Source organism: Peromyscus eremicus, chromosome X, assembly GCF_949786415.1.
Source record: "Peromyscus eremicus chromosome X, PerEre_H2_v1, whole genome shotgun sequence".
Lineage (NCBI taxonomy): Eukaryota > Metazoa > Chordata > Mammalia > Rodentia > Cricetidae > Peromyscus > Peromyscus eremicus.
In genome coordinates, this window is record NC_081439.1 from 108664194 (window position 1) to 108787427 (window position 123234).

General features: G+C 37.6%; 1 protein-coding gene across 7 annotated transcripts; it reads right to left on the reverse strand.

Annotated features, from left to right (window-relative positions):
* Positions 1-26910: 26910 nt before the first annotated feature.
* Positions 26911-101239, reverse strand: Smarca1 (SWI/SNF related, matrix associated, actin dependent regulator of chromatin, subfamily a, member 1). Of its 7 annotated transcripts, XM_059250379.1 has the most exons (26): positions 101172-101239; positions 100050-100254; positions 94565-94666; positions 91735-91901; positions 91329-91429; positions 91120-91220; positions 87889-88068; positions 84344-84499; positions 83082-83213; positions 82082-82150; positions 77333-77442; positions 76478-76704; positions 75363-75484; positions 72880-72915; positions 71831-71983; positions 68290-68422; positions 67413-67561; positions 65077-65196; positions 55512-55622; positions 55113-55226; positions 46492-46614; positions 44085-44217; positions 40753-40871; positions 40428-40640; positions 28475-28585; positions 26911-27388 (listed from the first exon to the last, which is right to left on the reverse strand). In XM_059250379.1, exons 3-26 carry the CDS (start codon positions 94604-94606, stop codon positions 27317-27319), a joined length of 2994 nt encoding a protein of 997 aa, XP_059106362.1. In that variant the 5' UTR covers positions 94607-94666; positions 100050-100254; positions 101172-101239; the 3' UTR covers positions 26911-27316. The 7 variants fall into 7 exon arrangements, with proteins under 7 accessions (XP_059106362.1, XP_059106361.1, XP_059106360.1 ...); XM_059250378.1 differs by lacking the exon at positions 100050-100254 and having other exon boundaries at positions 94580-94666; positions 101172-101228; XM_059250377.1 differs by lacking the exon at positions 100050-100254 and having other exon boundaries at positions 101172-101228.
* Between the last annotated feature and the right edge of the window lie 21995 nt (positions 101240-123234).

The window sequence follows — 123234 nt, forward strand, 5'->3', positions numbered from 1 at the left end:
TCTTTGTTATTAAAAATGTACAGCATGCCGCTGCATGGCACAGCAAGTGTTCACAAAGTCGGCCCTTCTATGTTTTGTAAGATCTGGTACATAACACTACTTTTTTCTTTATGTTTAATTTCTTTTTAATCTTCCTTTTATTCTCTTGCAGTCTTCTGTTTGCAAGAAAAGTCACTTGACCCTATTGACACTGCACTGTAGCTCAAGAAATGGAGTATACATCAGTTCTGCAGATGTTGTATAAATGTCTTTTCTTTAACACAGCACCATGTGAAGTTTAAATTAACTTCCCAAATCACCACAAACCAGCTGAGTGTTTTTTTTTCACTGACTGAATATTCAGGAAGCAGTTTTATATTTAGCTTCAAAGTAATGAACTCTTCTATCCTAAGTGCCAATCATTGGCTCTTTGGCAACTCATTATGCAGAATCCCAAAGATAAAACAGAACAAAACAAAATAGTCTTACAAAGAAATGACTATTAGATTGACAATAGAGGCTCAAATGAAATGCAATGATAGCTTCAAAGAGATGAGGAAAAAATACTGCTACCCTGAAGCTTGTTCCTGGCTAAACAATCATTAAGAAATGAGAATAAACAAAAGGCAGTTTCTGATAAACAAGGCTCAAGAGCATTTTCCATTCACAGACCTTTGCTGAAAGACAATGAAAATATGTACTTCTGTAAGAAACAAGACATAATTTCAGGAGGAACATTTAGGGCACAAGAAACACTGGTAAACAGAGAAAATGAAGAACATGTTTTCAAATAGAAGAGACACCTAGTTTTAAAATAAACAGTGAGAGCAGTCAGGAATAGCTTGGTGATAAAATTAATATACTAGGAAATAATGTAGAAAAGGCAGCTATGATTTCCTTACATTATTCAGAAAAACAGGTTTTGTGCCAGGCATGGTAGCACTTCCAACATTTGGGAGGCTGAGGCAGAACAGGCTGGTTGATCATGAGTTTAAGGCCAGTCTGCTCTCCGTAGCAAGACACTATTGTAAAAATATCTATTAGATTTTGTTATGTCACATTATTTCTATAATTTCCGTGTTAGAAGGAACTACCCTCAAAAAAGACATGAAATGTCTGACTTCCAAATGAATAGACACTAGAAACAAAAACAAAGGAAACCTGACCAATGACAAGAACCCTCACTGGCAAGTCCTCAAAAAGGCTCACAGTTACTATGTGGTCCAGCAACCCCAGGCCCAGCCACATACCCAAGAGAACTGACAGTGTGTGTCTACAAAAAAATTTACATGCAAGTGCTCAGAGTAGCACTAGTTGCAGCAACCAGAAGGGACAACAATTGAAACACCAATTAATTGATGAACAGAGAATCAAACTGTGTTTTAGACATGTAATGAAATAGAATTAGTCCATGCTACATGGGTGAGCCATGAAAACATGATACTAACTAAAGGAAACCAGACATAAAAGGCTACACATTTGGGATTGCATTTTTAAAGCAAATTTATTTAGTCTTTAACAAATGAGAAAATTGTATGCATAGAAAATGATTGTTTTAAAATAAATTATGATTTACTACCAGTGAACGTTTGATTTATATACCTCCTTTTTTAATTTCTGAGGATTCCATACGTGAGTACACTGTATTTGCCTCATTTCAACTCCCTCCCTTGCATGTCTATTTTTGTGAATAGGCAAATTCATCGAGACAGGAAAGAGATGAGTGGCTGCCAGAGGTTAGCAGAGGGGGAGAATAGGAAGTGATTGCTGATGTGTATAGGGATTTTTTATGAAATGAACATGTCTTAATATTAGATTGCTGTGATGTTATCAGACTTGTAGGGGGTCACAACCTGTGCCCTAAGTCAGGTATAAGTATACTACCTGTCGTCAATAAGCAAATAAAAAGAGCAAAAGCAAAAGTGTAAAACAAAAAAAGAGATTTATTCAATGGGGCCACATTGGGAAAAGGAACAAAGCAGTCCAGCAAACCTTGCAAGTCCACCTTTGGGGTCCTAATATTAGATCAAAATTTAAACAGCTGACAAAAGCTAGGGTTATATAAGCAGTTCCAATCACGATGCAGTAGCTCTCAACATTAATCCATCATTGTCTGTATTTCAGTTTCATCCTGTGTTGTCAGAACTGTTGGAAATCTCTTTCCAGAAGACAAGCTCCCCCTCTGGTTGGCATGAGAGTCCTGGGAAAATCACCCTTTCTTTGAGACCCATTGTTCCAATAGTCTGGAAAACATAGTGTCTCTAGAGGATGTCTTGTTTCTGCCAGTCCGGCTACAGTGATGGCCCTATCATTCTGTGACTATAACAAAGCCACTGCCTTTCAAGTGTTAACAGTTCCAAATACTGCAGTATGTGAATTCGATAAAAATAAATGTTGCTTTTTAAAAAAGCAAAGCTGGAGGTGATGTAATACACAGTATGCATAAGGCTCTGAGTTTAAATCCCAAGACCACAATTAATTAATTAATTAAGGAGTCCAAATACATCAGTAATCACAATAAATAAAAACACAATAAATTTAGCAGCAAATGACCAAATTTTCAAAGATGTACAATCCATATTTTATATAATATAATCCAGGAGCTGGTGAGATGACTTAGTAGGTAAAGGTGTTTGCTGCTTGATGGTACAAACCTGATTACCTAAGTTCAATTCCTGAGACCTGCATGAAGGTGGAAGGTGAGAACCCACTCCACAAAATTGACCTCTACCATCAATACACACATACAGACACACACACACTTACCGAGGAACACCCCACACATAAACATATACAACTAGTAAATAATTAAAAATCTGTTCTGGAAAAGACATTAAAATTTAATTTCATCCACTCATTTGATAAGTCTCATTTATACCTCCATAATAAAAAATTTAAACAACAGTGCCAAAGACAATAAAAATAGAACAATCTAATTTATGACCATTAGTGTAAAATCCTAAATCAATATACCATAATTTTTAAATATTATGGCCAAGTGTTATATATCTGTCTATGGTTTAACATTAGAAAAGTCACATGAGTCACAAAACAAATGTTAAGGGAAGAAAATACATCAAATCTCAGTAGGGATGGAACAGAAACATTTGACAAACTACAACACTCATTCACATGAAAATATGAAGAACACACTTCTTAGCCAACTCGGAATGAAAAGGAACCCTCTTCAGTTGACGAGAGACACCAAGAACCTGCTAGGAACATCATAGTTGATAGTAAACAGTAGAATCACAGCCATTGGAATTGGAAAACAAAACAAATTCATCACTATTTATAGCAAATATACTTCATCAGTAAGTGTGTGTGTGTGTGTGTGTGTGTGTGTGTGTGTGTGTGTGTGTGTAGAATAGGACACCCTTAAGAAAGAAAGAAAGAAAGAAAGAAAGAAAGAAAGAAAGAAAGAAAGAAAGAAAGAAAGAAAGAAAGAAATCTGCCATTTCTTACAGTTTGTTTCTTAAATTCCCCAAAGACCAAGCTTGGAATCCAGTGGACAGTGCTGATGGCAGATTAAGATCTCTCTCTCTCTCTCTCTCTCTCTCTCTCTCTCTCTCTCTCTCTCTCTCTCTCTCTCTCTCTCTCTCCTCATGTCTATCTCCACCTCTTTCCTGCTCCTGAGCTGAGCAGTTTTACTCTGCATGCCCTTTTTACCATGGTGTTCTACCCAAGCACAGGCCCAGAAACAATAGAGACTAGTAATCAGGGTCTGGAACCTCTGAGCCTATGAGCCAAATTAAATCTTTCCTCCTGCAGGTTCATTTTCTCACATACTCTCTCAGAGCAAAAAACTGCTTAACACACCATTTGTACAACAAGTGGCACAAATAACCATTTTCAGCAACATGGCTGCATAGCAAATCAGCATACAAAATACAATGTTTCAATTATCACAAATTGTATTAATTTTGAAACAGTATAGGCTAGCATTTTTTCTATAAATGATTAGACAGTTAAAAACCTTTAGGCTGTACATATCAAGGAGCAAAGCTGAGAACTGAGGGTGTGGTGTGAAATTTCCATAACACAGGAGAAATGCCTGTCCTTCTCCACACTTTGTTCCAGGACTATATGTATGGTCTCAGGCTTTGCACCCTCTCTTAGAGACATTCTTCAGAGGAAGCACTAGTGTCCAAGGGGTAAAGTGACTATGACCAACTGTCCTGGTTCATCTGGGGCTGCCTTTGTTTTGGTCCTAGGAATTGTCTATTTCCAGAAAATGGTCATGTCAATCACTCTATTAAAAGGGAAAGGCTAGATGGTCTTGGCAGAAGATGAGAAAACAGTTTGATTTTGAGCTTAGTCATACCCTGACCTCATCACACCCTTCTTTCCTTCCATAGAGCTGGCCATGCTAATTTGCAAAGTCTCTCCTTCCCAGACCATGAGTGCAATGGAAGAAGATTCTACTGCTTCACACACATACCAACCAATAGTAAAGCCTCCAAGTAGGCAAAGACTTTGGGATCTGTAAAGCAACAAAGAATGGATCCTAGAAGTGGGCAGGGGCACTGGAAACAGAAAAGAGAACAGTCAAAACGGTATGCCTTGGCTGATTCCCTACCACCTATATTAGAAGCCTGCTTTGAGTGTTAGTGGATCAAAGTTAGGCCTGTACATAGTTCACTGACCTCTTTGAAAACAGATCAAGGCATCAGTAGAGTGCCCAGAAGCAGAGCCACATACATATGGAAACTTGATATGTAACAAATACGACATTTTTGTTCTATTTACAATAGTAAGGAAAGGAAATCAGCCTAGATGTCTACCTACTAATGAAATGTGCTGAATATACACAATGGAATTTTATTTAGCCAGAAAGAAAAGTGAAATTATGAAATCAGCATGAAAATGGATGGAACTGGAAAATACTATATCAAAGTGGTTTAGGCACAAATGGGCAAATGCCACATGTTTTTTCTTATATGCAAATTCTCTGTGTGTGTGTGTGTGTGTGTGTGTGTGTGTGTGTGTGTGTGTGTGTGTGTGTTTAGGGGCCAGGAAACTTGACAAAGAAGTATGCAAATGGAAGAAGAGGCTTTGGCAGAGCAGAAGCAAGAGGGGATGATGGAACACATGTGATATTGAAGTAGAAGGAGAAATGATGGAAAGATTTAGTGGGGTAGTGATGAACTAGTGATGGAAAGGAGGAAGGGGTAGAGGAGGGTCAACCCAAACCAAGGATATATGAAAAGTTCAGAAGCAAATCTAATAATTGGTAAGCTAAACAAAAAAATGAGTTTGAACAGAGATATAGCATGTAGGTAAATAAAGCTGCCTCCAGAAGCCATAGATGATTAAATAAAAATCCTGGTGCCAGGTGTGGGATACCTCCTTTTGAGCTGTTGTTCAGGGAAGTCGAGAGACTCTTAAAACAATGCAGGGTATTGCCACTGCTATTGGTTACTCACTAGAATTAGACAGTAAGACCCTATTACTGAAGATAGCATGTGCTTTGGTCACAGGATGTAGAGAAATAAAGTTGGAACTGAGCTAGAAACTTCCTCCCTACTGGCTTAACTCCCATATTCCCAGAAGGTGGTATGTAGGCTGCTGGTGGAGAACTGTCATCAACAGTCTTACTCAGCTGTGATCCTGTGATACAGCAACTGGCCAGACAAGATGTGTACACTCATGCAATAATGGTAATAAGTCTGTTAATGGGATAATCAACCATATTTTTTTTTTTGGTTTTTTTGAGACAGGGTTTCTCTGTGTAGTTTTGGTGCCTGTCCTGGATCTTGCTCTGTAGATCACACTGGCCTCAAACTCACAGAGATCTGCCTGGCTCTGCCTCCCTAGTGCTAGGATTAAAGGCGTGCACTACCACCACCACCTGGCCCAACCATATTCTGATTGGATTTGAAACCCACTCCACAGAGCAGGTTACAGCTAGTCATAAACCTAGTCAAAGCCTGCGGCTGGGAAATTCATAGGCACTAGTGGGTAAGCTATCAATGTTGTTTTGCTAAACAGACATGGTGTGCCTGTCAAATACACTTCTTAATATTTTTATTATGACCATAAATCAGTACAGCTGTTGTCTTTGGTCAGGCTTACTTTTGTAGTACATGGCAGTTACTCCAGAGATGCATAGCCAGTTAAAGTGCTGAGAATAACTGATTTCTGAAAGCTACGTTCTAAATAGGAATTTATATCATTCCCTACTAAGCTAAAGAAGAGTATATGGAAAAGAATGTAAGAGCTGAAGGAAGGACTAGAGTTTCTGTGGAACGCTTTCTTCCAGGCATGGAAATATTGCACACTGACCTGTTAGTGGCAATGATTATCAGCACAAGACCTGCATGAGATTGTACAACTCAGTCATGGAGGGGAATGGCATCACAAGGTCCCATTCCTCTCTCAGCATATAAATATTTTTAATCAATGGCTTCTCAGGGAGGTAAAGAATATCTATATAATATAAAGGTTTTTAAAGTAGTATAAGCTACAGAATGGAAGTGTTTTCAATTTCTATAATTAATAATGGATTAGTATCATTTATTACTTTATGTATACAAATAAAAACAAAATACTAAATAGCTTAAATGAAAAAATAGCCATTATATGAATAAGCAGTTTCCAGTAAAATATCCAAATAACTAATACAGGAAATATGGACAATATATAAGGATGCTACATGAATCAAAGTAAGTTGGACTTCCAAAGACTTAACACACAAAAGTTTTCCATTCGTAAAATTGAAAATCAACCAGCTTTCCAAGCAGTTCTCCTTTAGGTGACACTAGAATAAAGGCTAGAATGGTCCTGGGGCTCAATTATCTCTATAATCAACCCCCATGCCAATGAGCTAAACAAAACAAGAAAAGCAAAGATAGATACAGAATCAGAGAGTTATAAGGGAAGAAGAGAGAATGAATAAATGAATTAATAAATGTGAATCAGAGAGAATTTTCTCTCCCTCAGCCAAGACGTGGCTTACATGATCTATGCTTACAATTTAATCTGCCAAAACAAGTTGCATAGCCCTAGAAAGTAGAAAATATCATTTTCTGATATTCAGGAGAACTAGAATAGGATTTAACTGTAGAATTAATAATATGGACATTAATTAGTAGTTAGAATATGAACAGATGATTCCAAAATTTTCTATACACAGAAATATCAGTAACCAGATTTCTACCCTATATGAGGAGGTTTATTCTCTGGAGAAATTAAATAGTCATAGAACAAAATGCCCAACTTTCTGGCCCTGTTCCCTGCCAAATTACCCTAAAGTAAAACACACAGTTGACAAGCTTTATGTAAGCACAGAGCTCCCAAATAGCTGCATTATTCTTATAGAAGATGACACTCAGGCATTATCAGGCATTTAAAAAAATATAGTAATAGAAAAATATCAACAAAAAACACAAAATGGCTCCAAGAGAAACAGAAATAACTAAGTGTGGTGATATTGTGTTCCCCAATATATCGTGCACCCTAATAAACTTATCTGGGGTCAGAGAACAGAACAGCCACTAAATATAGAGGCCAGAAAATGGTGGCACACACGCCTTTAATCCTAGCATTCCAGAGGCAGAGATCTATCCGGATCTCTGTGAGTTCAAAGCCACACTGGAAATAGTCAGGCATGGTAACAAGAGCCTTTTATCCCAGGAAGTGATGGCAGGAAGCAGAAAGGTATTTAAGGCATGAGGACAAGGAACTAGAGCCTAGTTAAGCTTTATGCTTTCAAGAAGCAGTTCAGCTGAGAGCCATTGAGATGAGGACACAGAGGCTTCCAGTCTGAGGAATCAGCTAAGGAATTGGCAAGGTGAGGTGGCTATGGCTTGTTCTGCTTCTCTGATCTTCCAGCATTGGCCCCAGTACCTGGCTCCAGGTTTGTTCTTATTAATAAGACCTTCTAACAATTTGTGCTACAACTAAGGAAATAAGCTTTCCTAATAGTAAAAACAAAACAGAGTCCTCAGGAAGATTCAAGATATTGTAGAGCCAAGCACAAATATAGAACATCTATATTGTACCTAATCCTCAAGCCTCAGGGACCTTCAACAGAAGAAAGGACAGAAAGATTGTAAGAGCCAAATGTTGGAAAGGACTGTAGTGAAGCATTATCTTCTGAACATGACATGACCAACCACTGCCCTCATGAACTCACAGCAGCTGTGGCTGACTACAGAAGACTTGCACAAAATCAAGACAGCCAACATCCTAACACAGAGTGAGAAGGGGTTCATGAGTCACTACCACTAACCGAGGAGCTATGGGCAGTTAATGGTTTCTGAGGGAGGCAGAGTAAGATTACCTTAAGAGGGTGCGTTGTGGAATATTAGTTGAAGATGTGTTACACTTGTTTATGCTGTGGAATATTTGTTTAATGATGCAAAGATGTGTTGCATTCTTTTATGTTGCATTTGTTTAACTCTGTAAAACTGTGTTAGTGTACCTGTCTAAAACACCTGATTCGTCTAATAAAAAGCTGAATGGCCAAAAGCTAGGCAGGAGAGAGAAATAGGTGGGGCTAGCAGGCAGAGAGAATAAAGAAGAAAGAAAAGAAGAGAGAAGGGAGGAGCAAGAGAAAGAGGAGAGAGGACAACAGGGGCCAGCCACCCAGCTACACAGCAAGCCATGGAATAAGAAGTAAAGAAAGGTATATAGAAAGATAAAAGCCCAGAGGCAAAAGATAGACGGGATAATTCAAGAAAAGCTGGCTAGAAACAAGCCAAGCTAAGGCCAGGCATGTATAAGAAAGAATAAGTATCTGTGTGATTTATTTGGGAGCTGGGTGGCACACCCCTCAAAGAGTAAAATTGTGAAAAAAAAATCCAGCAACAACAGGCATGACTCCTGGTAAGTCAACCATGCTCCAGTGAATTGGCTCCACACCCAGAAACAGCACAAAACTGGACTAGGTGGATTATATCTAAAAGTGGGGGACACAAAGTTGGTAGGGGCGGGAGGGGATGGAAAGAGTTAAGGGAAGGAGTGGGCTAAATATGACTTTTTAAAAGTATTATATGAAATTCTCAGTAAAAAATACAGCAGCCCTAAACCATGAACAAAATAAAGCAATGAGTCATTCAGAGGACAAGAAAGAGCTTGTACAAAAAAAAAAAATTTAAATGTTTTTCCCAACCAAAATTTGTGACAAAGTTAAGCATAAATAGTTGAAGAAATTCCCAAGAAAACAGGATGAAAAAAAAAAACAAATAAATGGGAAATCCATGTAAAAATATCAGAAATACAGAGGACAAATGCTAAAAGCAAAAGGTATAGGCAAAGGAAAGAAATTACTAAAACAAACAAAATAAGAGAATTTTATGGATCTTCATGAATAATGGTTTCTTTGTCAGAGGAGATCATTTAATGCCCAATACAATGAATCAAAAATACCTCCACAGCAAGCAGTACCACCCTGGATTTCAGAACATAAAAAACAAAAGGAAGTGCTAAAAGCTTCTGAAATGAAGAAAAATGATGACCTAGAAAAGCCCATGCATTGTACCAATAATACCATGTCTCATTGGGAACACTGACTGCTAAGAGACAATTGAGCCATGCCTTGAAGTTCCGAAAGAAACAGACTTTCGGTTGAGAATTCCATAGTACAAACCTATCCATCAAAAATGACGAAGGAATCAAAATAGCTTCCCTTAGAAAGTTTCTATCTCACACATTATTTATCAGAAAGTTACTTGAGGCACGACTCCAGCTAGATAGAACAGTAAGGTAAAGAAAAAGAAGTCACTGAGATCTAAGAACCAGTGGATCCATCCAAAGACTGTGGTGAAAAGAACTCACAGGATGACTGATGTATATTAGGACTGGAGAGTAATAACGTCAGACTGAAGAGAAAGGAAAGAGAACTCTAGGAGAAAGACATCAATCAAAAACAACAGAAATCAAGAAACTGTACACTACACTTTAAAAATGAAAGAACCTCAGGAGACAAATGGACAGACAATGCCCTACAATTAAATCATGCAATCAAAAACTTAGGTAATATAGTTTCAATAGAACCTTCTGGAAAGAACTGCTTTGATGATAAAATCACCCAAGAAAGAGATAATCAAAATCAAAATCTCAGTGAGACTCTTTAGTGAAATTCACTTGTTTTCCCAAATTTTAAATTGTGTAAATATAAAGCTAAAACTGAAGCAGCAATCACCAAGCACGCATGGATTTGTGCTAGATCCTCTGCAAATATGTTATGGTTGTTAGCTTGGTGTTTTTGTGGCACTCCTAACAATGGGAGTGGTGGTGTCTCAGACTCTTTCGCCTGCCTCTGGGACTCTTTTCCTCCTACTGAATTGCCTTGTCCAGCCCTGATAGGAGGGTTTGTGCCTAGTTTTATTGTAACTTGTTATGCCATGCTCGGTTGATGTCCCTGGGAGGCCTGCTCTTCTCTGAAGGAAAACGGAGGAGGAGTGGATATTGGGGAGAGGGGAGGTGGAGAGAACTGGGAGGAGTTGAGGGAGGGGAAATTGCATAAGGGATATATTGTATGAGAGAATAATGTATATATAACTAAAACCAAGAACTGTGGCAATTGATATTTACAAGGCCTGTACACAACAGGCAATCTCCCCTAAATGAAGCTAAGCAGTAAAACACAAAAAGTATTTGAGACTGCTGGAATGACTTTTTTTAACCTTCTCCATCTTTGTTTCTTGTATGAACCATAGACATAAGTAAAACTTCAACAGCCATAGAAACCTTGACAATGAAAGTCACACACTAATCATGGCAAATCAGGAAGCCACAAGCATCTGGATCTCTAACAAGTCATGGAGACTTGAATATGAACTCTGGGTTTGCTTCACATGAAAGACTAAATTCTTGGCTTGCTTTTGGCTTCATATGGCATGGTCTCCTGCACAGCTCAGTGGCGATCTGGCGAGGCTCAAATGCACAATCACACAACCTGCCTCAGTTTCCCGAGTGATGGGAAATGAAGGAGTGAATCACTAAGCCTGGTTCAAAATGAAATTCTTACATGTTAAGTTTCTGTAGTTTTGCCTTTATTAACTGGCAAACACAACTATAAATGATTCCTACAACATTATATATCATTTTATAAATAAAATAATACTGAAAGAGAAGAAGTAAATACATGGGATTTCCTCATCTTTCATAACGGTATCAATCAATATTATTCACAATTGAAAAAAGGTTGTATTTGTTCTTGGTTTTGTTTGCTTCCTTGCTTACTTTGTTTTGCTTTCTTTCATGGGGAGTATGCAACAGAGATGAGGGCGGTATGGGAGGACCAGGAGGTGGACAGAATTGGGGTACATGATGTGAAACCCCCAAAGACTCAATAAAGAAGTTTACAAAAAAAGAAAAAACTTTTTAAGAAAGAATATAAGAACACCAACTATTTGAGTATTTTCATCACTTTTTCCTCAACCTTAAAAGGATCTGTCTGAAATTGATATCCCTACTGGGAATGAATGTATGTCTCCATTTTATATTATTTTACATATTACACTAAATCCTAGCAAAATTACATTTTTATTAAAATATGTATAGTGTGATCCAAATTTCATAAAAAATGGTTCCTTTCACTTATCACCTGTCTACATATGCAATGATCTATATGGAATTCTGATAACTTTGTGTTTTGTACTCATAGAAAGATGGCAAGATTTAGGGGAGTTTAGCTCTCCACTTTTTTTTCCACTTTTTATTTTGAATTGCTAGAATTTTTATAATGAACATGTACAATTTTAGAAGAACAATAAGGTCATTTTTAAAATGAGATTAGAGCCAATGGTCTCCAAAGTTCTCAAAGCTCTATAACTATGATTTAATGTTCTATGAAGGAAACACAGATGCATAATTCAGAGGCAAGATGTTCAACAATCTTTTTGAATAAACGTCATCTCGCTGACTCATTTATCCTCTGTTGATCACCGATCTTTGACTAAGCTCAGGCCTGTAAGAAAATCATAGGCGACCTCAAACAACATGAGAGAACAGTGTGTTCTCATCAACTGAAAGCACAGCTTTTAATATAAATGAAAATCTAAAAAACATTAGCTAGGATTATTTTTGCATTTTTCCTAGAGAAATGAAGAAATATTCATTTATGCATAATATCTTCTTAGTATTTAGAATTGTCATCTCTTTATTTAAAACAAGAGTCTAAATATATTATCTAAATGTTTCTAATTTCCCTAATCTCCCCGCTCTTTCGTAGCTCTGCCTTTGCACAAATTCCTGCATCTACATTTGGCCAAATGCCATGTATTCTGCAAAACTCAGAATCTTCCTCCTCCAACTACAAGCATATGGGAAACACCTCTGTTACAACAGTTCTCAAGATCACCACGTGTAATCATCAATGAGTTGGAATCCAGCCTGCTGTCTGCTGCCAAACTAAGCCAGGCTGTACTTATCTAAAGTCTTTATACTAAATTTGCAAGAAATATCTTATAGGTTTGTTGTTTGGATTAAAATCAGAGACAGGCTGGGCAACTGCCTCAGTGGGCAAGATCACAAGCATGAGGATTCAAGTTCAAATCGAATCCTCAGCACCAACAGGGAAAAAAAAGTGTGGTTGTGTGTACCTATAAATCCAGCAGTGTTGGTGGATACAAGAAGCTTGCTGAGGCTTGCTGGCTACCAGCCTTGCTCAGGTTCAGTGAGAGAGCCCATCTCAAACAACTAACTTGGAGAGTGACAGAATAAGACACCCAACATCCTCCTCTTGCTTCTGTACAAATGGGTACACACACACACACACACACACACACACACACACACACACACACTCAAACACACACATGCCCATACACCACACAAGGGCAGAAGGAAAAAGAAAGGGAGAAGGTGAAGGGGAGGGAGGGGAAAACAGAAAGGAGGGGGGAGAATTTCTCTGAAGACTGTGATATCAAAACTATTCAATGTTCAGCATGCTCTCAGTTCCTGGCATGCAGTAAAACCTTAATGTTTGTGCAATGGATGCTGAATAAATATAACATGTAACAAAGCTTATTCAACCCACAGCCTCAGGGCCACACCCATGACAGCTATGAATGCAGTCCAACACATTTGTAGATTAGGATGTCATAATGTCAAATTGTTGGATCCTCCCAACTGTTTCCTTATCCTATTAATATCAAAATGTAAATTGTTAGAAATTTTTCTTTCCCTTTATTTAGGTTGAAATGTGTGTGTGTGTGTGTGTGTGTGTGTGTGTGTGTGTGTGTGTGTGTGTTTATGTTTTCAATTCTTGTAGGGGAGAATAAAGAGAAATATTTACAGAGTCGTAGCTATGTATCAGAGACTTTACATATACTATCTCATTTTATGTTATTAATAACCCTACCCATCAAGTCTTAGTTGTGACAGCCAAAATAGTTAGTAACCAAGATACCATGGACACCCATCAGAGTAGACACTGTTCAAGTCAGAACAGAGCTCAACTATGAACAAATGTTCCACTCGTACTGTAAGTACGAGCTAAATGTCAGCCTAAGCATATCATGCCCACATTACAGATAGACAAGTGAATGCTTAGAAGTAAGATAATGTATCAATCCCACATACCAACAAAGTGAAAAAGTACAATTAAAGCCCAGAGTAGTTGCATTACCCAAAGTGGTACTGAATCTATATTTGATGCCTCTCTCTTGTTTGTGACACTTAACAGGAGTATGGGAAGTAGGAGTGTGTTTCTGGGCATCTGGTAGAGAATCTATTCACTGGTCTACTTCACCTCCAGGAACAGGAATCAGTAGAACTTATCACTGTAAATTAATTAATGAACCTAATTCCCCACATCACACACAAGTACATACGTTGCTTTATAGTCATGCTTTGTTATTTTAATAAATTTGAGTTGCACATTTTGTCACTTTATGCACTGAAAGAGTCAGCAACAAAAGACAAGTATTAAGTAATGCTCTTTGCTCCCTTTTATTTTCTAAAGTCTGTGTTCTTTAAATGGGAGCTACAAAATGTAGCTCCTTTTAGTAAACATATTTCAACTTCTAGAAAATATACCCACCATGATGATGTTCTGCTGAAGTTAAGTGCAACAGTTTATGTCATATACTTTTCAGTGTTGGTAGATAAATTCTACATTGTTTCAAAGGATTGTGTGTCCAAGGAATCATTATATACTCATTTGGGAACATGATTATTTATTGAATCCTTCAATCAGCCATTTTGCATACCACTGTAGCCAGACATTGCACATCATACAGAATCCCTTCTAGGAATAAAATCTTTCAACAATATTTGGTTTACTCTGATGTTGTTTTTCCATTACAGCCCTGTAGAACATTCTAATAGATTTGTTTCTGCTGTGAAATCTGTTCTTCTCTGTAAAGAATAGAAGAATTTTTTTCCTCAGCTCAGTTTTGTTGAAATGTCATATTGATCCACAGATAGTCTCATCAATCCAATTTAGGGCCAAATTTTATTTTTCAGGCAAAAGATAATGAACCTAAGTAAAGATTATCAGTTTAAAACAATTTCAACACATGATTTCTCCTCTTGTACTTTTTTCTTACAAAAGTAATGATGAATGCTTAATTCAAAATAGGAAATGCTAAAATTGTTTTAGAAAAAAATCAACCAAAGCATTAAATATATCGTTTACAACTATACCAAAATAACTATGCATAGAACATATTTTATGAATATGAGTATTTTTCTTTGCAATGTAGTTTTGGATCTTCTTCCTATCTAAGTCATGGGAGTGGCATTCAGAATATTTAGTAATTGGTATGACACAGAAATCAGCAAATCAAAATGGAAGCTAACCTTAGCCCTAAGGCAGAAGCCTAGAACACAAACAAATCTGTAGTTGCTGGCTATTCACAAGTTATTCAGAGTTGCAGGAATGGATCAGATCACTTGGGACTTAGATCAGTTATTAAATAATTGTCAGTATTATATTGTAATTGATGTTAAGTTCAATAGTACATTATATATTAATATTATTAAAACCATCAGTATGTTGGATTCCATCTGAAAAATTAACCCTGCCAGTCAATCTAGTACTCAAATGTCCTTTACTACTTTCAAAACACCAACCCCTTGGTCCAACTACTCTTCGCACCTACTGCCTAGTCAGCTCTGTTATTTACCATAAGAGTCTGGTCTGTACTAGCCACTATGAAACTCAGGATGGACTGACAATTAGAATCAAACCTTAAGTGGCTGGTTCAGAAAGATAACGTGATCAGCTGACCACATCCCCAGTCTTGGGAATTTGAGTTAGGAAATATGAAGAGACTGATGTCCATAGAGGTTAGTCCTTTCCTAGCAGGAAAAGTGCTGACAATAGTGGATGACAAGAGCTGGAGATCTCCCCAAGTGGCAGCAGTTAATTATAAAAGTAGCTGCAGATCCAACAATCAGCACACGGGGAAGAGTGGCAACCAGCTGCCAAGAGGAACAGGAACTCAAGGGACCTGTTTGGGGTTTACCAGATGAAGGCTTCAGGGAAATGCAAGTAGCAGACAACCTAGAGAATTTCTTCTGGATGGAACTTACCAACAATACAGCAAACACTCACTTCTCCTCAGCCACCAAAGGCCTGATTCAAGGCAACATCCATTTCATTCTCAAAATGTAGTTCCTCAACAACATGAACACCACCTGGGAATTTGTCAGGAATGCAAATTCCCACTGATTTGGAAGTGCTGAGGGTGAACTTCAGCAGTCACCGTTTAAACAAGTCATCTAGGTGTTCTGAATAAAAATCCAAATTGAGAACCAAATCTATAAGCTGGCTTTGCCCAGGGTACCAAAATTCCTAGAAGCAGACTGCTTCTGCCCTTTGAGCATCTCAGAGGCAACACCCCTGCAAGGCATACTCCCCAGTTTCTCAGAAATGCTGATGAAGAATTCACTTCTCTGCAATACAATAATGCTTATTGCCTCCAGCTGATAATTATCCAGCTCCAAGTAGCTACATGATGCAATGTGTACTCTAGGAAATGGCAGGCCCAGAAAACTGGAAATATGGAGATGTACTCTAAATGATTATAGACACTGCACCTGACAGTTTTTAACTCGTTCCTTTGGCATTGCTTCTAAATGAAACTGGCTTGTCTTTCTCCTGAAAGACAGGTTTTTGTGGTTAAGGTGCAACCACTGAATGGGGTTAGGCAGACAACATTGTTATTGCATTGAGGAGATTCTTAGTGAACTAATTGGCAAGAAACAGACTTGAGGGAGGTGTCAATAGTGGCCTGATATTACACTATTTTCCTGCAGCCTGTTGCTTATAATGACATTTTATATTATATTGTTTCACCTTTTGGCCACACATTGTGGCCTCTGTCGCACATATAGCCAAGTCCACAGATCCACTTACCTATAGTGACCTTACATAGGAGATAATCTCTACCTATATGATTCTCATACTCAGAATTTGAAAATTCTAGCAGTTAGAAATAAGGGCAAAGGTTTACAAAAATATACCCTGAGGTCAGAAGAAACATGGCAAATCATAATAAAATAGAAGCAAAATGTATTACTCAACATGGAATTCCAAGAAATAAAATTGTTAGGCTGTCCCTTAAGGCAAAGGTGAAGATGGGTAGTTCTTTGTCAGAAGGCATACTCATGAAATGTACTAGGGAAGGAAGATAGATGTTTGAAATATTCACTCCACTAACAATTTAGTCAAACTCTTTTTGCCTGGCATGTTTCTACATAAAACCTACTATTCTCTATCCACAACTACCATCCTTGTTAGGATTGCTCTATTAGTTATCTGATGTTTAACTCAGACATTACTACCTCCACAAATCCATCCTGACCATCATCCCTAAGGTGGACTCAGTACCCATGATGGCTTGAATGAAAATGGTCCCATAGGCTCATATATTTAATACTTGGATCCCAGTTAGTGGAATTATTTGTGATAGAGTAGGGGGTATGGCATTGTTTGAGAAGGTTGATGTTGCAAAAGTCCAATACATTCCCAAATACCTCTCTCTCTTTACCTTGTGATTGTTGTCTCAACATGTAAGCGCTCATCTACTACTTCAGGGCCATGCCTGCCTGACTGTTGCCATGTTCTCCTCCATGATGGTCATAGACTCTAACCCTCTAAAACTATGGGCCCCCAAATTAAACCAACCTGTGGGTCGTGACACCTTTGAGGGTCACATATCAGATATTCTGTGTATCAGATATTTACATTATGATTCATAACAGTAGCAAATGTACAGTTATGAAGTAGCAACAAAATAATTTTAGGTTGGGGGGGTCTCCAAAATATGAGGAACTGTATTAAAAGGCCATAGTATTAGGAAGGTTGAGAACAACTGCCTTAAGCTAGTAGACATATATAGATAGAAAGACAAGGAGAGAAAGGCAATGACAGGAATATATATATATATATATATATATATATATATATATATATATATTCATGTTCCCTAGGATTACCTGTCTATATTCCTGATGTCTGAGACCCTTCTAATACCCACTCTCTTTATGTAGCCCAAGTAAGTTACTAAAATGTCTGCAGGGGGCACCATTTACTTTAAGCATCTGCTTTAAGTATACAGAGACAACCAATGAGAAACACAGACAAATAGAAATATGAAACTGAGACAAACAATTCCTCTCTGTGGCTTCAAAGCTTGGAAAGCATTCTGTGGGATAAGTGGTCGTAGCCACAACTTCTTTTAAGTGGCCTAATCTAAGGGCAAGTTGGAAATTAATGCATGAAAGAACGAAGAGATGCATGAATGACAGATGTGTAAGTCATTTGAATGAGTGGCAAAAGCAGCAACGTTCATCAGGGTGGACAGAGGTGGCTTTGGCCAGGGCATACAGCACAGCAGAGCTTCTGATTATCAAATAACAGTAAGTAAAGGAATGGCAGTGGGAGGGTGGATCTGGAGCGGGGAGGAGAGGTGTGGGGGGAAGACTAGAATGGGTGGGGGAAAGGGAAACTGTGGTCAGGATGTAATATATGAGAAAAGAGTAAAAGGAAAAAATCTTAAAAAAGGAAAAGAAAGGAAAGGTAGCAATGATCCAGTCCTTGCCGCAGCCCCTTTGTCGGACAGACACAGGACTGGATCTATGAGGTGGCATACTCCACAAGATCAGTGTCTCGGAAGAGCTGACTTTGCTCCAGCACCTGTGCTCAATGGTGGCCTCTATAAGAATCTCACTTGGGGGCCAGGGAGATGAGAGACATTTGGCCCCGAACACATCGATTTAGTTATAACAGGCGACAATGAAGCAGCAGCAATAGCAACAATGAAATGGCAATCAAGGGATTGCAGACCGTAACAATTTGGGTGGCAGACATGGGGAGGTATGAAAGCTTGTTTTGAAGCAAACACCTTGGATACCAGAGTTGGAAGTCTCATGCCTCAAAAAGGATTACCTGGGTGCTGGCCTGGTGACAGTAGTAATAGAGCCATCTCTGGACCTCAGGGCCTGCTCAGACAAAATAGGAGAGCCTAGTTTGACTCTGCCATTATGACTGCAGGGGCATTTTTGTTCTGCATTGTGCGTTTTCCTCCACTCAGAATGCAGCCCACTTGAGTTGTAATAATTCAACTTTATTTGGAGCTTCATGTAATACCCCATTCCAGCTGATAAGTAATTCTTTGGATGCATAAGCAGGGATTTGACAACTTAAGCAACTGAACACGTGAGATACTGTGTTTAACCCAAACTGCCCACCTAACCCAATTGCAAGTTAAATAGTGTTGTTTTGAGGCTCTAGGTTTTAGGGTGGTTTGCTACGCAACAAAATCAGATACAGAGTCTAAAGTAAAGCCAAAGCAAACACAGCTGTTGTCAAAGCCCCGGGTTAACAATTCTGAATACAAGTCAGAATGTTTGCTTTCAGCATAGCAAGGCCAAACCCCTTCCTCCTGCACCACAATCCCAGGTTCCAGTCCCATGAGCCAGACCCGGTGCAGCTCGTCATTTCATAGCACTTACCTAGCACTGGGGGGGGGGGGGATTACCACGGGGGAAAAGGTATGCCATGCAAATTATGTGTGTATAGTTTAGAGTGCTTTTTTTTTTTTTGCTTTTTTAAAATACTACAAAACAATCTATTTTAAAGCCCAGGCATATTCAAAGGGCAGCAGATGTGTTTATTGTAGCTTATCAAAGGAACTTGTCAAAGGATAACCAGGCTACAATCCACAGCCCCAGAGAAGCTAGGTCACAAGGAGGACCCTAAGAGGGATGCAGGGAGGGCTCCAGGAAGGGGAAACAGATGAGATCTCTTGGGTAAACTGGGGGTGGGAGGTAAAGGGGATGGGATGGGGAATGGAAACATGAGGGATCAGGATGGTCGAGTTGGGGGAGGGATGGAGAGAGACAGCAATGAAAGAGATATCTTCATAGAGGGAGACATTATGGGGTTATGGAGAAACTTGGTGCCAGGGAAACTCCCAGGAATCCACAAGGATGACCCCAGATTAGACTCCTAGCAATAGTGGAGAGGGTGCCTGAACTGGCCTTTCCCTGTAATCAGATTGGTGACTATCCTAATTGTCATCATAGAGCCTTCATATAGTAACTGATGGAAGCAGATGCAGAGATCCACAACCAAGCACTAGGCAGAGCTCCTGGAGTCCAGTTGAAGAGAGGGAGGGGGAATTACATGAGCAACGAGGGTCAAGATCATGATGGGGAAACCCACAGAGACAGCTGATCTGAGCTCGTGGGAGCTCACAGACTCTAGACCAACGGTTAGGGAGCCTGCATGGGACCAACCTAGGCCCTCTGCATTTGGGCAACAGTTGTGTAGCTTGGTCTGTTTGTGGGGCCTAGCAGTGGTACCAGGATCTGTCCCTAGTACATGAGCTGGCTTTTTGGAACCCATTCTCCATGGTGGGATGCCTCGCTCAGCCTTGATGCAGGGGAGAGGAGCTTGGTGCTGCCTCAACTTGGTATGCCATGCTTTGTTGACTCCAATGAGAGGCCTTACCCTTTCTGAAGAGTGGATGGGGGTAGGGGTAAAAAGGAGGTGGAGGAGGGTACTGGAGGAGAGGAGGGAGAGGAAACTGTGGTTGTTATGTAAAATAAATTTAAAAAATTAATAAAAAAAGCAAAAAAAGTAAAATAAAAGGAGCTTGTTTTCTACTTGTGTAGTGATCAGAAGTCGTTGCCATCTCTCATAAGACTCCAAACCATTGTTCTCAAGGACTCAAGTTCAATGAGTCTTACCAACACACACACACACACACACACACACACACACACACACACACACACACGCCAGTAGGTAGTAAGAAATCTCATGCGGAGAATAGCGTTCTCTTTTTTTTTTTTTAATGAAATAGGAACATATTTCTTTATTAGGATGCTCAAGAATGAACAACATTATTAGCACTCTCTTCATGTGATACAGAATACATCTGACCCATGTTGTGGGAGGAAAAGGATAAAGCCTCCCTCCCAAAGTGGGTGTCAAATGGCTCCATAAAAAAATCCCCATCCAACCAAGGACAGGATGTTCCTGATAGCATTGTCTCTGCTGTAAATTCCAGCCCCAGAATCCTTTATTCCAGCACGAACTGACTATTTTGTCCTTGTCACTCTTCAGATCCAGGCAGTCAAACTCACCCAGGCTTCCTGAGTCTGCAGACCATCCCTTTGATTTGTTACTGCCTTGATACCCTCAGCAGGGAACAGGTGAGAATATAAGGTTACACATATCAAAAACACACAAACAATAATAGATGGCACTTGGACATAGGCTTAACATTATCAAACTTCCTCTACAAATGATGGTGGGTGATGGTGGGCGGGAAGGACTGCTCCCCAAAGAAAGCTCTTCAGTCCTGTTAACATTTATGGAGATCTTGTATGCAAAGGCATGAGGGACCAGTGTTACCTCATCTTACCCTGCACAGAGGAATGAGTTTGCAGGTGAAAATAGACACTATCCTTGGCTTAGGTTTTTCCTGGTTATTCCTGCTGTTAAATGGTGACATTCTGCCTCTCATCTGTCTCAGGTATCATTTCACTTTTTTAAAAGAAGATTAAAAAAGGGTAGAAGAGAGGATGAGGAGATGGGGACAAAACAACCCTGTAAGACAAATTAAAAATACAAAAACCAGATGTAGTACAATATTTATAATAGAAACTGGCTGAAAATACCACATGCTAACAGACAATATGATACACAAGTGGGGTGGGAGCAGACAGGAAAGGGCAGAGGCCACAGGCCTACACCAGGAGCCTTTCAATAGACTGCTGGATGGACTAGGGTGTAACTCAGTGGTAAGGCACTTGCTGAGCATGTGCAAAGCCCTGGACTAAATCCTAAGTATTGGGCTTATGTATCATAGCACCTCTTGTCATACTTTCTGTTACTCAATGTTCTAGTCACATGTGAACACATAATCAACCATGAGCTGTAGGAACTGACCCCATTATACAATCTGAGCAGTCTAAGCATGGTGACCACATTGATTCCAAAGGCAGAAGTTCAAAGACGCTCTCTGATACATTCTCTAGCTACCTTCTAAACAGCAGAAGAGTACTGAAATGATTGGTAATATCTTTGGGCACTGAAGAAGAACAATTTATAGTGTATAGAACCTTGAGAATATAAGCAACCCTATATAGATAGAACGGCTCTTTTCTGGGATGGTAGCTGGAACTACTTTTTTTCCTGGAACAGCAAATCCTGAAAGTTGATTTGTAGTATAAAGGAAATACTCAACCACTCATCCTGTTTTAGTTTTGAGTTCCAGGTTACCTCTGTCCTAAGCCCCCTTATGATAAAGACTAGATCAGTAGAGTGCTGAACTACGGTTTGGGGCTAATGTCCCACTTAGTAAAATATATGTGCTTCTTATGTCACCCTTTGGGCACATGCATCCCATGTGGAATACAAATGGATGGTAGGACTAATGCAGGACTCGAATATTCCCTGGCTGGTTATTACCATGATTTATCCCTTAACAACATCTGGAACTCATCTCCATCCATACCACAGACTTGATCTAAGAAGATAAGAGAAACTATTTTCCCTGGCACTGAATTTGGAAAATAAGGTTATACAGAATAGACAGCCATCATACGTGAATCACCAGTGCTGAAATCCTAGGATGTAATCTCCTGTGTGTAGCTGACAGGTGCTAGGTTTTGTGAAAACATGCAGTTTAGAAATTAAGATTGGTTTGGCCATGACTTCAACCTGCAAAAGCAATAAGGTTCCATATAAAGAAACTATCTCTCACATAAATAAAATAACAGTGTCTCTCACACATTGGTGTATTAGATCATAAGGTTCATGTACTCAGGCAGCTAACTAGATGGCAAACTCAGGTTGTTCTTCTTGCTCTCCTTTAAACTATGCTCAGAGATAAGGAAAAACTGACAGTGTGATAAAATCCTGGGGTGTCATGGACTTTTACAGTCTTCTGAATCCTTTCCCCAGAATATGTTCTCATGTTGGTTTCAATTTGGACAATGGACAACCCTTAATCTTCATATTTCTGAAGGGAAGACCAAGAAACAACCTCTAGTGAACTGCAAAGACTATCCAGTTGACAACAGATTCCTTATAATTGCTTCTTGACCAAGAACCTTGGCCAAGTGTCTAATGGCTATGGATTTCAGTCAGAGTCTAAGTGAAACCACTAAAGGGAGGTAGAGTGAGTTCAGTACCAAAATGGACTAAGCTCTGCATTTACTACATGGAAAAGGGAGATTGTTCATGGATTGAGATGAGGAAGAAACTTAATGGAAGAATAAACAAGACCAAAGCAAGAAAGACAGTAAATAATGGCTGGGACCCAGAATGCTTTTGCTTTGAGAATTGGGTAGGCCTAGACACACTTAAAGACCCTTGATTAGCAAGCAGTAACTGCAGGATATATTAAATGAGCAAAAATGTCTGTCCAGGGGATGTTTCAGTTTTAGAAGTGATAAGAGACAAACCAGAAAAGAATTAGGAAATGGAGAAAAAGAAGAAAGCTTGAGATCTTAGAAACCAAAAAAAGACATATGAAAAGAGTAGGGGATATACTCACAAAGATACACTCAGATATCAAACTTAATTGTAATTAATGGATGCTATTTACTCAATTGTAAACAATAAAGCTAACACATGCCAGGAAGCAGCAGGTGGAATGCCATGAAAATCTTAGTAAAAGAAATACTAATGGTTGTATTCTGGCAATGCTGATTGCTAATACCAAACTAAAAGGCTAGCACAAAACAAACAGAAATAACTAAGGTGCCAAAGTCACTGATAGTGATTAGTAACATACCAAACAGTCTAATAAAGATTGACCTTATGCAAAGACCTGTTCTGTCTTAGATATAGCAAACAAGTTTTGTCTCCACTATTGAAGGAGATATATTAATTCAAAACTGTATTTATAATGTGAGTTGAACAGTTAGATGTCTAGTGTTTAGTATAGCATATTATAGCTGTACAGAAACCCTCAAAAGTAGGCCACATTATTCACTAGTCTAGCATATTATTGAATTATAATATCTATATGACAGGGAAAAATCAAAGGTGCAAAAGTCAGGTCTTGAAGGAAATATGGAAAGCAAGGTTTAAAACCAATTTTAATATTTTGGTTGGTTCTGACTATAATAGCCTAAATAATTTTTTCCCAACAGAAAAGCAAATGATTGATCCACCAGATCAACAGATGAAAAAGGTCAGGTGTCACAATACTTCTGTGCTGTTTATACATTATACCACAATAAGAAAGGCCAAGACCTGGTCCAATTACCTTAATGAACCACTAGCCTGAACACCAGCTTTGGCTTTACCAAACCATTGGGTATCTTGTAACCTATACCTAGTAATTTTCAATATTATAGCTATTGTTAATATGAGAAATTTTGTTAATGGATATAAATCAGCACCCAATATGATGTACCAGTCCCAATCCAGTCATACTACCTACTAACTTTTCTCAGAGTACAGTGCTTATAAGAACAGATCTGTGCCGGGCGGTGGTGGCGCACGCCTTTAATCCCAGCACTCGGGAGGCAGAGCCAGGCGGATCTCTGTGAGTTCGAGGCCAGCCTGGGCTACCAAGTGAGTTCCAGGAAAAGGCGCAAAGCTACACAGAGAAACCCTGTCTCGAAAAACAAAAACAAACAAACAAACAAACAAAGAACAGATCTGTGATTCAGTATCTGGTCATTACGTTCCTTACTCTTACACATCTTCTACCTTTTCATGAATTTACTAAGACCAAAGAAGATCAATGCATGTAAGATGTCTTATTGTGAATTTTCTCAGAAGTGAAGCCTAAGACAGCAATTCTAATACAAGAAAATGTGTTTAAGAACCAATCCCAGAGCCAGTTGTTCTGGCACACCTGGTGGGTAATCCTAGCACAAGAGATGCTGAAAGAGTAGGGACATAAGTTGGAGGAAAGCCTGAACTACACAACTAAACCCAGTAAAAGAAGAGGAAATATGAGCGAGCAAAAGAAAGCTGACCTGAGAAAACATACACTGAGGAGTAGCAAAGTAGTAAGTGATACAAGAAAATAGAAATCTGGTGGCAAGTTGAGGGTTTTTGGAGCTGGTAAAAACACATGGATAGAAAGCAATGTGGATTTAAGCACCAATCACAGGCCTGGACACCAGGCAGGGAATCTTAACTACTGCTAAGAGGAGAAACAATTAGGCCACAATTACAAACCTTTGACAAAACTTGGGGAAATGCCATTTTATTTTGATAATAGTGCATAATTCCACCAATTGAATAGAAGCTTTTCAAACCAAAACATTTATCATAGCAAGCAATGTAGCCACAAATATTCTACTCAATAAACTGTCTTACACAGAGGGTCTCAAAGGATAAATTTTTGTGAACATTTTTCATAGAAAAATTATATAATCAGACTGTGCACCAAAGAGATACAAATAGTGACAATGAGAGGGTGATGACATAGCACCATCATTTAAATATAAGGAAATTAAGGCCCAAGATTAAGATGGATACTTTATGAGGGATTCTGTAGAATCCTTGCTGTTATTGGGAGGCCAAATCACCCCTTATCTTCAACACAGATTGAATACAGGTTGAGTGAAGGCGACTCCTCAGAGTCCCAGTTTCTTTACCCCATTTCCCTGTTGCACACTTTCCAAACAGAGGATCAGGTTGGGCCAGATTTCAGTGCCATCAATTAGTGTTGCTAGAGAGCAGAGTGCAGAGTCATTATGCTCTTACAAAATTCCATACAAATATGCGGCATTCTGATCCTCTTCCTCTGGCCTTCAAGCAGCTGATGTGATAAACTGTCTATCCTTTTTTCTCTCTGCAACATGGCAGCCAGCTCTAGGGATATGATCCCATAATTCTAGATTTCTTGTTTGAAATGTTATTTCTTTCCTGGAATTTTTAAATCTTCTATGCCAGTTTAATTTCTCTGTAAAAATTTGGCAACCAAAAAGAGTCTCACAGTCAGACTTAGGGCATCTTTACCCTCAAAATGACTTCACTTACACTGTGCCATCATCCCATGATCACTGTATAGGTGGTCTTCTTAGAAGACTAGATTCGGTAATGCAACTGCCTATCTTTACATACAAAAGACATGTTTCACCATCTATAGTGTGTGGTTTCCAGCTCTTACATAAAACCATTTCACAAGTTTCTAAGGATGACATCTCAAGATTTCATTGACAGTCTTCGAGAGCTGGATGGTACAACTCTTTGGTCCAAGAAAGAACCTTAAGAGTCATGCTATGCATCAAGAAAAGATACTCATGAAAAGCTTGAAGAACTTACCTGCAAATTCTCTCCCTTATAGCAGACACATACAGCTCAGCCATTAACCACTTCCAGTTAACAGAGAAAGGATAAGAAGTAAAGACTTGAATTTCCAACTGTGCATGCTCCCACCCTTCATCTTCACTCTTCACACTCCCCCCCAAAAAAAAACCACATGTTTCTCTAGTGAAAAAACTTGAGGGCATCAGTAAATTTCTTCCAGGTATCATTTTTCTCCAGGTCCGGTGACTGATGGGAGCTTTTCAACTCACTTGAGTAGAAAATCCCAAAATCTGAGTTGAAGCTTAATAGCTCTAGATTGCAATTTGGGGGTCATAACTCAAGTTAGTGAAGGCAGTAATGTAGGACATTCCATTTGTTCCTCTACATTTGCTTATTCTCTTGGAAATACACAGGGCCATGTGGCTAGTTGGGGACAATGTAATCTAAGTAGGTGTGATATGTGTCACTTCTGGGCTAAAGCAGTAAAGAACCTATATGAAATTCTCCATTCTCTTATCCTTTTCCTACAGTGACAGATGAAAATACTGCAGGCCCTAGACGATTAAATTATAAAACAGCAGAACTTCAGTCAGTGTAGACCCTTGAGTGACTGTGTGGAGCAGAGTCCCTCCCATACTATTTTTCTCACCTAGATGGGATTTGTAGTGTGAGCAAGAAACAAATTGTTGGTGTTCAAAACACCTGATCCTCTGAGGTTGCTACCTGAGCATAACTGCATTCCTAATGAAAAGAGCTTGTCTTCTTCTGTAATGCACAACACTCTTTCATCATCTTATAATTTCGTTTTAACTAAATCTATATGTTACACCTAGAGTCCTCTGTGTTGGCTCTATGGAACAGAAGATCATGCACAAATCAGCAAGCAAAGTTTCAGCTTTCGACCAAAATACATAGTAGTGAGGAGTACAATTCAGTAAATACAATTGCTTTCTACTGCACAAAAAAACAGGAAATAATTACATTTCTTATAGGCATTTCTTTATTATTTTTTCCCACTTGCATATTTAGAGAATAATTTAAATGTAACGCATACTGACAGCAAGCACAGTATCAAATATTAGGCTTTTTTAATATCTTTCTTTTCTCACCCTTTATTTCTTTAGGAAAAAAATACTGAGATGACCTCAAAGAAACAATTATTATGCTAATCATAGTATGCAGTAACACATACAAGCCAGACTCAATAGAAAAGAAAGCAACAAAGAAGTGAAAAGGTCTTTCTCCTCAAATCATTTTAATTCGTTTTTCCACAGCCATATAAATTTAAAGTCGGAAACAACAATAATACAGCTATAGAATCTAGGTTCTCTTTCAAAGCAGCGGCATATAAAACATAGAAAAGCTAAAACCTCAGCACAAGCTTCAAAAAAACAAGGACTGAGAAGATTTTGATGAAGACATGAAATGCACAAAATACAGTACACAAAATACTAGAAAGCATAAAATAGAAAGCTACACATTTTAGGTAGAAAGTATTGTAAAATATATAAAATATGCAAGAAATCAAAACCAAAGAGATTTTTTTTCCTTAGAGTACCATGAATACACTGGAACTGGTAATTAGCATTTGAAGATGGAAACAAGAAAATAGCAGTTTCCCATTTAAAACTTTATTTCTAGGCTTTAGGATTTCACCTTCTTGACATCCTTCTTTCCAGAGCTCTCAGTAGCTGACTCTGCTTTTCTTTTCTGTGACTAAAATGGAAACAGATTTAATGTTCTGCTCCAATATGCACACTTTTAAATGGCCCAACAATGTTAAATCTAGGATGTAAATGCATTAAAGAAATTTTAACATGAATATTCACTTCCGTGTTACACTCACAGTTAATGTTCTACATAGCCCAACAACCTATGTAACCCAATGTAAAATAACTTTTAAAGGTGTTTCTTTTTATGAAAAGACATAAAATATCCATCAAAAATAGTCATCAAGTATCTACTTACACATGGCTTATAAATGTACTCTTATCTTAAAGAACTACTTAATATTTAAATTTCTGGGGAAATTTTTATGTATGAGTGTTATTTTATAACCTTAAGATAGATGTTAACACACCATATTTCACATCTTCTATGATGCACATTTTTTTCCCCTTTTAGCATCTCTGACATCAGGATGTATCTTAAAACTGATAACAGATGATACTTGGCATCATATCTTTCAGTGGCCCAAAAATGCTGTCTCACAACAGAAAGCATCTTAGATTTGATAAAATATGGTGGTCTACTTAGCGCACTCAAACAGGATGATCTTCTAAGGAACATTTTGAATCATAGATATACACAGACAGGATTAAAATCACATTTTTATCCAGCAGTTAACTTATTGCCAAAAAAAAAAAAAAGCTTTCTTGTCTGATCAGGGTTCCCATTTACACACACACAGTTCCACAAAGATCAAACAACTTATTTGATCAACTAAGAACTCCAGGTTTCAATCTCCACACCATCCCATCCCAACTCTAACCCTTCCCTACTCTCACAGCAACCTCGTCTCAGTTCATAAAATCTCGCTTGCATTATGCTTCTGCTTAGATTTGTGAGGGATTTCTTAAATATGGAGTCCTGTAACATGGGAGTTTCTAACCACAAGTTCTTCAAACAAAAAGGAAATATGTTTGTGGTGTGATTTTTATTTTGTCTAAAACCAATTAGCAGTTCATAAAACCCAGCTTGGTAACGGGTATCATTATGGCATTAAACATAGTATAAACGTTTGTAAAGATGTAAAAAAAAGGGAAATCTACCTAAAAGTTAGGAAAATGCTGAAAATTTTACCATTGGAGTTTTAGTTGCCCGTTTCTTCTTTTCTGCTCTCTCTCTTTCCTCAATTTCCATATTTTCTTTTTCAATCAATGAAATTAAAGTGTTACAGCGTCTCTGGAATTCCTAAACAAAAGAATAAAGAATTTAATTTCTAAAACTTATTTGATCCTTTAAGATAAGATACTTCTTTAACTGTATAATTTCTGTAGAAGAAAGTTTCCAAAATTTGTATTTTTTTCTCCATCCCCTCACCAAACCAGTATTCTTTAGAACACCATTTGTTCTAGGGTACAGGGTATTAATAGGAGGAGGGGCTAAGTGTCATTCAATGGGTGACAGGTTAAACAAGCTGCTGCTCCATTTTACCGTGGAACACTACTCAACAATAAAAGGGAAGGAACTAATGATATACAAAACATCATGGAGTCCGGAGAATTATTCTGAGTGAAAAATCCAATCATAACGTTTATGCCTAGTGTGCTTCCGCTTATATATGTTTTTGAGGCATGGTGCTAGACTGGAATTTACTGTGTAATCAGGCTGGCTTTAAATTTGCAGCAATCTTCCTGTCTCAGCCTCCTTAGTTCTAGGATATCGGGCACGTGCCACCCTGCCTGGCTATGGAACACCCTTAAAAGGACAGAATTAGAGACGTGGAGAACAGGTTGCCAAATGCTACAGAGACTAGCAGAATGGGTGTGGCTAGAGATAGTGTAAGTGACTCTTGGGAAAACAGTGGTTCCACAAATCTTCAAATGGTAACACTACATCAGCCCCCCCCCCCACACACACACACACAATGCCTGTACAGATGACATCGCAACAAGTTCTATGGATTATACTAATAAGAATTTTCATATTGCAATGTTACACTACTCAAGTTGTTACCACTGAGGAAAACTGTGTGAAGGGTGAATTTCATCTCCCTGTACATTACCTTATAACTTCCTGTTACTCTATAAATGCTTCAGAATAAATATTAATGTAAGTCAAATAAACAAAGAATAAATGAATATTCTATGGCTAAGATAGGTTTTGGAAACATGGAGGTCGTAAAAGTTAAAACAGATTTCCTTTTTTTTCTTTTTTGAGATATGTTTTATAATATCTTTTTATAGTATAATTCCATCATTTCTCTCTCCCTTTTCCTCCCTCTAAATCCTTCCATATACCCCTCCTTGCTCTCTTTCAATTCATGACCTCTTTTTCACTGTTATTACATGCATACATGTAAATGCATACATACTCTTAATTATAACCTGCTCTGTGTTTTCAAGGCTGACCATTGGCACTGGAAAGCCAAGCAGGGAAAAGCACCTCTCCCACTGCGGCTTTTCTTGGATGCCTGTAGTTCTTTGTGTAGGATTGATGCCTTGTTGGCTTTTCCCTGTCCACTTTGTCATGTCCATTGTTGTTTTCCTTGTTCAGCTCATGGCTGTAACTTCTGACATTCCTAGGAGACACAATCTCACAAAAAGCCCCCTGACCCTCTGGCTCTTACAATCTCGCTGCTCCCTCTTTTGCAGTGTTCTCTGAGCCTTAGGTGTGAGAGTATTTTGTAGATGTAGCCACTGAGACTGGGCTCCCCAACTCTGCATTTTGGTTGGTTGCAGTTTGCTAAAACAGATTTCTTTATTATAAGGCTTTATGGAACCTTCCAGCTCCTGATGCTCACCATGAACCATTAGGCAGGGATATAAGATGCAGCTGTTCCCAAAGCTTCTTAGCCAACAGAAGTCTCTCACCACACATCTTATGGGATTTAAGTTCTGGGAATCAGGGCTGGACTTGCTAATTCAGAGTAAACACTATCTGAAAAGATTTTTGCATTAACCTTGCCACTACTATATTTTACTGCCAGCAAATCAATGCATTCAAACTATAAACAGATTTTATGAACGTATGGTGAGCATTAAACATATAATTCATTAATATGGAAACTCATTTATTATTAACCCTTTACACTTTGCTGTATTTAAAGGTAAATAATGGATTAATGCCAAAGGATAAATAATGTTTAAATATATGATTTCTTTTCTGTGTAAGAAGAAATGTCAGACAAACATGAAACAGTTAAACATTCAAATCAAAATATATCTTTCTGGCAATTAAAAACAAACTCAAGAAAAAGAAAAATTATCAAAGTATGAGAATAGAAAACTCAGCATACTTTCAAAAAATTTTAAGGATTTATTTTTATTTTATGTCTATGAGTGTTTGCTTGCATGTATGTTTGTACACCACATGTGTGCCTGACATACAGAGGCCAGAAGAGAACATCAAATTTCTTGGAACTGGAATTATAGACAGTTATGAACCACCCTATCATGTGGGTTCTGAGAACTGAATCCAACTCCCCTGGAAGAACAGCCAGTGCTCTTATCCACTGCTTCAACTCTCCATCCCTAGTACAAGAATTTTTTTTTTAAGTTTCAAGAGCTGATCATGTAGCTCAGTGGTAAAGCACTTGTCCAACCTGTCTACAACATGTATGCATGCATACATACATACAAAGACAATTTGTTCTCTGAAACCAAGGCTTAAAGAACTGGGAGAAAAACAATGCCATTTCTACCATTTTCATAGTGTCCATGCTTTGTGTATATAGGTGTAGCATGTATACTTATTGCAGTAAGTGTAAATGAGAACTTTCATTCATTGATGTTGAATGGCAATGTTACTTAATATAAACTAAGCTTTCTCCTCGAAATCCATCTATTAAAGCCCTAACTCTCATATTTAGGGGATCTAAGACGGTCAATGACATCTTCTGACTATATTTAGAGAGGGGTGATTTATGGCAATAATTAAAGTTGAATGAGTCCAAAGAGAGTAGGGTACTAATTCTCCCATCACCTCATCATGTGCAAAAGGTTGCCATCTATCCAACAGACTACCCTTGTTGGCACCTTAATCTTGGATTCCAGTCTCCAGAACAAGACAACAAAAAAGAAGAGTTGTCTATCCTATCGAGTCTGTGGTATTATGTTACAGCATTGAGCAGCAAACTAATGCACTACCTTTCAAGAAAATGAATTGGAAATAGCAAAGAAATATTTTTTTAAATTTCACATCCTCTGTCTTAACAATCCCATTTTTAGACACTTACTATAATAAAGAGATACATAAAATATTTCAAGAAAGTATTTAGAACACTGAAAGCAGGGAAATCCTAGAAACTTAATTTTGGGTACTTGGTAATAAAAGGTATAGACACTAGAAGTAGCTGAAGGAATGCTAACTAGTAGTTACTACCAGCTAGCTTTGAAAGTAGGTTCAGTGGTGGTTTTTTCTTTAAAAAATGGGGTCTGTTTATTCCATAGAGGATGCATTTGTACCAAAGTTTGAAAGAGCTTTTGTCACAGTAACTCACGTAGCTAAACTAGAACCTTATATTTTCTTCTTTATACATATCTGTATTTCCAAATTTTCAAAAAATCATTTAGGTCTTGAGAAATTTATAAAGTCATAAGAAATGGCAAGCATTTTTTTTAAACACAGTTTTATCTTTCTAAGTAAGACCTAGAAAACTGACACACAACACATGAGACATTGAATTGGATATATTATCAACTATCCAAACATTTTCTACTCTCTAATTCAAGCCACCAAAGAAACAGAAAATAAAAGAGAGCCTAGCCAGAAAGATACTGCACATTAACAAATTAGTGTTTTCCAATTTAAAAAAATCTTATGTAGCACCAGTTTCTTGGTGATGTCCATAATTACCAAAGGTTAAATAAATTGATAACAATAACACTGTAATTTTCATTACTTACCAAAGTAATGGTGATATGTTTAATATGCAGACCAAATATTCTTCATAGTTTTATTCAATAATGCATACACATACAAATTAAACAGCATGTTATTCAATTTATCTATTATAGAAAGGGCTAAGTTGACCCTGATGAGATCTGATCCTTGGTTTCTAGGGAGACTACATAGATTCTTTCTATAAAGCTGATTCTTGAATCATTAAGCTGTACCCTCTGGCTATTATTATTCTCAATAAGTAATAGCTGCCTGTGACTACAGATATCCTTAGATGCATAGTCCTGGTTCATGTGAATGATTCAGGGACAAATACTAATACTTTCAGACAGTCTTATATATAAGGAGATAGAATATCACAAAATGATTCAAAATAAACTACAATAATAAACTCTCACCTTCTTTCCTTTGAACCTATCACTCACTACTCCAAACACAGAAAAACAATTCTACAGAAAGGCATCAAAGAAAGGACAAGCACTTTTGTTCTCTTAAATTTCTCTGTTTCTTGTCTTCCAATGTAGCTTCCTATTTTTCTGAGGTGAAGGGAATGGTTCATGGAGTGTCAAACAACTTCTATAATTCTATAGTCTAATTACCTCTTTCACCAATTCCCTACTCTTGATTTAGGAATGAACTTAGAAAAAGAAAAAATAACACAGGGGAGTGAGAAAAAGAGATGCCAAAGCAATTAAGGGCGACAGAAGACAATAAAAAATGACAAATTGAGAAACTGTTCTGCTGTATTGAAAGCTGTGGGAAATGTTTTAAGTATTCTGTCTTCACACGTGTGGGAAATTCAAAGGGGCAAACAAACTTATCCATGGCAGGACTTCTCAGAGCTGTTAGCATTCTAATGTATATTGGAAGTCTTGGTGGTAAGATTCAATGTCAGCATGCCCCAAATTTATTTCAGCACAAAACATTTTTCTGGTTCTGAAATACTGTTTAATAGAAGCCAACTTGGCAAATCATACACGAGGTAACAGCAATGGCTAAGGCTAAGTTATAAACAGTTCAGCGAAAAAACTTAAAGGTTTTCATGTAATTTAACTAACAATTTTTGAGCAGGACACAATTAAATGTGCATTTTGTGCTCAGAAACTCCTTTATACAGATTGTCACTTCATAAAAATCTTAGACTCAAAATTAGAAAGGGGTTAACATTAAAAATTTTTAGGTTGATCATGACTCCCCAGTACTATATCCTTGCTAATGAGTCATGCAGCCTGACCATCTATGTGGTTTCCTCCAAAGGCAGAGTACTTGCTACCTTCTAAGCCTAGCTATTCCAACTCTGAACATCTTGAACACCTTTCCTTGTACAACACTGCTATTTGTTACCTTATGGTATCTAACAACTGGTTCCCTACCTAACTTGTATAGTCAAAGACAACAAGCCAATCTCCTCCCCCACCTAACAATCCTATGTTTCAAGGCAGCCTCCATGCCTCAACCAGAATCATCTGCTGAACCACAAACCCTTCGTTTTTAGAGTAAATATCCTCTCTTTTACCCATCCTTCATGTAAAATGTTTCTTGGAAGACTGCGTTAACAAATAAATCTACTTGTGATGGTTAATGTTGACTGTCAACTTGATTGAGTTGAGAACTACACAGATTAGTAAAGCAGAGCCCTCGGTCTGCCTGTGAGGGGGTTTCCAGAGAGGATTAAACAGGAAAACCTAGCCTGAATGTGCACACAACTATTCCATAAGCTGAGGGTCCAGATGGAATGACAGTGGGAAAGGGAGAAAGTCCACTAATTATCTCTGCTTCCTGGCCATAATAAAGGAAGATACTCTGCTCCACCACACACACACATACACCTTCCTACCTTGATGGGATGAAACCTCTGAAACCGTGCTCATCAATGTATCTTTCCTGCCTTGTTGTTTTAACGTATTTGTCATCACAATGAAAAGTATAACCAAGAAAACTGGTACCACAAAAATGTGGTAATGCTATGACTACCAGATGTTGTGGCTTAGATGCCTTTGGAAACAGCTTTTTGGAGGGATTTGGAAAAGTTGGAAGATGGGTAGAAAAGAATGCTGTAAGGAGAAATTAATGAATGATTCCTGTGGGAGCCCCAAAGACCAGAATGCCAGTAGGCATAAAGAAAATACTGTGATCATCGGAGTTTCAAGTGAGAATGAGGACTCTATTAAAACGTGGACTAGAGGTCATGTGTTATACCTTGGCAAAGACCTTAATACACTTTGTTCTTTCCCTAAAACTTCCAGTAAAGGTTAATTCATGGACTAATTTATCTATGAAGAAAATTCCAAGGCAGCGTAACATTTAGCCAATACAACGTTGCTATTGCTGCCTGTGTTTTGCAAAACATTACATTGAGAATTGTGAACAAAAAGGAAAAGAACAGTATCCTGGTGGGTTTTTTGTCAACTTGACACAAATTGTAGTTATCTGGGAAGAGGAAACCTGGTTAAGAAAATGCCGTTATCAGATTGTCTGTAGGCAAGTCTGTAGGACATTAATGATTGATATGAAAGGCCCAGCACCCCCTAGGTGATGCCCTGGGAAGGTGGTCCTGGGTTATATAATAAATCGGGGTGAGCAACCCATGAAGAACAAGCCAGTACACGGTGTTGCTCCATGGTCTGTGCTTCAGTTCCTGCCTCCAGGTTCATGCTTTGAGTTTCTGCCTTGGCATCCCTCAATGGACTGTGAATCAGGATATGTAAGCCAAAGACATAAACTTTTTCCTCCCCAAGTTGCGTTTGGTCATGGCATCGTATCACAACAATAGAAACTTAACTAGATAGAATAGGTGGCAAATACTTTCAATTTTGCAAATGCTACAGTCTCTGTCACACTATTAATCTCTTCCATTGTAGCGTGTAATTAGTCACTGAACATATGTAACTGAGCATGAACCTAGGTTCAAATAAAACCCTAGTTACAAATACCAACCCTGGAATTTTATACTATAATTTCCACATGTCAAAATACTGGTCTTTGAATTTCTTTATAAAATGTAAAAAATAATTCTTAGCCCATATGCCATATGAAACAAGAATGGGATACAGTTTGACTGTTAGGGTTGAAAGTCAAAAGTGAATGAATGAGTAAGAGACAAAAAAGGAAAATAAAGGAAACAGCTACACTCCACATGTGTGTCTTTGAATTTGTAGATGAAATTCTGTAAGGTCAGAATTTTGTTCTAGAATTTTCAGTATCACAAAATGGGTACATTTTTTCCTTTATTCTTTTATAAATTCCCTATATATTATCCCCTCAAAACCTATTTATTTGAAATCAATATCTTCATCTGCAAAGCCTGCACTGTATCCCAGATTTGGAATCACTTTTGAACCTCTATAATACTAGCAAAAAACAACAGCAGGTTATATTAGACTCTCATAGCCCAATGATATCGGCAGCTGAATGGAAATTCATGTTCAAATAAAAGTAGTCTACATTTCCCAAACAAGTTTTGAATGTTATGATGCTTTTACATAAGTATTATCACTTAAAACTTATTTCATAAAATATTATGTTACCGCCGGGCGGTGGTGGTGCACGCCTTTAATCCCAGCACTCGGGAGGCAGAGCCAGGCGGATCTCTGTGAGTTCGAGGCCAGCCTGGGCTACCAAGTGAGTTCCAGGAAAGGCGCAAAGCTACACAGAGAAACCCTGTCTCGAAAAACCAAAAAAAAAAAAATTATGTTACCTTTTCACATAATGATGCACTAGTATAAATACCCAAAATGGATCCCTATTAGGGTACAATTGTATTTCTAATTGTTCCAAGAGTTTAGGATTACAAATTAAACACTGTAGCTACATGTGTAACACACATGGCATTTACAACTGATACACAAACTTACCAATAAATAAAAGCTGCAAGAATTACAATCAAATGTCTAGAAGAAAGGATCAGAAATAAACTGTAGCATATTGGTGCAGTTTCTCAGATTCCATTCAAACCTTGTCCAATTGTAGGGGTTGGAACGAACTGAAGTCCAAACATTCTGTGTTGATTTCCTGACCTATTGCCTCCTCTGGGTAAGATCCTATGCTGATCTCCTTGAATATAACCAACTTCACTTCAAGGTTAAAACTATGGTAGGAAAACTAACTCCAGGACAGACAGTAGCACATTAGTCAAAGGAAGCAAAGTAAGATGGGAAACAAGATAGAAATTAGAGAGTTTTTACTACAACTGCTAAGTGAGGTATATATCTATCTACTTCCACCAGAGCAGTATTTAAAATACATAAATCTGATCATACCATTGCCCTGCTACGATCTGTCTTTGACCCCCTTACTTCCTACACACTAGTGACCTCAACACAGTGGTTTCTTTCATCACTCAGCTGCCAGTTACATCCTCTTCTACCACTTCCCCATGCACATATCACTACTTTGGGAATATACTGGGCTTATTATCCTTTCTACATAATCCTACTTCCACGACTGAAAATGTGCCTTCTCTGTGAAAGCTATTTCCTTGATTCCTTTGCCATATAGCAAAGTTAACCACTACCTCCTCTATTATAGGATGTTTTCAAAATTAAGGCAGAGAGGGAACATTTTAGTCTTTCAAGCACAGGGAAGAAATAGGTTCCTATGAGCTAAAATGTACTTGACTTGATTGACTTACAAAGAATTAGGTTTAATTGTGGTTTTTTTCAAACAAAATTTGTCTTTGCCATTTTTCTCTGCCCCCACGTCTTCCCCAAATCCTCTTCTTTTCTTCTGCCCTCCTACTCTTAGAAGCTTTCTTTCCTTTTTCAGGTCACATAAAATGCCATTTTCAAGAAGAACCAGTCAGAACATTTTACTGGTTATCAATGTTGCCAATGTATTATTAATCTTTCTTAGATTTAATTAAGAGTGTAATGTCTTCAAATATGTTAGCTGTCAACATGCAGTTAAGTACTAACCTAAAATATAAAGTCATAAGCAACAAAGCATCATTGTGGTTATAGAACAACCAGGAAAATTTCTATTTCCCTCTTATTCCTCTAAAGTATCTAAAAAGAAACATCTTTTCCGACTAGATTGAATATTTATAAAATACTCTGTGTGGAACCAGTAACCTAATTATCATTTACTAGCCACTGTGATAACCATATAAAGTGGGAAGCAAGTTCATAAAAAGCTATAGCAATATTTTCTAGGAAGCAGTTTTTTCTCCTACAGTTCTAATGAGAAATGTCATTTTATTACTTTTAAATAAGGCACAATTTCATTAATAATAAAGTTGTGATTTGAAAACAAACTAATAACATGAAAATTTTATCACCCAGTATTCAACAGTATGTGATTCTCTGAGATGCTATCGCCAAAACTCATTTAAACTACTACAAAAGACAGGGTAATTGTAATGACTAACTACTAATACTCAGTTTCAACTGTAATGTTCTTGGCCACAGGCAAAGCAACTCACAGCTTCCTGAGCTGGCTAAAGAGAAAAACAATGCTCTTCAGCAATTGACATGTAAGAATTTTTTCACTAAAATTAAGAACCAAAGCCATCCTATAGAGGAAACAATAAGCATTTGATCAATGAATGTTTATTTCTGAGAATTAACTTTTACTTTTTCTTCTTTAAGTACTTAAAAGGAAACTAAGAAGAATCAAGGCATTACTGATTGGAGGCTAGGTACTTTCCCCATGTGTATTGTCCAATGAACTGACTAATGTGTTACTGCCTTTGGAACTCTCAGATTCTCCTCAAATTGCTATGTCATATCAGTCACTAATAAATGAACAGAGACGGCAAGAAACTTATTGAGCTAATGTTGATAAGGGGACAAGTCAGCATCATATAAGAGATATTACATATAATGCAGTATAGTATCATTTCTTCTCATAGTCATTTCATAAAGAGCCTTTTACTTGGGATAGTTTGGGAATGACCAAACACTAGCCCCTATTCTAAGATCCCCCAGCCCCAGGACGAAAGTGATAAGGCAATTCATATGCTCTGAATTCTGAGCTTAAAACCCCCGAGTTCAGCATATGCTTCCTACTTGTTTATGAAGTTCAATAGAGGCTGATTACTTACTTAAAGACCATACAATTTCTCCAAGAAAAATTCACAATCTTTTTAGCACAGAGAGATGGAACTGAATCTTATTTTCTCTTTTGTACAGCCAGCAGTTTTAAATGGAGAAGAGCCTCGAAATCTTCAACCTTTAGCTGAAGCCTTTCAAAGTGAGGCATATATGAAAGTGGAGATTTATTCCTTTAAGCACTTTGTGGGTGTTACTTAAGTCAGATGTCATGAATTCAGTACTTTGAGATTTGTGCATAAAATATAACCATTAGGGTTCTTACATTTTTTTTTTCTAAGAAAGATTTCACACTATTTGTTGATGTGTCTGGGAAAGAAGAATCTTTTAGTAAGCCAAGTTCAATCATTAGAAAGATTTTAATTTAAACACAGCTACAGTCACAAAATGAATCAAATTGCATCCTCTATTTCAAAGATAGGATTTTTCAATGAAACCAATGATTCTTTATTACAGAAATCACAGCTGCTTCTCTCGAGAGGGTAGTTTCTCTCCCTAGACTATGAAAATGATTCACTAAAAAGGAAGTTATTTTAGAAACAAAGGAAGGAAGATGATCTATAAATATTAATAATCCATTTCAATAGCTCCATAATTATTGATATTAACATAATCTTAAAAGATTACATAATTTTCTACATATTTTTAATATATAACTCACATTCTAATTCAAGAAATATAAGTAAAATTTACCCACTAGCTAGAAGGGAAATCAAACTTTAGCATAATAGAAAACTTTACCTAAAAAATACCCTTAAATTAACATATTGAAGTATAAAATAAATGACTATGTTTTTAAAAGATTCTGTAAAAATTAGAAATTTTACTTTCTAAATGCTAATAAAAGGATGTATCCAATTTTAATATACAAAATATGGTTCCAAATTATGATTACGTATATAATTAATATGTGCCTTTTGGCAAACATGCTCTGAAGATTTAAATATCTAGGGAAAGAACGAGCATGGAGGTAAATGTTTCAAAAAAATAAATAAGAAGATGGAGAAAAATAAGAATTTTTACAAGGGAGTTCAGAGACATCTAGTGGTTGTTAATATAGTGGAGTTTCTTCCCTTCATAACTGAGTGAGAAAGCTATCGAGTTCTGCAATCATCTCATTCCAAACAGCTTAAGTCTTTTCTTGCACTTTAAATCCCTTCCATCCTACTGCCTTAGTTTAATAACTGAAGAAACTAGACCCAACATCAAGCTCTCAACCTTTTAAAAATTAGTAAAATATCACTGAAATATCACAGAATTCAATAAATGTTTCATCACATAAAAGGGCACATATGTTCCAAAATGTGATTTCCAGGAAAATGCAGTTAAGCATTTTTCTTTTACAAACTATTGATGCTGCCCTAAATTATATCTTTATATGCATAAAAACCCAAGTGGCTCGAAATCTAAATGCATGGCTTTGAAAGGAGTTATCTATTAAATGTGGTCATAGATACCCTTAGCAAGATGGCAAACCAACTCACTGCCAAAGTCTGATGACAGTCAAAATGAAATCTCATTTCCAAAAGAGAATTAAAAAAAGCAAGCCTACATTGCTCTTCAACAATATATTTCAATGATCTGGAGAAACCCATCAAACAATTGTTCTGTCCCTACGTCTAATTGTGGAACAATCTTTTTGTACACTGTGAAGAAGCGTCACTCTGATTGGTTAAATGAAAAGCTAAACAGCCAATAGCTAGGCAGGATTTCCTGGCAGAGAGGATGCTGGGAAGAAGACAGGTGGAGATGCAAGGAGACATGGAGGAAGCAGGAAAGCAAGATGGACAGTATATAGATGAGGTAAATGAGCCTCAGGGCAGCACATAGATTAATAGAAATGGGTTAATTTAAGTTAAAAAAAAAAAGCTAGGTAGAAACAAGCCTGAGCTAAGGCTGAGCATTCATATTTAATAATAAGTCTCCATGTCATGATTTGGGAGCTAGCTGGCAGGACGTTCTCAAAATTCACTTGGTTAGTTACAAAGGGAATATGTACCACAAAGTGGTAAGCCCTGGGAATCACAGCAGAAACCAAGTGACGAAACTTAGCATCACAAGTAGTGTTAACAATTGGAAGAGCTAAGTGAAGGAGAAGACTAGAAATGTGACTTTTTAAAATAAGCAACAAAAGGAATACATACCATGGCAGTTCTAGACTTGATAAACCAGTCAAATCTAAACTGGGGAGCATTCCGTACACACTGTCTTAATTCTTCATACACGTTTTCTCTGTCAAAGCCCATTTTGTGTAACATACAGATCAAGAATCTGTCTTCTTCCTCAGTATAGTTCTTTCCTTTACTGGTTCCATACTGAATACGCAACTGATGAAATGGAGCCTTGTATCTTGCAATCTGTAAGTTTCAACAAAATGGCGCTTTTTAACTGAATGTGCAATAACAAGTCAAAACTAATCACTACAGCAAATAAAATAATCTACTAATAAACTGAAATAGAATATAGTACTTTGGCATCCAATGCTTTCTTAATACTGATCCTTCGCTGAATTCTTGCTTCTCCACGTTCAATTTGAGCCATAATTTTCTCAATGTCCTGTAATTCATTGCAGCGTTCCCAAAATACAGCTGAAAAAGAAAGTTATTACTTGAAATTACTATCATTTAAGCAAATGAATACAAGGAATTATAGAATAAAGAATTAACAGACAGATATGCTGTCATCTGTCTGTATATAATATGATCAATGTTAAATGCTCTTAAGTTATCATTTTACCCAAATGTGATACAAAAGAAACCAAATGCATAAAGTGAAATAGTAGCAGGAAGCATATAAATGTAAATATAGCTTTCTAGTAAGCAAAAATGAAAATAAACCCATTACCAGATCATTCACCTTTTCCTATGAAGTGGCGATTTCTACAGAAACTGTTGGTTATGTCTGCAATCATTCACTAATCTTATACTTCCAGTCACCTACAGTTTCTTTAAAGATGAGGGATTTTTAACTGGATACATACAGAAGAATATTTAAATTACTGAGCCACCCCATCAAATTTTACAGATGAGCCAAATAATCTGATGTATTAATAAGTCACATCTTATGACTTCAGTGAAAAGCCTTCTAATGACATTATCTACCTCCTTGAATTCTTCATTTCTATAGCATAGCAAGAAAGGTATGTTAGCATTTTATGGTTTGTATAAGTACCTATGTTCATTTATGAATTCCCCCACTTATTACACACACACACACACACACACACACACACACACACACACAGCTTCTTATGTTAAGATACAGTATACTCCTGAACATCCAATTGTGTACAATTCTTCTCCAACTAGTCGAATAAGCCCACTCAAATCTCCCCACCCTCTGACATGGCCTCCAATCTGATGAACAATAGTTAAATAGTCCTACCATCTCCCCGTATTCTGAAGAAAATTCTTCAGAAAGGCTAATAGTATATGTAGAGCCAGGGTAGAGCACTTGCGTGGACTTTAAGGCTCTGGACTTGCTCCACAGAACTTCAGAAAAGAAGAAAGAAAATTCTTCAGAAAAGCTCACTGTACGTGTCTTTGACACTTATTTCATGGTACTTGGCTTAGTGACAAACTTAAGGGAAATCTGACAAAAAGTCTTTTTGTCATTGTCATTTTTGTTTTCACGGTGTGGGAAATCAGACCTAGGACCTTCCGTCCTACCATTGAAGTAAAACCCCAGCTCAGCATGTTTTTTTCTTTCTTTCTTCTTACATTTTCTCTTTCTTCCTCTATTTCCTCCCTTCTTTATTTCAGTGCAGTGAGTGGAACCTAGGGCCTTAGCCATGCTTACCTTAGTCCTTATATTTTTGAAACATGCTCTCACTACACCCAGGCTGGCCTCAAACATGCCATCCAAACTAGGCTGCCCTCAAACTCCTGATTCTCCTACCTCAGACTCTGAATGCTGGGATTGCAGGCATGAATCATCATGCCTGGCTACCTGATGTCTTCGGAAACACTGTTACGACTTGCAGCTTGCCCCACATCAATGCTAGGTCCCTCCGTGTGCATGTCCTTTACATTGTTTCCATTCAACTTTCATGAAATTAGATCTCTCCCATCTATTGCCCCCAAATGCCCTAGAGCTATGTTTAACACTAAGACAAATAGTAGTGTCATGCTAATGTTCAAAAGAAAAGAAACTCATGAATCCAATGTGCTGTGGGATGTTCTGTATGTCACATGTGTTGCTGATTAGTCAATAAATAAAACACTGATTGGCCAGTGGCTAGGCAGGAAGTGTAGGCGGGACAAGGAGGAGAATAAAGCTGGGAAGTGGAAGGCTGAGTCAGAGAGACACTGCCAGCCGCCATGATGACAAACAGCATGTGAAGATGCCGGTAAGCCACGAGCCATGTGGCAAGGTATAGATTAATGGAAATGGATTAATTTAAGCTGTAAGAACAGTTAGTAAGAAGCCTGCCACAGCCATACAGTTTGTAACCAATATAAGTCTCTGTGTTTACTTGGTCGGGTCTGAGAGGCTGTGGGACTGGCAAGTGGGAGAGATTTGTCCTGACTGTGGGCCAGGCAGGAAAACTCTAGCTACACCAATGTTATATGAAATAATGTCCAGACACAATTAACTTCAAAATTCCCTTTTAGATTTCCAGAAGGAAAAACAAAGTAGGTGTTCTTTAATTACAAATAATTTTCTTCAAGCACTAACTAGTACTCTAGATAAATTAAAAGCTACCCCTAGTAATGATGAAACTTGGATTTATTTATGAGTTTTGTAATTTTTTCCCTAGTAAATACAGAATTTCAGTAGTTATTTCAAATAACTGAGGGGGGGGAGGTGGCAAAGAAATCATACAACTACTTTTTTAACATTGCTTCCTTGTGGAAAACGCTCTCAATTCTAAATACTTGCTATTCAGACTAAATTTGAAAGTTCAGCCTATTTGAAATTTAAGCACACATAGAAAAACAGATAGATTAAGCAATTTTAATACTATTTCTTTTCAGAAGCCTGAGTTTAGATATGCGCTGACACAGGAATTAATATTAACTCCACATGCTTCTGTGCAGCCATTCTGATTCCAATTGAGGCTAAAGACACAGCTGAGTAGGAGAGGGAAATGATTCAAGGACCACTGAACAGATTTAGCCAAGAAATCTTTTTAGATCTATTCTAAATTGCCTTAAGTTAATAGGGCCCGCCACTACCTGATTGAATTCCTTGAGGGCAGTTGAGTCTCTAAATGGGCCTGATAAGAACTCTCTACTTCAAGGATGACCTACAATGACTATTTCAAACCACTAAACCAGAAGCCTCGGGACTAGACCTTAAAAAGACCAAACCCAAGAAGTGAGAGAATAAAAAACTCATGCAGAGTTTTTCACTTTTGTTTATGCAGAGCTTTACCCGGCTTCCTTAGTTGTCTCCCAGAGACAGCAGTGTACAAACGCAGTCATATCTTATATCTTTACTTATATCTCATTCACAAAAGTTTTAACATCTCCGAACAAAGACACAACTAAGTTAATGACAAAGAAACAGGGGCTAGACAGATGGCTCAGTGGTTAAGAGCATATGCTGCTCTTCCAGAGGAACCAGGTTTGGTTCCCAGCAACCACATCAGGCAGCTCACAGCCACCTATAACTCCAGCTCCAGGGCATGTGATGTATTCTTCTGTCCTCCATAGGCACCTGCACGTACATAGCATACATCCACATGGACCTACATACATACACGCACATACACACACACAATTAAAAATGAATAAATCTTTTTTCAAAGAAATGCATACATTGAAAATAAAGCATCATGTTTGAAATGACATACAAACCTGAATACTCCATGACCTCCTCAGGGGATTTGCCCTCTACCTCTCGAGCTATATTATCAATGTCATCTCTCCCATACTTCTCATTGGCTTTAATAAACTGGTTAAAATCTCGTTTAGTCCAGTTTGTGAAGCCCTATGGATAAAAAGTTAAGCATCATCAGTAGATGTTAAATTAATAAATTCAGTTATTATCCTACTTATATCTGTACAAGGCTGTAGTAGAAGCAGTTTAAAACACTTAACATGTGCCCCTTTATAAAATTCATTTCTTTAATGTAGAATCAAAAGCTGAGTTTGAGTTGTTAGAGAAATAACTGCTTTTCTATTTTAAAAGAAATGAGCTTTTCAAGTACTTTGAGTTGATTTATAATCTAAGACATTGCATAGTCTTAATTCCATATTTTTCAGATGCCTATAACATTAAAATACCATTCTAATATAAATTCTAATGTAAATGCTTAAGTTCTGATATCTCAGTGTCTCAATGACTTTCTTCCACAGATCTGTTCTCATGTAAATTAAGAGAGAGCGATGTGGATGTATTGAATTGAAAGAACACTGAAAGAAAATCGAGAAAGAATGCAGTAAAACTTTTGTAGTTTTCTAGATAATTCCAAACTACAGAGAATAAGTAGTTTCTGTTCAAAATTGTATTCATAAGAGCTTGCAAGATGGAACAACAGTTGCAAATGCTTACTATGCAAGCCTGGTACCCTGAGGTCCACCCCTGTATCCCACTATGGAAGCAGAGAACTGAGTCTCAAAAGTTGTCCTATGACCTCTACATACATGCCTCAACGTGCATGTGCCTCTCCCAATAATAATAAAGTGACTTTTTAAAGATTATTTTACTAAGTAAAATGAATATAATCTTTATAAATAAATAAAATTTCTGTAAACAGAACATTACTCAGGCATCTGACCTTTTTTACCAAAATGTACAACAACCACTGCTTTAAGTCATTTCACAATTGTTATTCCATCAATGGTAATGTAGCTCAGTTGGCGGAGAGCGTGCCTAGCATGGGTAAAGCCCTGAGTTCAATTCCCGACTGCACATAAACCAGACATGGTATCATATGCCTGTAATTCCAACACTCAGAAGATGAAGGCAGGAGGATCAGAAGTTCAAGGTCATCTTCTCACCTACAGAGTGAATTCAAGGCCATCACGGAAAACATAAAACACTAAAAAAAATAAGCATTAAATTTGTAGCATCAGAAAAAGATGGCTTAAAATCAACTCTTAGTGACAAAAAACTTGATTATGCTTCTAATTATAAACTCAATTATCTCGATCGAGATTACATATTCACATTATACTGTATATTCAGAATATATTATAAGCAGTGTAGTATTCAAAGGGCATAACTTTATTTTTGTGCTCAGGAAATAAGTTTTGAAATTAAAATAAAAGCAAACATGAATATTTAAATGTTTTATTCTGTGGTACTTCTTAAAACTCTGCCAACTGCAATTATACTTTAAAGCTAAACTTGGTGACTTCCAGGCATTTGTTCAAGAACTTATGAAAATATTTCATTCAGCAAAATTATATGCTATTAAAAGGAAAAGGCCTGTATCAACATATAAGTATAAAACTCTTATTTGACTTTTATTAACACATGTTCCTGGGACACAGTGTGATATTGTAAAACACGTTCTACAATTGGTGTATACATCACCTCAAGCAGGAATCCTTCCTTGGTTCGGGAAACATCCCAAACTCTCAGTTAACAATTCCACTGGAGAACTAACTGCCTCTTCCTGTGCCAGGCACACTCTTCCAGAAAGTGTTGACGAAAGAAACGTAGCTGGCTAAGGCACTGTATAACTTCACAATTGCCTTATTTTGCCAAAACGCATTTCAGAAGTGTGATACAAAATTTATGAAAGCAACAATAACTTGAAAGCTTTAAGTTAGAAACCTTCCCTATTTAATGTTAGCTTTTAATTACACAATGATCACGTTAAAATGCTTCAGGCATTTCTCATTGTATTCAAGTTCTTTCCTGAAAACTCTAATTTCTTTCAAAAGGAATTTTTCATAAACAAAAAAAAATTGGTTTCAGGGGTCAAGTCAATCAAATTAATTTTCAGGTATATGTTGGAAATTATTATTTATCAAAATTGAAATCTGGACTCACTGGCCTTAATATAATTGGTTAAAAATGTATCTTAATTTTAATAATTGACACTTTTATTTTCCATGTATATGTTGCCCCAATGTTTCCAAAAGAGCGTGTTCTACAAAGGGAATTTTCTAAAAAATAAAGATATATGTCAAAATGTGTGTTTACGGGCATGTTGAATCAGGACAAGTGGTTCTATACACTAAAAGGCAGGTATTACTTGCACTTTTTTCTATTTGTTGCCTAGAAGTAGTTCATTCACTTAAAATAGTTTACTTGGGTAAGAAGTTTATCCTTCTCTTCAGTCTCTTGTGAAGTAAGAGGTTCAGCTCCGTCAATCTTTTTTTGCTCTTCTCTTTGAGCTACAGCTGGATTAGGGATCTCAGGATTCCTTGGAACCTAAGATCAAGAGAGAAATGGTGAATAAACTGATGAGAAAATAATGATCAAGAAGAGTGTGCATATAAATATCAATTGGGAGAGTCATTTCAATAGTAAACAGTGGAACCTCAGAAGCGGGTGACACACGGTCCTCTCTACATTTTTACCAGTATGGTATTACCCTAGTAAGAAATATTCTTTTACTGCATGGTATAATATTTTAAGATTACAGTCCATTGGTAAATGAATGCCACATTGTATTCTAAGTCTCACTATGCTATAGAACAAGATAAATCTTTATAATATGATATTATGTAGAATAAGCACACAGTCTGGCATTTAAAGAGTCTGAAGCCTCCTGGGAGTATACAGCAGGGTGGGCAACACTGCACCTAAAGACGCTCTCTGATGTTTGGTCATCTTAAGGTGTGAAAACAATAGTGTTTCATTCCCTGCTGTAGTTTGTAAAGGCGGACTATTTGGTATAAAATGGGTCATCTAGAGAGAGTGGAAGAAAAAGATACAAAGCAGCATAGAATTTAAGAAGTGTGTGTAAAGGAAGTGTATGGTAGAGCACACAAAGAGCTGTGATGGAATCTCCATTCACGGGAGAAAACTTGTGCACTGGCAATGACCAGCAGAGATAACAATAATGCTCTTTAAAGTACAGAACTGTAAAACCACTGACAGCTGAGAAGAAAGCATAAGCTGGAACCACTGAGGACAGAAGCTCAGATCTCTGAGGAAGCCAGCGGTCATGTGCATCTCAAAACAGTAGCTCAGAAGGCCTCAGTGCATCACAGTGTGCACATAGTCCACTGTGGTTCAGCAGCATTAGACAGCATTCTTTGTATGAAAGGACAAATCCAGTTTCCAGCCTTGGAGTCTTCTGTCATCCACTACAAACATCTGGAGCCATGACACAGCTCAGTGATTCCAGAGAGCAGGTATAGAACATGTGTAGTACATTTTACAGCATTCCATTAAACATGAAAATGAAAGGCTTGGCAGCAAATCTCTACTGTTTGGGATGCATGCATGATATAAATGACTCATTCCCTAGAAATGTCAAATAGACATACTACAATAAAATTCTAACATTTATTACAGGGTATTTTTCTCATAGTTATACATATTTTATAGCATTTAAAGCTGTATCATAGCCGGGCATGGTGGTGCACACCTTTAATCCCATATCTCTGTGAGTTCGAGGTCAGTCTGGTTTACAAAGAGAGTTCTAGGACAGCCAGGGCTGTTACACACAGGAACCCTTTCTTTTCTCAGAAAAAGAAAAAACCTGCATCGTTATATCTTAAAAGTGAAGATTTTAAAAGTGTTGTATCCAATAGTTCTTCAGATAAAAATTTATCATATATATTTAAAAAGAAATATTGTATATTAAAAAGCAGATTAATTTGTATCCATCAGTATCAGATAACCAAATCAGAATGTATTGTCTATTATATTATTAATACTAAAATAAGTATGGACTGGGTTACTGGACACAGTCCTTGCACATAAGAAATTCCCAAACCAATTCTGTGATTGTGACCTTTATCTTAAGCATCCTGGTTTCACCAGAGTGATGACACACAACTATGATCTTATTACTTAGAGGCCAAAGTAGGAAGATTGCAAGTTTGAGGCCAACTTGGTCTACCTTGTGAGTTCAAGGAGAGTTGGGTTACATGACAAGAGTTATCTCACAAACAGAAAGGAAGGACAGTGGTAGCACACTTCCTCTTATCTTACCAGCTGCGGGTGCTGAAGCCGGAGAATGGTTCACAAGTAAGACAGACAGACAGATCAGAGACAGAGACAGGGAGACAGTGGCAGGGAAAGGGGGAGTAAAAGAGAGGGAGGCAGTGGCAGGAAGGGAAGAGAAAAGAAGAGTAGGAAGAGGAAGAAAAGGGGGGAGGAAATGAAATGAAAAGACTGGACAATGATCAAAACCTGGAAGTTCTGAGGAGATGGGAGGCAACGGCTATCTAAAATGGAGCAGTGTAAGCAAAGGCATGAAGGCAGAAATGCACTGGGATACACAGGTGTTACATTAGGCACGGGGTATGCTAAGTGGTAGGACACTTACCTAGTATGTGTGAAAGCTTGGGTTCTATCTATCACGAGCACTGGGGGAAAAAATGTTAGGACTAATATTGAGAAAAGGACCAAAAAACAAAATCAGGTAGACAGATTCAGAGAGCCCCAAACTCCAAAGGAGACTTTTGGTCAAGGAAATAAAGTATCAAAATGCAGTATTTTCACTGTAATTCTTCCATTAGATAGAGTAAAGTAAAGAAGCTACCAGAGGCAGAGAACTTTCTGATCCATTATAACTTGGAAATGAAGTATGGTGACAAAGAAATAGAAAAAGTATAAACTAAAAATGAAATGTAGAGGCCGATGAGATGGTAGTCTCCTTCCAAAAATGGCTGAGCAGATAAAGGCACTTGCCTGGGTTCAGTTCAATCCCTGTAACTCAGATAGGGAAGGAAAGAAATGACTCCCGCAAGATTCCACACAGTAGTGTTCTCCCTCTCTCTCTCTCTCTCTCTCTCTCTCTCTCTCTCTCTCTCTCTCTCTCTCTCTCTCTCTCAATAAATAAATGAATGAATGAATGAATGAAAAAAGAGCTAGATTCCATGAGGTAGTAAGAAAACTTTTATTGCTTAGGAGTTCAGCAAGATTTCATAGAAATATGGCTTGCAAAATTAAACGTGGCAGCACAAAAAAAAATGAGAGCTGTCGCCTGAAATCAGCTCCCCATAGTTTAACAGGCAGCCCAGAATGACACATTACCAAAGCTCACAAAGTGTATGGAACTTTGTCCATTTGTCAAATGTTTATATTTGTCCCTACAGGAATCTTTTTTGGAGATAGATATTGGAATGTCCTAAAGCTTCCTTCAGCTTCAAATGTGGCAAAATTCTTTCACTCACGCTCTTAGATCAACTGCAACTTCCAGGTAACCTGGACTTTTTTATTCTGCAGTTAAAATTTCAGCTGTCACCCTCGCCTGCTGATAAGACTCTGGTGAACAAGAAAGTATATTAAATATCAACCCTTTTCATTTTAGAGAGTAAGAAAACCTCTGAAGATGTCTCATTCACAGCAAGGTCAAAGCTTAGGAAGAATCGACACAGCCAGCCACAAAGGGATTACAGTAAAGCAAACAGATGCTTCTCCCAGCCCCAAGTGAAATAAAGTCTTTTAACTCCAAATCCTACTAGCTAAACTACTGCCGTGGCCTTGGTGTACTGAATATGGAAGGAGGGACAAGTAGAAAATAAAAATGCTAATAGCTAGTAATACGTAGGTGCTCACACATGTGCGTTACCAACTATTTCAGAACTAGCGAGCCCATACCAGGTGTGGTAGTGCACACCTTTAATCCCAGGACGAAAGAGGCAAAGGCAGACAGATCTGTCTGGGTTTGAGGCTAATCTGATTTACACAGAGAGTTCCAGGCCAGCTAGCATTGCAAAGTGCAACCCTGTGTCAAAACAGAAACAGAAACTAGTGAACCCCTCACTAGCTCTCTCCTCCATTACTGTAGGCTGGGAGACTCAAAATAGAGAAATCGTCTCCACTAGCTACAGTGTGCCCAGCTATGGACAATGCCTATTTCCTCTTAGCCCACAGTCTAACCTGCAGTTATGGACCATGTGTGGCCAAGGGGAGCTATGAATACAGCCCAACCCCAAACCATAAACTTATTTAAAACACAGATTATATGTTATTTTTTACAACTCAATTGTATGGGTCTTGAGAGTGAAGTTTTAGATGACAGAGTCATGTTGCGGTGTCAAAACATTAGACACCTTTGAATGATTATTAATTTAAACAGAAAGAGAGGAAGGAGTTCCATTTTGAGAACCTGTGTGTAGAAAACATCAGGCAATCCACTATATCAACTTTTTTTCATGTAAAAATAAACTATTGTTCCACTCATCTTGTAGCTTTAATGGGTTTTTTGGATGCACAAGGTAGAAATGAATACTAAATAATTATTTTTTAATTTTACATACATTGAGTTTGTTTGTGTTCATGGGAGGGTGAGTACATGCCATGGCATGTGTGTGGGTATCAGGGACAACTTGAGAAAGTCAGTTCTCTCCTTCCACCATGTGAGTTCCAGAGATTAAACTCAGGTCATTAGGCTTGGCAGCAAGTGCCTTTAGCAGCTGAGCCATCTGTCCAACCCAATATCCTAGGTATTTCTTGAGAAGGCATGTCATATAACATTATCTTTGAAATCCTACAGATGATTAACATGCCATGTGATCTGTCTGTACTCTGAACTCAAACATGAGACCCTTCCAATCAGATAATCCACCTTAGCTCAGACCCATAGTTCTTAGGAAAGAATGGAAGAAACAAAGTTTAGAAAGAGTCAGCCTCCAGAATGCGGTGTTTGTTTGCTAAATCCTCAGCAAGGAATTCCTAAGGAGACTCACAGCAAATCTTTAGATAGCACGGTGGCAACCCAAGGTGGGGCTGAAGAGAACACAAAGCTAGAAAGAGGGCGGCAGGGAAATGGCTCTTCTGCCATCACCAACACCATGCCCACCACAGCTGTATGCCCACCACAGCTGTATGCCCACCACAGCTGTATGGCCCCCACAGCTGTAGTCCGTGTTGTCACCACCATCTCTTGTTTTCGTATTTCAACAGTTTCTGGGAGGTTTTACTAATAAATGTCCCCAGTTTCACATCTAGGGTAATAATTTGAAAATATAAATCAAGTGTCAATGAGATGGCTTAGCATGTAAAGGTGCTTGCCACAGAAGTCTGATAACGTAAGTTCAGTTCTTAGATCCCACATGGTGAAAGGAGAGAACCAACTCCAGAAAGCACAAGCATGCACAAGAACACATGCACACAAATTTAAATCATTCTGCAAAATGTAAATCTGATCATCCTTTACCAGTTATAAGTCCTACAAGTCTGAGAAAAGTAAACTATGCCTCGCTTCCTCACTTGTAAAATAAAGATGCAGTTCCTATAATGAGGACGCCAAGCTAATATTTATACAGAACATGGAACATCATGAAACACAAGGAAAGCTTAGATCAATATCATTTTGTCACCCACCCACATCCTTGCTTTAAAGGCATCTGAGTGGGTTCCTTTACTCCGAAGCCAAATTTCTGCCTCTTTATGACCAATACACATCTCCACCTGATCACACTCCATCTCTGGGAAAGTGCCTCCTCTTTCCTACCTCAAGGATCCGCTTTACACAGAAAATATAGTGGCTCGATCAAAATATGCAGGCTCAATCCTATCATCTTTTAGATCTCAGCTCAAGTGACACTTCTTCAGGGAGCATGCCTTCATCTTCCAGACTACTTTGTATGCCAATTATACTTCCTGGCAGCACCCTTTGGGAGCACAAATAATACCTCTGCATTGTGGTATCTGTTTAATGTATGTCTCTGGCGTTATAATCTAAATTTTCAGAGTCTTGTCATTTTCTTTATTATCATTATTATTAGTTACTATTATTATTATTATTACTATTACTACTACTGCTACCATTACAATGATTTTACCCACTTGAGTACATAGATGAGCTTAAGCCACTAGGGTAGAGGCTGTGAATTAATTATGTTTTTAATGGATAGTGGCGGTCTTGATAATATCATGCTAATGAGTGAATTTTGTCTATCAGAATCAGATGGAATTTAGTACTCTTATCCTTTCAGTAACTATTTCCTTAGTTAAATAATAATGATCTTCAGAAAGATAGGGAGTAAGTCCTTTAAACTTATGGATTCCCATGATTTTATTATCTACCCCAACAGGTACTGTGTGACACCATGTGAGCCTCTAAAGATCATTCTGAGTTGAAGGAGTCAGGCCCTTCTCCATCAGTTTGCAAATGTGCTGCTTCACATGGGCAGATGTCAACTTCACTCAGTAGAGGCACCATAGCAAAGGGACAGTTAACAAGAACAGGCTTTTTCCAGGAGCATGTGTGTATCCCATCATGGAAGCAGTCCAGCAGCCAAGCGTGTTTATCATTTTCTCCCAAGTGCCTATCACAGCACCTAATACAAAGCAGTGCTCAGTGAAGAGGTATTAAATGGAGTCCTTCCCCCTTATACCCTTCCTCTTTCTCAACACTTTCTGGGAGGTGAGGGAGATAAAATAGTAAAGTGCAAGAATGCGAACTCCATAGCATCTTTCCTCTTCCTACTCACTCATTTCCTTTCTTCTTACACCTCCTCCCTCTTCCTTTCTCTTACCCCTCGCAGCTGTCCATTCATTACCCTGTCTTATAAGGTTTCTTTCCTCCTCCATGTTCTTCCAGCTGGCCACCACCCAAACAATCATTCTGAGACCTCGCTCCTCACCACAAACTGCCTGTAATGAAAGGCACTGTTTACATTCTAACTGAATTTGTGGCCCGAATGGAGTGGGCACTGGAATTCTCACAGGAAACAAAATCACACTATCTCCAAAGAAGGAAAATAAACAGTTCCATCATCTCAGATGATTTTTTTTATTGCTGCTACTTGACTACCACTTGGCCCACCTCCCAAATGACATGTCACACCACTAACAAACACAGTCCTTATTTAGGACTGCAGAAGCAAAAGGGGTTATATCACATGCAGAAATAGCCAAGAATGTCTGCATAGAAAGAGCACAGAATTTAAATTCTAATAAGTAGGTTTGAGACAGCAGGGCAACCTCATTATCTATGTGACCTTGCACAAAGTAACTGAACCTTTCTGAACTCCAGTTCCCTTACCAATTACAAGCAGACAATCAAACCTATATAATGAGGTTGTTAGGATCAAATGAAATATATGGTAAAGCATTGTATAAATTATAAAATGCCCTACACTACTATTTCGTTTAGTACTTAAGATCTAGTATTTCAATTAATTCTCCTTTCAAGTCTTACTGATAACAGTTGATAAAAGAAACTGAAAATAATGTTCTAAGACCAAAAATGACTATAAACCTCAATGAAGTGCTATATGTCTGTTTACCCCACAAAATTAACTATTTAATAACTAACAGCTTGAATTTTGTATTTTGTTTCTACATTGTGTTCACTTTCTTATGTATAATCTGAGCAGTCAAACATGGTTACTTTATTCTGCCACACTTTCTTAAAAATGATTCTTTCAGGTCTTGATAGTTTAATTATGCCCAAATCTAACCATATTCATCTAACAATATTTTAACTAGCCCATGTACATTCTGAAATACAAATTAATTATCACAAATACATAGAGTTTCTCTAGGTACGTTCTAGCTACTAATCAATATAACTGATCAAAGTTCCAACTCTAATAAAGCTGCGACAAAATAAATTTTGAAATATAACTTCCATTCATAAAACAGAAAATTTCATAATATTGCAATTCTGCTGAAACTTTTCTAATTTACTTTATGTTAGTGATTTTTTTTGAGACAGGATTTCTCTGTGTAGTTTTGGTGCCTGTCCTGGATCTCGCCCTGTAGACCAGGCTGGCCTCAAACTCACAGAGATCTGCCTGCCTCTGCCTCCCGAGTGCTGGGATTAAAGGCGTGTACCATCACCGCCTGGCTATGTTAGTGATTCTTATACCTTTTGTCAACCATCTCCATTGTCTAGGAAGTCAATTTCCACATACAGAAATAACTTTGCATTCTTAATCTCTTAATATAGATAAATGTAGTATTACAGCCACTAAATTTTAATTACTAAAATTTGTATCTACATACGCAAAAAAGAATATTGAATTCCAAAGATCATTTTATTTTAAAATTATATGACTAATTATCATGTGTATTGTTATATTTAACATCTAAGTGACCATTAACTACCAACAAGGCCTTTACTAACCTGTGAGCAATAAACACAAAAATACTGTTTCTTAGTTGTACTAAGGAAAATTATTTAAAAATCATCATATGTCAAAATTCATTTCTAACTCATAGTTATTTTTTCTACATGTTCTTTGACAATCCAAATACTAAATCTGTTGAAATAACATTATTACAGATGTTACTGTTTTGAAATATTGGAAACCAATTGTTTCATTGATGACACTATTTAGTGACTCAATAGTTTCATAACTACTACTAGTTTAAAACATTATTATATGCTCTTATATTCTTTAATATTAAATAGAGGACAGCCTATTTTAACTAGTGCTTACTGTATTGTTATATTTTAGGAACTATGATTTGGCAATAGTATAAGAAAATTGGAATAACAAACCATGTTATAAGAGAATTCTACAACAGCACATAAAATATTATTGAGACTAGAAGAGATGATTCAGTAGTTGAGAGAACTTAATGCTATTCTAGAGGACCCAGGTTCAATCCCTAACACAAACATGTTGTCTCACAACCACCTGTAACTTTAGTTCCAGGGGATCTAACACCCTCCCTCTTCTAGCCTCCGAGGACACCAGGCACTCACATGGAGCACAGACATACATGCAGGAAAAACACCCATACAAATAAAACAGTTTTAAAAGATTACATCACATTAATTTGAAAATTACCTTATAACCTATAGTTTTCCGATAATAAAGAATTTCCTTTTCCAGGAGCTCAAATAAGCGTGGTGGAAAAAACTGAAAATCCTGAACATTTGGCTGTTTTGGAGGCCGAGGAGCCTATGAGGAAAAAATACGTTACATACATACATACATACATACATACATACATACATACTTGTTTTCATGAAGCACAAAGCTGATACAAGTAACGCTACTGATTTCTACATATGGAAAAATAAATACAACAGAAACCATTCATGTGGCTGTCCCATAGCAAGTGCTTACTGTATTGTTATATTTTAGGAACTATGACTTGGCAATACATAAGAAAATCTAAATCACAAACTATGTTATAAGAGAATTCTACAACAGCATGTAAAAACTGGCCCTGTACAGTTTTACCTTTGGGATCTTTGGCTCACTGACACGCAAAGCCTCTCTAAAGTAGGCATCCACTGCATAGTTGGCCTTGCGTTCTCGTTTAGGAGGTTCAATCCATTCCACCACACCAAGCTACACACAAGAAAGAACAAGAGGTTTAATTACTCTGAACTGTTTTCTCAGTACCACATGCAATAAGGTAGTAATTAGAAGCAATTAAAACTTGCTTCATAAATCCTACTTCTACCTACAAAGTTCTGTAACATTGCTATAAATTAAGTTTAGGAGCAAAGATTTTTTTTCACATTTTTGAAAATAATTTTAAAATTATTTCTTCCTTAATTGAAAATAATTTACACTAACTGTTTAGAATCTGATGGCAAATTGAGTAAATAAGGAGGAATTGTCATAAAAGGAAGAGAAGTGTTGATTCTGGTAACTTTATACATATACTAGGTCAGAGGAGTAAATGATAAGCAGCAGCATGACAGCACACCTCCTTCAAATCAAAGGGAACTTTCTAGAAAGATAAGCTGTAGCGGAGTGGGCAAAAGTCACTGGAATCAGAAAGATTCAGATTTGAATCTGAATCCTATCATTGCACTGGTCATACATCTTTGAGGATTATTTCTGCTTTCTGTAAAATGAGAACAATTAATACTTACCTTGAAGATTAAATACAACCACAAAGGATCTGGGAATCTAGCTCAGTAGTACCCTGTATGATTAACTTGTGCAAAGTCCTGGTTTGGAGCCGCAACATCAAACATAGTAATTTATATCTGAAAGCATTAGCTAACTAGCCAACAGTTAAATGTTAAGGTACTAACACACATGGAAATTAATATTACCATTGACTTGTTGCATTGCAAAACTTACCCCATTATGAGCTAGGAAATGCATTTTAATAGTCAACAAGCAAAATTGACAACATAAAGTTCTGGAGTCCAGGGAAATTTTTTCATATTTCTCTGTTTTTCTCCATTTTGTGGTGTTTCTCCATTTCACTAGTGACTTTAAATGAGCCATGGGGGCTCTTATCTTAAGGTTGGTTTCAATATTTCATCATAGGCAAAGAGTGGATGTCAAGGATGCATGTGTAGCTCAGTGATAGAATAAATGTTTAACATGCACAAGGCCCTTGGTTCAACTCCCAAAACCACTTAAGAAAAACATGGATAATAAACTAAGATAATGAGGATGGTTAGAGATCTACAAGTACTCACAATGTCTAGAGAAATAAATCTTGAAGTTAAGGCTCATAAGTCAAAGTCTACACAATAACAAAGAATAGTTTTTTGTTGATTCATAAGATTCAAACCAATGTGTAAAGAAACAATTGTTTTACAAGAAACAATACCATTATGCAATATAATTTAACAGGGCTGGGGGTGTAGCTCAGTGGTAGACTGTTTGCCTAGAATACACAAGGGCAAGATGGCAAACAGTGAAAGTAACTACCCTGAGGGAGGTAGGATTCCCAGCACTTCAGAATTCAAACACAAGCTATCATCTGTTGTAGATGCTGTAAATGAGATTTCTTTTTTAATCACATTGATTTCTTTATTTGTGTGTGCATATGTGTGTATGTGTGCATGCATGTTCATGCCATGTCGCACCTGCGAAGATCAGAGAACAACTTTTAGGAGTCGGTTCTCTCCACCATACGGATTCCAAGGATTGAACTCAAGTTGTCAGGCTTGGTGGCAAGCACCTTTCACTGAGTCATCTTGCTCACCCTATAAAGTGAGATTTCTTAATTACAAGAAAGGTTAGAGTAAATGACCTTCAACGTCTTCTAATTCCAAGAAGTTATAAGAAATTAAAATGGGATACTTAAATAAAATAAATATCCACATCTAAGGCTAGAGATGTATATCAGTGGTAGAGAACGTGCCTGGTATGTAAGAAGCCCAGGGTTCGATACCAAAGAAAGGAAAGAACAGTGGGAGAGAGGGGAGGAAGGGAAGGAATACAGTCAAGAGGGATATGGTGATATTTTATTTGTATTAAAATGTTATTTGTATGTTAATAAATAAAGTTCCCCGGGGGTCAGAGCTATTAGCAAGCCATAGGAAAGCAGGGCAGTGGTGGCGTACACTTGTAATCCCAGCACTTGGTAGGCAGACCTGGGTAAGTCTCTGTGTGTTCAGGGATACAGCCATTATTGGATACACACACCTTTAATCTCAATACCAATCATGGAAAACCTGGAGGCCTATACAGACAGGCCGTGACAAGGCGGTCATGTGGTTGGGTTTACAACCAATGAGAAGGCAGAACAGGAACTTTATAAAAAGACTTTAACACAGGGGTAGCTCTGGTTCGGAGAGGTAGGACCACTGCAGGAGGAAGGGTAAGGTTTTAGCTCTTAGCTCTGACCTCTTGGCTTTCTTCTTTGCATTGGTTCTGTGTTTCTTATTTAATAAGAAGGTTGGTTACATCTACAGAGGGAGATGAATTGTGTTTCTTATATCAAATGAGTTAGTGTGTGAGGTAACAGTAATGGGGGGAAAGATTTCATAAATAGTTCAGGAGGTGGCACCAGAAGATTCCTCAGAGGATGCTGGCTAGCTAGGCTAGCCCAATCAGTAAACTCTGGGTTCAAGTGAGAAACCCTGCCTCAATACATAGGGCAGACATCAGATATCAACCTCTGGCCTCCATACACATGTGAACATACATGTGCACCCACATTAGTGTGAACATACATACACACACATACACACTCACAAAAAAGATTTTTAAAATAACACGTAATTTAATCTTTCTAAATTGAAGTAAAAATGTATACTTGAAACTAGCTTTTTAAAGGTAATGTATTTGGCCATCCAATCTGTATATGTTTGAAAATCTAGATGTTGAAATTTGAAGTAAGTGTTAAAGGCCAATTCTTGAACTTTCAAAAACAGAATTAATTATACTGAATTGGCTTGTTTTAGACAAAAGCATATTAATACTAACTTATTCAAGTTAATTTATCAAGGATTAATGTCAGCTATCATGATTAAATTCACTAGGCATGCTAGTAAATAATGTAACTGATTTAACAAATCATATGTGAAAATCTACCTTAATATATAATTTCTAAGATTTATGAACAATATACCTTCAGATTTTCAATTCTCTTCAGAAACAATATGAGCATAATTTATGACCCTATGTAGTAAACATGAATGCACAGAAATAAAATATAATCTCAACTAAGAATACTAAAAACTTCTGATTTTAGATATTACTGTTAATAGTAGACATTCAATTATATGAATCATCATAATCATTCAAATATTTCTTATCTGTAAATTATCATTTCTGCTAGAAATCAGAGCATAGGAAAGCCATACACATAAAAGTATTTAACTAGCACTAATCTTACTCTGTGAACGGGGCTAGAGATATAGTTCAGTAGCATAGGATGTGCTGAGCATGAGGGAGTCCCAGCACAGAAGTCCCAATGATATTTAGGTTCTATTAATATTTTTCCACTTTATAAAACACTCTTAGTACCAATAATCCATAGGAATAATTGGAGAGTAAATAAAATTCGTATCATATAATTAGATCTAAAAAGCATATTAGGCAAGCAATTTCTACCCTGTGCAGAAAGGCCATCACCTCCATCTAAGCAGGATAAAACACAAAGCGTCTGAGTTAAGATTGCAAATAAAACAGACAAATATAAGTCAAGGAACAAAACCCATCAGAGGCAAGTAACGGCAAGAAAGCATTGTCAGTATAGTGGGTACGATGCGATTTAAAATGGTTCAGCTCTCATAAGTAAAACCAAGATTTTAAAAAAGAGTTTTACTCTAATGAGACATCATTTCTATCAGATCAAAAATATGTTTTACGGAACAATTTGAGCAATAATAATAATAAAACTATATTGTAAGTCAAAAATAAACAGACATGAGTCTACAGTGATATAAATAAATAAGGACAGAAATAATTGACAGAGAAGGGGCAGCTTCTTCTTACAGAAATTCCCAAGTAGGAATTATAGATGGAATGAGGAAATTGCCCTCAGGTACACATCATAACAATAACTCCCCCAACAGATACTAAGATCATCACATACAAGTTTGAAAACATCCTTCCCAAGATAGTTATCAATTACAAAAGTCAAAATACTACATTCATAGGAGAGAAACTTGGCAGATGCCAATCCCCATCCACTAAATGAAAAAGGTTAAGATCACCCACAAAAAGATTGGTTAAGATCATTGATGCTCTGATACTCTGTACAGGACACAACATCCCTTCTGGGACATTCTTGCCAAAAATGCATAATCTCAGTAAAATCATGAAAAACTGTCCAAAAAACACAAAGCAAGAGACAAGTTACAAACAACTGATGAATGCTTTCCCAAAGTATCCATGTCATGAAAGAAAACAAAACCTAGAGAATTCACACAGACTAGAAGAGACTAAGAACATGCACAGCAAAAAAAAATGTGGGCTAAGAGAATGAAAAATAAACTACAAATGGGGAGAAAATATTAGCAAAAGACAAAATTGATTAAAGGACCATTATCAAAAATAAAGTAAGTACCCAAATAGTGACAGTACAAAAACAAAACAATTCAGTTGAATAAAATGGACAAAAGACTTTAAAAAAAGACAAAGAGATGGTGGTTAAGTATATGGAAAATATGTTCAATATGTCATCAAGAAATTTCAGATTAAAATAAGGAAAAATCCCTCTATACCTGCTAGAAATAGAGAAGGAAATAGCAGAGTACAAGTGATGGGAAGAAAGAAGTGGGAAAAATGGAGAGGTCTCTAATTATGGAGGGGGAGGAGGGATGATAAAATAACAGTAAGGATGTCTACCAAAAATACCTATAATACATGGTACATCTCTGTATAAATATACATAGATAATTTAATAGATTCCCATCTCAGATAGTAATGTTCCCCCAAAGAGGCATAGGCTATCTAATAAAATCCCCAACAACAGGCATGAGAATCCCTCTTCTGAGTTGCTGCTCAGAGGGGCCCAAAAGATTCCCAAAACATTGCAGGGTATTGTTATTAACCTTGGTTGCTCCCCAGAAGTGAAAGGCATGCCCCATTGATGAAGATACCATGCTCCTTCAGACACAAGGCCCAAAGATTCTTGAGTTGCAACTGACCTGAATGTCTCTTCCCAGAGGACTAACTTTCATGGTACCAGAAGGTGCCATGCAAACTTCCAAAGGAGGGAAGCCATCAACATTCCTACCCAGCTATGACACTTATGAACTACAATGATGACCAGCATGCCACAATAACCCTAAGGGTACAGTAGTGGTACGCATACCTTGGCAGCAACTAACATCTTTTTAATTGGACATAAGACATACTCAAAAAGAGAAAAATCATGCCTGGTATTAGAAACTCAGCCAACTACCCAGGGCTAGTGAAGTCACTGATCTTTGCAGAGACCCTACAAACACCAACTTACTAAACCAGCATAGGTCTTAACTGCATTCTGAATATTTATCCTTCTACCCACAGACAAAAGTGAGGGCATCTGTCAAGAGCCAGGCAGCCTCGTCTTGGTTCAGCATATGACTACCCATCAAATGGATTTCCTCGGGGCAAGGTACCCATGGAAATGGATTCTTACTTGGCAAGGACCAGCAGACCACGGAACAGCATAGGAATTTGCAAATTCGTGCAGCTTGCAGGCTCTTTTCTCTCTCATTATATTGTTGATTCTTTGGGCAGTTTTTTGTTTTACTTTGTCAGTCACACATGCAACAGCTGTAATTTTCCCTGGAAATTCTGTTCTTTCTCAAATGCTTACCCCTAAGATTCGGCAGGCTATTGCTTCTTAAATCTCTTATCAGTAGTTACTAACTACAACTCCTAATCCTGGGAACTTTACTGACTCAGTAGAGACCGTTAGGTACATATAAGAAAACACATGGAACATTAACCGGGTCTCAAAGTTCTGGAAAGGAGTGTAAGGCATGCATACACAGAATGGGGAAAGAGCCTCAGGAATATACATAGTGCCAACTGTTGAGAGTAAGTTCCCTGGACACCAAGCAAATAGAATCAGTGGTAGGATCTGATATGCTCCAAGAAGAAAAAAATACAATGCAAACCCAAACCAAGGCTGGACCACAGCAGCTATCACCCTGCATCGAGGAAATTTCTCAACAGACATAGACCATTTACAGAAAATCACAACCAATCAAATTGAAGAGTTGTGGGGCCTAGTCCCAACTGATATATGTACAGTACAACTTCTGCACCTAAGGCTCAGGGATCATTTCAGAAGAGAGAAAGAAAATATTCTAAGAGCCAGAGGAGTAAAAAGTGTGTTGTGAGATTGTGTCTCCTAGAAATGTCAGAGAAGCTACATCCATGAAGATTCACTAACATGACTGCCTAAATACAAGCTGAACAATGATAACACCAGTAAGCATGCTATATAGGCAGGGGGAAAGTTCATGTGGCCTCAACAAAGAACTACAAGCAATGAAGGAATGCCGACAGCAGGAGAAACAGTCTTGCCCAGGGACATGGATTGATTACCCAATACCAAATGGTCAGTCCTGAAAACATATATACAAGTTACTTTATATAGACTGAGTAGGTTGTATTTATATATTTAATAAATTAATTTTAAAGAGAGCAAGGTGGAGTATATTGGGGGTAGGAAGGGGAGGGGAAATGACATAAGCATATTATAATCTCAGATTTTTTTAATTAAAATTGCAAATTAAAATAACAAGAAGCCACTATACACCTATTAGAAAAGTGAAAATCCAATATTTCAACACCACCAAGTACTGGTAAAGATGTGGACTGAGTTTTCATTCACTGCTGGGAGAATGTTAAATGGCATAGCCACTTTGGAAGAAAATCTGTCAGTTTCCTATAGATCTAAACATACTTTTATCATAGGACTCAACAGGCATATTCCCTGGTAGTCCCAAAGAAATAAAAAAAACTTTGTTTTTAAAACATTCTACAAACAGATGTATACGGTAGATTTATCCATAACCACAAACACTTGGAAACAACCAAGATAGCCCTTAGTGGGTGAATAGATAAACAGCAGTGCATTCAGAATGTGGACTATCTCTCAGTGCTAAAAAACAAAATGAGCTATTGACCCATGAAGAAAGACAGAGGAAACTGAAACACATATTACTAAACCAAGGACGCCCATCTAAAAAGACTTCATTTAATGGTATGACATTCTGAAAAATGCAAAAACTATGAAAAAAGTCATAAAAAGATGAATCCTTGCAAGGCACCGAGAAGAAAACGGCAGGGGGGTTTTAAGGCAGTGAAAATACTTTATGATATTATAATGGTAGATGTTTATACATTTATTAAAAACCATAGAATGTGTCACCCTTAGAAAGAGAACCCTGTTGCAAATGATGGGTTTGGGGTGACAACAATGTGTTAATGTACATTCATGATTGTAACCCATGTACCACTTTGGCTCAGGATGCTGATTGTAGAGGAGGGTGTATGTCAGACAAGGGGTATTTGTTCTTTCCATTTGATTTTGTTGAGAACCTAAAATTCCTCTTAAAAGTAAAGTCTAGTTTGTTTTTTGGCTTGGTTTGGTTTAGTTTGAAGTTTTTGAGACAGAGTCTGTCTATTATGTAGCCTTGGCTGTCCTGGAACTCACTATGTAGAACAGGCTGGCCTCACAGAGATCCATCTGCCTCCGGGAGAGATCCAACTGTCTCTGCCTCTCCCTCTCCCTCTCCCTCTCCCTCTCCCTCTCCCTCTCCCTCTCCCTCTCCCTCTCCCTCTCCCTCTCCCTCTCCCTCTCCCTCTCCCTCTCCCTCTGCCTCTGCCTCTCCCTCTCTCTCTCCCTCTGCCTCTGCCTCTCCCTCTCCCTCTGCCTCTCCCTCTCCCTCTCCCTCTGCCTCTGCCTCTGCCTCTCCCTCTCCCTCTCCCTCTGCCTCTGCCTCTGCCTCTGCCTCTCCCTCTCCCTCTGCCTCTCCCTCTCCCTCTGCCTCTGCCTCTGCCTCTGCCTCTCCCTCTGCCTCTCCCTCTGCTTCTGCATATATTATTAGCATTAAACTCTGACCTATTTTTGCTGTTGTTCTATTCATCTAAAGTCATTTCAAAATAAAAATTAAAAATTACTGCCTAAATTCCAGTTTAAGCATACATAACATAAGGCCTTCACTTCTTCAACACTAATATCTATGAACTATATCACAAGGTATTCCTTTTCAAGAGACCACATATAATAAAGCCTTTGGGGCAATTCACTGCTAATATGACATTATTCCTTATATTTAGTTAATATTAACTGTGATCATTAGTCTCAATTTTTATCTGGATGAGATCTAGAATCACTTGGGGACAGGCTTGGAGATGTAGTATGTTGGTGAGAAGATCAACCTTTGGGGGTGCAGTATGTTGGTGAGAAGGCCCGTTGTGGGTAGTATCATTCCCTGGGATGGGATCCTGGACTGCATAAAAAGGAAGAAGGGAAGCAATGAGAAGGTTCAGCCCATAAAATCACATGCCTCCAAACCTGACAATCTAAGTCCAGTACCAGGGAACCACATGGTAGAAAGAGAGAACCGACTCCCACAAGTTATCCTCTGACCTACACACATACACACATAATTCTTTTTTAAAAAAATACTTATTTAAAGGAAAAGGCTTGCTGACAAAAGCATTTAGCATTGTCTTCTTCCTGACTGTGAATGCAATATGATCAATGGCTTCAAGCTCCTACTACCTTGATCCACCTGCCCTGATGTACTTATTGTACCTTGCACTGTAAGCCAAAAAAACAACTATCCCTTATTTAAGTTTCTTTTTTTTAGACATTTTATTATTTAAATTAGGGGTCTGTGTGTGTGTATACCTACACATAAACAAGTATACAGATGACAGAGGTGACAGATGCCTAGAGCTGGAGTTATAAGAGATTGTGAGCCACTGGACACAGGTGCTGGGACTCAAACCCAGGTCCTCTGAAAGAAAAGTACATGCTCTTAACCAGTGAGCTGTTTCTCCAGATCCTCTTAAGTTGTTTTTGTTGGTGTATTTTATAAAAGCAACAGGAAAAGCAACTAAGACACTTGCTGCCGGGTATTGTTCTAATTACTTTAAAATATTAACCCATTTCCTTATGAAAAGCAGTCTGTATACTTACTACATTCTCCCTTTGGTACATGAACAAGCTGAGTACCCAAAGTCATTTACCTAACAATAGAGATCAGATTTCAGGTTGAGTTTCAGGACTCAACCACATTCCTGTACCCATGTTCACTTACAAAGTAGTAGTACAGCTTGAGCATATCAATCTAAAAATAATCTGAAATCCAAAATGCTCCAAAATTCCAAATTGTAAGATAAGTTTTGTAGTATTTCTAATTTCAAATTGGCAGATCAGTAATGTCTCTGCAAATATTCAAAAACCTAAAAAATTCCAAAACATGAAACACTTCTGATCCAAACTTTAGGGAAAAAGTATTCACCTGCATTGACAACAGCAAAATATATTAAAGATTGACCTTGCACTGCATAAATCCTGCGTTATTTTATAGATTTTACAAGGAAAAATGAAAATTCGACCACTTAATGACTACAAGTATAAAGTTACCTTCTGTTTTTCTCTATAATCTTCTCCTTCAAACTTGTACAAACTTTGTTCAAGGTCCATTCTAAAATTTCTTAGAGATGATTCTCCCATTTTCTGCATGCGTTCATTCATCTCTGCAGTCTAAAATTGAATATATTGAAATGAGAAAATTATCAATGAATCAACTTGCAAAAAATGTGAATTTTCTCTTTTTCTGGAAGCCAGGTTTGCCATGAAGTATCTACTCCGCTAAGTTACAAGGGAAGAATACAGTATTAGGGACTAGAGTCCTTCTTGCTCTTATAGAGGACTAGAGTTTAATTGCAGCAACCACATGGTGCCTCACAGCCATCCGCGTAACTCCAATTCAAGTTTACTAGACACCCTCTTCTGTCCTCCAGGGACACATGCAGGAAAACACCCATACACATAAAATAATTTTAAAGAATTCAATTCTGAGAGAGGAGAGGAGAGAGAAAATACTTTTCTTGAGATGGTAACAGAGTACTTACATACAACATGCAAGGCCCTACATTCTATCTCCAGTCACACACAGACACACACAGACACACACACAAAGACATACATACACACACACACACACACACACACACACACACACACACACACACGTCCTGAAATTTAAACTTGTCTCGGGTATTTAGAAAAAAATTAAATGTTTTATTACCAATTTTTTTTTTTTTTTTTTTTTTTGGTTTTTCGAGACAGGGTTTCTCTGTGTAGCTTTGCGCCTTTCCTGGAACTCACTTGGTAGTCCAGGCTGGCCTCGAACTCACAGAGATCCGCCTGGCTCTGCCTCCCGAGTGCTGGGATTAAAGGCGTGCGCCACCACCGCCCGGCTTATTGCCAAATATTTTCACTTGGGGCTTCTTTAAAGGACATTTATCACTGAAGGTGTAGCCATATCATAATTTCTATTGTATAATATTAATGAGAGAAATAGCTAACACTATCATAAAGCCAAAGTTAAATTAAAACACTTTTTGTATATTGATATAAAACATAGTAACATAAGATTGTTCTATAACCTTTAAAACAAAAGCATTTTGAGAATCAAATTGCTTTTGAGGATCAAATAAAAAATTTAGTAGTTTTTTTATTCCCCAAAGGTTCATGAGCGGCAAATTTGGTCCCCATTGTAATGGTATCAAAATGGTGGAATGTCAAGAGATGTTGATTATGTCTTTAAGAGAGATTAAGAGTTTCCCTCAGGAGTAACTTAGGTCTCATAGGCTTGCTCTCTAGCTCTTGTGAGACTGGATTGACTAACTGCCATGACAGTGGGTTGTTATAAAATCATGAAAGCTGCTTCTGAAGTTCTCTTGCTTCCTCTCTCTCGTACACACATGTTCCCCCCATACACTACTATCCTCCATAAGGCCCTCACTAGAAACCAAAGCTAGTAGCACCAAGCTCTTGGACTTACAAAAATCTCTTTTCCCTGTCTCAGGTATTTTGTTGTAGAAAGATCAAAAGAACTGAGACAATCCTGAACATGTTTAAATAGGACCAAAGATAGGCAATCCACAAAATCTATACAATGATTAAGTCAAAAGGCAAGCAAACTAGTTTTTTTTTTTACCACATAAATTAAGGGGAAAATACACATACAGAGGGTGGGTAAATGGACAACATACCCATCAATTGCAATGTACAGATTTTACGTGCACTTTTTAAAAAAGGGAAAATTTTTCTTTAAGTACAACTACCTAGCTATGAAACACTTAGAAGTTTGAGTAGTTACTGGATATTAAATATCTTGTGTGATTAAAAATACTAAGGTAGTTTCAGGTGAGACAAAGCTGTGATGGTTTTTTTTTTTATTATTTTTAGTGTAAATGGTGATAAGCACGTGGAAACTCATTATACCATTCTATCTACCTTTTCTTAAGTTTGAAACTATAATTTGTGAGGAAAGGGGCACATTAGACACAAAATTGTAATACTGTAAAACTACTTAGGGTGATTTGACAAAGAATGATTTAATGTTTCACATAATGTCTATAAAACACTTTCAGTTAGTGTACTGTATCTTAATACAATGCAAAAAAAAAACGCAAAATGCAGTCCTTCCATATGTAATTACATACAAAATGTGGAGTGTTCAAGTACGGTATTTTCAAGAAGACATAAATTGCTTAATTTTAAATGATGTGCCCAGTGTTGCTGAGCTAAGAAAAGTAAAAGCCTACCCTATGCCTGCAAACATAATTCTACAAGTTCTTAGGAAGAACTTAAGTTATCTTAAACATGCAGTTCAACACAAATACACGTATGTGGAAATGTGTGGATTGTAAATAAGCCATCTTGAAAATACAATGCTATTTTGAACTAACCTTCTTTTCCCCTCTTTCCAGAATAGTTGTAATATCTTCATCTGTCAGCTCACTTTCTTTACAGGCAAAAACATGGGTGGCTCCATGGCGTATCATCTGTAACATTTCCTCTTTTGCCAGTTTGTTAGATTGTTGGTCAATGAGTCTTCCTAATAACAGTTAAAAGGAAATACATTCAATTCTATTTCAAAGAAAGTATAGTATAATGGTTCTGATCAGACACTATTGAATTAAATCATAAATCATACATAGAGTAGCTTTATGAAAAACATTGGTGGGTTTAATGTTACTTATTTAATGAATGACTGTCAGTTTTTCTACCACAATTTTAGGTCACTATTTCAGTTAAAAATCCAAGTCAGAAATCCTTTTTTGTGTTCTAATTTAATTTCTCAGATAACTTCTCCTTATGGAAATGATTCTCTGGTGTTATATTTGTTGAAATTTTTCAGAAGCCAATATTTTTCTGCTAAATAGTATAAGGCACTGCAAACGTCATATCATTGGCATTCAACTGACCTAGTGAGTTTATTTCATATACTAAAGGCATAGGCTTAAATAAGAAAGATTGCAAACATCTTTTCAAAGATCAGTTACATACAAGTAACATTATACAGACTGAGCAGGTCATATGTAGGAATACACACACACATATATGCATGTAATAACAATTTAAAAGAGGTTATTAATTCAAAAGAGTAGGATGGGTATATATATGGGAGGATTTGGAGGGAGAAAGGGGAAGAAAGAAATGATGGAATTATGTTATAAGCTAAAAAATAAAAGGGAGAAAAGATTATTGAAAAGTGATCTCCTTTGAAGGAAACTGAATGTGTTTTGCCCCTCTCCAATTAATGAAGTTTCCACATAGAAATACCTTGCTGTATAACAATTGAATCAAGTCTTAGTTTTATCTCAGCTCTCTCTACAATCCGTTCTTCCACTGTGTTGTCAGTAATGAGACGGAAGACTCGTACTGGCTTCTTCTGACCAATGCGATGTGCCCGATCCTAGCAGAAAGAGTCCAACTGTAAGATGCCGGAGACTGTAGACAAGACTTAGACATATAGCTACAATGCTATAAATACCCGAAAATAAAATTCAGACTTCAATCTCTCTATACCTGTCACTTGTGAAAGGTGGACGGTGGATGTTAAAAATGTCCAAAGACTTCTGGGAACAAAGAAATCTCAAAGTGTGCTGTGCTACTACTGGGAAACTTCCAGAATTTCATAAGGCAAATCCCATTTAAGATGAGGACAAATAAAGCTACTAAGTAACTTTAACATCTCTAGGACAAGCAAGGAGTTTTTGAAGTAAGGAACAAAGTAGTTAGCAAGGGCTGCTACATTGACAAAAGTCTGCTTTATCTCATCATCCATCAAGCAGTTCTTTCTGCTTACCAAGGCAATTCTAGGATACATAGTAAAGGCTCATAAATATTAATGAGATATTCATAATTTTACTACACTAGAATTGCTCCAATGGTTTATAATTAGCAAAGGTGGCAGGTGGCAAATTCTGGTAAAATGTAAGCATGTGAGGAGAGTGTATTTAAAATGCAGAAACTAACAGAGCAAATGGGAACAGCGAGACGGTAGGGAGGAACAAAGAAACAAGGTTGAAAACAGTCCTTGACGTAAAAACTCTACAACCCAATAACCAATTTTTAAATAAAGCACATTCAAAGAGAATTTAATGCTCTACAAATATCTAAAAATTTAAACTCCAAACAGTAATCCCTGAATGACCAGACTGTAATATTTTGTATAATATTAGAGGGACCAGCCTTAATATTATACATCCCAGGGGCTCAGGAGAGAGAACTACTAACTGCGAGGACTATTTTCAGGAAATAGAATCTCAGCACACCGAGCTCTACAGTCCACTTGCTTTAATTCCTCTGGCATAAAATCCTTTATACCCAGCTTCAGTTCTGTTCTCATGTCTAGCTCCTTTCTTGGCTGATTTCTCTCTATATTTATCTACTGCTTCCTCTAAGTTCTACATTAATTCTTTTGTCTTAACTCTGCCTCATCTAGGTCCTTTTCATCTTGTTCTTACCCAGCTAGTACTTCCCCATCTGACTCTTCCTCATCTTCCATCCCGTTCCTCTGGTACTCTCCTCTAGCCCTTCAATCTAATTCTTCCCCATCTCAGTTTGTTCCTCTCAAGTTCTTACCAGTCTAGTTCTTCCACTCTCTTTTCTCTTCTCCGTCCCTCCGTGCCCTGGAAGTCCTGGTTTATAAAGCCAGGCTTCCAGGGTCAAATGGAGGGGTGATAAGAATCACATAGGGAGGCAATAACCATTAATTATCATTTGCAACCCCAAAGGAAGTGACCAATGAGGAAATGAATTAACTAAAGGCTAAATTCGGGTAATATCTAAGAAGAGGGACTCTTATGTGCTCAACTATAATCTTAAATGTGATTAGTAGAAAATGTTAAGAATCTATAAGTTGCTAGGTCAATGGGAGAAAATAAAACTGTCTTCTTTTTTCCTGTGGCTCCTATCTGTCTAAGCTATCTGCCGTTTTTCTGCAGGGTGGGGGAAAGTGTGCTCAGTCGCTAGGCAACCTGTGTACAGCTAGATGCCTCTGGTGATCGTTAAAGGGAGATCTGGAACCAGGGGTAAGGTTTGGGAAAGGAGGAAGTAAAGCTTAATTGGCATATCCGCCAGGCCTTCTCAAATGGGTAGTCTGGATGCTTAAGTCTGTTCTTAGAAAGTACGGAGGTGTCTCTGATAAGGTACTTTCCTCCATCTGGGGATGGACCTGGCCGGATGCTGCCAATGAGGATAATTACAGGGAGGCTTGAACTGGGGTTTGGCCTGAGCATAGCTGTCAGCACAGAAGGTTATCTAAATATTCCTAGAAGTGGTTAGGTAAGGAGTTAGCAGTCTATAAAGTTAGTAAGGCTGTAACAAGGAGGGTCAGAGCTGAATTGTGTAAAGCTATTACTTAACGTCCACCTGACCTAGGTGGTGTCTCCTTGTGGAATTTACCTTAAATCAGGAGACTTGCATGTGGACTGTTATTACTGCTAGTCCTTGAAAGTGGCCAAGGGAGATATCTGATTCCAGAGAAAGCCTTTCCTGAGGCTGTTCTCCAAATACCTGGAATGTGTATGTCCAGAGAGTGATCAGTCCACACTGTTAGCCCTTCTTGGGGAAAAGTCAATTGGGAAAACTATGAAGACACACATGACTTTCATAACAGAATACAGGTGATATATAACAAGCCAAGTAACACCAAAAGCTCCTTGGAATTTGGCTTTCTCTGGAGGAATTCCCTGATTCCTCCAGGTAGTGACTTTGCCATAACCAGCTGAGTTCTTATAATATATTCCTGCGTCCCGCAGCAGTGATAAATGGTAAGAGAAACAGTTTCGTGTGTGTGTGTGTGTGTGTGTGTGTGTGTGTGTGTGTGTGTGTGTATGTGCGCGCGCACACAAAATTATTTGCAGGTTTGGAAATATGCTTGGTGAGTAAAGTGTTTACTGCTCAAGCATAAGGACCTAAGTTTGGATCTCTAGCACCCACAGAGAAGCCAGGCATGGTGCTGCGCTCTGGCAGCTCTACAACTGGGAGGCTAAAACAAATGGATTCGGGCAGAGGGGGCGGGCTCCCTGACCAAGCTGTCAATCCAAAGTGGCAAGCTGCAGGCTCAGTAAGAGAACCTGTCTCAAAAATAAGAAGAAGCAATTGAGGAAGAAATCCTCATGTCAGTCTCTGGCTTTCAAATACGCCCTCTCAGGAACACACATACACACAAATGAACACACACACACACACACACACACACACACACACACACACACACACACAATTTTCAGATGATGTCCTCAAACAGTACATTTTCCTGACATTTTTACCTTCTCTTCCCAATTAGTTTATCACAAAAGTTACAGTCTGACCTTTTCTAATTTCAGTACTAAAGAATTTTTAACAGGGTGAAACCATGCAGCCCCAACAGGCCTGGAACTCATTATGTAGATCAGGTTCACCTCAAACTCAGATTCCTCCACCTCTGTTTCCTGAGGGCTGAGATTAAAGGCACATGCCACCACACCTGGCCTAATTTTAATATGTACTTGTTACACAAAATAATGAGATTGACTGTTAATTCTTCTCATTAAAACAAACTCAGGAAGTCTCCTCAATATTCAAGAATAGGAAAAAGCTGACATTTCTATTCTATGTTGAAAGCAAAAATATATATAAGTTTTACACTTACATTTGAAGTATATATGTTAGTTTTCATTTCTTTTCTTTTTGTAATTAACTCAGCAACTTTAATTCTAACTTCCACAAAATCATTCCAAAATTGTTACCCTTTAATCATTCATTAACTTTGTGCTATATGAACAATAGTATTCTGAGCTTCAATAATTTCCTGGTATTGTTAAACATTACTAACCATAGCTTGTAGATCAACCTGTGGATTCCAGTCTGAATCATATAGGATAACCACATCAGCACTTGCCAAGTTAATTCCAAGACCTCCAGCCCTTGTACTCAGCATAAAGATGAATTTGCTGCTATTAGGAGCATTGAAGGCTTCTATTGCTCCCTTTTTTAATTAATAAAAAAATATAAAAAGAGAAAAACTGGATTATATTACAAATCTTAAGAAATAGAAATGTTAACATGCTTACAGAAAATATTTTTATACTTTATATATAATATTCTCCATAAACTAATACTTTATAATATTCTTCAAAGCTATATACTGCACTTGTGTAAGTAGCTGGAGAAAAGATGTTTTTATAAATGAAGTTTGTAAATGTTAACCAATAGAGACAAATACAGAGCAATCATACAAACAAGTTTAACTAAACAAATAATAATTCATTTGCATTCTTTGAAAACAATAGTAAAACTGTTCTAATTGATTAGGAGCTGAAATATATCTTCAAGTAAAATGACAGAAACATCAATATCATTCTGAGGACAGATAAATAAGATGTGGCAAAGATCAATCAAGAGAGAGAAAAGTTGAGAAGTGCAAATGAGAGTAAGATGATCAATATCACTATAATGATAGGGAAAATGAGTAAATAATCAAGAAAATCAGAATGACATGTCCAGGGATATTTAGTAAAGAAACTTAAAAATTAATATATTGTTAATATCCTCTATACAAAGATCTGATAGAAATTAATTAGGAAAATGCTGACTCCAGTAGAAAAAGGAACCTGAAAAGTGAACAACTTCAACTCAGAATAAATGCATATATATATACAATATATATATATATATATATAAACAAGAATAATGTTCATTTCTCACTAGTAATCAAATAGATGCAAACAAATAATATAATGACATTTTTAATGATAAAAAAAATGATAATACTCAATGTTGATGAGGGAGCAGAGGGATATTGCTTCTGGGGGTGTAAATTGGAACAATCTTTCTGGAAAGCAATTTGGCAACATGCACCAAGAGCCTTAATAATGTTCATACCCTTTGACCCAGTAATTCCACATCCAGGAACTTATCCTAAGGAAATAATCAGAGATGTGCACAAGATTTATGTATAAGGACTTTCACTGTAGCATTATTTACAACAGTGAAAAACTGAAAACAACCTAAATCATCACCAATAAGGGGACATATTACATAGAGTACATCGTTAAGGTTAAATATTTTCCTAAAACTATTTATAATGATAGTCTTACTGACAAAGCACAATATAATCTTGATTAAAAGTACCAGGATAGTGAATTTTATATAGAGCATACATATATATACTATGGTATCAATTTCTTACATATTATTTCTCATAAAAATTTCCCAGAGAAAATTGATTTTGCAAATCTCCCTCAGTACTCATATATTACTTATATAGTCACAAAATGCACATATATTTTTAATGCAATAGACAAATATAATCTAAGTCCTAGATAGACAAGGTGACCAGCATTACCATAATCAGTAGAGCTTTAAACCGTGTAGTATTAAGGTTGGTGACAGGCACCCTAGTGTAGAGGAAATAACAAAAGCCCGGGAGTGAAGCTCAACTTAGCCATGTGTATACATCTGAGACACGAGCCTTTAACTTCTCTGAGACACAATTTCATGTGACAAAAATCCTATCAGTACCTTACCCAGACTACTGGGAGAATCATTTGGAACCTCAAGGTGCCTGGCTTATAATAGCTGCTTATAAATGTTAATCCCTTTCCCTACAAAAGTGAGGCCAGTTAAGTCAGAGCATGACTAGAGGCCTAGATAGCTTAATTTATCCATATTAATGGTGAGGGTGGGGGGAATCTCTACTGCTGGTACACAGAGTAAAGGATAAAATGTATTAGGAAAGACTTGAAATTATTATATGAATAAAAACATAAACAGGACATCTCCCAGGGAAAAGAAAGAATGGCTCTGACTTCTCTGTATTTAAATTTGATGCACGTAATTCAAAATCTTTGAATGGAGAAGAAGAGGAGGAGAAGGAGAAGGAAGAAGAGGAGGAGGAGAAAGGAAAAAAGGAAGTTGTTGTTGTTCCACATCACTAGGTAATGAACAGGGAGGTAGGTCAGAAGTGACAACTGGCATTTTGAGGTCAGATAATACCTACTAAATTCTGCCTTGGTATCCTCTTCATTCTAGCAAGAAGAGTCAATTATCTTGAACTGTACTAGAGGTGCTATGCTTAATGAAGGAATAGGTTCTCAGGACTAAGTCAACAAAAGTTTCAAGTAACTGTCTTAGAGGACTTAAAACTATAAATTGGTAAATAATTGAAGCATTTAAACACTCTTTTATGTGTAAAGGTTATCACAACTGTTTCCTTTCAACAGGTAGCAGAAAACCCTTAATACAGAGGTTTGTGTGCTGTTGGCAACACTATACTGTGTGATACCCAGGCTTCAATAAGGGCTGCATAAGAGGCAAAGGAAGCAGCTGTGGAAAGAGAGGGACATGGGCTGAGATTCCTACAGCCTGAGAAGGTGCCCTGAACAGATACAAAGACTGTCTGCAATTTCATGGCTCGAAATATATAGTGCACTGTGTATTTTTAAACTGTTTGTACCTACTATATCCCCTAGTCTTCACAGTGTCATCAGGAATAAGCATTTAGTATTAATTTTATTTTTATGATATTAAAGATATTGAGGCTCACAGAATTAAATGACCTGTATACACAAGAAAGTGTTGGTGTTAGTGCTAAAAGTCAGGTCTTCAAACCAAGTTCTGTATATTTTCCACTGTATCATAAAATCTTGTTCTTTGGGCCAGAACCTGAGTATTGACTTAAAAAAGAAACCAAAGACAGAGAGACCTTAAGGACTGCAGAAAAGAGAAAAAGAATTAGCAAAGCCATCAACAAAGTAATGTAATGAGTTTTAAATGCCTAATGGATAATAATAATAATAAAGACTTACAAGTATTTCCAAGTCTGAAGAAGACATTGGGTGATAGGTAGGTGTGCTTACTCATGCTTACAAACCAACATTTTAGTGTCCTAAAATGCCAAATTCATAAGTACCTACACCTATTTTATCATACTTCATTTTTACAAAAGCCCACCAAAGCCAAGACTGTTTCTTAACTCAATATTAAAGTTAGTTAATCATAAATTAGCAAAATGTCCAACATTAAACTCCATAAATGGCAAGGGTCTACAGTGGGAGACAAGAAAAGAAAATAACACATAGTTAGAAGTCAGAAGGTAAGTTGACAAACAGTAATCAATGGGGAAGTGGCTAAAAGAGATGAAGATGGAATCAGATAGTGTTCTTAGAAAAGAATATCTTTGAAGAGCTTGGGATGATTTGGAAAAATTGGTGGAATGGAAGATAAACATGGAAGAAAGATCATGATGTCAGAGAGAAATTCAGTACCACCTAGAAGTAGACCAGACCAAAGCTTAAAACAACTTGCTAAAGTATTATGCAACTGAACTCTGATTTTCAAAGTCTTGCTTCATTTCTTGTCCTCACCTCTCTCTCTTCATGTGGGGTTTGTCCATCCAGTCGACAATACTCATAACCACGCCACATACAGTAATCCTCCAAAATGTCTAACAGCCGAGTCATCTGGCTAAAAATGAGAACTCTTGACCCTAAAATGTTTCATCAGAAAACTGAGTTACAGGACTTGCGTAAAGTGTGAAATGCCATAATGAAACACATTATCTTTGTGCAAATAATATATGCTACCTTGAAAGTCAAAAACAAAATAAAGCATCATAAACAATCTAAATCATATGACACATGAACAAGAAGCACACAAAAAAACAAAGAATGTTACACATTATTGTGTATTTGTTGAACTGCAAGGTTTTCATTCAGTCTTCAAAAATCTTCCACACACACACCACTGTAACTAAGATTCTTGCCTTGTCTTTATCCCAAGGATCTACAATGGTCCATATAATCTCTCACTGGACTACTACTGCAACTGTCTTCCATCTTGTCTCCTGGTTTTACTCTCTCATTTCCAGTAAATTTCCCACAAAATGCTTCCAACATTATCTTCCTGACATACAATTCTGCTCATGTTACTTCCTGCCACTAAGTCCTCTGTAACTCCTCTACATCTAAAATAGAAGTCTAAACAATTTTTGGAGCATGGTTTCAAAGACCTTGCATAATTTGGCACCATCTATCCTCATCAACTTCACCAAATGCCATTCTACCTCATATACCATAAACTCCTCTGCTGTGTTGCCTTCTTTCACACCTGTTGCATTGCCCTAGAAAAGCACTCCCCTCCCATTATCAATGGCTCACACCTACCTACATTGCCCAGTCTTCACTTCAAACATCATCACTGTGAAGACATTCCCAACCCCCAGTTTCTCAACAGCACAATGAAGTACACTTAGAACAATGAATTGCAGCTCCTCTTCCTCACTACACTGTGAGTCTCCTCAAAGCAAGGCCATTATCATATTCATCTTTGCATTCCTAGCCTATGGGACCATTCCCGACAAACAGTAAGCACTCAACAATGTCTACTAACCAAGTAGATGAATGAATACAAAACATTTTATTCACACACAAACTATTATTGTTAATTTATCCCATGCTAATAAAAAAAATCCCTCACTCACCTTGTTCTTTAATTCTTGCCAATAGCTTATCCAGAGCTACCATTTTACCACTATTGCTGACAATGTGTTCATCTGTCGTATAAGGTGGACCAGGCTCTGCACCATCGAATAGATAAGGGTGATTACAACACTTTCGGAGCTGCATCAGAATATTCAAGAGTCGCATCTTGTCCATCTTGCCAGAAGAGTTTAAAACATCAATATCTTTCATCAGAATTTTTGTATACCTAAAATGTTAAACCATAATTAATCAATTTTAGGAACACTTAATACCATAAATAAATGTTCTACTAGCATTGCGGTTAAATTTCTATTAAATAGGAATAAAGTACATAAAAGCAGATTTGGTGTGAGGGCTGGAGGTATTGTTCAATGGTAAAATGCATGCCTAATATGCACAGTGCCCTGGGTTCAATCCCAAAAGATAAAAAAAAAGTTTTGGATTTGAAAGAAAATATGATCTGAAAAAAACAAGACATTAAAGATTTGAATGTTTTGTTTTGTATGTTACTTACTTATATATTTCTTATGGACATATGTCCCTATACTACATCCATTATTAGAAATTGTCATCAACTATTAATGGCTCCAGTAACTACATCTGACAATTATCCACTAACTACAATATTTGCTGAAAGTTTACAGCAGACTTGTTTGAGCTATATTCATGTTGAAGCTAAAAGCAATCTCAACTTAAGTTTTAAATAAAACACAACAGTTTTCTAATAGAATATTTGAACAGCATAACTTACCATTTCAGTATAAAATGTAATTATCATGTTGAACAATCAACAAATGTGATTTTTAATAAATTCTTATATATAAATCAATGTTAATGGATATAAAATAGCTCACCATTCTCGTTGCATTTTACTCAGTCCCAAGTAAATCTTTATTTCCTTTTTGGGAGGCAAACTCTTCTCTACATCAGTTTTTATACGACGTAACAAAAATGGCTTTAAAACCTAAAAAGCAATGTTTATTATAAAAGCACATAAAGCATTCACAATTTCAAATTGTGTATTTCACTAATACTAATCAACTGTTAAAACTTTCATACTAATACATAATCTAACAAACACCAACAATAACAAAAACCAACAGTAGCCTAATTTCTCAGTAAATAACCACCAAAAAATGACTCCTTAGAAAATAGGAATGACATAACTTTAATCCCAGCACTGGGGAGGCAGAGGCAGGTGGGATCTCTGTGAGTTCGAGGCCAGCCTGGTCTACAGAGCAGGTTCCAGGACAGCCAAGGCTACACAAAGAAACCCTGTCTTGGAAGAAAAAACATCAAAATGGAGGTTGGGGTTGCTCAAAAAAAAGGAGTAAATGTTCAGCATTCACAAGACTCTGGGCTCAGTTCCCAGACCCTCTAAAAATGAGGGAGGAAACTTAAACGTTCATTAGTTGACTGGAAAAATTAAGCTAAAAATTAAGACAAGACCATTATCTATTGAATAATCAATGAAGAAGTCTTGCTTTAAATACTGCTTTTAATACAAGACTTTTTAACATAGGGAAAATAGAAAATGAGAGTTTCAGTTTCCCTCAAAATAAAATTAAAATTCAGGTCATTTAAAATAATTAAATGAATGAGAAGAAAAGAATTCAATGTTTTTTTTAAGACACCAATGAACACAGATAAAAGGTAATTAGTGTATACCAGAAACACAGATTTTTGTCACAAGATAATAATGGTGTTGCAATTCATGGAGTACCTACCAGCAACGTGCCACAGACTGCACCATTAACTTTATAGGTCGTAGTTAAATCCTTATAGGAAATCATTGAAGGGAATATGATTATTTCTTTTCTCGATTTTTTTCAGATTTATCTTATTTAATATGCGTGTTTTGTCTTTATGTATATATGTGCAACATGTGTGTGCCTGGTGCCCATGGAGGCCAGAAGAGGGCATCATATAACCCTGAAAATGGAGTTATGGACGGTTGTGAGCAACCATGTAGGGAACTGAACCCAAGTCCTCTCTACATGGGAACAAGCGTTCTTAACTGCTTAGCCATCTCTCCAGTGCTAAATATGATTGTTTCCTTTTTTGTTGGGGTTTTGGGGGGTTTTTTGTTTGTTTGTTTTAGTTTTTGTTTTGGCTTTGGGGTTTTTCAAGACAGGGTTCCTCTGTCATGGAACTGACTCTGTAGACCAGGCTGGCCTCTAACTCGGAGGTCCTCCTGCTTCTGCTTGCCAGGTGCTGAGATTAAGGCGTGCGCCGCTGCCGCCGCCACCGCCGCCACCACCACCTGGCTGAATATGATCATTTCTATTTCACTAAGTTCACCAAACTCACTATGCTAACAAGTAGAAGCAGAATTAAACACTCGGACTTAAATTTTTTCAAGTTTATTTCTTCTTTTATCTAAAAAAATATTTCAGCATGTATATTTTAATGTATTTTGCATTAAAAATAATAATAACTATTTCCAAGGCTGCTATAGAAATTTGTGGTAGTTCATGTAAAGAGATTATTTGTGGTTGACATGCAATAAGCTGTAGCCATTATTATTAGATATCTATATATAAGACTGTTGGTTTCTGATTTGAGCATCTTAAGTTATCTAAAAGTTTATTAAACATTTAAGCTGTCTGTAAGAATTTGAGACAAAAAAAAAACAGAATGAAGTCGAAAGTTAAAGGTCAATAGTCTCCCGTTGTCCCATTGAAAACAGAGTCCAAGATCCCTAGAAGATTCTCAAAATAGCGAGCTATATAGAATCATATATATATCATATGATGTCTCATACATGTATATCTATGATCATTTTAATTTATAAATACAGCACAGAAATATGGAAAAAATAATAATAATAAAATAGAACAAATATAATACAGCAATATAAGTCATATGACTATGTTCTCTTTCAATAGCAGAAAGTATTTTGTACTAAGGATAATAATACTCACTTCCAAGATTGGTACAGAAACTAGTGGGAGTTCATGCATAGAGATTAATCATGTTTTCATTTCTATGGTTTTCTATATTCTTGGACTATGATTGACTATGGATAACTGAAATGTAGAAAGCAAAATGGTAGCTAAAGGAGAGGTACTATATAGATTTTACAAGATAGTTGGGAGAAGTGAACTTGACACTTAGAAGCTAAGGTAGGGGAAACCATGGGAGTGGATCTCCAGAGAAACCAAGTAGTTTCCAATATTGATTATTAGCGCTAATTACTGCCTGTATATCCTGAATTTAGCAACTGAAAATTCATTGAAAACTATGTAAAATAGGTTTCACTCATATGGAATGGAGAGACATCAATGATCAGTGGCTTTATCAGCAAATAGGTTAGGAACTGAAGATGTAGAGGTAAACTACTCTTTCAAGAAAGTTGGCTGTCAAGAAAAGAAAATCATAGTTAAGAACCCAAAGTTGAGGGAGCATTGATGGATGGATGGATGGATGGATGGATGGATGGATGGATGGATGGATGGATGGATGGGGCAAAAAGTGTTTGTGTACACAGATAAACACTGAAGAAGCCAGGAAGCTAAAATCATAGGCATCCTTTAAAGGAAAGAGATGTTTAACCTATCCTCCTCCTCCTAGAATGCTGGGAATGCATGCAGTTTACAATCTGGTAATCCTTTGTTGTCTGATGAGTCAGGCTCTGCCCATATCTTCTAGAATTATGGTTTACTTATCTCAGACCCTTAAAACCTTGAGCATTACTTCTAGGCCATAAAATTCATCCTTGTGGGAGATGTCATTTGTACTTTACAACAGCCTAAGTGATTTCTGTTATCTCAGGGCCAGACCAAATCCTGACTCCCACAGGGATTATGTTTACATCAGTCATTCTCCCTAGACCCTTTTCTTGAGCACTGTTTCTGAGTCAAAAGAATCCATCTTACAGGCAAAGCCATACGTACTTCGTAAAGAGCTTCAATGTAAATGTGTCTTAAGCTTGGTTGTACTCATGGAGCTGAGTTAATTGTTATCAAAAATTTTTTCCAAAATTGTGTTATGCTTAAATATGGTAAAAATAAACAAGCTGATGTCAGACTCTAAGAATTCTTTACCTAGCACCAGTTACCTAAATCAGGCTAAACCAAGTTTCATTTTTCCGTCATCCGGATCATTTCCCCTGACAACTGTAAATCCTGCCGGGACCTCCCACAGATGGATAGATGATTGATTGATAGATAGATAGACAGACAGACAGACAGACAGACAGACAGACAGACAGACAGATAGATAGATAGATAGATAGATAGATGATCTGTGTGTGTGTGTGTGCGCGCATTAGGTCAGATAGGTATGGATTTGGAAAACCAGAGACCTTGCACAATGGGCTGTAACCCTTTTGTTATCTTTTATAACTCAAAAACATCTTCTCAAGAACCTCAAGGTAGCTACCTAGGCATGTTCATGTATTGAGGGAAAGGAGAAAATACAGAGGGAGAAGTAGAAAATTTAACCAGTTATAAGAATAAAACTATGGGGTAAAGTCCATAAAGAAATAAGAAATGATGATATTCAGAGTTCACATGGAAGAATTTGCCACTGAGCAGAGAAAAGATAATGCTTCACTCAGGCAGCTGATTAATCAAAATGTACATAGCTTTGGAAGACAGACCTACATGAATGAATTCCTACCTAATGACTTCCGTTTTGCCATTCAGAAAAGAATAGTGCTACCTACTGAGAGAGTTGGAGGGCAAGAGATACCTGAGCTAGAAGTCTCAAGGTTGGAGAGATCTGAATCGCTGTTAGAAGAAAGGAGAAAGAAGGCTGGATAAGGTCATATTGAAGGAGTCAGTACCATGAATTTCCAGCTTATCCTAGGTAACATGAAATCATAGCAGTTCCTACCTGTAGAGTTGTAGAGTGGTCTTCGTCAGTACTGAGAAGTCCCAGTACAACAAAACCACTCACTATGCTCATACAGGGCAACAGCAAAACTGAAATGCAGGAGACAGAGAGCATTACTTTATTACAGTTGGGAGTTGTCAGGACAGGTGTAGCAGAGAAGTAAGGGTACAAAAAGGCCTGACAGGACTAACAAAAGTGTGATCTGAGTGATAGAAAATGTTTTTTCAGATTGATACACTGGAGAAGTAGGGATCTGGGGACAGGAGGTCTCTGTCATGCTACAGAAGAAATGGGATGAGTAATATATGGATCTAAGTATTTGTCAACGAATTGAAAATGTTGATCAATATGGGGAATCTGTAGATAAACAGATGACAGAGAAGACAGTGTGTGGAAGATGGAACCAGAGAGGGCTCAGGACTCTGTAGCAGAGGTTTATACGTACCGTGGAGCAGCAGCAGTGGCTCAGAAGGGTCACTGGGAAGCAAGAAGAATACTGATGCCATCTGGAGGATTTGAGGAGGAGAGAGTAAAGAGGTCCCACAAGGAAGGACCACAGGATCACGGAGACCAAAAGAAAAAGTTGTTCTGGAGAGGCTTAAGAGAGCCTTGCTGACCACAGGGCTCTTAAAAGGGCTGCAAGGGAGACGCAAGGGGACTGAAGCGAGCAGGAAGCCCACAAGCTCAGAGTCTGTGAATGTTTATTTTCTGCTCAATTATATTCCATTAAATGTATTATTGATTTTTTGACTACTATTACTTACTGCATGGAGTCTTTCCACAAGTTTTTGATCACCAAGGCAATTTTTAGTGTCAAACCAAGAATCAAAGTCCTGTGGAAGGGTGAAAATTCTACAATAAGTACATGCATTTTCTAAAATAAACTCAATACTCTATATATTTGTATACAACCAACGTAGAAATAATCCACTTTAAAAGTACTTTCAAAACATGTCACTGTGATAGCTGTATGTTTTACTTTTATCATCAGTGGGAATACTGCAACTGTTGACAAAATTTTAATGACAATATAAAGGATCACTATCACCTTAGAAAATGTATAGTGGTCTTCACTATATCACACAACATTACATCTAGTTAAGAAGAATAGGATATAAAAATTAAGCCTTAAAATCCCTGAATAAGTCTTTCAAATTTAATGAAAAGGTTGAACATACTACTCTAGATTCAGTCTATCTTATAAGTGTGGTAACAGCGTGCTATAGGCAAAATGACAGAATAATTAGAAAGAATAGAAATACACTATTTCCCAAAATATGCTTACTCTAAAATTTTGGGGCTTTCTTATTCTTTCTTGAGAAAACTAAAACACACAAATGAAGAATCACTAATGAAAAAAGTGTAAATTTTAACCTATTTTCTACACTTTGAAAACAGATGCCTCAGGCCAGCAAGATGGCTCACAGGGTCAGCATAACAACATGAATTTGATCTGAGAACACACATAAAAGTACAAAGAGAAAAGTGACTTGGTCTAGTTATCTTCTCATATCCACACATACACACATTATGCACACACAACAATAATAATAAAGAAGAGTGAAGGAGGGAGGGAGGGAGGGGCAAAGAAGGGAGGGAGAGAGGGAGGATGTGAGCATAAATGATTCTGAACATTAGGAAAATATATTAAGATGTATGATTTGGAGCAGGGATTGGAGATCAGTAGTAAAGTATCAGCTAAGCACCCTGGGTACAACCCTGAGCACCACTACACCTCACACAAATACTCTGTTTTAAACTTACGTCTGCAGAATTAAAGACATCCGGTAATAGAAAGTTAAGTAAAGCCCAGAGTTCATGCAGGTTATTCTGCAAAGGTGTCCCAGTTAGAAGTAAGCGATTAGTGGACTTGAACTCACGAACAATCTCTGAAAGCTTAAAAAAAAAAAAATGTATATACATATCATAGTTACATAAGCATTGTTCTGGTTCTTAGTATGCTCAGCATTCAGTTATATACGTCACTAAACACATCTGTGATACACTAAGCCTTGAAAATTAACTTCCTATGGAAAAATATCCTAGTTCAGGTGGCATTGCACACTAATATCCTAGACATTTTCACATGTGAAAGAATACAAATCATATTTATATCTGAGATCCCTGCCCATCATGAAACATTTTAGTTTCTCCAATGGGGTCTCAGAAAATCAAACTTCTTTCATGGAATCCAAGCTACCACTTTATATAACGAAATCTCCTTCACCAACCATATTCATCTACACGCATAGTTAAGCTCCAGCTCGACCTGGCCACAATTATTCAGCACCAGAATTGAGCTCATTTTCCCTGGTACTATGTATTAACATTTCAAGTTTAAGACCACAAAACAATGACAAAAACATAAAATCAGTAATTTTAGAAAATTCCTGTTTTGATAATGCTCTTAATGAAGCAACTATGCTTTAACATGAGTCCTCTTATCAAGTATTAGTTCCAATGTGAAATTAGTATGCTCCACCTGGTGGTTTTGCTCCAGTTCTGTCCCTGTTTCTCCCAAAGTAGCCCAGTGATCCAAAGATAGGTTCATCATTATAAGTGAGGTTTTTCCTACTGTTGATGAAGTTGAATAGCAACAAATAATTGATACTTTTCAATGTTAACACCAGACTCTAATTCCCACAAGTCAGATAATTCCAGGAAATTCTTTTTTTCTAATCCATAGGAATACACATAATTCCTCAATAAAAAAAATAAGTCAATGCAAATGATATTTGTACACCAAATAGTCTCAGCAATATTAAAATAATGTAGCAAGGCAGAGTTAGGCTGCAACAGGAGAGATTGCAAATAATTACCTAATTTGCATTAAAATCGATGCTCAACTTTTATTGGTCCTTTACTCAATAATTTAGCCTTTATGGGCACTTTAAAAATGATTATCATTCACATTCTGTGAATAAAGCCACAATCTTCTAGTGCTTTGTTTTTATTTTAAACACAGAAAGTGAACAAAGGAGCCTACAAAGTAAATGAACACTTGAATAAAGATATTAAGAACTTACCTTAGATTTTTCATTTTTTATTCTGTGAGCTTCATCAATGACTAAGTATCTCCAATGAAACTTTTTAAACACAGATTTTTCTTTAATTACCATCTCATAAGAAGTCACACAAACATCCCACTCTCCTGGCATCATTTCATCACGAATAAAAGCAGCCTAATACAAAATAAAGTGTTCTACATTACATTATGTTGACAAGGTGATCACCAAAGTAAACGGTCTGGAGAATATTAAGAGTTGTATGGGACATCACAGAGCACATTTTATCTTGTTCATTTGAGAGATAGAAAAATTAGAGCCCAAAATAACTTTGTGGTCAATAATCTGGCTATGCTGAGAACATATTTATCAACAAAAGAAAAGCAAAAGCTCACACGTTATATGAACCAGATCACTTCATATCATGAGAGGTCCAAAAGGACATGGATGAAATAACTGAACACCTTAGTGTTACAAAGATTCAAGCACTACTAACATAATCTAATTTACCGAACAAAAGTACTTAACATATAGTAACAGTTCCCACCTTTGGCAACATCTTATAAATTCTGTCATTTCCCAGTAGAAAAGAATTGTGTAATTTAGTAAGGAGTCCCAGAAGCTCCTTAATATTTTTGTGAAGTCCCAAATGTTATTATAAGGCTACAGATATGGTTTCATAAAGGGACTCTTCTCTACGTAGTAAAGAAAGCAGTAAAAACAGTGACACTACAACAATTTTTAAATATTCACAGGCAGTGACCAACATGGTAGCCAGCTTGACTGAAAGCATCTTTAACTAGTACAAACTTCATTCCAGATGTTATAGGCCAAAGTAAAATGACAAAGTGTTAAATGAAGCAGAAAAAAAAAATCTATGTAAAAAGGAATGATTTGGTACTGTAACTTCAGAGTTACAGTGCCTAAATCAAAATCAATGGGTTATGGCAAAGTCTCTACTTCTTAATTCATAAATGTGCACCAAACACATTTTTGATTCATTCAACAATATTTACAGCCGGGCGGTGGTGGCACACGCCTTTAATCCCAGCACTCGGGAGGCAGAGCCAGGCGGATCTCTGTGAGTTCGAGGCCAGCCTGAGCTACCAAGTGAGTTCCAGGAAAGGCGCAAAGCTACACAGAGAAACCCTGTCTCGGGGAAAAAAAAAAAAAAACAATATTTACAAGTGTTCAGTATGTATTAAAAGGTTTCCTAGACTAACACAGAGGACAGGAAAATAGCTTTGTAGCCACCTCAGTCATATGCTGAGAAGCTGTCACATTTTAAAAGGCAATTAAAATATTAGAACATTGGTGGGGGCAGGCTGAATACCAGATCTCATTGATTTCTACTAACACCTTATCCTTGTTTCATTGACTGAAAGATTCCATTTCATGGTTTCTCAAGAGTTCCATTGAATTGGGATTTATTTTTATTTAGCTTAACTGGCGTTTAGAACTTATGAAATTATTGAGCAGATTCAGACTTAGATATTTTGATAAAATATTGAAAGCCACATGACCCAAAAGCTCTCCTTTTGCTAGTATTAAAATAATGCACATTGAAACTCATTCATAACTTCACAATCAGTAGTGATGTTGGAATTAGGACCATATCTGTTTCCATGTCCACTAGATATGGATTCCTCTATGATAGACAAAGAAAAGGCAATAGACTTCAAGATGACTTTATATCAGTCAGGATCAAGAGCATCTCTCTTTGTATAGACAGGATCAAGGATATCTCTAACAACTTCACAATTCAAATGCCTTTACAGAAATTAAATTTTTCATTATTAAATATTGGCCTCCTAAGTTATTTACAGAAAGCCACAAAAATAGGAGGGTCAACACATGTATCCCATATGATTTCCAAGGTTCAAATGGGTCTACAAATGATCATCTGGAATTTTAGATACATCAACATCAATCTCTAAGAACTGAATTTAGCACATTAATTACTTATGTGATTGATAATTCCTAGTTTTGAAAATTTTAATGATGAACCATAATAAACTGCATTTAACTTGTGACCCAACATATGGATAGATGTTTGAGTGTGTGTATCCAAAAAGCAACTTAAACAATTTATTAAAGCAACACTTTTGTTTGCCGTGGTATGAAACTCTGCTTGCTTGCTCTGCTATTCCCTCCTGGTGTTTTAAAAATTGTTGACACTATCAACTAAGATGAAACCACAACCTATTCATGGATGATGACTCACAATCTGTAAAATACTGACTTTATAGACTGGCTAATAGACTAAGAGATTGTTCAAGTTAGCACAATCCCAGCCTCCCAAGAGGCAGAGAAGTTATAATTAAAGTACCCCCCCATCTCTTTAAAACTCCCAGTGGTATTTCATGAAACATTTAGATTCTATGTATCATATTAAAAGCCATTGATTTATATTTTTATATACTGGGCATGGTGGCTCACAGTTTTAATCTCAGCACTCTGGAGGCTGAGGTAGGTGGAGGTGAATTTGAGGCCAGCCTGGTCTACATAGTGAATTCCAGGCCAGCCAGGCCTCAATAGTGAGAGCCTATCTCAAAAAAAATACAATTTTACTATTGTACTGTGAAAATCCAAGCCTGTATGTTGCTCTTTTACTTATAATCTTCAAGAAATAATTTTAATAAAGTATCAATATCTTAGAAATGCAATTTTGTAAGCAATAGTACTACATTAAGTAATAGCAATAATCCAGAAGAGTTCTAAGTGACCAGTTTGCTATGGAGAAATAGTAGATTTAGGGAGGAATCAACCTTGTGATTCTAAATTTATGAACTCAGTATTTCAATATTTAAATTATTTATAAGTTAAATTTAAATAAATTGAAGTAAATTTTCTTCAAGCAAAATGATAATGATAAAATTACATAATTCATTATGGTACTGTTCCACTGAGAGTGTCTCTTGACAATCCATCTAATCTAAATATGTAAAATAGTATAAACTTTTCTTTTAAACTGTGTTCTCTGGGGGCAAAATAAAGACAAAGTTCAGTAATATGCTTTCTAAGCAAATTATTCTTTTTGTGTTTTTTGCATAATTTATTACTTTTTGATTGATTCTACAGTCCTAAAATAATTATAGCTTACTAATCGGACAAATAGCTAATTTAAATAACCTCTCCCTCCCCTGCCAAAATCCAAATGTCTGGTATTATCTGAGAATATATACAGACATGTTACAAAGTCTTGATTAAACAGAGAATGGTAAGGTTCTCTGCAGCCACAGAAAATTTCTGTGTGTGGATGAGTGTGTGAATGCACCAAGCAAGCCAAAACTTCAGCAAGATTTAATTCATTCCAATTCCTGCCTCCAAAACAGCACAAATGATGGGGCTGCTAATAGTACATACTATCTAAAAATAAACACGGTTCACAAGTGTGGAAACTAAATAAGTTAATATGTGCACAATTCAACAGAACCTAGCTCAAAGTCAGTACAACCAGAGTGTTATTTAGTAGCTGACTTAAGTGTCTTTAACAGACATATTATGCAACTGCTGTCTAGAAATGGTATTCTTGACAGCCTTTTGAAAGCTGTTTCTCAACTTACTCTTACATCTTTGTCTCCAACAAAACAAATAACACGGAGAGATGGAACCCATCGTTTAAATTCATTCATCCAGTTGTGTAACGTAGACTTTGGAACTAAAACCATGTGGGGTCCAGGAATGTTTCTGTAGTGCTTCAGGTAACCAAGCAAAGCAATGGTTTGTAAAGTCTTCCCAAGACCCTGCATTATCGTCACAAGGGGAAAGACACACAAATACACTTTGTTAATGAAATCATTTCTTAGAAACTACATTCAAAAAATAGTCGCCAACTACCTTGCATTGGGAATTAGGTTTCCACCAACGAAAAGTAAGAAGGGAATTTTTTTTTTTAAGAAGAAAGACAGAAAACCATTTCAATTCAGTATTTGTCATGAGTGGGGAGGAAAAGAACCAACAATCTGTAGTCAAATTATTGTGCAATAAATTACCTTTCCATTTGGGATATGTTGACTCTATTTAGGAGCAAGTAAACTGATGACGTAATCTCTTCTAGTAGGTGCAAAACTAGGAATTTTGAGGTGTATGTTTCACAAAAAAAGACTTCTCTCTAGAACCTGCTGAGATAGTGACCTTCCTTTCGTATTGTCCCCAAAATAACTCCAGCCCAGGTATTAAATATTCAGACTGTGCATCTCAAGAGGCTCACAGCTGTCTACTTACACCTCACACCCTTAATGACCTTAGGAATCAAAAAGGAACAGAGCACTGCAGTGAGAAAAGACCTTAGAGATCACCTAGCACAGTGTGCTTTTTAAAGTTATATATCAAACACCCGTGAACCTGCCATCTAGCCCATGGGAAAGGTAACTATGCAGTATGCTGTCCAGCCTTTTCAAGTCAGCTTTTTAAAACAAGAGTTGGGGTGTGGCTCAGTGGGGAGCCCCTGCTTAGTATGAAGTCCTGGGTTTGATCCCAGCCTCATGAGTAAAAGTAAACACTAAATAATTAAGCAGCTTGTTGCCTTTATCTCTAAGCAAAGCACAGAACTTCACTCTATAAATCTAAGCTAAATGTCACTTCTATGGGCTATATCTTATCTGGCAAGTCACTTAAGATGGATTGTTATGGACAATATCCACCAAAACCTTAAAATGTTTAAGAAAATAATGCCACTTCCAGGAGCCCTATAAGAAAAATCTGAGAGGAACAGAAAAACTAAGAACAAGATTGTCACAGAGGCTCTATTTCTACTGCACAGCTAACAATCCAAAGGGCAGCAGCAGAGAAGAGTAGGCAGAAACAATGGTACCTCCTGAAGACAATTAGACAGTAAAAACTTACTTTGACAAAATGTTTTAATGATATGAAAAATACATATGAATGTGAAGAAGTCAGAATGCCAAATTATACATACAATATGATCTCAACTATACATCTAGAAAAAAAAACAGTTTAAAAAGAAACATGCCAAAATGTCAACTCTAGTTATTTCTCAATGGCAGAATTACTATTACTTGATTACTTAATTTTTAAAAATATTTTTTATTTTCTAAATTGCGTATATTCTCAAAAATGTCTTCCTCTCTTTTGTTAATTAAAACAAGTTGAACATGAGGGTGTACACTTGTAATCTCAGCTACTAGGGAAATGGAAGCAGGAGAATCACAAGTTCAAAACTTGATCCACATAATGGGACCTTATCTCAAAACAAAACATATAAAAGGGATTGGATTGGTGTGTAACATGGTGATAGACTGCTTGCCTAGTACACACAAGGCCCTAGGTCTAAGTTCCAGTACTGGAAAGGAAAAGGAAAAATAAATTTAAAAAGACAATAAAATATAAGACAGAATTAAAACAAATCTGGCATCAGCAGAATCTTAAAGGATCTTTACATCATTTGTCTTAAACAGATTGTAGCCAAGAAATTCTTAGGCTGAACAATCCTGGTCCTTCTGGTGAGAGACAAACCAAGGCCCTCTCCCTCTGAACTGAATATGGCCCTCAACAGAATAATGTAAATGTAAGGAGCTACTGACCCTTCCTTAAAAAAAATTATGCTCTGCCACACAACTAATAGCTGCTTAGCCAATGATGAGTGCCTATGGAACTGACTAAATGTCATAAAATGCATTTCGTCACTTGGCCTTCTGGGGAGTAATGATTGAAAACATGGCTCCTGAGTCTTATAAATACTATATTATTGGGTTACATAGGTCTATAACTCTCTCTGTCATCTCTTTAATTTTATTAATTTTATCTTAAAATACAAATCTGAGCCTTCATATAATCCCCTCATCTACTCAATTAGCATCTTGTATGATCTTACTTTTTCTTCAGTTATTTTACATGCATGAACCTTGATTCATTGGCTTATCAAAAGACTGCCACTTGACACTCTACTCTTATGGAGACTCCACAATGAAGCTGAACATCGTGGCTATGCCTATAATCCCAACACTCAGAAGGCTAAGGCAAAAGAATTGAAACCCATTAGTCTGTGGCCATATAATAGTGGCCTATCATAGTGAGTTACAGGACAGCATTCATTCATGTATGAATTCCTTCATTTGTTCATTTACTTATTGCTTCATTTATATATCCTACCTCGTTCCCAAGAAGATGCCAGGTTGCCTAATATAAAACATGGAACATAAATTAATGGCAAACAGAAATGAAAAGTTATCGAGGAAAATTATACTAGAAGGTAAAGCATAAGAAAAGAAAAAGAAATAAACCACTAAGGGCAGACCTTAAAGGGTGAAGAGATGCTCCTTTTGACATTGCCCTTTTCTCTGGGCTTCCTAGAAGCCAAAGTGCAAGCAAAAGCAAAAGCAAAAAGAGGTGTTGTACCACATCAGGAAATCTCCGTTGATCTTTGTGCTGTGCAAAGGGCTATATTCTAGAGGTTATTTGAACAGTTGTAGACTACAAACATTCTTTTGCAGGCTGGAGACATAGTTCAGAGGTTAAGAGCACTTGTTGCTCCGACAGAGGACCTGGGTTTCATTCCTGTCCCTCATGTGGTGGCTCACAACCATCCATAACTCCAGTTCCAGGGGATCCTATGCCTCTTCTCACCTCCCCGGGCACTGCAAACACATGGTGCACATACAGGCAGGCATACTTCATACACATAAAGTAAAATAAATAACTCTAAAAGGTAAATCATTTTGCCACTAAATGTAGTTTCTAGACATAGGGTTTGAGCGAACTCTGGCACAGGTGGTTCAAATTTACATTAAAAACTTGTAGTAACTCAGAACATACTTTAAATACCAGCACCTTACCATTTCATCAGCTAAAATACCATTGACTCCATTTTCATACAAAGAGATCAACCAGTTTAGTCCTCGAATCTGATAATCTCTCAGGGGTCCTCCTTTCACATCTGGAAAAAGAAATGAAGAATCTCTCATACTTCCGCTAGTATACTCAAGGAAATTTGTTTTTCTCAAACTGAACTGTAAAAGCAACATGATTGTGATAAAGTACTCACAGGAAGGTGAAACCTCAAATCTAACACACACATTAGATGTTTTCCTACTCTCTGACAGCAGTTCTTCATCTTCTTCTTGTTCTGTGCGCCTGTGGCGATAGCTAAAGTGAAAAGAAAAAAAAAAAACAACCTTTCACACTCAACGTCAATGCTGAGGCACCAAGTTAGGTTTGTTAACATCTTTTATGAAAAAGGAATGTGTTATCTACTGTCTGGCATAGAATGTGCAAGAAGCAGTCTGCATTTTTAACTAATTAAGTTCTGGTAAGGAAAAAGCAAATATTGTTGTCTCCAAGACATATTTATATTTCCAACAATCATATTTATGAACAGTTATACTGAGCAAATGGAATGAGACAGGGGAGGCAGAAAGGGAGGGGAAGCAAGCCGAGAGAAGGATGCATACTCTCCAGCAGAAATCAAGCTCTGCTTGTCATCTTTCTTTACTCGAGGACGTCCCAGTTTCATGGTGAGAGGAGATGTTGGAGACTTCTGTGCTGAAGGTTGAATAAAATGTGCAAAAAGTTCTGTCTGCTTCAGTAAAAACTCAAATCTCTTTGCTCGGTCTGCTTTCTAATTTACAAAAGGAGAGGAAAAAGAAAGAGATACTTTTTATACTCATGCAAGGTTATTTAGCAAACATTCCACTTAATTTATGCAATATCCTCAGTGCTTTTAACATACTAATCTACCAAATTCCCTTCAGAAATCCATGAGGTAGTCACTAGTGTCATATCCATTTTACAGTTGATAAAATGGAGGCACAGAATGGGCAAGGAACATTCCCAAGCTTCCACAGCTTGTAAGTAACCAAATTTCAAAATGCTGTTTCCAATAGTTTGAACAGAAGAAAAATGACCTGAAAGATTTATTAAATGCTCCCCAAATAATTATACTCTTGGGATTGGAGGTGTAATGCAGTTGTAGAGCATGTGCCAAGGCCGAGAGTTTAATTCCCAGTGCCCAATATGACAAAAAAGGATCAAAAATCAAAATTGGAGAATATTATTCATTCATCTTTCTAAAATATTATTCTCTTTTCCTTAACAATAGAAAATTAAATATGTTATTATGTCCTAAACATAGAAACACATATAAATTGGGACCAGGTGTGGCATACACATTTAATTCCAGCACTCAGAAGGCAGAGACAGGAGGATTTCTATGAGATCAAAGTCATACTGGTCCACATAGTAAGCTTCAGTACAACCAGGATTACACAGAGAGACTTTTTCTCAAAAAAATAAAAATAAAAATAAATAAATAAATAAATAACACATATAAGTTGTGATACAAATATACTATAAACTTAACTTCAAGGATTACGAAGCTGCACCTAGAAATAACTGAAATCTAAGAATACAAATATCAGCTGTTCTAAAAAATATTTTCAATGTCATGGTACAATAATGCAATGAACATTGCTTTGAATTATGGTGATCTGGAAAATTATATTTTATGCTATTAGTATATAAGGTTTCTACCCAAAGGAATAGAACTCAGAGAAAAAAATATAGGCACACACATATGTGATGCAGTTAATCTATATTAAGTACCAAATGTTGATCTGTAGTCTAAAATTTCAATAAGCTCTAAAGCATTATATACAACTTGTACCATCAAAATAAATGGGTTATCTTATTTTATTTATTATCATTTTTAGATGCCTGTTTGTCTTCTAACAAGAGAGAAAAAAAGGGGTATGGGTTTGGATGGGAGGCGAGTTGGGGATAATCTAAGAAATAAGGGGAAGGGAAAACTTATTCAGAATATAGTAAAAAAAACTATTTTCAATAAAAAAAATTAGGAAAAACTTAAAAAAATAAACATGTTCACTACAAAACCTTAAAAGATCAAAAGACTTATACCTCATCCTAGGTAAAGGAAGAAATGAAGTTAATTTTTTTTAGTCGCTTTCTGACCATTCAGCAGAGAATAATTGATTAATGGTGAAAAATTAATAACAACAACTAGAAACTTACAGGAACATTCATTAGCACAGATACAAGACTTAGAAAAAAAATACATTCAGATGACGAGCTGGAAGGAGGCCAAAGGTTTTCCACTTCATGTTATCCTCTCTGGAATGTTGTTTTTAGAACTGTTAAAACATTAACTGTCTCCTTAGATGTGGTCTTAAACATCAAGGCACAGACTCTTGTAAAATAGCTATCAGCAACTAAAACATGTATTTCCTCTCTCCTTATATTTAAAACTGCAAAAATAGTCCTTCAGGGGGAAAAAAATCAGTTCCAACTACCTGTCCAGTTCTCAGTGACTGAAAATTAAACAAATCATAAAGCAATATATGGTGCTCAACTAAGATTACACTACTTAAGTATGTAATACTTTCATGCATTGGGCAAAGAAACCTGAATATGCCTCAAAAGATTATATTACCATACTACATATTTCCTTAATGTTAGCATTCATTTATATACAATTAAGAAGGCTAAATAATGATCTGGCATCATGACTGCATTTCGTTCAAGGTACAAAGGCATAAAGATACCGCCACTGATACCTTCATCACTGAGTACACAAAATATTTTTGCCTTACATCATCTTAGTATTGGTTAAAGAACACTGAGCAAAAGTGAGACATAGCTTCTCATCTCAACTATTCCACATAGTTTCCATGATCCTTAATTTTCTCCTTTGAAAATGACATTAATTTATGCAATAAAAAGTAATTGTTGGCTCAGTGGTTAAAGTGCTTGTCACAACAGTATAACATCCTGAGTTCAGATCCCTAGCGCCACATAAAATGTCAGGTACAACAGCACACACCTTATACTCCCAGCATTGACAGGAAGGAGGGGTGGATCTCTAGAACTCACTGGCCATTCAGCTTCACCAAATTTGTGAGCTCTTTGTTAAGCCAGTGGGGAAAAAAATCAAGTAAGATGGAAAGTGATTAAGGAAGAAACCCACTCAAACCCTTCCTCAGGTTAAGGAAGCCAGAATTTAAAAAAATAATAATAAGGTAGGCAGTGATTGAGGAAGACAACTGACATCCACTTCTGGCCTACACAGACACACACACACACGCACGTACATACATACATACACATACATATACACACACACTTGTGACAATTGAATGTATTAAATTACATTTGTACTCTGAAATCTGACTATGTGTCATAAACAGTCAAATCTATAACCTGACCTGTCTACAAACAAACAAACAAACAAACAAACAAACAAGAGAATCACAATGTTCACTACCTTACCAAGGGTATATTTACCATTTTCTCTTCATATTCTGGGTCCATTTCCTTTTCAGATTTGGAAGCTTTAGCAGCAAGTTTGAGTTGAAATGGAGAAGTGATTTTCTAGAATTGCAAAGGAAATAAATATCAGCCAACTGCAAAGCAAGGTTTTTAAGCTGGTCAATGTTCTCCCTTAAAGAAAGCCAAAGTAATTAAATAACTTGATAAATAAATCACTGAGGGACATGCACGGAGCAATGATGAGAACATGTTATAAAGCAGGGCTTATGATTAATCCAGTTCTGTGCACCTGAGGTCCAATAAAAAAAAACCTGAAATATCAGAGAGATGGCATTAATTAGAATAAAAACCAAAAATAAAACACTAAGCCCTTTTGTCTATTTTTAATTAAAGCAGAAGAAATGTGCAACTATAAAATAGCAGACTTAGAAATCCTGAACAGGCCAATGCTCAACCACAACCCAAAGAATTCAAGAAATGTAAATAATAACCCTCCCAAACACTTCTTTATGTACTGGAAACCAGCCAGACTTTCAGAAGAAAAGACTCTGGCTTCTGTTCCTGAAACGACACTTTTGAAATTTGTTTTCCTAGACTAATTAAAGCATGTACATTTTTATGCAGTGTGACATGATCTCATACACTTAAAATAATCCAATAGTACAGCTTGAAACTGGTCACTTTATTTCCTCTGGAAAGAAAACTATTCTATTCATGTTACAAAAACATTTTATACAAGTGATTCGTCAGAGCTATTCTCTATTAACTGTTGATGTTTTTAAAGCTGTAATTTAGTGAACACTAGCATCAATTAGTAACGAGAAGTCTAAAATAACTTGCCAATACATGGTTAACGTCTTACATAAAAACAAGCCTATTGATTTAAATATCAGAACATACATAGAGTAAATATCCTTCTCTGGGAGGAATCAAGAGATAAAATAACAAAACAAGAATCTATTCACTAAGATCAACACCAAGAATATTTGAATTTGAACACAGACTTTGCAGAAATTAAAGCACAAATCTTTTCTGTGAAAACAAAAGAAATGAGGTCACTTATCACAGCTTTTGTCAACCTGTCTCTGAAATCTTCCATAATAATTCAGCACCAGAATAGGACCTTAAACAAGAAAACAAAATGCCTCCGATAATTAATGACTGTCTTCCAACATTTGCCAAAAGTTTTATTTTGAGGAAATTCAAACAAAGAATATGGAACTTGACCTTGGTCAGAGTCATACTGTGGAGCACTGATCGCATAACAACTATGTTGATTTATAGCATCTCAGGTATAGTGATCTGATCAACTGTGTCTTGAATGTAATTCTGGACGGATTGGAATAGAAGCTGAGAAAAACACTTTGAAGAACATACTTTCAACATGTCACATATGCTGGGAGTCATGGCTCACACTTTCAACCCAGCATTCAGGAGGCAGAGGCAGACAGAACTCTGAATTTGAGGCCAGCCTGGTCTACAGAGTGAGTTCTAGGAAAGTCAGGGATACACAGAGAAACCCTGTTTCAGAAAAAATAAGTCACATATACTACAAGTCTCATTTTCAAAGCAACAAAATCTTAGATATCAAAACATACATAAAATACATGAGTAAATAAATCTTTAAAAAAATCACACTTTCATCTTAAAAGGTTAATGAGGTGGAGTTTTCAAGTTTTAAAACACTAACAATTACCTCATCAAATATATATATATATATATATATATATATATATGATAAATATTTATGGAAATAAACTTCACTATCAGAAGATTAGATCTCAGAAAAAAAATTTATTCATTACTTCTGTGCTTAAAAATCTAATCACACACTACTTGAATCCCTCATCCTGAGCAGTACTATTAAAAGATATGGGTAATCACTTCATTGATACTACTATCCACAACAAATTTTTTAATTTTCTCAAGAACCATAAGGCAAAAAAAAATACTCCTATGTAGGCTAACTGTCACAATCAGTTCACTAATAGCTCTACCCAATTCTATCTCATTTGATAGTCCAGCTTTGCACACCCAAGGGAATGAAAGCATTACTAAATGACATAGTAACGACTACTAAAACAAGGTGTTATCATGACACCAGGAAGAGATGGCAGAACTCCATAACTGACATCCTGTTCTCTGTATTATCATCCTTTATCCTTGGGCTGAGCATCACTGATATTTTTTATTTTACAGAGGCTTTAAACGATCATATGCCTTTGTTATATCTACGTCCTGTATGATAGATACATTCTTTCTGATGAAAGTAGATGAGCTCTTTTAAAAGTGAAAGTAAATACCCTGCTATTGAGGAGACAAGAATTATTAGAAGCAGAAATAATGAGAAGCTATTATTACTTTTTAAAAAAAAAAGTCTGAGAAATGGTTATTTAGAGGAAACAACCTGCTTAATGTCAACAGGCTTTGTATCACTGTCAAAGTATACTAACCAATGACTACAAGGGAAGGATAAATGTGTACTTCTTACAGATTCAAGGTAGTTCAAAAGTGTGTGTGTGTGTGTGTGTGTGTGTGTGTGTGTGTGTGTGTGTGTGTTTCTATACATTTGTTTGGATGTACGCACATAGGAGTGTGAAGATTCCATGCATCAAGTGTAGGGGACAAAAGAGAGCATCAAGCGTCCTCCTCTATTGCTTTCTACATTGTCCTCTGAGGCAGTGTCTCTCCCTCGACCACGGGCTGCCATTTTCCCACTAGACTCAGAGCCACCAAGCCCCAGCAATCCTCCTAGTTCTGTCATGCTCAAAAATGAGGCTGTCAGGTGTGTGCAGGCCTAGTGTGTTACCTGGTTGGTGGAACCCAAATTCTAGTTCTCATGATTGTATGTCAAGGGCTCTTAACCTTGTCTCCCATCCCATCCCAAACTAAGCTTTTAAGGACAACTGAAAATTGAAAAAAAAAAAAAAAAAGATTGACCAAAATAGGAAACGTTGGAGACCCAGGAAGTGCAGCTTCTATCCTGAGTGGACAAATGAGGTTCCAAGTATATAGAGTTCCTGAACATACAGCAATACACTTCCTGTTTGTTAAATATATTTTTTGTTGATCCCCAGTCTTTTCACAATAGAAATCCAAAAACTTATACAATTTCAAAATTCAACATTGACTACCTTGCCAAAGAAGAAGGAGAAGAATTATTTAGCACTTACATTTGTCCAGTCCAGGGAATAAAAGGCACTACATACATTTCTGAATTTCTCAACCAATTAATACTGATAATTGATATTTGGCCCAGCTTTAATCATCAATGTTGTCTTACCGATCCAAGTATCAAACACATCTTACATCCAGTGTCTTCCATGGTTTTCACGTAGCATTACAGTTGTCTTCTGTTTAGTCAACTTTGGAACAGTTAACTATGTGACTTAAGCAACTGCTGGATTTAGCACCACTCTTCTAATACAAAGCAAAGGGTGTGAATTTCCTCCCAAAGCTGTCCATTTAGTCATATAGCATTGTATAATGATTCATACAAACCCACTTGAGAGCTCTAAAGCATAATTGCAATTACCCACCATTTTTAAAATCATCATGTGTGTCGTAAACGGAAAAAAAATCCACCTATAAACGATCTGTTCTGCAATTTTATTAGACATCAAAACTTCTTACACTCCATCCTATCCTTTAATATCAATTTTCAAAGCATTGTATAGTTTTACTTGCATATTAATGTGAATTAATACCTACTTCCTGGATTTGTCTGTAATGGGTGTGACAGTGATTCCTTCTTATGTATCAGGAGTAGTTCATCCTACAGACTATGACTTTACAACATTGACAAAAAATTGCCTGTTTCAAGGAGTGAATGGTGCCCCAGTAGGCAAGGGAAGTGAAAGGCTAGAAGACCAGAGACCAGATGTGGGAGGGGGCGAGGGGGGGCATCATCTGGGTGGCCTGGAGTGAAACACTATACCATCGGGGCAGGGCAGGAGAGGGTGAGGGTGAGGGTGCAAAGATTGGACATTTTCCTAAGACAGCATGCATGGTTCCTCAGTGTGAGGATTATAAGGTAAACCGCGGAGAGGTTTTTTTCTTGACATGACAACCCCTCCTCACCATGAGGCGGGGATCAAAGGAACAAGGAAGATTTTTTTTTTTCTGTAATCCCAAAGACAGACGCTGCCAATCAAAGCAAGCATTATCTTCCAACCATTCTTCCTCTTCCCCGTCTTGCTCCCCCTATCACCAGCACCTTGAAATTTAAATTACAAAAATAAGCCCCAGTCAAACCCCCTTCAGCGGTGGTGGGACTGAAGGGCCCAGATTTCCCAGGCAGAGGCCCACGGGAAGAGGGGGGTAGGAGAATAAGCAAGGAAAAGGAGAGGCGGAGGCTTTTTCCTGCACGGCCCCATCCCCCATACCGTTCCCCCAGTTCCGGGAAGGTAGGGGGGCCCGGGGCTAGAAGAGACTTGGGGCTCCCGATCGGACACCCCGCCACCCTGCCGCGCCCTCGCCCTGCCCCGCCCCCGCCCAGCAGGCGGCCGGCAGGAAAGGGGGAGGGGAGGGAATGCTAGCTGGTTCTGCCGCCCCGCTGCCCCCATCCCTGCAGTGATCGCGGGTACCTGTCGGCGCCAAAAGGTCAGGATTTGGGCCCCTATGAGGGGCCAGGCACAGGATGTGACCAGCACACACGGAGCGCGCGCACACACCCCTTTCCTATTTACCTCCTTCTTCTTCTCGCCCTTCTCAGTGGCCGTGGTGGCTTCCGTGGCGGCGGCAGCCGCTCCCTCCTCCTTAAAGGTGGACGGCCCGGGCTGCTCATCCTCTATGACCACGATTGTGGCTCTGGTATCCGAGGCTGCCACGGTGGCTGCCTCTGTGGCCGTGTCCGGCTCCATGGCGTTGGAGCGGGAAAGATGAGGGGGGACGAGGAAGGGGAGAAGGGAGGCTCCTGGGCGGCAACAGTGGCTGCACTTGGAAGAGCTAGATAGAGCAGGGGTAGGGAATACTAGCTTCCAACCCCTTCGCTCGCCCCCCACCTTCTTTAAATAACCCTCAACCCTGCCTGCCCCACTTCCGTCCACCCACCCTACGTCATGGCCTCCCCCCTATCACCCTCCCCCCTCCACCCCCCCTCACCAATCGCGAGACTCCCCCTCCCCATCCAGAGCCCGGGCTGGTCCCACACGACCAACTGTTGCCTGAATGTGGGGTGAACTCAGGGGTGGAGGACGAAACACACACAGCTCACGGCTCCTTAAAAATTCTACTTCTCCATATGCCCCCAACAGAGAGCTGAGTTCCCCCTCACAGATGTGTGCAGAAGAAATTCTCTTTCCCTCAAATCTGCTCTACCTATTCTGCACCTCTGTGCCTCGGGGTGTTCTTCCCTTCTTGCACAAAGAACTCCTCTGCTTATGAGCGTACTATATAAGGTCTTTTTCAGTATACAGTTTTTCTCCCTCTGGGGATTGCCCTTTTGCAGGCTTCTGGAGGAATTAGATTGACAGTATACACTCACCTTCAGAAACTCTGCTGAAAAAGAACTTGACTCACTTGATGACAAATATTCCCTTAGAAGGCAAAACCTGACTCAGATTTTAGGAATATGTGTTCTGCTTTCCACTCTGGTTTTCTCAGATGGCCAATACTCAGGAGTCCTTCTTTTGACTGCACCACTGAATTTTAAAATTCAAAGGGGACAATGCCAAAGTCTTCCAGAAAACCTAGGGCAAGTTGTGATAGGTTATCTAATATTGGTCATTGAATTAAACAATTATGACTTTTTTTTGCTTATGATCTGTCCATATCCTTGTTATTAATCAATGATCGCTGAATGAATTTTGTGAAAGGGGCAAGTGTGTATACACACAACTATTAATTATTGCTTCTATGTCCCCTCATTATTTACCGACAATGGAAAGATTGATAGCCTACCCTTTAAAGTTCAGGCATTAGAGATGACAGACAACAAGACATGTAAGAAACAGTATACCAAACAATCACAAAGCATACTGTTTCCAAAATGAAGCAACTGTTTTCCAAATTAATTGTCACATGGTTAACTTCCATCAGCATACCTTCCTAAACAACCCATCTAAAATAAAGTGTGGTTTGTGTAAATAGTGCCATAGCAGTCAGGTGACCCCAAATAATACTATTACTGGTTACCCACACCTTAGTGTGAATGGATGTGGATGTAAGATCCTGTCCCTAAACTAGGTCTTGTTTCTCTGTCTCTCCCACTGTGTGTGTGTTTCTCTCTGTCTTTGTCTCTGTCTCTCTCTCTGTCTCTCTGTCTCTGTCTCTCTGTCTCTGTCTCTGTCTCTGTGTGTGTGTGTGTGTGTGTGTGTGTGTGTGTGTGTTTCTCTGCGCCTCTTTCTCTCTTTCCCTCTTACCCTTCCTTTCTCACACCTATCTCTTTTGAGGGAGGGTCTTGCTCTGTAGCTCAAGCTGACCTTTAACTTTGCAGCAATTCTCTTGCTTCAACCTCTCAATCCCTAGGATTACAGGCATAAGCAACCATGCTCCATTCCATGGTCTAATTTTAAACACAGGAAAAGAGGCAGAGAAGAAGCTAGTGACTGAATGGGTGTGCCAAAGAAAGGGAAGAAGAATCTAATGATAGCATCTTCTCATTTACCTTCATTATGTGCGGATCCTTCCACCCAAGTCCACTGTTCATGTTTCTTACTGAAGTACAGACATGCACTACCCAATGGACATGGTGTGTCTCAGTATAAAAACAGCTGATATTCCTGAAGCATCAGATTTCATTAAAGGAGAAGAGAATTAATGGACTAACTGACCACTAAAATATGAATTTTCTATTAAAATATACAGATACATTAAGGAATGTGAATTCTTACCCCCTTCCCCACTGCCGGTACAATCTCCTCAATCAATCAATAAGGTCCCTTGGTGGACAAATTACAGAAGACCTGAAAGGGGGAAGTAAGATATATATATATACATACTTGCCAAACAGAGGAAGTAGAGGATTTTTCTCTTTTTTCTCTCTCTCTTTTCATTCAAACTGCAACTGAGAAAAAAAATAGAATCCCCCCTTTTTGCTGCCTGCAGCTTGTAGTAACAGTAGAAAGGCCCAAGAAATATTTGCTGTGTCCCTGCTTTTAAGGTACCATATTGCTTATTACTACCATCCAATGTTCTGGTACACCATGTATTAAAGGCACTTTCATCGGGACATTTTTTTCTGTCTAAATATGTATTCCACATTCCAAGGGAAGAACTTGGGAATTGATTTGGGGTTGAGAGATAGAACGTATTTGTACTTTGGCAATTTCTCACATATGTATAAGGTGATCCTTCCTTTTAAAGACTGTGTGGCTAAAAGTGCATTCAAGTATACAAATTTGGCTGGAAGGTCGATGCTTAGTAAATAGACTTTGCCACAGGATTCGTGTAAATATTGGCCTTTGGCTTATGGCAACAGCTGGTGTTTACAGAGCGTGTACCCTCCTATTTGTGAATCTGCCTAGAATTCATGACCTGTAGACTTTGTTCAAGTCCCCTCACTTACGATTCTCTGCTCTATCAGCTTCGACTCCACCCTAATGTGAATGTGTCTTCTGAAATGGTCTTTAATTGCACTACTCCATTGGGGTTGGAAAACAAGGCAAATGTTTATAAAAATGGAAGCCATGTGAATGTAGGACTCTCAATGAATTTCACCTCCTGTGCTAAATGTCTATTTTGGCCTATTTGAACATTGTAGAAGTTGTGCAGTTGTTGCCTCAACAGAGTGATACTTGTCCAGTAACTACCAGAATGCATGATCACACATGTTACTCAACTGTTTAACTAAGTCCCTAAAGGCCACTTCAAGGGCCTGGTGTTCCTTCTCTTATCCTGTATCTGAAATTTGTCATGGGACCCACATGGTGGCTTCAAACCACATCATTATTTTTAGAAGCTAGTACACAGAATTCTCATCATAGTATCTTGGTTGCAACTATGATACCAGTCTGCTTGAGCCAACAGTCTTTCTCATATATTTTTTTTTAATTCGTGGTAGTGGCATTTTTAAAGCCATATGTCCTTGATGCTGACAATGTTAAGGAAAAGCTAATGGTCCTATTGAATAGAGATACTTCTTAATTACTTAATACTGTAAGAGGTAGTGTACAACATTCTTTTTACTATTTAAAGTTTTTCTGCTGTGGGATGGTCTGTATGTCAAGTGTGTTGCTGATTGGTCAGTAAATAAATCACTGATTGGCCATTGGCTAGGCAGGAAGTATAGGCGGGACAAGGAAAAGAATTCTGGGAAGTGGAAGGCTGAGAGAGGGACACTGCCATCCGCCATCAGGACAAGGAAGATGTAAGGTACCAGTAAGCCATGAGCCATGTGGCAAAGTAAAGATTAATAGAAATGGGCTAAATATAAGAGTAAGAGCTAGACAGTGACAGGCCTGAGCTAATGGCCAAGCAGTTTAAATAATGTAAGAGTTCGTGTGTTTATTTTATAAGTGGGCTCTGGGACTGGCGGGACTTGGTGGCAGGAGCTGGAGAGAAATTCTCCAGCAACAAATGGCGTCCAACGTGGTGGCAAGAGTTTCCACCTAAAAACTTAAAAAAAAGATTCTAAAACGGACCTAAAAACAGCTTCCTAATTGTCTCTCTCAAATGAGCGGCAGCGGTTTGAGCTACTGGCGGGTTCCTAGCGTGCGCTCTCGACCTGCAGTATGGTGGGAATGAGGCCTCTGCAAGTAGCACATTAAACTGTGTGGTGAATTTAGCCTTTGCTAGTACAAAACAAAAAAAGAGGTTTCTGGGCTACACGCTACTTTGGTAAAAGTGTAGACCCACTATTTCTGAGAGTTATGGCTCCCAGAGCTGGCGGAAAGCGGACCGCCGCCATGTTGGGAAGCTGAAGTGGGCGGAGCCAGCAGCCACTGCGCTGTTTCAGGCTTAGAAGGCTGCAGTTTAAAGCAATAGGCTCAAGCTAATATAAAAAAATAAGCCACGTAAAGATGACTACCACACAGAGAATCTGGATTACGTTCTCTTTGATATTCGTAACTGCAAAAAAACATTTGATTGTAAAAGCTGTTGAGTTATGCCAAAATGTATATTTTAAAGGTACCTTGACTTCAAAATTTGGATATAAGGATATGTTGCTTTGGAAAAGAGTCTCTGCTCTTGTTTCCACAGAAAGCCAGAGACTATGGATTTGTTCCAGATTAAGATACATCAGGTTTGACCAGCCAAGACCCCCTGAAAGGTCTCCAATGACACCATGGCCCAGATGATTCAACATCCAGAATGGTTTCAAGTCAACTGGCTCAGATATACAGCCTCACGGACTACTCCATGATCCAAAAATTTTCTTTCTGTCTCCAGAAGATACAGCGCCCCCCTCCAGCAGGAAGTAGTAAGAGAAGCTACGCCCAAATTCCCAAATATACCAAGCTGGCTTTAGAGATGGAATTGGCTCACTCCCCCTCTAAACCCAGACATATTGCTCAAAAAAAAAAATGGTTAAGAGATTCTTATGTCCCAAATCAGAAGAGCCCTCTGGTGTGGGACAGACAAAAACCAATATTTTTATTTAAAGCAGGTTGATTATAAATACAATCTCTTTCTAAAGAAAAAAAGGGGATAGTTTAGATATGATAGGATGAAAGGGTAGATTAATGAACCTACTTTTAAAGAGTAACAACTTGTTTAAAATGTTTTACATCGCTATAGATTTTAGTTTATTGATACAAGTTTAAACTTAATTTTGTTATACTGTATATATATTTCTATTCTTGTTTGAGGTATTATGTTTATGTAACTCATTTAAAATTATAATGGATAATTAAAAAATAGATTAATAATTAGTCATCTATGATAATCATATTTGTAGCCATGTTAGTTAAGTCTTTTAGGTATACATAGTTATATTTCAGATAGATAGGTAGTCTTCAAACACTTCAAAGACCTACAGAATATGGCATTTAAAATGTTTTAAAAATTTAGACTTTCTGGACAGTGAGACATGTCTGCTCCTGACAGCACCGATTTACTTCAGAGAGGAGGATGGGCATCGAAGACACTCCATACGGAGTTTATCTTCACCTTGACAAAAATAGCCATTTGGGCAAGAAACTGTTCTTGCCTGGACTGTCTGATCAACTGGACATGCAGGACCCATACAAAGGTGACCACTGAACTTTGCTTGACAAAATGGTCCTTCAGGTTCCTGCTTTGCAGAGAAAACTGCCAGACATTCTACAGGACACAGAGAAAAATGAATAAGAGACTCTAGGCCTGTGGGCTGAAGACAGATGCCCCAACTTTACAAGAGAACTTTGAATGACTGTCCAGGCTGCCAGCTGTCTCTGTCTACCCTACAAGACTCCTAAAAGTTGCTTATATCCTTCTCCATTTCTCAGGTAGTAGTATATCCTTCTGAGGTCTTTGATGTGGTTAAAGACTAGATACTTACAATTTTCCTTAGTTATAATAAAAGATAAGTTAGATATAAAACCTTAAACTTACAAATATAAGATAGATAGGATCTCTTCTTTAATATTGTAACTGTAATTCTTGCTTGATAATTGTTTTGTTATATGTAATTTTACTATGTTAAAGTTAAAACCTTCCTTTTTAAGAAAAGAAAAGGGGAAGTGCTGTGGGATGGTCTGTATGTCAAGTGTGTTGCTGATTGGTCAGTAAATAAATCACTGATTGGCCATTGGCTAGGCAGGAAGTATAGGCGGGACAAGGAAAAGAATTCTGGGAAGTGGAAGGCTGAGAGAGGGACACTGCCATCCGCCATCAGGACAAGGAAGATGTAAGGTACCAGTAAGCCATGAGCCATGTGGCAAAGTAAAGATTAATAGAAATGGGCTAAATATAAGAGTAAGAGCTAGACAGTGACAGGCCTGAGCTAATGGCCAAGCAGTTTAAATAATGTAAGAGTTTGTGTGTTTATTTTATAAGTGGGCTCTGGGACTGGCGGGACTTGGTGGCAGGAGCTGGAGAGAAATTCTCCAGCAACATTTTTCTACAGTAAATTTGTTTTCTTTTATATTGCTTGACAGTTTCATATATATATATATATATAAAATGAATTTGAGTCATGTTCACCTCCATTCACCTGTCTTATATCCCTCCTCCTACCAGAACCCTTCCTCTCAGCAAGTCATGTTTTACTTTCCCTTTTGTGTGTGACCCACTGAGTTGAATTAGAAATTTTACCCACGCATACGTAGGAGGTTATTTAGTGAAGCAAGGGTGACTTGCCAGTGGCTTACCTAACTAAAGAAAATGACACTCCTATCCCAAACAACTTTTAATAGCCAAAAGAAGGGACCTGGTGGACCCATCTTCCATCCATGACAAAAGTTTAATGGGCTCAGTCTGGTGCAGGTCTTGTGCATGTAGCCATAGCCTCAGTGCAATGGCTATGACATGTCCTGAAGACATCTTTCTGCTGCACATCTCCCCATCCTTTGGCTCTTTTATCCTTTTTTTTTCTCTTCTCCAGTGTTCTCTGAGCCTTGGTATGCTACATTTTTACTATCTGATACTGCTTATGCTCCTAGTAATTTCATCAAATAAAAATCAGCACATCTGTTTTACAGATGAGATAATGGAAATGTAAGGAGGTTAAATAATTCATCTAAGATTCCATAGCTAGTAAGTGTCATAAGCCAGATTCAAATTCCAAACTCATTCAACATCTCATTTTTTCCCATTTCATCTTTATCAAGTTCCCTGTTCTTCATGGGGCTTCCTCCTTGATAATGTAAATTATATTGAGGGCTGGAGAGATGGCTCAGCAGTTAAGAGTACTAGCTGTTCTTCCAGAGGACCTGTGTTCAATTCCCAGCACCCACATGGCAGCTCACAGCTTCTGTAACTCCAGTTGCAGGGGACCCAACACTCTCATGCAGGAAAAACACCAATGCACATAAATTTTTTTTAAAAAAAGATTTATGTACATTATATTGAGAAAATGACTGAAAAATATTTCTGTCACCTATCTCCCTAATGTTTTGTCTAAGTTACACAAACAGTAATGATTCTTAGGACAGTTACTGCTGAGAGGGGAAACCCTAAGGGAAACAACTTAGATATTCAAGAAGGGATTGGAAAACAATTGTAAAGCACATTCATAAATGGAATACTAAACAAACATTAAGAATGACTGTGTGGGGCTTAGGGAAATGGTTCAGCGCTTAAGAGCACTGGCTGCTGCTCAGAGGACCCACTTCAACACCCAGAATCCACATGGTGACTCACAACCACCTGTAACTACAGTTCTAAGGGATCTGATGCCCCCTTCTGATCTCCATGGGCACTGCATTCATATGGTGCACAAACTTATATGCAGGCAAAGCACTCATAAATATAAAATATAAATAAATAAATACATAAATAAATAGATGAATAAATAAATAAATAACTTTTTAAAAAGAATGATTATGTAAATAGGTATTTGTTGACACAAAAATATGCCCTTAATATTCAGTTGAATATAAAGGAAAGTCAAGAATAGAAAGTTCTTATTTTAGAGGAAAAAAGCAAAGAGAGAATTTATGTAAATAGTGAAAAGTCCTGCTCCAAATGTTAGCAGTAGTTGCAGCAATTGGTAGGATTATGGGAGACAGTTTTTTTCTATTATATTTAGGGTTTTTTAATTTTCTATTTTATCAGTTTTCCTTGATGAAGTTGCTTCTTTAGGTATAAAGGAATAAAGAAAATGATAAAGGATGAAAATCAGAACATTCCTCAAAGCTAGAAGTATGAGCTAGTAGAATGAGTCAAAAACTGGAAAGGAAAACAAGAGTGTGGTAGCATACCCCAATAATCACATTGGAGGGTAAGGCTAAAAGTTGTAGAGATTAGGGCCAACCTGGGTTACATAACGAAAACAACAGCATTTTATCCTAAAGAAACCATGGTGGGTAAAGTAGCAGAAGCAACAGAAATTATTTTACTGGTTACGGTAATGTGAACTAGATGAAGAACTACTTTTATCTATAACCATTTTAAGCTGTATGTGTATAAAGATTTTTCTACTTTTAGAAATTATCATGTAAAACATAGGCCAGGAAAAAGCCATATCAAGTTCTTCAGGTGCTTTCTAATCCTGAAATTCAATCCATCCATAATACCCTAAAACACGAAACATGATAAATTATACAAATTGGGTTTATTAAATGCATAATATCATGCATGGTTAAAATTATTTCTGGCAGAATAGTAATTGGCTTCGACACTGTAGTCCAAAAGCTTGGAGTTCAAACTCTGCCCTCAGATTCGCATCTGTAAAACAGATAGGATAATATGTAAATTAAAGTGGTTAATAAAGCTGCAACATGAAAATGGATGAAAAAATATTTTTTAAAAATTTAATGAAAAATGTTTTCCATGATATCGGTGTGTAAAATGCAGTCAGTGAATGCTAATTAACCAAAGGACAAAACTCAAGGTAACACTTCAAGCTTCAGACTGAGCCAAGGATATAAAAAAAACCCTGGCTGGAAGTCAGCCCTAAACAGTTGCCAAGTTAATTGAGTCTATTATCATTTTAAGGGTCAGCAATTTAGTGCAATTGCACTTTTCCAAAGGCAAGTTCCAAAGAAAGGCAATAAATTAGGCAAAAGAGACTCAAGACACTTCCCAACTTAGACTGACACCTACCTGAAAGCAGGAAACATCTGATAAAGAATATACTTTGTGTATGACAGTACAATTTACATATCAAATACTATAATGAAATGATTCATGTTTTGAAAATGGCATAGGAGTGTTCAGTCCAAGAACTAACTGAACCACTACATTCGGTCCTTCGCCCTCTACACATACCTTTGGACTTCTAGGTTGGCTCCTCCTATTTCTACCATTTCCCTTCTTCTATCTTATCCTAGGTGTCCAGTTTTATCAGATGTCACATGCATAACAAACAATACATGGTTCAATTACTCAGGCATCATCTCTAGTTTCTACTACTTATAACACATTGAAATACAGTTTGAGTTCAATTTACATCTTTACCTTGGATGAATGCTCTCATTGGTTGACGTGTTGCTGTCTGTAATGACAAGTTACCACAACCGTTTGTCTCAAATTTCATGGTACCTTTTAATGTCGGTCATTCATTTTCTAAACATGTGGGACACTGTGAATATGTTCAAACATCTACCAGTATGATTCTTGCTTGTTTGAAGATCACTTCAGATCTAGTACCATTTCCCATAAATACAGTATGCTATAGATTTCTCTGTGACATCATGTCCCTGCACAGAGTCTTTTGAGTAATTATCCAGGCCATGCCATTTGTCCCAGGGAATATTCACATTCATGTCCTCAAATGACAATGACTACACAGATGATGGATTCATTCTCTTTATTACTGTAAAAAAAACATACAAAACTTGGGAATTACAGCTTCTGGGACACAGAATCCAAACTCAGAGCCTAGGAGCAGCAAAGAGAAAGAATCATGCATATAACATTTTCAAGGCTTCTTTACAATATGTATCAGTTACTTTTTCTGTTGTTGGGATAAAATATGATGACCAAGGTAACTTTTAGAAGGAAGAGTTTTAATTTGGCTTATAGTTCTAGAGTGATAAGAGTCCATCATGATGGGGAGGCATGGCAGCAAGTGTCAGACTCAGTAGCTGGAAAGGGAAGCTAAGAGCTCATATCTTTAAACCCAAGCACAAAGCAAAAAAAGTAAATTGGAAATACTATGAGAATGAAAATATCAAAGCCTCCCCCCTCCCCACAGTGACACACTTTCTCCAGCAAGGCCATGCCTCCCAAACCATCCCAAGCAGTGCCACCAACTGGGAATCAAATGTTCAAATACCTGAGCCTATGTGGGACATTTCTCATTCAAACCACCACATTCCGCTCCTAGGCTCCTATAGACTTACGGCTATATCATAATGCAAAATGTACTCAGACTAACTTTAAAAGTGGCCATAGCCTTTCTCAGTCTAAACACTGTTTAAAGGTCCAAAATCTCTTCTGAGACTAAAAGCAATCTCTTAATTGTAACACCCTGTAAAATCCCCAAAAGCAAATTACTTACTTCCAATATGTCTTAGTAACTGTTTATTGCTGTGAAGAGACACCATAACCATGGTACCTCTTACAAAGGAAAACATTTAATTGGGGTGGCTTACTGTTCAGAGGTTTAGTCCATTGTCATTGTTGTGGGAAACATGGTGGCATGCAGGCAGACATGGTACTAGCGAAGTAACTGAGAGTTCTACATCTGGATCAGTAGATAACAGAAAGAGAAAGAGAGAGAAAGACACTGGGCCTGGGTTGAGCATTTGAAACCTCAAGCCCACCCCCAGTGACACACTTCCTCTAACGAGGCTACACCTACTCCAACAAGGCCATACCTCCTAATAGTGCCACTCCTTAGTGACCAAGCATTCAAATCTATGAGCCTATGGGGGCCATTTCTATTCAAACCACACACAACATATGATGATACAGAATATATATCACTGTTCCAAAAGAGAAGATTGGGAATATAGTGAAGAAATTCTGGACCAAAACAATACAAGAACCTATCAGGGCAAACAGCAAATCCTGTAGCCTCATATCCATTGTCAAAAGGACTTAGATGGCTCCAGCCCTCATATATCTCACTCTCTCTCTCTTGAGAGGGCTTCACTCTCTGCATATAGCTATCATTGGCAGATATCCCATAGCTTCGACATTTCTGTAATCTTGGAATCTCTACTGCAACCTAGGCTTCACTTTAACAGCTTCACCCAATAGTCTCCTGCAGTCTCAGAGCCTTAATACAGTGACTACCCTGCTACACACAGTCTGGCCTCAGTGGCCCTTTGAAAACCAAGAAAGAAGAATCCATGAGCCCACTACTCTTGCATCCTCCATCCCTCTAAAGTTAGCATCAGACAAACACTGCCAAGTTTGGCTGCCATCTTAGAATGGAGTGTGGCCTTTTTGAATCACATTAGCAATAGCCTCTTTATTCAGTTGCTTTCTAGGAGCAAAAACTCTTTAGGCAGTTTTTTACCAAGTGGGAGCTTAGCTGGATGAGGTGTTACTCTGAGGGCACCCATCTCTTTGTTCCAGTATACAGCAGGAAGCTGCTTCTTAACGGTGCTAATCCTAACAATTACAGCCTCTCTTCAATCACATGCCTTGAGTGGAATATTAAGTTTCTTGGTGTTGTTTTTCTCTCTACATATACATTTCGTATTTTCCTCTGCCCTGCTTGCTCGTTTTCATTGTATACCTACATAAGCGTTATCAGTAACAACCAGGCCACAGATTTAACATTAGGTTGCCTTGAAATTTTCTCTACCAACAAAATTAGTGTTACTTTTTAATATAGCCTCAGGAACATTCTTAGAGCAGGAAGGCAACCAGATTCTTTGCCAAACTACTACAGGAACGGTCTCTAGCTCTGATTCGACATTCAACCATTCTTCTAGGCAAAAGTCCCATTTACTCCCAGCAATCAACACGGTTGGATTCTTCTCCGCAGCAGCCCACTCTCTGGTGCCAATGTTTGTGTCTGTTACTTTCTTTGTTGCTGTGATAAAATACCATGGACAATGGAACTTGTTAGAAGGAAGACTTTATTTTGACATATGGTTCCCCAGGAGTTAAGATTCCATTATGGTAGGGAGGCACGGCAGCAAGAGGCAGGAAAGGCAACCAGAACAGGAAGCTGAGAGCTCACATCTCCCACAATAAGCATAAAACAGAGAGAGCAAAATGGAAGTAAGACCAGGGTATATAATCTCAAAGCCCACCCTACCCCTCGTGACGTGCTTCCTCCAGAAAGACTACACCACCTAAAACTCCCCCAAACAGCACCAGCAAGTGTTCAAACACCAGAGCTTATGGGAGACATTTCTCATTCAAACTACTGCACAGTACATATAGAACAATATACCAAATACCATAATGGCTCGTTAAGAAAATGGATAAGGTCCTTGTCCAAGAATAGACTAGTGGTTCTCATGCTTGCAAATCAGCATCACCTGAAAGAATTTTTTAAAAATTAAAAAAAAAAACAGATAAATAGTCAGGTGGCAGCACACAACTATAATCCCAGCACTCGAGAGGAGGAAGATTGTGAGTTGAAAGTTCCAGGACAGCCTGGTCTACACAGCAAGATCCTGTCTTAAACAAACAAACAAAGAACAAATGATCAAATCCAGAGTGGCCTTTGGCCTTTGAGCAGGGTTTGCAGACCCTGCCTGAACAATATCCATTTAGGATTTAAGGAAGGCAAAGCAAGTACAACTGGAAAAACAAAGACATAACAAAGCAAAAGTCATGTAAGGTGTTTAACCTCTACAGTCACTGGGCGAAGGCAAACTAAAAACATAATATAGACCTGCTATACATCAACTAGAATGGCTGAAATCCTTCAAGACTAACAATGGAGAAAGTCGAAAAGGATGAAGAGCAGGGCAGCAGCTACTTTAGAAACCAGTCTAGCATTACATTATGTTACTAGAGTTGAAGACATATATTGTGGTAGAGACAGATTTGTCACCTAGATTCTCTTTCAAGGAAGTGCATTCTGTTCGGATTTGGAAAGCAAAGTAAAGGGATAGCTTTGAATTAATAGATTCCTGAGTCTGTCCCAGCTGCAGAGAGATTATTAGACCAAGGTCTTGCACATCCAAGGTGAATAAGTAAGGAAGGGATGAAAAGGATCATTTCAGCCACACGGAAAACATACCAGTGGGCTTTACTTGTTCCAAAGATTGGTTCAAGTTTCATTCTTATATTGCTTTTCATCTTGCCTTCCCAAACCACCTTCGTTGTCTTCTTCTTCTTCTTCTTCTTCTTCTTCTTCTTCTTCTTCTTCTTCTTCTTCTTCTTCTTCTCCTTTCTTTCTTTCTTTCACAGGTATTGATCTCTAACGAAAATGTTGCACATAATACACCATCTATGCATCTTTGTTTCTTATTGACCACTAAATCCACTAGGATAATATACCTTAGAAAAAAATCATTTAGCATATCTATGTGCATCATAAAAAAATAACTATGCAAGAATATTCTTAACAGCATTGGCTTGAAAAAGACAGCTACAAGACACCATTTAATGTCTTTCATCAGATAGAATGAATTGTGATATAGTCACTATACAATACAATATCCTGTACATCAATGAAAATGTACAACATCTATATACATCTACCTTCATGACATAATATTAGATGAATTAACAAAATTATGAAGTGTATACTGTATAATCCAGAACAGGCAAATATATTCATATGAATACTGTATCACATATTCATATGTTATAAAGTAAAAATAAAAACAAGGAAAAGATTATCACAAAAGTCAAGACAATGGTTTATGTAAAGAGGTGATATGAAAATTTTTGTTATGCTGGGCATCAAATCTGCAGCCCTGAATATGCTAAGGAAGCCTGTTACCACTAAGCTACTCTCATAACCCAATCTTCAGATTTTTTTTTAATATACAGTATGGCACAAACTTTGACAAATGAAAATAAACAGAAATTTCTGTACTTCAGAGAATTCTGTCTCAGCAACTGGCCCAGATTTAATCTTGGGTTGGGGGGAATGATAAGAGAGAGATGCTTACTCTAGAGGTATTGTCCCAAGTGCTAACTGTAGCTAAACTTTTCCTGCCTGGCCCACAGTCAGGACAAATCTCTCTCACCTGCCAGTCCCACAGCTGCTCAGACCCGACCAAGTAAACACAGAGACTTACATTGCTTACAAACTGTATGGCCGTGGCAGGCTTCTTGCTAACTGTTCTTACAGCTTAAATTAATCCATTTCCATTAATCTATACCTTGCCACATGGCTCGTGGCTTACAGGCATCTTCGTGTGCTGTTTGTCATCATGGCAGCTGGCAGTGTCTCTCTGATTCAGCCTTCCACTTCCCAGCTTTATTCTCCTCCTTGTCCCACCTATACTTCCTGCCTAGCCAACGGCCAATCAGTGTTTTATTGACCAATCAGCAACACATTTGCCATACAGAACATCCCACAGCACTTCCCCTATTTTTTTTTCAAAAAGGAAGGTTTTAACCTTAACAAAGTAAAATTACATATAATTTGGGAATTTGGGTGTAGCTTCTCTTACTACTTCCTGCTGGAGGGGGGCGCTGTATCTTATGGGGATACAAAGAAAAATTTGGGATTGTGGAATAGTCCATGAGGGTGTATCGTCTGAGCCAGTTGCCTTCAAACCATTCTGGATGTTGGATAATCTGGGCCATGGTGTCATCGGAGACCTTTCAGGGGGTCTTGGCTGGTCAAACCTGATGTATCTTAATCTGGAACAAATCCATAGCCTCTGGCTTTCTGTGGGAACAAAAGCAGAGTCTCCTTTCCAATGCAACATATCCTTATATCCAAATTTTGAAGTCAAGATACCTTTAAAATATACATTTTGGCATAACTCAACAGCTTTTACAATCAAATGTTTTTCTGCAGTTAAAAATCCCAAAGACAACACAATCCAGATTCTCTGTGTAATATTCATCTTTATGTGGCTTATTTTATATATTAATTTTACTGTCTCTTTAAAGACTTTATTTTTTAAAACTATGTATTTGTTTCTATAACTGTATATATCACCTTTTTTGTCTCTTTCAAGCCTACGTATATTTTACACACATTGTAAACTATTACATCTGAATCTGTTTTATTGTGAATCTATTGCTTTAAACTGTGTTCGATTTCTTGTTTCTACCAGGTAGAATTTACATGGGCATTTACTTTATAGTTATTGTTAGGTGTGCTTGTCTATTTTATGAACATTAAAGGAAGGAAAAAGCAGACACGCCATAGAAATCCTACAAGCATTTACTTTTTAAAGTGTGACTATAAAGTGCTGAGAAAATGGTGAGTAGAGATAAGAATGAATAGAGGCCATCATGTGCTCCTTCGTTCTGCGACAATATGATACAAAACAGACCTTGAAGAGTTCCAAGAAGTTCTGTAAAAGGTACAAAGAGGCACTGTTGATCAGAAGAGGGAGCATTCCTTTCCAGCTGAGCAGTAATGGGAGAAGAGCTTCAAAGAGGAAGGCCCTAAGGTAAGCATTGAAGAATTGAGGGTTCCATGGGGTAAAATAACAGAAGAGATGGAGGATAGATAAAGCTAAATTAATACTGACATTGAAGTAAGGAGTATGTGCTCAAGAAATGAGACAGCATTTTGCCATTTGTTTTGATGTTTAACCTCCAAAGGAAAATTCTAAGTCATTCATCTTTTTCTGTAAGGAACGTTTAACAGATCCCTATGAAAATACTGTATGTTTTATAGAGGCCAGTGAAAGTGCTACTGTGTGGGGTACTTAGTCCTGAGTATACTTCCATAGCAAGAGAAACTAAATTCTGGACTTCACACTGCCTGTATCTGGACATGATTTCTTCCTGGAGGCACCATTCTTCCTGAGAGCAATGATTAGGTTATCCATATAAAACTCAGTCGATTCATTATTTGGGGACTCTTTCAGTCATTTCCTGCTTAGACTCAATCAAATTTAGGATTTATCTTCGCCTTCCTTCAGGACAATCATATTGATTTTGAACTCCAGAGTTTATAAAAAATAAGACTGAAATATCAATTGGAGGGGAGGGGATGAGCCCATTTCTTGGGTTCTAGCTGTAGTTTTCACAGGTCTTCCCAGAGGTGTACAGTTATCCCCACATACTGCCATCCATGGAGGGAGCCATCTTTCTAGTAGGCCTCTAAGGGCAGGGCCTCTACTGCTCCCCGACACAGTTTCATCTCATCATTCCCACAAGACCTCCACTCCTAATTTCTCTTCTCTTCCCACTCATGTTCTTACCACTTTCTTGGCTTTTGTTTGTTGGAGTGGAAGAGATAGAAGTGAGGGATGTAACATGTATTTATCAGCAGGAACTCTTCCCAAATCTGTTTCTCAAACCCTGGACTGAGACTTAAAATGAAAACCAAGAATACATTGTTCTCTCCCTCCATGACACCTACACTGGATGTGAGACCAGTCTCATACCACACTGTCTGCATCAATAAGGGTCATGAGGGTGAGGGTAGGTGCACTCAAGTAATCTTCATAGATCATCTTACTGTATCCATCACAGTGTTGATTAAATATTACTTGACCTTGCAGCATTCACAAACAGAAACTGCTTTCAAAATATAATGTTTTGTGATAACAAAACAGAAGGCAGGACTGACCTGGGAAAAGAAGAGAATCAGCTAGTGATGACATAAGGAAGGGTAACGAGGGAAGAGAGTAACTAAGAACAAAGTATAATAACGACACATAGGCATGGAAATGCCATGCTGAAACCTAGTCCTTTGCATACTAACATTAAAAACTAATAATAAAACATCTGATGTTTATAACTCATAACTAATGACCCTCACTGGTCACCTTGCCTGGTATATGATCTTATACACTTTAGTTTTGTGGGTACTTACCCAGTCATTGGATTAAATTCCTGGCTCAAGTATCTAATGTACTATTACTAAAGGATAAAAAATATAATAATAATAATAATAATAATAATAATAATAATAATAATAAAAGATGAATGAAAATGTCTCCCCCCTAAAAAAATCTGCCTGGAATTATTTAATTCTGTGGTTTAAAAAAAATACCAACTTGCTCACTTTGATCATTTTTTTTGTTTGTACATGAAATTAGAGATCTTAACTTTACAAAAGTGGATGATTTTATTACCAATGAATGAGGTACCAATTTGGAATGTAGCCATAACTCTGTTTTTTCCTTAGGCTTTTCAAAGTACTCAAGAAAATTTTATATGCAATCTAAGAATTTTGATCAGCTTATGGATTTGATGAGTATCATCTTGACAAATTGCAGAAGGCTTTATTGATTTTCTGTTCTGTATTTCAACATCACCATCTCTCATATTCTTTGGAAAGATATTGAGTATTTTAAAATCATTTTTATAATTTAACCTTCTATAAAGGACAAAACCAAGATGGAAAGCTAGCAGTGCTCAAGTGGATAAACAAAGACTGGCACCATCATCCTATCTTGCTGAGTCAAACTACTGCACATGTTCAATCCCAAAGGCATGATGGCTACAACATAAAGTCTGTAAAGGGGAACCTTAAGCAATAACCCTGAAAAGACATATTCAGGGACTGTGGATGAAGCTCAGTGGTACAACACTGACCTAGCATGTGCAAGATCCAAGGTTCTTCCATATATAACTGAAGAAAAATACATTCAGAGCCAGGTGTGGTGATGCACATTTGTAATCCTAGCAAGTGTTGTTATTGTGAGTTTGAGGGAGGAGGGTTATGATTTTGAGACCAGCCTGCTCTATATAGTGAGTTTGAAGACAGCCTGACCTGTAGAATGAGAGATCCTGTCTCAAAAACAAAACAAAAGTCAGGGCCAAGGAGGTGGCTTAAAGTGTAAAGGCGTCTACTGTCAAGCTTGACTACCTAAATTCAATTCCTGGGACCCACATGCTGGAAGGAAAGAACGGCCTTCCTGTAAATTGTCCTCTGCTCACCACTCATGTCACACACACACACACACACACACACACACACACACACACACAATTTAAAAAATAAAGAAAAAATGTAACCAACCAACAAACAAAAATGCAACATAAACAGATCCTTGGATTCTAGAAAGACAAGTTGATTCCATATTGTTTCAGTTGGACCTCTCTAGCTTCGGAGAGGAGGCAAGTGGGTCTGGATAATGCCTGGCTTTGGGATTCATTATGTGGGAAAGAAAGGCCAAAGACAAGAACTGTGTATGCAGAAAATGGAGGACTTAGCCAGGAAAGGAGGAAATACCAAATAGGAGGTGAGGCATAGTGAGAAAGGAGAGTCTGGAGGGCATTATGTACCAAAGAAAGCTAGTTGTTTCTGCTTGCTGGGCCTCTCATCATTTCTCTGGAGTATGTGTGACCCCAGGTAATAAACCTTTCTCGGTGCAAATTCTACCCAGAAGGAAAATATATGTAAACAAAATCCAAATGCCTAACTAGAAATACATCACAGAAATGTAAAACAGAAATATGTAAATAAGAATGAGCTCTTCGTGCAGTACTGTATGGAAAGCAATACCAGTAGTTGGACTTGTGTGTGTGAAAAGCCAGGCTTTTCAACTAGTGGTAATTTAAAAATCAATGAATCATTTATGCCTCGGTTCTGCCTGCCTTCCAGCCTCTGGCTGCTGACTCATCTATGTGCAATCTTTCCTCCTGGCCTCATCTGTGTCAGGCAGGCCTGTTTCTGCCTTCACAGACCCTAAGTACTCTCACTTGTGGAAGCTCTAGCCAGCATCAAATTAAACAGATTAAAATGCATCCCCTCCTACATTAAACATTTATATTTTACTATAAATTTTTGAAAGGACTTTTGCAATTTTGCTTTTGAAATTGTCTGTGCATAACTAATTTAATTTATGATGGCTGTGATTTCTCCATAATAATTAAGCAGACTTGGGAAGCAGGGAGATCCAACCTAAAAACAAGTTTCAGATATCATGGGCTTCAGGGCTAGGAGCACAGATTGGACACTCTGGGGGAGAGATTAAACTAGCACACGGAAGCCCAAACAGAGCAAGAACAAAATATAATGAGTTTTGGATAAAAGTAACAATTGGTGTACTTGATGGAACATACTATATTGTTATATTGTAATACTCGGTTATAAATGATTTTATTTTTGTTTACTGCTTTCATTTCGTATTTTATAGCCTTAAGATTTCAATTTTCTTTTTTCAGTATGAGGGACGAAATCCTGGGTGTCTCACATGCTAGCCAAGAGCTCTGCCCAAGATCTCAAGTTTTCATTTTGTCTCTGAAAATCCTGTGCGTTCTAATTGACACTGTGTATAGATCAAAGATACACACTGAGAAGTCAGTCACACTGGGATGCTGGTGAGATTTGTGTTTCCTTAAAGCTAAAAATACATTTGCTTGAACTTTGTTCCATGACCATTTAACTCTTTATGGGACTCTCACACGTTCCTAGGCAAGCACTCCACAGCTAAGCTCTATCCCCAGGCCTTGAATGTCTTTTCTTTTTTTTTTTTTTTTTTTTTTTTTTTGGTTTTTCGAGACAGGGTTTCTCTGTATAGCTTTGCGCCTTTTCCTGGAACTCACTTGGTAGCCCAGGCTGGCCTCGAACTCACAGAGATCCACCTGGCTCTGCCTCCTGAGTGCTGGGATTAAAGGCGTGTGCCACCACCGCTCGGCTTGAATGTCTTTTCTATGCAGCTATCATTACCTTTATGGAAGACTTAGCTTTTAGAGTCCTTACATCAACATCTATGCAATCCCTTAATGTTTTATCCAACAAAGAGTTACCTCAAAATCCACTATCTACTAGGCACTATTTTAAGGTTCAGAGGAGTCTATAAACTGGGAAGAAAGAGAATCTTGCCTTTTCTCCAAAGTTGATTCCTCCACCTCCAGCTTGGATCCTTGTCCTTCCCAATTACTGAGGGAATATGCATACAATCTTGCAGCCTACTTAATCTACCACTTGCTGCCTTTTTCCCATTGGCTTTAAAGTGCCTTTGGGCGCTGTCAAAAGCCTATTTTACACTTCTAGTTACATTAATTTCTTTTCTCCTTTTTATTTTCAAAGTTCTTCAATTTGTGGTCTCTTGTCTCCACTTTCTCAAGACAGAGCTCCCTCCTTGCATTCTCTGTAATCTTGTTTCTATCCTCACCTCTAATTGAAACCACACATTTGGTGTTCACTAGTGAACTCCTTGCAACATTCAAAGAAAGTCTCATGGCCTTCATTTTCCTTGGCTTAATTTTAGCGCCTGACATTGCTCACCTTCTCCTACAGATTGTTCCCTTTTCATTTTCATTGATTGCAAATGATTGCCAATACAGGAAAACGTGAACAATAGAACAAATATACACACCTACCACCCAGTTTTAACTAATCTTGCAGCAGCAACTTTCATTTTGTATTTTAAGAAATAAATATTAAAAACTGAGTATGAGAGCATATACCTGTGATCCCAGTACTTGAGAGGAGGCAAGATCATCACAAGTTCAAGGACAGCCTGGTTTACATAGTATGTTCCAAACCAGCCAGAGCTACACATGCCCTGTCTTAAAAAAAAAAAAAAGAAGAAAGAAAAAAAGAAAGAAAGAAAAGAAAAAGAAAAAGATAATAACATTCACACTTGCCCCATGATCCTCTTCAGAGCTCTTCCTCCCTTATAATTTTGTGATCATGCCCCTTTGTGACTTATACATTATGCTTTTGCTATGTACTGTGTCTATGTACTCACACACAGCAATTTTCAGGCTTTGCATAAATATTATATGACACATTTTTTGCTTAACTTCATAGTTCTGAAATTTAATTCTGTTATTACTTAAAGCTCAAATTCATTCATTTTAATTTCAAATAGTAGTATTACCTTCACGAAAACAATAATTTAGCCATTCACTTTCCAACAGGCATTTGATTGGTTTCCATCTGTTACAAAGAATGGAAAATAAATTATTCATTTATTTCTTTGTTCAGAAAGTTTAGTTTTGCCAGTGTCTGTACCTAGAAATGAATTTCTAGTTTTGAGGGTGTGTCTTAGTTAGGGTTTCTTCTATTGCTGTGAAGAGAAACCATGACCATGGCAACTCTTATAAGGAAAACATTTAATTGAGGGGGCTGGCTTACAGTTTTAGAGGTTTAGTCCATTACCATCATGGCGAGGAGCATGGTGGCAGGCAGGCAGACATGGTGCTGGAGGAATAGCTGAGAGTTCTACATCTTGCAGACCACAGGAAGTCAACTGAGACACTGGGTGTTATCCTGCACTTGGGAAACCTCAAAGCCCACCCCCGCAGTGACACGCTTCCTCCAACAAGGCCATACCCACTCCAACAAAGCCTTAATAGTGTCACTCCCTATTTAATTAGGGGGACCAATTACAATCAAACTACCACAGGATGTGTTCTCGTTTTTATTAGATATTGTCAATTGTTCTTTCGCAACTTAGAATTCTAGTATAAATTCTATCCAAGTTCTCTGTGTTCTACATCCTCAAAGACACTTGGTGCTGCATCCGAGGGAATGCAGTAAAGAAACTACTGCCAACAGGACAGCTTCATGAGGGGGAAGGTTTTATTGTGAGGAAAACAAAGAAAATATCCAGAGGCATCTGGAAGAGTCCAGAGCAGAGAGAAAAGAAAGCAGACTGGACATGGCCAGGGCTAGGGAAGCAGGAGAGCAGGAAAGAGAGCAGAAGAGATAGGGCACAGTGAGAGAGTGGGAGAGAGCAGAGAATAGAGAGAAGCAAGCGACCATGGGGTGGACAAACCGTGCAGATTATAAGGTAGCTGGAGGGAAGGATTCATTTGGGAGATGGAAAACGTTTCACAAGTTCCTGAGGAATGCTGGCTTTTATCTAACCACCAGAAATCCTTCTATAGCCCAGCTTGAGATTATTCCTAGACGTATGGAGGGCCTGAGACCGAACAGATGCTACCCAACTTTTCAGTGTTTTGTCAAACAAATGATTGTGAAGTATTATTTCATGGTTTTATATTTTAGTTTCCCTGAATAGTAATAAAGTTGTGCATCCTTTTATATTTTATCAGTCACTAAAGTAAACTTGACAATTAATTAGTTATTCATATATTTTGTCATTTTCTACTAGACGGTGTGTGTGTGCATGCATGTGTGCGTGTGTGCATGTGTACATGTATGTGTGTGTGTGCGCGCGCTGTGTATTGTTAGCTATTAAACCCAGAGCCTGGCACATGGTAAACAAGCATTTTACCACTAAAATGAGTTCCATCTCCTTGTTTTCCTTGGAAAAAGCTCTCATATAGCTCATAATCCACCTGCTTCAGCTGCTGAGTACTAAATGTCAGGCATATATCATCATGCCTCACTCTATTGTCTTAAAGTATATACATTGTGAAAAATAGTGTAACTAAAGGTGTCATTCTCATTCTATTTTAAGATAATAATTTTGGTGCTGGGGGTTGCAGTGACTTGTGCATGCTAAATACATGTGCTACCACTGACCCATAGCCCCCTCACCCCTACTCTCCCACTTTCTTCTGAAAGTTGCAAAGTTTTGCTTTTCACCATTTGATTTTTAATCTACCTTTCTTAGTTTGTTCTCTGTTGCAGTGATAAAACACTGACCAAAACCAATTTGAGGAGGGAATGGGGCTTATTTCATCTTACAGGTTAGAATCCACCATCAACAGAAGCTAGAGCAGGAACCGAAGCAGGAATCATAGAGGAATACTGCCTACTGGCTCATTTCCCTTGGCTTGCTTAGCTATCTTTCGTATACAGCATAGGCCTATCTGCTCAGTGGACTGGGCTCTGCCACATCAATCAGTAATCATAACAATGACTCCATAGGCCAGTCTAATAAAAGGCAATTCCCAGCTGAGATTCCTTCCTCCTAGGTATGTCTAATTGTGTTGAGCTTACAAAACCTACGACATTCCACCCTTTGTCAGTTTTGACACACAAACAATTTTAAACCATTCCCTTTTTTATTTCTTTTCTCTGGGATCTCATGTTAATCTCAATACAACTTTTTAAAAGTTCCAGTCTTAGCCGAGCAGTGGTGGTGCACATCTTTAATCTCATTATTCAGGAGGCAGAGGCAGGTGGATCTCTGTGAGTTCAAGGCCAGCCTGGTCTACAGAGTGAGTTCCAGGACAGGCAGGACTGTTACACAGAGAAACCTGGTCTTGAAAAACAAAAACAAAAGTTTCAGTCTTTTAAAAATACCAATTATTTTAAAAGCCTACATTCTTTTTAAAGATCTAATGTCTCTTAACTATAGGCTCTTATAAAATTGAAAATAAGTTACGTATCTACTTATGCCAGAGAGAAGAATCTGGACACAGTTAAAGTCAGGTCAAGGAAAAGCAAACATCTAACACTGTGAAAAGCTTAATGTCAGCTATCTGGGACTCACTTGTGATCCTCTGGGCTCTAACGTGCTTGGTTAACCTCGCCTCCCCAGCTCTGCTCTCCAGAGCATGCACAGCTTGTCTGGTGGGCTCAGGCTGTCTCCTAACTATAATACCTCCTGAAATCGATTTTTTTCATCCATGGTGTGAGGTAAGGGTCTAATTTTATAATTTTCCACGTGGAAAAAAAATCAATATCCCCAGTGGTATTTAGTGAAGAATCTATTCTTTCTTCACTGATATGAAATGGCATATATACTGAGTATCAATCTTCTATATGTGTATGGGTCTATTTGAGAGCTGTATATTCTGTTCCATTGGTCTGTGTTCATACTATAGTCTTAACTAGCATAGCTTTAAAATAAGTCTTGATATCTAGTCAAATATAGATTCTGGAGTAAATGAATAAAACAACTGTAGTGGTAGTACTTTTTGGTGACTGTCAACAGACTGGAAAAGTTAAAGGAGAGATCGAATCGAACAGAATTTCTTTGGTGGTGGTGGGGCGCGGGAGATTCAGTAACCCAGGTCGGATATCACAAAAGCTTACAGGGCTGTGTGAAAGGAGAGAAAACAAGGAATTGAAAAAGTCATTCCAAAGAAAATATAAATAAGCTTTATTTGGATAAAAAGATCAGGAGAGAGGAAGAAAGCATGTAGCTTTAAGTTTTCAGGGCTGATGGCTGAGTGAAATGATGAGCTAGTTTTGCCAGTGAGTAGTATTTTCACAATGGGCTATATTAAGTAAGAGGCCTACACTAGGCATGTGTGCTTGAAGTTCACAT

What these genes read in the sequence shown, in the direction of transcription:
- Smarca1 (XM_059250372.1), bottom strand. Translation starts at nt 99,426, where the DNA reads ATGGAGCCGGACACGGCCACAGAGGCAGCCACCGTGGCAGCCTCGGAT. An exon ending in TAAAAAATGAAAAATCTAAG is followed by an intron (nt 83,214 to 84,343) that starts GTAAGTTCTTAA and finishes TTTTTTTTTAAG; the next exon opens with CTTTCAGAGATTGTTCGTGA. An exon ending in TGGAAAGAGGGGAAAAGAAG is followed by an intron (nt 65,197 to 67,412) that starts GTTAGTTCAAAA and finishes ATTCAATTTTAG; the next exon opens with ACTGCAGAGATGAATGAACG.